Source organism: Mobula hypostoma, chromosome 28, assembly GCF_963921235.1.
Source record: "Mobula hypostoma chromosome 28, sMobHyp1.1, whole genome shotgun sequence".
NCBI lineage: Eukaryota > Metazoa > Chordata > Chondrichthyes > Myliobatiformes > Myliobatidae > Mobula > Mobula hypostoma.
In genome coordinates, this window is record NC_086124.1 from 4,057,557 (window position 1) to 4,165,000 (window position 107,444).

At 44.7% G+C, this 107,444-nt stretch overlaps 1 protein-coding gene across 4 annotated transcripts; it reads left to right on the forward strand.

The window, feature by feature from the left end:
- Positions 1–15,831: 15,831 nt before the first annotated feature.
- Positions 15,832–97,596, forward strand: LOC134338936 (sialomucin core protein 24-like). Of its 4 annotated transcripts, none has more exons than XM_063035144.1 (9): positions 15,832–15,932; positions 17,183–17,341; positions 17,713–17,826; positions 27,082–27,171; positions 62,568–62,642; positions 71,015–71,080; positions 75,780–75,821; positions 82,973–83,138; positions 90,947–97,596. In XM_063035144.1, exons 2-9 carry the CDS (start codon positions 17,323–17,325, stop codon positions 90,951–90,953), a joined length of 579 nt encoding a protein of 192 aa, XP_062891214.1. In that variant the 5' UTR covers positions 15,832–15,932; positions 17,183–17,322; the 3' UTR covers positions 90,954–97,596. The 4 variants fall into 4 exon arrangements, with proteins under 4 accessions (XP_062891214.1, XP_062891215.1, XP_062891212.1 ...); XM_063035145.1 differs by lacking the exon at positions 15,832–15,932 and adding an exon at positions 16,629–17,030; XM_063035142.1 differs by lacking the exons at positions 15,832–15,932; positions 17,183–17,341 and having other exon boundaries at positions 17,396–17,826.
- Positions 97,597–107,444: the final 9,848 nt, after the last annotated feature.

The following is a 107,444-nucleotide window of genomic DNA, read 5'->3' on the forward strand; positions in this document are numbered from 1 at the left end:
GGAGATGCAGTGTTAGCATTCATTTCGAGATCAGTAGAGTATAAAAGCAAGGATGTAATGTTAAGGACCTGGTGAGACACAGTCAGGTGATGTGCTGACTGTGTTTACGGTGCCCCACAACTGACTCACTGTAATCCAAGCACGCTACGCTTAGAACATGGGAGGAAACCAGAGCACCCAGAGGAAACCCACGCGGTCACGGGGGAAACATGCAGAGTCCTGAGAGACCGGAGCAGGAACTGAACCCTGATCACAGGTTCTGTAAAGTGTGGAACTAGCATGTTGCTTTCCAGGCAGGATCGAGCTTCTTACTTGGAGGTTCGCATTCAAGGCTTCTTTAGAGCTTGTCCTCCTTTTAAATGACGAGAACCAATTGGTCAAGCCAAGAAAAAATTCTGGAAAGCCACAGTACGGGTATAAAGTTCAAAGTAAATTTATTATCCAGGTACATATATTTCACCCTCTTGCAGGCACACGCAATAAATCCACAGAATGGTAACCATGACAGCATCAATGAAAGACAGCACCAGCTTGGGCTTTCAACCAGTGTGAGGAAGGCAACAAGTCGTGTACATGCAAAAAGAAAGAAATAATATTAAATAAATAGGCAACAGATATAGAGAACATGAGGTAAAGAGTCCTTGAAAGTGAGGCAATTGGTTGCGGGAACATTTCAATGATGGGGCGAGTGAAGTTGAGAGAAGTTGTCCCCTTTGGTTCAGGAGCCTGATGGCTGAGGGGTAGTCACTGTTCCTGACCCTGGTGAGGTGAGTCCTGAGGCTCCTGCACCTTCTTTACCTGTACCTGAGGCCTTCTTCCTGATGGCAGCGGTGGGAAGAGAACGTAACCACAGTGTTGGGGGTCCTTAACGATGGATGCTGCTCCCCTGCGGCAGCCCTCCAGTCCTGGCAACATTCTTCTTTCTTTTTCAATCTTTTTATTAGTTTCAGCATCATATACATTACAGAAAAATAGATACAGAGAAATTGGGATTACATTATTGAAAAAATAGTTCATACAAATATAACCTCAATTGACACATAATTCATAAGCTTCCCAACATCTCAAACAGTACAACTCTAATATAAGGAAACATAAGGTAAAAATAGAAAAATATCATGAAAAAAGAGATAAAAAAGAAAAAAAATGTTTCCCCAAAAAAGAAAACAAAATCTAAACCAACTAAAAGAAAACTAAACTAACAAAAAGAAAAAGAATGGGCTATCATGATAGTGCAAACAACAGGAATTCTGCAGATGCTGGAAATTCAAGCAACACACATCAAAGTTGCTGGTAAACGCAGCAGGTCAGGCAGCATCTCTAGGAAGAGGTACAGTCGACGTTTCAGGCCGAGACCCTTCGTCAGGACTAACTAAAGGAAGAGTTAGTAAGAGGTTTTTAACTGAAGTAAGAGTTAGTAAGAGGTTTTTAACTGAAGTAAGAGTTAGTAAGAGATTTTTAACTGAAGGAAGAGTTAGTAAGAGATTTCTTACTAACTCTTCCTTCAGTTAGTCCTGATGAAGGGTCTCGGCCTGAACCGTCGACTGTACCTCTTCCTAGAGATGCTGCCTGGCCTGCTGCGTTCACCAGCAACTTTGATGGGCTATTATGATACCTCAGATAAGACCATTAGTGTTGTTAACTCCACTCCTCTCCCCGTATATAGAATAACAAAGTAGAATTGGAAAGGGTCAAATTACATCATATGAAAATATTGAATAAATGGTCTCCAAATCTCTTCAAATTTAATAGGAGGATCGTAAATGACGCTTCTAATTTTTTCTAAACTTAAAGAAGACATAGTTTGCGAAAACCATTGAAATGTAGGAGGCGGATTAATCTCTTTCCAATTCAATAGTATGGATCTTCTAGCCATTAGTGTAACAAAAGCAATCATCCGACAAGCTGAGGGAGTCAGATGATGTTGTTCTATCGTCGGTAAACCAAAAATTGCAGTAATAGGATGGGGTTGTAAATCAGTATTCAAAACAGTCGAAATAAGGCAGCATTCTTATGAATCACTTCTAGATTATTCATATCCTTCCTTTAGCTTGCAAACTGCAATAACTCCAAGTGCGGTCTCACCACCCTCTTGTAACAGGGTGTTCCGGGTTGCCTGACATTCAATAAGATCATAACTGAATGAATCACCAACACGAGAAGGTCTGCAGATGCTAGAAACCCAAAGCAAGGCACACAAAATGCTGGAGGAACCCGGCAGCTCGGGCGGCAACAGTTGACGTTTCGGGCTGAGAACCTTTTCAGGACTGAGAAGGAAGGGGCGAGATGCCTGAATTGAAAGGTGGGGGGAGGAGGGGAAGGAGGCTGGCTGGAAGGTGATAGGTGAAGCCAAGTGGGTGGGAAAGGTCAAGGGCTGAAGAAGAAGGAATCTGATTGGAGGGGAGAGAGGAGGGGACCCAGGGAAAATAACAGGCAGAGGAGAAGAGGTAAAAGGTCAGAGTGGGAAATAGAAATTTTCACCGGAAGGAGAAATCAACATTTATACCATCAGACTGGAGGTACCCAGACAGAATACAAGGTGTTGACCCTCCATTCTAAGGGTGGCCTCATCTTGACACAAAAGGAGGCCATGAAAGACTGAATGAATCTTGGCTTCAACAACACTCTCTCTCTATTCCTCTAGTCTCAATAGTATTCTAAATAGCAGATGTAATTTCTTGTAAAAACTGTGCGTAAATTGGGCTTTTATATGGTGCAAAGTGCCTGTGATGTGGCTGCAAGTTAAGTCTTTTCACTGCATCTTGCACACAAGGCGATAAACTTGACTTTGATAGTCCCATGTTGAGTATATAGAAATTTAGCTTTTTTTATTTCTAAATATCACTTAGGAATAAAGTGACAACATGTTTCTACTTCTATAAAGGTCAACACTGTAGCTATCTGTTGTTGACACAACTGCTTCCAGCTACTTACTATTGTTATATTGCAATACTGTACAAAAAAAAATTAAATTTATTCTGAGGGGAAAATTTGAAGTTAATGAAATCCTTACTGCGTCTTTGATGCGATGGCTTCGATTACCCTATTTATCGTTCTCTCCTGCCTCGTGAACACACTTGTGAAATATGAACATAATAATGTATTTCACAATTAATCTATTACGCTGCTCCCTGTGGGAAGGAAGATGGCTGGATGTCAGAGGGGTAGATCTAGCAAGGAAAGAAGCATCTGAATCAGGTTTATTATCACTGGCATGTGTTGTGAAATTTGTTAACTTAGCAGCAGCTGTTCAATGCAATACATAATATAGAAGAAAAAAAAATGATAATAATAATAAATAAATCAATTTACAGTATACGTATATTGAATAGATTAAAAATCATGCAAAAACCAGAAATATTGTATATTTAAAAAGTGAAGTAGTGTTCACGAGTTCAAGGTTCATTTAGGAATCAGATGGCAGAGGGGAAGAATCTGTTCCTGAATCGCTGAGTGTGTGCCTTCAGGCTTCTGTATCTCCTACCTGATGGTAACAGTGAGAAGAGGGCATGCCCTGGGTGCTGGAGGTCCTTAATAATGGACGCTGCCTTTCTCAGACACCGCTCCTTGAAGATGTGCTGGGTACTTTGTAGGCTAGTACCCAAGATGGAGTTGACTAAATTTACAACCCTCTGCAGTTTCTTTCGGTCCTGTGCGGTAGCCCCTCCATACCAGACAGTGATGCAGCCTGTCAGAATGTTCTCCATGGTACATCTATAGAGGTTTTTGAATGTATTTGTTGACATACAAAATCCCTTCAAACTCCTAATGAAGTATAATCACTGTCTTGCCTTCTTTATAACTGCATTGATATGTTGGGACCAGGTTAGATCCTCAGAGATCTTGACACCCAGGAACTTGAAACTGCTCACTCTCTCCACTTCTGATCCCTCTATGAGGATTGGTATGTGCTTTCCTGAAGTCCACAATCTGCTCTTTCGTCTGACTGACGTTGAGTGCCAGGTTGTTGCTGTGACACCATTCCACTAGTTGGCATATCTCACTCCTGAACGCCCTCTCGTCACCACCTGAGATTCTACCAACAATGGTTGTATCATCAGCAAATTTATAGATGGCATTTGAGCTATGCCTAGCCACACAGTCATGAGTATATAGAGAGTAGAGCACTGGGCTAAGCACACATCCCTGAGGTGCGCCAGTGTTGATCGTCAGCGAGGAGGATATGATATCACCAACCCACACAGATTGTTGTTTTCCGGTTAGGAAGTCAAGGATCCAATTGCAGAGGGAGGTACAGGGGCCCAGGTTCTGAAACTTCTCAGTCAGGATTGTGGGAATGATGGTATTAAGTGATGAGCTATAGTTGATGAACAGCATCCTGACGTCGGTGTTTGTATTGTCCAGGTGGTCTAAAGCCATGTGGAGAGCCATTGAGATTGCACCTGCCGTTGACCTAATGTGGCGATAGGCAAATTTCAATGGGTCCAGGATTAAAGTAAAGTTTAAGTTTTGTTGGGCTTCTTGGATAAAACCAAACAATCACCCTCTGTGGCCACTTTATTATCTACCTCCTAGACCTAATAATGGGTGTCAGGGTGGAGATACGTCTCTACCAAAGGAGGTGTAAGGTGCTCCTTCCCTCCGCTAGCCTGCAGGTCACCCTTGGGCAAGATGTAGCACCTGCTTAGCCCCCACCCCCCGATCAGGGTCACATGAAGCCATGGGGGCAGGTGGTGGATGGTCGTACGAGCAGCCGGTGCACATCACAACCACTGACACCTGGCAGACAATCTCTGAAGAGTATTGATAATGGCTGGGGTCACCCGTCTGGTGAAGACACTGCCCAAAAGAAGGCAATGGCAAACCACTTCTGTAGAAAAATTTGCCAAAGACAATCGTGGTCATGCAAAGACCATGATCGCCCATGTCATATGACACGGCACATAATGAACGGACATGTGGTGAATAACAAACATGAGAAACTCTGCAGAGGCCGGAAATCCAAGCTCACACACAAAACGCTGGGGGAGTGCAACTGGTCAGGCGGCATCTATGGAAAAGAGTAAACAGTCGATATTTCGGGCTGAGACCCTTCATCAGGACTGAGATGGAGGGGGGCGGGGAGATGCCTGAATAAAAAGTTGGGGGAGGGGATAAATAGATGAGTGGGAATCGGAATCCGAGTCTGAGCTTTTCCACTGTGCTTTAAGAGAACCAAAAGTTTTGAATGCCGGCTCTGTGGGCAATGAGAACATGAACGTCTAAGTGATAGCAAGCTCTCAGCAGGTTTGACCTCCTGCACAGACGCGGTCACCCAAAGAGAGAGCTGCCACAATACTGTCCTAAAATAGTAGTCCTGCACGCCTGTGTCTTGTCCTAAAAGCTTTCAGAAACACTGTGAGTGCAGGCGGGGAGAGTTTTCAAAGGCAGGAGAGTGACTTTATTGCCAAACAGTGGGCACGGCAATGTTAAAAAGCTTTTAAAGGTGCCCCCTTTGTGTCAATCCCCTGACATATACCAGCTGGGAAAGGGGGAGACGGCCGAAATCGCCTTTGCTGTGGCCGGAATCAGAATCAGGTTTAACATCAACCGGCATATGGTCATGAAATTTGTTGTTATGCGGCCGCAGTACATTGCCATGCATAATAAAATCTGTCAATTGCAGAAAGAAGTGTAAATACAGTACATTTTTTAAAAGTTAAATTAAGTGCAAAAGGAGAAAAAAATGTAGTGAGGTGGTAGTGCCAGCAGAGGGACATTGTGTGGGAGAATGCCTTATTTATTGAGATACAGTGCAGAACAAGCTGTCTTGGCTCTTCGAGCCTCGCCGCCCAGCAATCCCCAATTTAATCCTCGTCTAGTCACGGGACAACTTACAATGACCAATTAACTTCTCAACTGGCGCAGCTTCGGACTGGAGGAAACCCACGTGGTCACGGGGAGGACGTAAATCACTTTACAGGCAGTGGCGGGAATTGAACCCAGGTCACTGGTATTGTAAAGCGTTGTGTTAACCACTACGCTACCGTGCTGATCAAAGGGGGGGTTTCTGCTGTTTCCATTGGTTGCGACAGAGGGACACTCAGTCAAAGTTTGAAGTGGTGAGGAGTGCAGTAGAACAAAGGGATCTGGGAATCCAGGTCCACAATTCGTTGAAAGTGGCGTCACAGGTAGATTGGGTTGTAAAGAAAGCTTTTGGCACATTGGCCTTCATAAATCAGAGTATTGAGTACAGGTGATCAGATGTTATGTTGAAGTTGTATAAGACATTAGTGAGCCCTAATTTGGAGTATTGTGTGCAATTTTGGTCACCTACCTTCAGGGAAGACATCAATAGGATTGAAAGAGTACAGAGAAAATTTACAAGGATGTTGCCGGGTATGGACGAGTGAAGTTATAAGGAAAAATTGAATAGGTTAGAACATTATTCCTTACAATATAGCAGATTGAGGGGAGATTTAATAGAGGTATACAAAATTATGAGGGATGGATAGGGTAGTTAAGAAAGCTTATGGGGTGTTAGCTTTCATAAGTCGCGAGATAGAGATTAAGAGTCGCGATGTAATGATGCAGCTCTATAAAACTCTGGTTAGGCCACACTTGGAGTACCGTGTCCAGTTCTGGTCACCTCACTATAGGAAGCATGTGGAAGCATTGGAAAGGGTACAGAGGAGACTTACCAGGATGCTGCCTGGTTTAGAGAGTATGCATTATGATCAGAGATTAAGGGAGCTAGGGCTTTACTCTTTGGAGAGAAGGAGGATGAGAGGAGACATGATAGAGGTGTACAAGATAATAAGAGGAATAGATAGAGTGGATAGCCAGGGCCTCTTCCCCAGGGCACCACTGCTCAATACAAGAGGACATGGCTTTAAGGTAAGGGGTGGGAAGTTCAAGGGGGATATTAGAGGAAAGTTTTTTACTCAGAGAGTGGTTGGTGCGTGGAATGCACTGCCTGAGTCAGTGGTGGAGGCAGATACACTCGAGAAGTTTAAGAGACTACTAGACAGGTAGATGGAGGAATTTAAGGTGGGGGTTTATATGGGAGGCAGGGTTTGAGAGTCAGCACAACATTGTGGGCCGAAGGGCCTGTACTGTGCTGTACTATTCTATGTTCTGTGTTCGATGTGTAGATAGGGTAAATGCAAGCAGGCTTTTTCCATTGAGGTTGGGTGGGACCACAACTAGAGGTCATGGATTAAGGGTGAAAGGTGATTTGTTAAAGGGACCACGAGGGGAAACTTCTTCACTCGGAGGTTCGTGGGAGTGAGTAACAAGCGGACAGCACAAGTGTTGCGTGCAAGATGCAAGCTTGATTTCAACACTTAAGAGAAGTTTAAGAGTACATACATGGAGGGCTATGGTCTGGATGCAGATCAAAGGGACTAGGCAATTTAAATAGTTTGGCACAAAATAGATGGGCTGAAGGATCTGTTTCTGTGCTGTACCTTTCTATCACTCCATGATGGGGTTACTGCGAGGGGGACCAGATTACTGCAGTCACAGCGGCATTCATCAGGAAAGGGATACTGTGGTCAGGACAAGATTACTGAAGTCAGGAAAGGGTTACAGTAATCAAGTCAGGGTTACTGAGGTCAGGAAAGGGTTACAGTGATCAGAACAGGGTTACTGAGGTCAAGATGAGGTTATTGAGGGCAGAACAGGATTATAGAGGTCAGGAAAGGGCTACAGTGATCAGAACAGGGTTACAGAGGTCAGGAAAGGGTTACAGTGATCAGAACAAGGATACTTTACTGAATTCAAGGTGGGGTTACTGAGGGCAGAACAGGGTTAAAGAGGTCAGGATGGGGTTAATGAGTTCAGGACAGGGTTACAGAGGTCAGCAAAGGGTTACAGTGATCAAGAGAGGGTTAATGAGGTCAGGACGGATTTACTGCAATCAGGGTTACTAATATCAAGACAGGGTCACTGTGGTGTTGTCTGTCATTCACTGGGCATCTTGTCACATTGATCATTGGAGATTAACCCACAAGATGGCCGTGAGTACTGTCGGGTTCAGTGGATAGCTGGGAATGGTGGAGAAGATGGAAGGATATTCTCATTCCAGCTGATGGATTATGATTACTGAGTCCTGAGATTATCCATCTGTCCTGGACCCAGCACGTAAACGCAATTGCAAAGAAAGCACGGCAGTGTCTCTACTTCCTTAGGAGTTCGCTGAGATTCAGCACGACATCTAAAACCTTGACAAACTTCTATAGGTGTATAGTACAGAGTGTATTGACTGGCTGTGTCAAGCCTGATACGGGATCACCAATGCCTTCGAATGGAAAATCCTACAAAAAGTTGTGGTTTCAGCCCAGCACATCACAGGTAAAGCCCTCCCAACCACTGAGCACATTTACATGAAATGCTGTCACAGAAAAGCAGCATCCATCATCAGAGATCCCCACCACCCAGGCCGTGCTCTCTTCTCACTGCTGCCATCAGGAAGAAGGGACGCTCACTCGAGGGTGACTCCACCCCTCTCTGCCATGCCAGCCATTATCACTTGACCAGCCTGCTGTGGATGCACAGATGTTCCACCTGGACACCTCCTCCTGTCCATGTGCACAAAGAGCAGAGAGAAATTTCTGAGGAGGTTAAGGAAGTTGGGCTTGTCACCAGACACTAGGAAGCTTCTAAAGATGAACTGTTGAAAGTAGCCTGACTGGTTGCATCGCGCTCTGATAGAGTACAGGAACGTGGGAGGCTGCAGGGAGTACTGGACCCTGCCTGGTACATCACGGGGACATCCCTTCCCACCATCTGCAGTATCTGCAGGAGGTGTTGCCTCAAGAAGGCAACATCAGAGATCTCCACCATCCACGCCATGTCATCCTCTCAGGCAGGAGGTACAGACGCCTGAAGCCCCACACCAACTGCTTCAAGAACAGTTACATTACTCAGGTAGTGGGGTGGAGATATGTCTCTACTAAAGGTGCTCCTTCCCTCCACTGGCCTGCTGGTCCCCCTTGGTCAATGTGTAGCACCTGCTTAACCCCCAACCCTCTTCATCAGGGTCACGGGAAGCCATGGGGGTAAGCGGTGGCTGGTCGTACGAGCAGCTGGTGCATTCCTTTATTCTGCCTCTCTCCCTTCTGATAGAGTAGAGTCACATTTACAATTTTTCAGCCCTCCGGAGCCATGCCAGAATCAAGTGATTCTTAAAAAAACATTATTAATGCCTCCACAATCTCTTCAGCCACCTCCCTCAGAACCCTGGGGTGTACACCATCTGGTCCGGATGACTTATCTACCTTCAGAGCTTCCAGTTTTTCAAATATATTCTCCCTGGTAATGGCAACTCCACTCACTTCTGCCCCCGACACTCTCATACTTCCATCAAACTGATAGTGCCTTGCACAGTGAAGACTGATGCAGAATATATATTCAATTTGTCCACCATTTCCTTGTCCCCCATAACTATCTCTCCAGCATCATTTTCCAGTCATCCAATATCTAGTCTCACCTCTCTTTTACAATTTAAGTGTATGAAGAAACTTCTGGTATTTAATATTATTGGCTAGTTTATCTTCACATTCCTTCTTTTCTTTCTTTATGACTTCTAAATCTTGCAGAGCAGTTAGAGATTGGCAGGTATGACATTGTGAGCATCAATGGGTCATGTCTGAAAGAAGAACATATTGGGAACTTAACATCTAAGGAGATATATTGTATCAAAAGGACAGGAAAGGAGGCAGAGTAGGTGCATGGCTCTGTTCGTAAAACATGAAATCAAATCATTAGAAAGAAATGACATCGGATCAGAAGATGTAGAATCCTTGTGGGTAGATTTAAGAAACTGCAAGGTTAAAAAGACCCTGATGGGAGTTATATACAGACCTCTAAACAGTAGCCAGGGTGTGAACTATAAATGACAATGGGAGATAGAAGGGCATGTGATAAGGGCAATGTTACGATAATCATGGGGTATTTCAGTATGCGGGTAGATTGGGAAAATCAGGATGATGGTAGACCCCAAGAGAGGGAATTTGTAGAAGGCCGACAAGATGACATTTCAGAACATCTTGTGGGTGAGCCCACAAGGGGAAAATCCCAGTTCTGGATTAGGTGTTGTGCAATGAACCAGATTTGATTAGGGAGCTTAAGGTAAAGGGACTCTGAGGAGCCAGTAGTCATAATATGATAGGACTCACTCTGCAGTTTGAAAGGGAGAAGCTAAGGTCAAGTGTATCAGTATAACAGTGGAGTAACGGGGATTACAGAGGCATGAGAGTGTGAGAGTGGAGCTGGCCAGAGTTGATTGGAATTTGAATTTGTCAGTGTCAGCAAAGATGGCACAATAGCAATGGCTGAAACTCTATTTCGGGGGCAATTTATAAGGTGCAGGATATATACATCCCAAAGATGAAGGAGTATCCTAAAGGGAGGATGACACAACTGTAACTAACAAAGGAAGCCAAAGACAGCATAAAAGCAAAAATGAGCACATATAACAGGTCAGAACCCAGCGGGAAGTTGGATGACTGGGAAGCTTTTAAGAACCTATGGAAGGCAACTCAGAAGCCATGAGGAGATAAAAGATGAAATATGAAGGTATATATGAAGTCACTAGCAGTATGGCAGAAACTTGAAAGAGGTAGGGCAGGAAATGAGTCTGGTTGCTATTATTAAGGAGAAGGTGCTTGGGAAGCTGAAAGGCCTGGGCCAGATGGACTACACTCCAAGATTCAGAAGGACATTGTGGAAGCATTAGTAGTGCACTTTTCAGAATCACTAGACTCTGAAATGGTTCTGGAAGACTGGAAGATCGTGTCACTCCACTTCTTAAGAAGGGAAGGGGACAGAAGAAAGGAAGTTATGGCCAGTTAGCCTGACTTCAGTGGGTAGGAAGGTGTTGGAATCCATTATTAAGGATAAGATTTCAGGTACTTGAGGAACAGGATAAAGTAGGCCAAAGTCAATATAGCTTCCTCAAGGGAAAATCTTGCCTGACAAATCCAGAATCAGTTGTGATTCTTTGAAGAAATAACAAGCAGGATAGACAAAGGAGAATTGGTTGATGTTGTGTACATGGATTTTCAGAAGGCCTTTGACAAGGTGCGCACATGAAGCTGCTTAACAAGATAAGAGCCTATGGTATTACAGGAAAGACACTACCATCGATATAAGATTGTCTGACTAGCAGGAGGCAAAGAGTCAGAATAAAGGGGACCTTTTCTAGTTGGCTGCCGGTGACTAGTGGTGCTCCACAGGGGCTGGTGTTGCGACCAATTCATTTCACGTTATATGTCAATGGTTTGGATGATGAAATTGATGGCTTTGTGGCCAAGTTTACAGATGATACAAAGATAGGTGGAGGGGCCAGGGGCAGGTAGGGCTGAAGAAGCAGGGAGTCTGCAGAAGGACTTGGACAGATTGGGAGAATGGGCAAAGAAATGGCAGATGGAATGTAGCATAGGGAAGTGTATGGTCATGCACTTTGGTAGAAGGAATAAAGATGTAGACTATTTTCTAAATGGAGATAAAATTCAAAGATCAGAGGTGCAGAGGGACATGGGAGCTAACTTGCAGGTTGAGTTAGTGGTACGGGATGAAAATATAATGTCAGCGCTTATTTTTAGAGAACTAGAATACAAGAGCAAGGATGTGGTGCTGAGGCTTTATAAGACATTGGTCAGACTGGACTTAGAGTATTGTGAGCAGCTTTAGGCCCTTTATGAAAAGATGTGCTGAGAGGGTTACAAGAATGATTCTGGGAATGAAAGGGTTAACATATGAGGACCATTTGATAGCTCTGGGCCTGTACTCACTGGATTGCAGGAGAATGAGGGGAGATCTCACTGAGACCTATCGAATATTGAAAGGCAAACAAGAGGACACTTGCAGATGCTGGACATCCAAGCAACACACACAAAATGCTGGAGGAACTCGGCAGGTCAGGCAGCATCTACGGAAAGGAGTACAGTCGCTAAGACCTAGATAGAGTAGATGTGTGTGTGGGGGGGGTCTAGGTCAGAGGGCACGGCTTCAGAATAGGGGGACATCCATTTAGAAAAGAAATGAGAAGGAATTTCTTTAGCCAGAGGGTGGTGAATCTGTGGAATTCATTGCTGCGTACAGCTGTGGAGGCCAGGCCTTTGGGTACATTTAAGGCAGAGGTTGATAGATTCTTGATTAGTCAGGGTGTCAAAGGGGAAAAGGCAGGAGAATGGGGTTGAGCGGGATAATAAATCTGCCCTGATGGAATGGCACAGCAGACTCAATGTGCACGTGACTGCGGCCACACCCCAGTAAACGTCTTCGTCAGGCGGGCTAAACCAGCTGAAGACAGCCCAGTGGACCTCACACCCCAGTGAGATAGGGACATGCCTGCCCTCGCACCCTAGCATACAAAGTCATCTCCTGTAGACTGGGTGGACGAGCCCAGCGGTATGATCCAACAGCCACAAAGGTGCTTCTGTAACTCTTCATGGAGAACCAAAGGCATGATAATGGCACGCAAGAAGTCATTGTCATCCACTGCAACCAATGAAGACTCCAGTTGTGGCGACTACCCATACCACTGGACCCGGATATCCGAGGTCAAAAGAGTGGAACTGCCCCCATGCACCAGCTTTTCCACTTTAAAAGTCCTCCAGCACAGGTTTCCTGTCATCATTGGATACGACGGAAAACCACAAATTCTTATCAGGTCAATGGTACCTTCTAGTCTCGACCTCACACCTGGTGAAAATGCACCCACTCCACAAAAAATCTGCATATGTTACAACTCTGAAATGAAAATCAATCCTGGAAGCGTTCAGCGGGTGAAGAAGCATCTTTGGTGAGAGAGGGAGATCCCAGGATATCAGGTCTGGCAGTGCAGATGGAATTTAATACATGGCCCAAGAGCCCTGAGGTAATGTTGCAGCTCTATAAAAGCCTGGTTGGACCACACTTGGAGTGTTGTGTTCATTTCTGATCGCCTCATTACAGGAAGGATGTGGAAGCTTTAGAGAGGGTGCAGAGGAGATTTACCAGGAAGCTGCCTGGATTAGAGGGCGTGTCTTATGAGGATAGGCTGAGTGAGCTAGGGACTTTTTCTTTAGAAAGAAGGAGGATGAGAGGTGACTTGATAGAGTTGTACAAGATGACAAGAGGCATAGATCAACTGGACAACCAGAGACTTTATCCCAGGGCGCAAATCACTAAAATGAGGGAGCATAATATTAAGATGATTCGTTCGTTCGTACATTTATGTGTTGTGTCAGTATGATGTGGGCGATCATGACCTTGATTGTTCTTGGCAACTTTTTCCACAGAAGTAGTTTGTCATTGCCTTCTTCTGGGTAGTGTCTTTGCAAGACAGGAGACCCCAGGCATCACCAGGTCTTGTGACATGCACCAACTGCTCATACAGCCATCCACCACCTGCTCCCATGGCTTCCCGTGACCCTGACTGGGGGGCTAAGCAGGTGATACACCTTGCCCAAGGGTGACTTGCAGACTAGCAGAAGGAAGGAGCACCTTACACCTCCTTTGGTAGAGATGTATTTCCAGCCTGCCACCCTGCAGATACATCAGGGACATTTAAGAGACTCTTAGACAGTCACGTGGGTGATAGAACATCGAGGGCTATTTAGTTATCTATTGAGATAGTGCAGAATAGGCTCTTCTGGCCCTTCAACCCACACTGCCCAGCAACCCCCTGCCCCCCCAATTTAATCCTAGCCTAATCAAAGGACAATTTACAATGACCAATCAACCTACCAACCGGTACATCTTTGGACTGTGGGTGGAAACCAGAGCACCTGGAGGAAACCCACGCGGTCAAGGGGAGAATGTACCAACTCCTTACAAGCAGTGGCGGGACTTGAACCCAGGTCTCTCCTGCGCTATGTGGGAGGGAAGTGTTTGATTGATCTTTGAGAAGGTTAAAAGGTTGGTACAACACTGTGGGCTAAAGGGCCTATGCCGTGCTGTATTTTTCTATGTTCATATCCACAATAGCAATCTCATCCCGGCTGCCAGTTCTCAGCCAGAACCCTGATCTTTGGGACAGGTTGAAAGTTCAATGGGCAACTCCTCCAGTGGACTGAGCCCCCAGCTCCACCTGGCCATCGCTCAGTGAGTTTCCGACTATCAGGCCACCTCAAATCAGGAAGACCTTCCTCAATTCCCACCCTCCGTTACTTACATAAGGCCCATTACGCCACTGGTGGCAGCAATGAAGGACCTCCATCTCTGACAGTGTTCGGGGCTTCCTTTGTCATGTCAGTACCTTCCTCTCAGTTTTCACTACTGTCAGTCATGCACGTCCCGGGTGGAGACTCAGGAATACTGTCACACTCAGAAGTAGAAGGATTCTTCATTGCTGTTTCCGTAACAGTTTTGTTTGACCAGTCAGGGTTGTTAGCCCTGAGCTGAACTCCCGAACCTGGAGGACTGGTGGGCCACTCTTAGTCTGGCCTCTGCCCTTTGACCTGTTTTGGTGTGGGTGATCCTACCAAGAGCCAAAGCATAAAGCCCTGACTCCAGCCAGCATAGCTCTCTGGGTCATTGAGGCATACAAGCCTCCAAACCCTACGACAAGGTTGTGGTCCTCTTGGAGGTCCTTCTTTTACACTAACCGTCTATCCCCCTCAGCTGCATCCTCCCATTACCTCCTCCGAACTTAAGACCAAGAAACTGTTGGCACCTGGCTGAACCGTCCGGTTCCTTCCCACAATGTGCGGTGCAGGTGACTTCCCAATGGCAGACTGGACCCTGGGTGGTCAGGTACAAATTGCAACCCACCTTGCCCACTAGAAAATTGTTTTCTGTGCAATATCCAGGCCAAGCCAAATGCTGTTCATCAGAGAAATCAAAATCAAAGTTCAACGTTCAAAGTAACTTTATTATCAAAATACATATACAACCCGGAGATTCATTTTCTTGCAGGCAAACTCAATAAATTCATAATAGAATAATCACCTTAATAGAATCAATGAAAGGTAACACCAGCTTGGGCTTTCAACTAGTTTGCAAAAGACAACAAACTGCAAATACAAAAATAAATAATAATGATGATGGAGAACATGAGATGAAGAGTCCTTGAAAGTGAATCCATTGGTTGTGAGGACAGTTCAATGATGGGGAAGTGAAGATGGGTAAATTAATGATTAAAGTATTAGGGTTAGGGTTAGACTGTTGAGGACTTGCCAAATGGAGGGTAAATCTGCTCAGTTTACGGAGATTCAGCATGGCATTAAAAACTTTGGCAAACTTTTATAGATGCATGGTGGAGAGTGTATTGACTGGCTGCATCATGGCCTGGTATAGGAACGTCAATATCTTTGAATGGAAAATCCAATAAAAGGTAGTGGATTCCACCCAGTACATCACAGGTGAAACCCTCCCAACCATTGAGCACATCTACTTGAAACGCTGTCATAGGAAAGCAGCATCCATCATCAGAGATCCCCACCACCCAGGCCATGCTCTCTTCTAGCTGCTGCCATCAGGTAGAAGGTACAGGAGTCTCAGAACTCACACCATCAGGTTCAAGAACAGTTACCACCCCTCAACCCACGAGCTCTTGAACAAAAGGAGATAACTACACTCATCTATTGAGATGTTCCCACGACCAATGATCCCACTTTAAGATCTCTTTATCTCATGTTCTCATTATTTATTGCTATTTATTTATATTTGCATTTGCACAGTTTGTTGTCTTCTGCACTCTGGTTGATCTTTCATTGATCCTGTTATAGTTACTATTTTATAGATTTGCTGTGTATACCCCGCAGGAAAATGAATCTCGGGGTTGTATATAGTGACATATATGTACTTTGATAATAAAATTGACTTTGAAGGTCACGGGACCGAATTGGTGTAGGGTTGAGGAGTATAAGCCTTTAAGCCTTATTCCCAGCTGGGCTCAGACACGGCCCCGTTGGACTCGGGACCGAGCTTCACTCCGCTAAACGCTTTTGTCTCTTGGGAAATTAACTCCAGAGCCGCCGGTTCCCAAACGATTCGTCCAGGTGTATAATGTTCTGTTGGGGATTTCTTTTCTGGGCAGATTTGGGCTTTAAGCGTGTGCGCATCTTGTTGAGTGGGGGAGAAACAGTCAGCAGGGCGCAGGCTGCGTGCGATTTCCCCGGCGTTTCAACCCGAAAGCAGATTGCGTGCCCGGAGAGTGGTTCACAGTCACTGACGCGCAGCCGAGATGGAAATGTACCAGTCAAACCACGCAACAAGCACCTGTAAACGGCACTGGTTGCGCGAGCGGGATTCGTGGGGAAAGAACTCCCCCGTTGTGTGAAATAATGTCTCGTCATTGTTCCCCATGACAGTGCTGCCCGGTTTCGCCCCAGCGAAGGGGCGTGAGCCTACATTTTAGGCAGCAGTCTGTTCAAGAGCCGAATCGGTTAAACGCAGAAAATGCTGGGGGAACTCAGCAGGCCAGGCAGCATCTATGAAGAGTATACAGTCCTGCTGAGGGGTCTCTGCCCGAAACGTCGACTGTTCACTCTTTTTCCACAGATGCTGCCTGACCTGCTGAGTTCCTCCAGCGTCGTGTGTGTGTGTGTTTTTGCTATGGGTTTCCAGCATCTACGGAATCTCCTGTGTTTAGGGTTAAACACGAAGGCGTGTTCAGTCATTTTATAAACAACGACTCCCCACCCTCCTTCCAAAAAGTGCCCGGGACACCTGCATCTCGCCACCCTGGCCAATTTGTGACTTTATTGGACCCGAAGTTTCAGTTTCCCTTTTTCTTTAAATGAAAGAACTCGCGGGTCAGTCAGCATCTATGGAGGGAAACAGACAGGCGACGTTTCGTGGAGTCATAGTAAAGTTCAGCACAGAAACGGGCCGTTCGGTCCATCTAGTCCGTGCAGCGAAACATTTAAACAGCCTACTCCCATCGACCTGCACCCGGACCGCAGACCACTATCCCCTCCCATCCATGTAACCCGTCCGAACTTCTCTTAAACGTTGAAATCGAGCCCGACACGGTTCGGGCCGACATTCTGCATCAGGGTGAGGAATGAACTAGATGGACCGAAGGGCCTGTTTCCGCGCAGGTAGATGCAAATACATCAGAGGCTCTTACGAGTCGTTTGCATCGGCACGTGGATGTAAGGAAGATTTGCTTTTCAGCTGGGTCGGCACAACATTGTGGGCCGAATGGCCTGTTTCTGTACTGTACTCTACTATGTTCTACGTACTTTTCTATGATTCTATAAACCGTCCCGGCCAGAAATGTTGACTGTTGCTTCATTTTCCATAGACGCTGCCTGACCTGCTGAGTTCCTCCAGCATTTTGTGCGCGTTGCTCTGGATTTCCAGCATCTGCCGAATCGCTGGTGTCTGGATTCATTGAAGCAGCGGCCGGAGACGAATGGTGTGGCGGCGTGTGGGTGACACGCCATGAGTCATACGACGAGAGGTAAAGGGCCACTTCACGGGGAAAATAAGCATCATTGGCCCCCGACCCTTTATTTTGGGAGGGTGGTATAATTCTACCCCCCCCCCAGGGTGCACAGTCTCTGCGTTATACGGGGAGGAGAGGGACGATCTCTCCGGGGATTTGGTCGCCGGGCAAAGCACACACTCGGATCACATGTGAAATGCGATCCCGATTTGCGCAGCGCCGCTCGCTCGGAGCGTTTGGGTCCAGTCGGCGAGAGGAGGCTCCGCTCTCTGTCCCACGTGGCCCCGGGTTAAATACCACGCAGAGCCCCGCGGAGCCCGGCTTCCACCCGGCAAACTTCAACCTTGCCCTTCGCGTTCACTTTATTGCATTTAAATCCCCTTCAGGCGGAGAGGGGAGGGGAGCCGAGCGGCAGCCCGGGAACATGAAGCGAGCCGGGATTGCAGTGGGAGTTTCGGTTTTGCTGCTGTTTTGCCGAGTTGGCGAGGGACAGGCGGCAGGTATGTACTTTATTGAATACCCAACACTGCACGAAAGCAGTCCGGCTATTTCTTTGCTTAGTTGCTGCTTTCTACTTGAAAATTGATCTTCTGTGTCACTGTCAGTATCTAATTCCCTCCCCCCTCGCAGACCAGGTTTAATATTACAGAACGGCTTAAACCTTTGAATTTTAAAGCCAACTTTTCCCAGCGGCGACCACAGTATCTGACGCTCTGGTAGACCCGCCGCTTGTGGGTTTAGGACGCAATAGTTCAGCCGCACCTGCTTTGATATTGTTTTACAAGCCGCCGTTCCTCTGAAGTGAAACGTAAAGCGGAGCCTCTCAGCGAAGGGGGTTTGTTAGCGGCCGAGTGAGGGCTGGAATTTTCCATTGTTTTGCCCTGGCTGTCCTCGATAATTGCCACTCGGAATTTGAAACTCCTCCCTCCGACTGACGGCTGCCGGTTGCAAGGTGTCGGTGCATGTTTGGTTCGAGAAATCACCTTTATTTTAAAAACAGTATATTTAATTATTAACCGGAGTTCTGCTGTGTGGACTGGTCCTGCACAAACAACCATTTTAATGCTGAAAAAAAGCCACTGCATAGTTTTAATCCTTTTTCCCGAATAGTGACATCTCCCAGTACTTGAGTGAGTTTTAAAGAAAATTGCATTTTTTTAGAGCCTTTCACGTCCTCATTTTAGGTTTCCTAAAGTTTTTCAGCCAATGAACTTTTATTTCCCGTCCCTATTCCCTCGCCAGTCCTGCTCCAGTGCCAGGGTGAAGACAGACACAGAACAGAGGGTTGGCACCTTGTATGTGTGTCTACAAACAGACAGCGGGGTATCAACCAGTTTCAAATAGCCTCCTCTCTCCTCCCTCCCCCCCCACGTCACCCTCCCTCCCTCCTTCCCCCTCCCACCCTCCCTCCCTCCCATGTTACCCTCCCTCCCATGTTACCCTCCCTCCCACGTTACCCTCCCTCCTTCCCTCCCCCTCCCACGTCACCCTCCTTCCTTCCCTCCCCCTCCCACGTCACCCTCCCTCCTTCCCTCCCCCTCCCACGTCACCCTCCCTCCTTCCCTCACCCTCCCTCCCTCCCTCCCCTCCCACTCACCCTCCCTCCCTCCCTCCCCCTCCCTCTCACCCTCCCTCCTTCCCTCCCCCTCCCACTCACCCTCCCTCCTTCCCTCCCCCTCCCACATCACCCTCCCTCCCTCCCCCACATCACCCTCCCTCCCTCCCCCCACATCATCCTCCCTCCCCACCCTCCACGTCACCTTCCCTCCTTCCCTCCCCTCCCACGTCACCCTCCCTCCTTCCCTCCCCCTCCCATATTACCCACCCTTCCTCCCTCCCTCCCCTCCCACGTCACTCCTCCCTCCCTCCCCTCCCATGTTACCCACCCTTCCTCCCTCCCTCCCCTCCCACGTCACTCACTGGTTGAGTTCCTCTGGCTTTTGTTCTCTGGATTGCAGCATCTGCAGAATGTTGTGGTCCCAGTGGAGTGAGAATGCGATCTGAGAGATTTGGTCCTGTCGTCCAGTAGACTTCAGAACCGTGTCATCATTGAGTGCATTTAAAGCAGAGGCTGAGAGGTTCTTGATTCATCAAGGTGTCAGAGGATACAGGGAGAAGGCAGAAAATGGAGAGAGAGGAAAAATAAAACAACATTGATGGAATGGTGAGGCAGACTTGATGGCCCGAATGGCCTAATTTGCTCCTGTATCTTATGGTCTTATTTGCTTTTGACATCTGCCGTGACTTAATTTCCAGTAGATTTATTTACAGCAGATCTGAGGGAAGTTGTATTTCTGTTCTCCAATATTTTCAAAAGTCTTAAACTCGAGAAAGCTTGCAGATGCTAGAAGTCCAAGCACCTCACACGAAACGCTGGAGGAACTCAGCAGGACAGGCAACGTCTATGAATGGGGGAAAAGCGGTCGACCTTTCAGGCTGAGACCCTTCTTCGGGGCTGGAGAGGAAGGGGGAAGATGCCAGAATAAAAAGATCTGAATAAACCTTTTATTAAGAGGCAAGCTGGAAGGTGATAGGTGAAGCCAGCTGGGTGGGAATGGTCAAGGGCTGGAGAAACAATACTCTGATAGGAGAGAAGAGTGGACCATAGGAGAAAGGGAACAGGAAGGGGACCCAGGGGGAGGTGATAGGCAAGTGAGAAGTAGAAGATCAGAGTAGGGAATAGAGAAAGAGGGGGATGAATTTGCTTACCGTAAGGAGAAATCAATATTCATGCCATCAGGTTGGAAGCTACTCAGACGGAATATGAGGTGTTGCTCCTCCACACTGAGGGTGGCCTTGCCTTGGCACAAGAGGAGGCCATGGACCGAAATGTTGGAGTGGCAATGGGAACCAGTATTAAACTGTTTGGTCACCGGGAAGTGCCGCTTTTGGCGGGTGGAGCAGAGGTGCTCGACAAAACGGTCCTCCAATTTACAAACGAGGCCACATTGGGAGCACCAGACATCAGAAGAATGTCTGGAGCTGCAGCAACACGTTTGGGATTCTTTACCTGTGTTCTTGACCCATTACCTGTGTTCTTGGGGTTGTCTGGGGCCTTGGTGAGAGACTTGCCCCAGACTGCTATTGTTTAATCCTCTCTGCATTTAAATTCTACTGGTGAAGATCTCTCTCCCTCAATTTGGAAAACTTGTTTGTCATCAAAACAAACGTGTGATATTTAGGAGACTAACACTAAGCTTGCAGGAGGTTTGAGATGCTTTTCTACAATGAAACCAGATTTTTTAAAGTTGGTCTTCCTTTGGTTTCAGAATCAGGTTTAATATCACTGCCATATGTCATGAAACTTGTTTTGCAACAGCAGCAGAGTGCAAGGCACAAAACTTACGAAGTTGTGAAATTAAATCAATAATACAAGAAAGGAATAGCGAGATAGCATTCATGGATCATTCAGAAATCTGGTGACAGAAGGGAAGAAACTGTTCCTAAATCATTGAGTACGTGTCCTCACGATCTCCTTCCTGAGGTTTGTAACAAGAAAGTGGGATGTCCCAGATGGTGAGATTCCTTAGTGATGGACATTGCCTTCTTGAAGCTTTCTCTTGCAGGTGTCCCCAATGTTGCTGATATTGGTAGTCATCGATTAGAGCTAATGGACCACTAATCAGAATCAGCTTTAATATCACCAGCATATGTCGTGAAATTTGTTAACTTTGTGGCAGCAGTACAATGCAATGCATGATCATATTTTAAAAACTGAATCAGAGTATATATTATAATCCTAAATCATTGAGTGTGTGCCTTCAGGCTCCTACACCTCCTTCCCGATAGTAGCAGTGAGAAGAGGGCATGTCCTGGGTGATGGGGGTCCTTAATGATGGACTCTGCCTTTTTGAGGCACCACTCCTTTGAGATGTCCTGGATACTACGGAGGCTGGTGCCCATGATGGAGCTGACTAATTTTACAACTCTTTGCAGCGTACTTTGTCACAGTAAAGCCAGCAGATCTGGTTCAGTTGTTACTGTTCTTTTACCCTTTGATTATCCTTTTTTTCTTTAAGAGGAAGGGTTGCACCTCTCCAGCCCCATGGGAGGGTATAGGACGTTTGTAGCAGATGAGCTCCGTTCTTTGAAGTTCAAGGTGGAGATGGAGGGACTTCTGGATCACGGGGGAGAGGGAATATTGGCCAGGACACCAGGGATAACCCGCCTGTTCTTAATATGGAAGACTGGAATCTTTTTATAACCTGCTGTTTGTCTCAGTTTAATATCCCATCTTGTAGGCAACACCTGACACTGCGGCTTGAGTGACCCAGTTTTGTCTGTTACGGGTTTTAACAATCTGAGATGTTGGTGGCACCAATTAGACCCAAAATTTGAGTTTAATTGGCCCACCGTTTGGTTGATGTAATGTGTCCTCCATTTGTGATCAACTGACTTGTTCAAGGTGATACAGGGGTAAAAATGCCTCCCACTTCGTAATTTCAAATGAAACCACATCTCACTCTGATGATGTTAAATTCGGGGGTCTTGCTGACAGTGAAGCACGTTGCAATGAATTGTTAAGCGATCTTAATTGGTTAGGGAGACGGACTGAGGAATGACAAATGGATTTCTCTCCAGACAGGTGTGAGGTGATGCATTTTGGATGTTCAAACCAGGGTAGGACTTGTACTCTGAATGGCAGGTCACTGACAAGAGTTGTGGAATAGAAGGACTTGCGATACAACACTTAAAGTTGACAGGGTGGTTGTTAGAGCGTTTTTTTGGGGTTGGTACATATCGCAAATAACTTCAGCAACTGACTTCAGATCTGAGTATGAAATGTGGATTAAAGCTGAAATGCAGCTCTGAACCATGGATTCCTAACAACTGTGAACCACAATTAATTGGAAGACTGGACAATGCTAACTTAAATTCTTTATCTGGGTGTCTGTGGTGTGGGTGTGAAGAGGGAGCTGTGAAGGTTGTGTGTAGTTCAAAGGAAGCATTGTAAATATGGAATTGTCCTTTGATCCTTAGTATTTAAAAGATCATGTAGTGTTGAGTCAGGCAGACCTTCTTCCTCCGAAAGGGTCTCTAGGGTGGTAAAGAAGCCATTTATGATGCTGGCCTTCCTCAGCCAGCGCATCGAGTTCAACAATAGGGACATTATGTTGCGGTTGTATATTGGTGAGCTCAGAGTTGGAGTACAGTGTACAGTTTTGGTCACCTGTTACGGGAAAAACGTTGTCAAACTTCAGAGAAGGGGTTCCCAACTCGAGGTCTTTTTTTTTGAAGTCAAGTCAAGTTCATTATCATTTAACTATATACATGAGAAAGTTACTGACATGATGAAGGAAGCCCTGAACACCACCAGAGACGCAGGATCTTCATTGCTGCCCTAATGGGCAGAAGGTAAGTAAGTAACTATGTACTTGTGTACTATCATATGAGGCAATGTTTCTCTGGACCAGGGTTTAAAGCACAGAAGTACACATAACACACAATAACTTAGGAAAGTAAGAATTAAATCTACAAATGAATTATGCATAGATAAACAAAGTAAAGTGCATAAATTAAATATCGTAGGGTACAGTATAAGTTATCTGGTGACACTTCAAATGCGATGCGGCAGGGAGTTCTGAATCCTAATGGCCTGAGGGAAGAAACTGTTTCTCATCCTGGCCGTTCTTGTTTTTATGCATCGGAGTCTCCTGCCTGATGGTAGAAAGTCAAAGAGGATGCTGGTTGGATGGATATTGCTTGATAGTATTGGTTCATGACATTAAAAAGGTTTGGGACTCTTGCTGTGAGGGTGGAGGAGAGATTTACAAGGACGCTGCCTGGACTCGAGGGCCTGAGTTATAGGGGGAGGTCGTTCCTGTTTGTTCTTTATTCTTTGGAGCAAAGGAGAATGAGAGGTGCCCTCATAGAAGTTTGTAAATGCATGAGGGGCGTGGATAAGGTGGATTCTGTTCCCCAGAGGTAGGGAGTTAAACAGTACAGCTAGGAAGAAACTTGGAACAATTTTCTGCAGCCCACAGAAAGTTGCTGATCATTGTCAGAGCCATCTTGTCCAAGAAGGACTCGGACCCAGGTTCAAGAGCAGTTACTACCCCACAACCATCAGGCTCTTGAACAAAAGGGGATAACTACACTCACTTGCCCATCCATTGAGATGTTCCCACAACCAATTATCTCACTTTAAAGACTCTTTATCTCATTATCTCATGTTCTCATTATTTGTTGCTATTCATTTATATTTGCATTTGCACAGTTTGTTGTCTTCTGCACTCCGGTTGATCTTTCATTGATCCTGTTATAGTTACTATTCTATAGAAAATCAATCTCGGGGTTGTATCTGGTGATGTATATGTCCTTTGATAATAAAATTTACTTTGAACTTTGTTTAAAAAGTAGAGGACACAGATATAAGATAAGAGGGGAGGGATTTACAAGACCCAAGAGGTTTACACAGAGCTTAGTTTGTCTTGGTCTGGTCCGTGAAGTCCGCATTCCAGTTCACGGTCCGGTCCATGGACTCGGGACTCCGGGTCTTCCAGCTGTCCCTTGTTTTGATTGAGTTAAGCATAGGCACCTGATTCCCATCTTGAAATATAAGTAGCTTTGGGGTTGAGTGTGGGCTGCTGGTTTGTCTTGTCAGTCCCTCATGGAGCAACCTGCTGATGGAAGGCTAGTGAAACCATTTGTGATCTCTAGGCCTGGTTGGAGGACCACTGCTTCATGGAACCTTGTTGCCACTCGTTGAAGTAGTCATTGTGGTATAGATTTGGCTGTTTCTGTAGCCAGCCAAGGTTGCTGGTTGCCCCGAGACTTAGAACCACCCTGGACTGAGCTCTTTTCCTGTCCTTGCCTCTGTCGGGTAAGCCAGGCCGATTGCTGTTACCCTGCGGTTGGTTCTGTCCCTTCCTGTCCCTTGCCTCTGTCGGGTAAGCCAGGCCGATTGCTGTTACCCTGCGGTTGGTTCTGTCCCTTCCTGTCCCTTGCCTCCATCGGGTAAACAGGCTGTTTGCCATTACCCTGTGGTTGGGTCCGTCCCTCCCTGTCCTTGCCTCCGTGGGGTGAAGTTGGGCATCCTGCCCAGGAGTTCCACGTCCTACCCAGGAGAAGCTCTAAGAACCCAAGCCTCAAAGATCCCAAGCCAAGCTCCAAGAACCCAAGCCTCAAAGATCCCAAGCCTGAAGACACCTGCCTCCATGCCTCGAGACCAAGACCCCAGCCTGCAGCCCCAAGCCTCTAGACCTCAGCCACGTCCTGTCCCGTAGTCATGTCACGTCCTTGCTTGGTTCTGGGGCCCAAGCGCGAGGCAAGACCCAGATTCTGGGTCCTTGTCCAGTCTCTGGCTCGGAGCCCAAGCCCAGGCTCCTAGTGCATAGTTCCTTGTCCAGGCCCCCTGTCTTGTCCATGCCCTAGCCCATCTCTGCGTTCTTGTCCCTGCTGCTTGACTGTATCCTGTCACGTCCCTACTCTAGTCAAGTCCTGTTCCTTGTACTTCAGTGTCTGTGTCTCACATTTGAGTCCGTTCAAAAACTTCGAGCCTCCGACCAGCCCCTCTGACACAGCCTCTCCGAGCACCATCCTCTGCTGAGCGCTTCGACCCCGCCGCGGCCGCCGAGCAACAAACAAAGCCGAGGACTCGGGGCCTTCTCCTCCGGAGATTCTGGATCACACAGTAGCAGCAGCAGCGAAGCAGACATTTCAGAAGTTTCACCAGATGTTCCTCCGTGCTCTCACGTCCGTCTCCATCAAATCAGGATTGTGCACGGCACCCTACTTGACAAATAACAGACATCACCACCGGAGTGGCCGCTGCGAGCTGCGTCACGCCACCATCTTCTCCTCCTGCCATTAAATGCATTATATTCAATAAAAATTAGTTTCTTGTTTCTCCAAATTCCTATGTGATACAAGTAGTCCAAAATTATTGTGTTCAGCTTCAAACAGTCTATCATAAACAACAAAAAACATGAGGAAGCAACCTGTTCAAAAAAAAAATTGTTGTCCTGTGCTATGTATCATTCAAACATTTCTTAACCTGTATCTCTCTGTGTGGTAGCTGGCTGCCACATTTCTTCTGATATTAATAACTCTTGCGTTTAAAATAATTTACTCATTGGCTGTCTTGAAAGGGGACCTTAAAGCCACTAAGGAAATACAAGTCTGCATTCCTACAGATCATCTTTGTGCTCTAAAAGATGCTGCACAATTTTTAAATGTCAGCTGGAATTTAATGCAGACAAGTGTGAGGGGTTGAATTTTGCACTGGACATGCCAGGGTAAGGCTTATACAGTGGACGGCAGGCAACAGAGGAGTGTGGTGGGACAGATCCATAATTCCTTGAAAGTGGTATCACAGGTGCATGGGGTTGTAAAGAGAACTTTTGGCACACCGGAGTTGGGGTGATGTTGAAGTTGTACAAGATATTCATTATGTGCTGTGTCATATGACATCATTATGCACTGTATCATATGATATCATCATTATGCACCATGTCATATGACATTATCATTATGTACTGTGTCGTATGGCATCATTATTATGTGTCATGTCGTTTGACATGTGCGATCGTGGTCTTCCCATGACCATGATTGTATGTGGCAAATTTTTCTACAGAAGTGGTTTGCCATTGCCTTCTGGACAGTGTCTTTACAAGACAGGTGACCCCAGCCATTATCAATACTCTTTAGAGATTATCTGGCATCAGTAATCGCTTAACCAGGACTTGTGATGTGCACCAGCTGCTCGTCCAACCATTCGCCACCTGCTCCCATGACCCTGGGAAGGCTAAGCGGGTGAGACCAAATTTGGAGTTTTTGTCACCTACCTATCGGAATGATATCAATAATATTGAAAGAGTACGAGGACTTGAGTTACTGGGAAAGGTAGAATAGGTTAGGGCTTTGCTTCCTGCAGCGTAGGAGAATGACGAAAAATCTTCTAGAAGTATACAGAATTGAGGGGCAAAGATACAATGAATTCCTGCAGGCATTTTCCACTGAGGCAGAGTGAGACTAGAACAAGAGGTCATGGGTTAAGGTTGAGAGTTCCCTGAGGGGGCACTTCTTCACTCAGAGGATGGTGCGAGTGTGGAATGAGTTGCCAGCAGGAGTGATGGATGCAGGTTCAATTTCAACATTCAAGAGAAGTTTCCAAGAGTATATGGATGGGAGGGATATAGAGAGCTATGGTCAAAGGAACCAGACAGAATGATATTTTGTCGCAGACTAGATGGGCTGAAGGGCCTGTTTCTGTGCTCTAGTGCTCTATGACTCTAAGTGTTCTCTTTGATAAAGCTGGTCCTTGATTTGTGGAGATGCTGGGGAATGGTTTGAAGATTCAGATCCATTAAAAGTTAAAAGTCCCAGGTTGGAAGTGGCTAACACCAGGGAGCATAATTTAAGGTGATTGGAAGAAAGTTTGAAGTTCAAAGTAAATTTTATTATCAAAGTGTATATATATGTCACCACATTCAAGCCTTAGATTCCTTTTCCTGTGGGCATACTCAGCAAATCTATAGAATAGTAACTATAACAGGATCAGTGAAAGATCAACCAGAGTGCAGAAGACATCAAACTGTGCAAATGCAAATATAACTAGCAATAAATAACGAGAACATGAGATAATGAGATAAAGAGTCCTTAAAGTGAGATCATTGGTTGTGAGAACATTTCAATGATGGTGCAAGTGAATGTAGATAGGAAGTTTTGTCTTTGAATTTATTGAAATGTCAATCAATTGATTCTTGTATTAAATATTCTGTATTTAATATCCTATTCGTGCATTTTCTCGACAGAATGTGCAGAATTGGAGACCTGTACATCTTGCATCACCGGCAATGCTTTGCTGAATTTAACAGACTGCGTGTGGGTGCATTGTCAGTCAGGTGAGTGTCTTGTACATTATTCAAGGCCTCTGTTTGGTCAACACCTTGCACAGTTTAAAATGCAGCACATTTTCACATTCTAAAAATAGCTTTCATTGCATGATCTGGCTAGGTTAACTAAACCAATGAAAGTACCAGATGGATGATTGATGTACTTATTATTGAGATATTTATTTTGTTTAATACTTCACTGGTTCCATTTAATATCCGAGAACGTGTATAGTAGACAACCTGAAATTCTTGCTCTTCACAGACATCCACGAAAGAGAAGAAAATCTCAAAAAATAAATGACAGGAGAAACGTTAGAAACCCAAAGCCCCCCTTCCCCCCTCCCACACATAACCAGCACCCCACCCCCCACTTGTTCCAGCAGGAAGCCCCACCACCCACTGTCCAAGCAAAAGCAGAGTCCCCAAAGAAACCTTGATCGAGAGTCCATCAAAGACTACAGTCAATAACCCAGCACCTCCCTCTCTCACGAGGGAGAGGGAAGTATCACTCCTTCCACAGCGAGAGGGGAGATTAACAGCTCGCTGTTTCGACGTTGTGGTCTGCAGTGTCATTTTATTCCTCTAAGTCGAGAATCGGCAGCAAACTCTCTCACTGTCCAGAGAGAGGAAAAAGCGCGGGGGCCTCCGACAGCCACTCTCATTGTTTTGATCCCATGCGATGCTTCAGTTGGCACCACCCGTGAGGAATTTGGCCGCGAAGGTGCGCGCCTACGGGGCTGCTCCTGGAGCTATTGAAAACGCCAGGCTGCTCAGCGAGCTTCCAGAGTGAGAACCTACTGCCATGAAGAACTGCAGTTTGAGTGCAGCTGTAGATCATAGGTTGCAGCAGAACCCCAGCCACCTTGAAAAGTATCGAAGAGACATTAAAAAGTGGAATTTAAGCTGTTTTACAGACAAACTCAAAGAACTCTCCCTCTGGCACCATCTTGTCTAAATAAGAGTACATTTAACAACCTGATAAATTTGGTCATTTTTGTTTGAAATAAGCCATGAATATTGAAGTAGATTATTTCATAAAATTTGCAATAGATCAGAATCAGTTTTAATATCACTAGCGCACAGCACGTCGTGACATTTGATGCAGCAGCAGTTCCTGAGGCCAAAAGATGTAGGAGCAGAATTAGGCCATTCAGCCCGTCGAGTCTGCTCCTCCATTTCATCATGGCTGATCCATTTTCAGTCCAAATCTCCAGCCTTCTCCCTTCATGCCCTGACTAATCAAGAATCTATCAACCTCTGCCTTAAATGACTTGGTCTCCACAATCACCTGTGGCATTGAATTTCACAGATTCTGGTGGAAGAAATTCCTCCTCATCTCAATAGTACAAAATATTAAAAATTAAGAAAGATATTTAATGACCTTTTTATCATACATAAAGAGAGAGCCAAAAGCAGCGAGGTAGTGGTCAGGGGTTGGTATACTGTCTTTTCTGAAATCTGATGGCACCATGTTTTAATGAGAAGAATCTATGACGGAGAAACTCCTGCAGCGACTGCATTTCCAAAATGTCACCCTGAGCTCTCTATTTATATGTGTGGCACTTTTCCCTTGGTAGGCTGAACATCTTGGCTCAGGTGGATGTTTGAGATTACATCAGCCATTTACTTCTGCTCAGAGCGGAGATCAAAACCCTTGCTCCTAACGATGATCTGCAACTGCCAGTCACTCTCTAGATCTCCCCGCTGCCTGGCCAAGCGGCTGTAGGCATGGAATCAGTGAATTGCTAGCTAATTCCAGTCGTGCTTGGCAGTAAGCTGTTAGCAGTGGCTGAAGGAGCAATTTTTTTTTCCTTTTGGATTACTCTCTTTCCTGAATTTGTGCTCTGTTAAAAATAAAACATAGAACAGTACAGGCCATTCAGCCCACAATGTTGTGCTGACCCTTTGGCCTACTCTAAAAATCACTTTAACCCTTTGCTACCACAGAACTCTTACGTTGGTTTAAGATGGCGCTAATGATGCCCAGCGACTACTAACAGGCGGCAAAAAAATCTAAACAAAGGAAGCTATTGTATACCTTATAAAGAGCACTTTTTAAATAACGAACAATGCTAACAATGGAGAGGCGAGCAAATGGTGATCGAGTTGTGTGGTGGACGAGGCGCAGGCGAGGAGTGGACGTGGCAAGTGGAGACGAGCGGTGGCAGAGGCGCAGGGAGAGGTGTTGTTGTGACATCAACCTCTCTGTATAAATAATGGCATTCTACCTGTACTTCACCTCAAACACTTTCAAAATTATGTCCCTTCATATTAGCCATTAATGCCCTGGGGGGGCGGGGGGGTGAATCTCTCGATCTATGCTTTTTATCATCTTGTACACCTCTATCAAGTCACATTTCATTCTTCTTCACTCTAAAGAGAGAAATCCCAGCTTGTTCAAGCTATCTTCTCTAATCCAGGCTGCTTCCTGGTGAATCTCCTCTGCACTCTCTCTAAAGCTTCCACATCCTTCCTATGAGGCAACCAGGACTGAACACAATATTCCAAGCATGGTTTAACCAGAGTTTGAAAGAGCTGCAATGAAACGTTCAGGCTCTTGAACTCAGTCCCCCAACTAGTAAAGGCCAATACCCCATATGCCGCCTTAACCAGCCTATCAACTTTCACAACAACTTTGAGGAATCTATGGTCTTCGTTCCTGCCAGTAACCTTGCAAAAACACGAGAGATTCTGCAGATGCTGAAAGTCCAGAGTATCGTATCAAAGTTCCAAGTAAATTTTATTATCCAAGTATATATATGTCACCATATACAACCCTGAGATTTATTTTCCTGTGGGCGTACTCAGCAAATGTATAGAATAGTAACTATAACAGGATCAATGAAAGATCAACCAGACTGCAGAAGACAACAAACAGTGCAAATGCAATTATAAATAAATAGCAATAAATAATGAGAACATGTTAATGAGATAAAGAGTCCTTTGGTTGTGGGAACATCTCAATGAATGGACAAGTGAGTATAGCTATCCCCTTTTGTTCAGGAGCCAGATGGTTGAGGGGTAGTAGCTGTTCTTGAACCTGGTGGTGCAAGTCCTGAGGTTCTTGTACCTTCTACCTGATGGCAGCAGTGAGAAAAGAGCATGGCCTGGGTGATGGAAGTCTGTGATGATGGATGGTGCTTTCCTAACACAGCGTTTCATGTAGATGTGCTCAATGGTGGGAGGGTTTTAACCATGATGTACTGAGCCGTATCCACTACATCTTGTAGGATTTTCCATTCCAAGTCATTGGTGTTCCCACGCCAGGCCATGATGCAGCCAGTCAACATTCTCTTCACTACACATCTATAGAAGTTTGTCAAAGTTTTGGATGTCTTGCTGAATCTCCACAGACTCCTGAGGAAGTAGAAGCACTCAGCAGGTTAGGCGATATCTGTGGAGAGGAATAACAAATCACTATTTAGGTCCAAGACCCTTCATCAGGGCCTTGTATTCTGCCTTATGTTTGACCTTCCAAAGTGAATCACTTCATATTTTTCTGATTTGAAATTAGCCTGCATAAAATTGGAGCACTTTCTGTCTGGGGAGATGACACGGTCCAGCGTCGTGCAAGCACAGATCCATTGGCTCAGTTCCACCATCCGGCTCTCACCTGGAGTCTTGATGTTCCAACCCATAAAACAAAGGAACAGAATTGACTTTCCTCCACCATTCCCATCATGGCTGATTTATTATCCCGCTCAAACCCATTCTCCTGCCTTCTGGTGTAACATTTGATGCCCTTACTAATCAGAATCAGGTTTAATATCACCATCGTTTGTTTTGAAATTTGTTGTTTTGTGGCAGCAGTGCATTGCAATACCTAATAAAAACTGTAATTTATATTAAGTATGCATATTAAAAAAGTTAACTAGTGCAAAAAGAGAACAAAAAGTAGTTGAAAGATTCAAAGGTTCATTTTATCAAAGTATTGAAGCCCCCGGTTTCCTTGGCCGCGGAGGTCACGGGAAGAAGACCTCCGACCCCGCCAAACTCACGAGATAGAAACGGCTCTCCCACCCCAACCCCGGTTTGTGTGGATGCTGTGTAATTCGCTAGCCTGTTACAAATTAATGCCACAAAATAACGGACAGCACACTGCATACGATTAAAGGAATTATATTTATGGATCTTAACTAAAGGATTAGTAAGGAATAAGAAAAAGAAAAGGGCCCATTCTAATTAAACAGTCAAATATGCACAAGTTGGAGGTCATCTTGAACTTCTCTATCACTCACACATTGGGCCCTCGGTCAGTGTGAAAGCCCACACCACCTTCCGAACAATCCATCTCGAACAAACGGCTCTCCCACCGGATTGTATGCCATGACCAGTTCTCCCCCAGTGTTTTCCCTCTCCAGCTCACGCCGAGCAAAAGCCCCAAGCCCAATCTTAGTGTGTCTCACCAGAGAAAACCTCCCCTTAATTCAGCCATCCTAACTGGATGATACACATTTCTCCTCTCTCTTGTCTTCCACAGTAACCCAAAGAATCTGAAAACAGAGCAGGCTGAAAACAAACTGCTGTTACAGAACTGCCAAAGTGAAATACATACATAACAGTAATCGTATGATCCAGGGTATTACAGTATGTACACAGAATACAACTCTGAGATTTGTCTTCTGCAGATAGCCATAAAATACAGAAAACCATAGAAGTAGTTGAAAGAAAGACGTCAATCCCCCCTGCACAAAAAGAATAAGAAACAAAAACTCGCAAAACCCAACCCCTCCCTCGCATAAAAAGTCACAGATCACCCACCAGGAGAAATAACAAGAAGAACATCAAACCCCAAAGCCCCCAGCCCACCAATCAGCATCAAGAAAGATTGGGCAAGAACGTGGAAAAAAACCATGGAACTGAAAAAGGCCAAATGAACTACAGTTAGTTAGTAACTACTGTCAGTAAGGTATTGTTCATGGACAGTCAAAAACAATCACCTCTGCTTTAAATATTCCCATTGACTTGGCCTCCACAGCCATTAGTGGCTGTGAATTCCACCGATGCACCACTCTCTGGCAAAAGAAATTCCTCCTCATCTCTATTCTAAAGAAATGTCCTTGTCTTCTGAGGTGGTGTCCTCTGGTCCTTAACTCTCCCACTATTGGAAACATCCTCTCCACATCCACTCTATCCAGGTCTTTCAACATTCCGCATCTTTCAATGAGGAGCCCCCACCCTCCCGATGTAACAATGTCTTTGTATGGGAGTCACAGAGATAACTCTGCATGTAGTCAGTACAGTGAAACACCAACTATCCTGTGGCCTCAGTTCCTCTTCATGGAAAAATGTGATGTAACTTCACTACGGAGAAAGATCTTGGTGACTGTAGGGATGACTTGCAGCAGACTAAAAAGCTTGAGCATGTAGATATTAAGAAAGAGGATGTGCTGGAGCTTTTGGAAAGCATCAAGTTGGATGAGTCAATGGGACCGGATGAGATGTACGCCAGGCTACTGTGGGAGACGAGGGAGGAGATTGCTGAGCCTCTGGCGATGATCTTTGCATCATCAATGGGGATGGGAGAGGTTCCGGAGGATTGAAGGGTTGCAGATGTTCCCTTATTCAAGAACGGGAGTAGAGATAGCCCAGGAAATTATAGACCAGTGAGTCTTACTTCAGTGGTTAGTAAGTTGATGGAGAAGATCCTGAGAGGCAGGCTATTTGAACATTTAGAGGGGCATAATATGATTAAGAATGGTCAGCATGGCTCTGTCAAAAGCAGGTCGTGCCTTACGAGCCTGATTGAATTTTTTGAGGATGTGACTAAACACATTGATGAAGATAGAGCCATAGATGTAGTGTATATGGATTTCAGCAAGGCATTTGATAAGGTACCCCATGCAAGGCTTATTGAGAAAGTAAGGAGGCATGGGATTCAAGGGGACCTTGCTTTGTGGATCCAGAACTGGCTTGCCCACAGAAGGCAAAGAGTGGTTGTAGATGGGTCATATTCTGCATGGAGGTCGGTCACCAGTGGAGTGCCTCAGGGATCTGTTCTGGGACCCTTACTCTTCGTGATTTTTATAAATGACCTGGATGAGGAAGTGGAGGGATGAGTTTGTAAGTTTGCTGATGACACAAAGGTTGGAGGTGTTATGGATAATGTGGAGGGCTATCAGAGGTTACAGCGGGACATTGATAGGATGCAAAACTGGGCTGAGAAGTGGCAGATGGAGTTCAACCCAGATAAGTGTGAGGTGGTTCATTTTGGTAGGTCAACTATGACGGCAGAATATAGTAACACTCACAACACGCTGGAGGAAGTCAGCAGGTCGGGCAGCATCCGTGGAAAAGATTTGTGGACGTTTCGGGCCGGAACCCTTCGTCAGGACTGTAGGGGGAAGGGGCAGAGGCCCTATAAAGAAAGTGGGAAGGAGAAGGCTGGTAGGTTCCAGGTGAAAAACCAGTAAGGGGAAAGATAAAGGGGTGGGGGAGGGGAAGCAGGGAGGTGATAGGCAGGAAAGGTGAAGAAAGAATAGGGGAAAACACAGCGGGTAGTAGAAGGAGGCAGAACCAAGAGGGAGGTAGTAGGCAGCTGGGGAAGGGGGCAGAGTGACATAGAGCAGAATATAGTATTAATGGTAAGACTCTTGGCAGTGTGGAGGATTAAAGGGATCTTGGAGTCCAAGTCCACAGGACACTCAAAGCTGCTGCGCAGGTTGACTCTGTAGTTAAGAAGGCATACGGTGCATTGGCCTTCATCAATCATGGAATTCAATTCAAGAGCCAAGAGGTAATGTTGCAGCTCTATAGAACGCTGGTCAGACCCCACTTGGAGTACTGTACTCAGTTCTGGTCACCTCACTACAGGAAGGATGTGGAAACCATAGAAAGGGTGTAGAGGATATTTACAAGGATGTTGCCTGGATTGGGGAGCATGCCTTATGAGAATAGGTTGAGTGAACTCGGCCTTTTCTCCTTGGAGCGACAGAGGATGAGAGGTGACCTGATAGAGCTGTATAAGATGATGAGAGGCATTGGTCGTGTGGATAGTCAGAGGCTTTTTCCCAGGGCTGAAATGGCTAACACGAGACGAGACAGTTTTAAGGTGCTTGGAAGTAGGTACAGAGGGAATGGCAGGGGCAAGCAAGTTTTTACGGAGAGAGTGGTGAGTGTGTGGAATGGGCTGCCAGCGACGGTGGTGAAGGCGGATACGATAGGGTCTTTTAAGAGACTCCTGGACAGGTACATGGAGCTTAGAAAAATAGAGGGCTATGGGTAAGCCTAGGTAGTTCTAAAATAAGGACATGTTCGGCTCAGCTTTGTGGGCCGAAGGGCCTGTGTTGTGCTGTAGGTGTTTTATGTTTCTGTTTTCTAAGTTAAAAATTCAAGCTAAGCGGGTAAGTGTCCAATATTATAGCAAGACATGATTCTTCTGAAACTTGGTTTAGTTGAAGTTTATGGAACCTAGTACTGGAAGCTCCACAGAGCATACTGCCAGTACTGTTGAAGGCAGTCACCCTCTGGGGTCAGTGATCCTGGAGGTCAGGTCATCCGGCACTGAGGAGACCTGCAAATCCACCATTGGTGAATCCCAAATCGGATGTCCGTATGGGTGGGAGTCACGAGGGCCGGTGATTCTCCAGGCTGCCGGCATTAGAGGATGATGTGAGTCTGGAAGTCGAGGCCCGATGTGCGATGTGGTTGAAGGTCACCGATCCCAGAGGTCAGGTCAGTTGAGACCTGAAGGTCAAACGTGATTGGCGTGTCCTGGGGTGATACCCAGAGGTCAGTGAACGCGGAGGTAGAGGCCTGCAGGTCAAGCCTGCGATTTCGGGGCAGGGACTAGAGTTGAAAATCCCAAGATCTGGGCTTGTATTGCTGTTGTTTTGTCTTGTTCTGGTGCTGTTGCTCGTGATCCTCTGCTGAAGGTGGTGGACGATCTCTGTTGGCAACGAAATGTGTGGCGACTCTTGCGGGCTGCCCACATAACATCCTCGGGCATGTTGGTTGTTAACACAAAAATAACATGTTTCACTGTATGTTTCAATGTACCTGAGATAGATAAATGAATCTAAATCTGAATCCAAATATTATCTATTTGGCCCAACGAATTTCAGCCTGGGTTTCATTTGGTTTCATTGCTACTCCTCAACTCAGCCACAAGCGGGTTCCTATTCTGATATGTCGATCGATGGCCTCCTCTTGTGCCAAGATGAGGCCACCCTCAGGGTGGAGGAGCAACACTTTTTATATTCTGTCTGGAGAGCCTCCAACTTGATGGCATGAATATCAATTTCTCCTTCTGGTTTAAAAAAAAATTCCCCCCTTCTATTTCCCCACTGATCTTTTACCTCTTCTCACTATTGCTTTGGGTTCCATCCTCTTTCCCTTTCTCCTTTCGTCCACTCCCCTCACCTATCAGATTCTTTCCTCTCCAGTCCCTGTCCTTTCACCCACCTGTCTTCACCTATCACCCTCTTGCTAACCCCCTCCCCACCCCACCATCTTTTTATTCTGGTCTCTTCCCCCTTCCGTCTCAGTCCTGGTGAAGCTTCTTGGCTTGAATGTGGACTGTTTATTCATTTCCGTAGATGCTGCCTGACCTGCTGAGTTCCTCCAGCATTTTGTGTGAGTTGCTTTGCATATTTAGCTTATCCGCTTTATGTTTTATAACTTCAAAGAGTTAATTCAAGGTGAAAAACAAGAAGAGCCGAGAGATGTGAGTCTCAGTTTGTTCTTTACTTTAAGCGAGCTGTGCAGAGAGCTCGTGGGAGCGTCATGAAGTATGGTTGCTGCCCATTATCCTTGCTGGTGTTTAGGGCAGCAGCGAAGGACCTCCATCTCTGTCTGCCCTTGGCCACTCAGATGTAGAGAATTCTTCACTGCTGTTTCTGTAACAGTTTTGTTTTACCAGCCGGGGTTGTTTGTTCTGAGCTGGACCCCAGAACCTGGAGAATTGTGGACCACTCTTAGTCTGACCTCTGCCCTTTGACCTTTTTGGCATCGGTGACCCTACCAAGAGCCAAGGCATAAAAGCCCTGATTCCAGCCACCATTCTCCAAGAGGACCACAACCTTGTCATAGGGTTTGGAGGCTTGTGTGCCTCAGTGACCCAGAGAGCTATGCTGGCTGGAGTCAGGGCTTCATGCTTTGGCTCTTGGTAGGGTCACCCATGCCAAACAGGTCAAAGGGTAGAGGCCAGACTACGAGTGGTTCACCGGTCCTCCAGGTTCAGGGGTTCAACTTGGGTTAACAACCCTGACTGGTAAAATAAAATTATTATGGAAACAGCAATGAAGAATCCTTCTACATCTGAGTATGACGGTATTCCTGAGTCTCCACCCGGGACTTGCATGGCTGACAGTAGTGAAGACCGAGAGGAAGCTCCTGACATGATGAAGGAAGCCCTGAACACCACCAGAGATGGAGGACCGTCATTGCTGTCCTAAAGGCCAGCGGTGAAGCAAGCAGAGAGATTCCAGCCACCATCGCTGTCTGGGTCATTGAGGCATGCAGGCCTGGAAACCCCATGACAAGGTTGTGGTCCTCTTGGAGAAACGTGATGCATACAATTCACATATCTTTACGTATAACCTGTAATGAATTATTTCAACTAACAAAGAATGGTTTATCAACAGTGTATTTATAAGATTACTCAAATATTACTGAAATGTTAAATACACAACTATCAGTACGGTATTTCTATTTTGATGTTAGTTTGAAACCCTTTGTAATTCTAAAGCGTCAGATGTGTTGATTTACACAGAGTCCAGTGACTGCAAAGTCTTCATTTTTAAGTTTGCTCTTCAGAGCTGAATTTGAATTATTTAGTGTGATCTTGTACCTTTAACAGAGCCAGCTGCCTGACGTGCTATTGCCAAGACAGAGATTGTTTTGTCCCCGCAGAATTTTTCCGGAAGAGAATATTTGAAAAATGAGAAATAGGAAATCATGCCAAGGCCTCTGCTTGAGAATAAAATTTCATGATGCGAGGCTTTTTAAAAATCCCTTGGGGTTCTGCAGCCCCAAGGCGGTGGATACAACCCAGTACATCCCAGGCAAAGCCCTCCCCACCCTTGAGCACAGTTACTAGAAGGAACTCAGCAGGTCAGGCAGCATCTATGGAAATGTTTAAACAGTCAGTGTTTTGAGCTGAGACCAATCTTCAGGATGGGAAAGGAAGGAGCAAGATGCCAGAATTAAAAGTTGGTGGGAGGGGAAGGAGGATAGCTAGAACGTGATAGGTGAAGCCAAGGGAAAGGTAAAGGGCTGGAGAGGAAGGAATCTGATAGGAGAGGAGAGTGGATCATGGGAGAAAGGGAAGGACAAGGGGCACCAGAGGTGGGGGGGTGGTGATAGGCAGGTGAGATGAGTTAAGAGGCCAGAGTGGGGAAATAGAAGAAGAGGAGGGGGGAGGGAAACATTTCTACCGGAAGAAATCAATATTCATAACATTAGGTTGGAGGCCACCCAGATGAAAGATAAAGTGTTGCTCTTCCACCCCGAGGGTGGCCTCATCCTGGCACAAGAGCAGGCCGTGGATCAACGTGGACCGACGGAAGAGGAGAGTGGATCACAGGAGAAAGGGAAGGAGGAGGGACACCAGCTGAAAGGTAGGCGAGGAGATGAGGTAAGAGGCCAGAGCAGGGAGTAGAAGAAGAGGGAGGAGGAACAAAAGACAAATTACTGGAAGGAGGATTCGATGTCCATGCCATCAATAGAGTGTAGAAGGGCGAGGCACTCAGTAAGATTGGGAGGAATTGATTCTAGGAAACCACTTCCTGCAGCTGGTAAGTCAGGAAGCAGGATAAATGGTTGGATAGCATCCATTGTCAAGGACCCCCCCCCCCCCCACCGACCAACCAGAAACCTTGAACCCCACACCACCAGGATCAGGAACAGTTATTACCCTTCAACCATCTGGTTCCTCAAATGGAGAGGATGATGTCATTCTGCACAACTCTGAACTGATTCAACAATATACAAACTCACTTTCAAGGACTCCATAACTCATGTTCTCAATATTTTTTTTATTTGTACAATTTGTCTTTTTGTAGCATTGCTTGTCAGTCTTTGTTATTTGTAGTTTTTCATAAATTCTATCGTATTTCTTTTCTCCTGTAAATGCCTGCAAGAAAATATCCTCAAGATTGTATATGGTAACATACACAGTACCAGCTGGGGTGCCTAATACATTTGCATAGTATTGTAGTAATTTTCTGTATTGCACTGTTCTGCTGCCACAAAAAAAAACAAATTTCATGACATACATGAGTGATGATAAACATGATTCTGATACGGGTTTCTATTGTGCACTGAGAGTGGGAAGTGGGCAGGGAATGGGAAGCACCAGAGAGACATTCTGTAATGATCAATAAACCAACTGTTTGGAATCAAGTGACCTTACCTGGTGTCTCAGGACTGGGTGTGTCTGCAACCACACCATTCCTCACCCTGGCACTCTTTCTCTGCCACCTGTCCCACACCCCTCTCGCGGTGCTCCACCCTCGCCATTCCCGACATCCTTTGCTCCCGCCAGAGTTACAAACTCGCTCTCTGCTTTCACATTGACAAATACAGTACTGTGCCAAAGTCATAGGCACCCTAGTTATATATACTGTATGTGCCTAAGACTTTTGCACAGTCCTGTACATACTTCGATAATTAATTGGCTGTAAACTTTGAAATTTCCAACCATTTATCTTGCTTCCTGACTTACCAGCCAGAGAAAGTGGTCTCCTAAAATCAATGCTGCTAATTCCTCCCAGTGTTACTGAGCACTTCTTCTATTAATGGCATAAACATTGATTTCTCCTTCTGGTAATTTGTTTTCCCTTCCGCTTCCCCTTTCTTCTATTCCCCAGTCTGTCCTCGTACTTCTACCTGCCTATCACCTCCCCCTGGGTCCCCTCCTCCTTCCCTTTCTCCTATGGTCCACTCTGCTCTCCTATCAGATTCCTTCCTCTCCAGCCCTTGACCTTTCTCACCCACCTGGTTTCACCTACCACCTTCTCTCTACCCTTCTTCCCCTCCGCCCACCTTTTTATTCCGGCATCTTCCCGCTTCCTTTCCAGTCCTGAAGAAGGGTCTCGGCCCGAAACGTCGGCTGTTTTTTCACTTCCATAGATGCCACCTGACCTGTTGGGTTCCTCCAGCATTTTGTGTGAGTTGCTCCATTGAACAGAACTGGCTGGTATTCAAACCCTCTGAAGGACAGCCTCTGGATCGCAGGGATCTGTTTGGATCACAAGCAAATAATGTTCCTAGGGATGAGATGGGAAAGTTGAAGGGCACCCGTTGGGCAGCACAGTAGTGTAGCTTATAGTGTAATCGCTCTGCAGCGCCAGTGATTACCAGTCAGGGTTCATTCACCACCTCAGTAGTATGATTAAACGTTTTTTTATGGAGCAATGTTAGTAACGGTACGCACTGTTCAGCTTACTGTCTGGGAGCTACGAACCAGGTCTACGGAGACGGCAGACGTGCACTCGAAATCCCACGGTCACAAGTAGCCTCGGGCATGGTATCTATCGGAAACCCACTCACACAGACTTGTACCCCAATAATAGCAGCCACCAGCACACCTACCAACATAGAGCGGTTCTTTCTACTTCGATTAACTGTATGAAAACTATTTCAGACCTGAGAAGTCTCCACGAGGAAATCAAACAATAACGCCCAATGTTCCTACCGAATAGCTACAATGTGAAGGAAACCAATTGAGCCCTTAAAAGGGCCAAATGGAAAAACCAGGATACCGACAACGAGGAGGAACCCGTCACTACCTCCTGTCTTCCCTATATTTAGATTATGAAGACACGTAGTCCTCTTTTATTGTCATTTAGTAATGCATGCATTAAGAAATGATACATTATTTCCTCCGGTGTGATATCACAAAACACAGGACAGACCAAGACTGAAAAAACTGACAAAACCACATAATTATAACATATAGTTACAACGGTGCAACAATACCATAACTTGATGAAGAAGTCCATGAGCACAGTAAAGTTCAAAGTTTCTCAACTGTCCCACATCTCACACAGACGGGAGAAGGAAGAAAAACTCCCCCTGCCATGCTGACCACAATCCGACTCTGAGTCATCCGAAAACTTCGAGCTCTGATCAGCTCTCCGACACCCAGTACTGAGTGCCATCTCGGTCCGAACGATTTGACCTCCTTCTCAGTTGTCAAAAGCAGGCAAGGCCGGGGATTTTGAGGCCTACCCTCCGAAAGATTCCCGACCACGCAGTAACGACAGCAGCGAACGGGCGTTTCAGAAATTTCTCCAGATGTTCCTCTATGCTTTCACATCCATTCTCCATAAAATCAGAATTGCCCACAGCCCCTATTTAACAGATACGATATCATTTTTCACCGGAGGGCTGCGCACGCGCAGGTGTATCGCCATCTTCTCCTTCTCCTCCTCTGTTTCTGGAGGGATCGCCAGGATCCTGAAGAAACAGCAGATTAACACCATCCACAAACCCATAAGGAAGCTCAAATCCCAGTTTATGTGGGTCAAAGATGACCTGGGACTCAGGACGGCTGGTGTTTACAGGATCCCCTGTGAATGCGGAGCAGTGCGTATCAGCCAGGCGGAAACCCGCGTCAAGGAGCACAGAAGGTGTATCCATCTGGGTTACCCGGAGAAATCGACAGTAGCAGAGCTTTGCATTCATAATAGCCAAAGGATTGACTTGGACGGCACAAAACTATGCACTGCACCAGTGGTTTTTAGGGCCGCCTGGTGAAGGAAGCCATCGAAATAAAACTAGGGAAAAAGACTTAACAAAGACAAAGGTCTGACTCTAAGTAAGAACTGGAATTTGATTGTAAACAAGGTGGGACATCAGAAACCTGATTGGATGAGGACTAACCAATCAGGCGAGGTGGACGACAGGAGTATATATACCACAGGACTAGACGTGCCCAGGCATCATCCCAGATGAAGGTGGCAGATTTTCTCATCGAAATGTCAGTTAAAATCGATACCTGTACCCGGCTAGAAGCCCGAGAAGAGTTTATTCATCAGATACGCTGGAAAAGCATTATCTTTGTATGTTCACGCTGTGATGGCCTGGAAGTGTGGTGACTCTTGCAGTCTGTCTCTGCACAATCCTTACACTTTTGAGTTGTCGCAAATGACACATTTCATGGTTTGTGTCGATGTACATGTGACAAATAAAACTAATCTTTCCTTAATCTTTAGATCAGCTGTAATCTTATTAACTGGTGAATGGACTAGAGGTGTTGTGGCCCCATTCCACCAGAAGCTTGTGTACATTGTTCCGTTTGTGTGGAGCAAGAACAGTAGTATGATTCGTTCACTCGTTATGTGCTGTGTCGTATGACATCATCATTACGTGCCGTGTTGTATGATGTGGGCGATCATGGTCTTTCCATGACCACAATTGTTCTTGGCAAGTTTTTCTACAGAAGTGGTTTGCCATTGCAGTCTTCTGGGCAGTGTCTTTACAAGATGGGTGACCCCAGCCATTATCAATACTCTTCAGAGATTGTCTCCCTGGTATCAGTGGTCACGTAACCAGGACTTGTGATACGACCATCCACCACCTGCTCCCATGACCCTGATAGGGGGACTAAGCAGGTGCTACACCTTGCCCAAGGGTGACCTGCTGGCTAGAGGAGGGAAGGAGCACCTTACACCTCCTTTGGTAGAGATACCCTGGTAATGGTACACAGTACAACTTGCCGTATGGGAGCTAGGAACTTGGCCCGCCAAGACTAGATATGCACTCGAAAGCCTACCGTTTCAGATGAGAGTGCCCCCTCATTGCAGGAGGTCCAACTGCATGCACAGTTACCAATTCTCGCAATCGATCTGATATGATACATACACCAAACCACTTTGTATGTCATGCCAAATTCTTATCAAAAAATGCCAGTAAGCTCGTGTCTTCCAACTTTTGAAGGTGGTCCTTTTGGCTAATAATTTACATCAGTCACTCAGGGCTGAACTAGACTGTTGATGTGTGCTGCCCATGGTGAGGCCTCTAGTTCAGAATTAGAATCAGTTTTAATATCATGTGTTGTGAGATTTGTTCTCTTTGTGACAGCAGTACATGATAAATATAGGAAAAAAACTTAATTTAAGTAAGTATATATTAAATAGTTAAAATAAATGCAAAAACAGAAATTAAAACAAAAAGTTGTGAGGTAGTGTTCATGGGTTCAGTGTCCATTTAGGAATCGGATGGCAGAGGGGAAGAAGCTGTTCCTGAATCGCTGAGTGTGTGCCTTCAGGCTTCTGTATCTCCTACCTGTGGTAACAATGAGAAGAGGACATGCCCTGGGAGATGGGGTTCCTTGATAATGGACATCACCTTCCTAAGGCATTGCTCCTTGAAGATATCTTGGATACTATGGAGGCTAGTGTCCAAGATGGTGCTGACTAAGTTTACAACTCTGCAGTAGGCCCCCATACCAGATGGCGATATAGCCAATCAGAGCGCGCCTTTAAAAGTTTCATCCTGTAACTATAAAATTTGGCATTAAACAATATTATATTGTTAAATTTAAATTGTTTGAAAACTTTTTCTTAAAATATATAGTGTAAGAGTTTTTGTTTCAGAATAAGATTAATTTGCAGGTTGAGTCTGTAGTGAGGAAGGCAAATGCAATGTTAGCATTCATTTCGAGAGGACTAGAATATAAAAGCAAGGATGTAACGTTAAGGCTTTATAAAGCACTGGTGAGGCCTCACTTGGAGCATTGTGAGCAATTTTGGGCCCTTATCTAAGAAACGATCTGCTGACATTGGAGAGGTTTCACAGGAAGTTCACGAAAATGATTCCAGGATTGAAAGGCTTATCGTGTAAGGAGGATTGATGGCTCGGGCCTGTACTCACTGGAATTTAGAAGAATGAGGTGGTGGGGGGTTGTGGGGTTCTCAGTAAAACCTATCGAATGTTGAAAGGCCTAGATGAGTGGATGTAGAGAGGATGTTTCCTACAGTGCAGATGTCCCACCTCTCCCGGAACTTCCGGGAGTCTCCTGCATATTAATAGTGGTTCCCTGATGCCCGCAAATTATATACAATATCACGGAAATCAATTTTTTTGAGAGCGAGCGAGAGAAAAGCAAGAGAGCGCGCGAGCGACCACGAGAGAGAGCGTCGGCGCGAGAGAGAAGGCAAGCGAGAGTGCGCGAGCGAGAAAGTGAGAGAGGGTGAGTGAGCAAGAGAGGGAAAGACAGCGAGCGAGAAAGCAAGAGAGAGCGAGCAAGAGCGCGCGAGCAACCACGAGAGAGAGAGCGCGCGAGCGGGAGCGCGCCATTGCAGAGTGTTCCAAAAAAAACATACGTCACCCCAGACTACACTAAAGTGTACCCCTGCCTAATAAGGATCAAAATAATGACAGTGTTGCTCGCTGCACTGTTTGCAACAGTGACTTTTCTATTGCCCATGGTGGGTTAAGACTGTAAAAGACATGTTGAGGTGAGTTTAACAGGTGTCAATCGTTCATTAGCATAGCTAACGTTATTTAAACTAGCTGGCCAGCTGCTAAGGAGCCACTCTATTGCAGACATCCCACCTCTCCCGGAAGTCTCCCGCAAATTGATGGTGCTACCTCCCTGAAATGAGTTTTTACAGGGTGGGATGTCTGACGGTGGGGAAGTCAAGGACCAGAGGGCACAACCTCAGCATAAAGGGGCATCCATTTAGAACAGAGGTGAGGAGGTATTTCATTAGCCAAAGAGTGGTGAACCTCTGGAGGTCATTGCCACAGGTGGCTTTGGAGGTCAGGTAATTCAGTGTAATTAAGACGGAGGTTGATAGATTCTTGATGAGTCAGGGCATGGATGGTTCTAGGGAGAAGGCAGGAGATTGGGTTTGAGAGAGAAATGGATCAGCCATGATGAAATGGCAGAGACGATGGACCAAATGGTCTAATTCTGCTCCAATGTCTCATGGTTTTATGGTCTGAGTATAATTAGAACAGAATGACGAGTAAGGGTAGGACAAGGGAGCACCCACCAGTCCTCATTGAGGGATCAGAAGTGGAAAGGCTGAGTAGTTTCAAGTCCCTGGGTGTCAACATCTCTGAGGATCTATCCTGGGCCCAACCTATTGATGCAATTACAAAGAAGGCACGACTGCGGCTATATTTCATTAGGAGTTTGAGGAATCTTAGTATGTCACCAAAGACACTCACAGGATTAGAAAAAGCTGCAGAAAATTGTAAACTCAGCCAGCTCCATCATGGGCACCAGCCTCCCTCCAGCATTGAGAACATCTTCAAAAAGCCCTGTCTCAAAAAGGTGGCATCCGTTATTAAGGACCCCCATCACCCAGGACATGCCCTCTCCTCATCGCTACCATCAGGGAGGAGGTACAGGAGCCTGAAGACACACACTCAACGGTTCAGGAACAGCTTCCTCCCCTCTGCCATTTGTTACGAGAATACACATAAAATTAAGATGTTTTCTGGCCTGGGCTAGCATCAGTGGCATCAGCAGTTGGTCTGCCACCTGCCCTCAGGGGAAGGAGAGATAAGGAACAATGGAGCAGCGTCTGGAGATGTGTAATGAAGGGATGTGGGAGAGAGAGCTGTCTGGAGCGGCTCCCCCTTTGAACCCTGAACTGTTTGAAGGGATGGACAGGCGATACCCCAGCAGGGGGATAAAAAGGGACAGGTTCGCTAAGACAGACACACACGCCACCCGAGGTAACGAGACCCTGGAAGCAGTGCGCCTCTCACGAGTGGGTGAGAAGTGAAAAACGACAAGGGTGGAAAGGTACGATCAGCGGGAACCCGGTGTGTGTCCGCCCTTGCCTGGGTGCCGGGTTCACTGCAGAGGATCGACCGCATCTGGAGGAGGGGTCACAGTCGGTGACCTCAGGTGACATCACCAAGGACCCGCCCAAAAGTTGCTTGTGAGCCATCCCGCTGGTCTGTGAGTGAAGCCGTTCTGAATGATCAGTTGTTCCTGTTCTATCTCTCTCTTCCCCCACTTTGTCCATCGCCATGGCAACGATTACTGCGAACTGAACTACTAACTGGACTGAACTTTGAGTCATTTTGAAATTGGTCATTTACCCCTAGACAACGATAGAGCTTGATTGATGCTGTTATCTTAATTCTGTGCACATGTGTGGTTATCATTGTTGAATTGTTGCATTTATTATCCTTTCGATTACTGTGTTGCTTGTTTCTTTAATAAAACTTTCTTAGTTCTAGTACTCCAGACTCCAACTGAGTGATCCATTTCTGCTGGTTTGGCAACCCAGTTACGGGGTACGTAACACATTCCATTTCTGAATTGAACCCATGAACACTACCTCACTTTTTTTTCTTTTTTTTATTCTCTTTTTTGCACTAATTATTTAATGTCTTACTGCTTCTGTATATATTTATGTGTGTGTGTGTGTGTGTGTATACAAATCACAGTCAGGTTTATTTTCACTGGCATGTGTTGTGAAATTTGTTAACATAGCAGCAGCAGTTCAATGCAATACATGATATAGAAAGAGAAGTAAATTACAGTAAATATATATGTATGTTAAATTAAAAATAGAATGAAGTTATAGAAATTACATAAAAATAAAAATGAGGTAGTGTTCATGGGTTCAATGTCCATTTAGGAATCAGATGGCAGAGGGGACGAAGCTGTTCCTGAATCATTGAGTGTGTACCTTCAGGTTCCTGTATCTCTTCCTTGATGGTAGTAATGAGAAGAGGGGTCTTCAGGCTTCTGTATCTCCTCCCTGATGGTAGTAATGAGAAGAGGGGTCTTCAGGCTCCTGTACCTCCTCCCTGATGGTAGTGATGAGAAGAGGGCACGTCCTGGGTGATGGGGGTCCTTAATGATGGATGCTGCCTTGTTGAGGCACCACTCCTTGAAGATATTTTGGATACTATGGAGGCCAGTACCCAAGAAGAAGCTGACTAATTTTACAACTTTCAGCAGCTTTTTACGGTTCTGTGCAGTAGCCCCCCGCCCCCATACCACACAATGATGCAGCCTGTCAGAATGCTGTCCACTGAACAACTGTAGAGGTTTGTGAGTGTATTTGTTGACATGCCAGGTTAGACCCTCAGAAATCTTGACACCAAGGAACCTGAAATTGCTCACTCTCTCCACCTCTGATCCCTCTATGAGGACTGGTTTATGTTCCCTCGTCCTACCCTTTCTGAAGTCCACAATCAGCTCTTTCATCTTACTGATGTTGAGTGCAAGGTTGTTCGTGTGACACCACTCAACCGACTGGTATTTCTCGCTCCTGCACGCCCTCTCATCTCCATCTGAGATTCTACCAACAATGGTTGTATCATCAGCAAATTTATAGATGGTATTTGAGCTATGCCTAGCCACACAGTCATGTGTATATAGAGAGTAGAGCAGTGGGCTGAGCACAGTTGTCAGTGAGGAAGGGATATTATTATTAATCTGCACAGATTGTGATCTTCCAGTTAGGAAGCTGAGGATCCAATTGCAGAGGTGGGTACAGAGGCCCACGTTCTGTAGCTTATTTATCAAGATTGTGGGAATAATCGTGTTAAACACTGAGATATTGTCAACGAACAGCATCCTGACATAGGTACACGAGGAATTCTGCAGATGCTGGAATTTCAAGTAACACACATCAAAGTTGCTGGTGAATGCGGCAGATCAGGCAGCAACTTTGATGTGTGTTTCCTGACATAGGTGTTTATATTGTCCAGGTGATCTAAAACCGTGTGAAGAGCCATTGAGATTGCATATGCTGTGGGTCTAGGTCCTCGCTGAGGCAGGAGTTGATTCTAGTCATGACCACCCTCTCAAAGCATCTCATCACCGTAGATGTGATTGCTACCGGGCGATAGTCATTAAGGCAGCTCCCACTACTCTTCTTGGGCACTGGTGTAATTGTTGCCTTTGAAGCAGGTGGGGACTTGCTGCCGTAGCAGTGAGATACCAAGGAAGGGAATTGACACTGTGTAACACGCCTCCAAATAACTGAACTCCAAGTCAGAAAAGGTACGCTCGATCCTCTATTACGAAACCAGCAAAAACGAACGATCAAAAATAGCGATAATGAAATTAGCGATATCAGAGAAGTTTGCGCAATCAGTGGTCAACAATAATGCCCATTATGTGCTCACCCCCCTCTTTAACTAAAACTAGTGGAAAGCGTGAATACGTGAGTGACAACTCATTTGCTTCACAACCCATGTGGCAAAAGGGAGGGAGGAGAAGATGGCGGCGCGACGCAGCGCACGCGGCCATTCCGATTGAATATCAATGTGTAACTAGGGGTGCCGTGCACAATCCGGATTTGAATAGGAACATCTGGAGAAACTTCTGAAATGCCCGCTTCGCTGCTGCTGCTACTGCGCGATCGAGAATCTCTGGAGGGGAAGGCCCCAAATCCTCGGCTTTGCCTATCGCCTGTTGCCGGGGCCGGGGTCGAAGCGTTCGGCAGAGATGGTGCTCGGTGTCGAAGAGCTGGTCGGAGGCTCGGAGTTTTCAGACGGACTCGGAGTCGGACTGTGGTCGGATGCTTCCGGGATGCTGCATCGGCAAGTTTGCAGCGCTGGAGGTTCACCGTCTGCGTGAGATGTGGGACTTTCAAGAGACTTTGAGACTTTTACTGTGCCCATGGTCTGTTCTTATCAAATTACGGTATTGCTTTGCACTGTTGTAACTATATGTTATAATTATGTGGTTTTTGTTAATTTTTAAGTCGGTTTGTCATGTGTTTTCATGATATCATTCTGGAAAAACATTATCATTTCTTAATGCATGCATTACTAAATGACAATAAAAGGGGACTGCGTGTCCTCATAATCATAATCATAACCGTAAATTGCTGTAACCCAAAATAAAACGCACATCACCAAATAAAAGGCCTCTACATGTACATTTCTTTCTTTTTCAATCTTTTTATTCATTTCATAGAATGAAAATATAACAACAATATTACAAATAGTAGGAGATACATTGTTACAGTTAAAATAAATAATTATAAGAACAAATAATATAAATTGACGAAACTCCCAGTCGTGTAGAATAGGAATGAATAATACAAAGCAAAAAAACTGGAAAAAAAACATGAAAAAGAAAAAAAAACCCTATTCCAAAAAAAACTAAACTAAACAGAATTAGTCAACTAAACTAAAGACTTGGGCAGTACTAACAACTTAAAAATTACATTTTTTTACATTTCAAATTATAATTTATAGTTTTATTACTACGTATTGCATTGTACCGCTGCCGCAAAACAACACATTTCAAGACATATGCGGGTGATATCAAACCTATTTCTGATGTGCAACAAGTCACTTTGCATCCGCCTTTGCACCAGAGAAAAGCTCTATATCCTGTCCTCAAATTAAACCTGATTCTGATTCTGACTTTGCACTACTTATTTAATATAACTTTTTGATATTTATTTATTTACCATAATTCACAGTTTTTGGAATTATTGTGTATTGCAATGTACTGCTGCCACGAAACAACATCTTTCACAACATATGCCGGTGATATAAACCTGATTCTGATTCGGTAGCTTCTGCTTATTTTAGTCTGATCTGTTACTGAGTTTGACGAGGTCGTGACAGTTTTGAAATGAGTTGGTGTTCGGGTTTTGACGTCTTTAAATCCATCCAACTTGGGTTGCTTATATCTTCGCAATATTCCCGTAGCTGTATTGGTATTGCACAGTATATTGGTCCTGAGCTGGTGACTAATGAATTTTGATTTGTCATAATGCCTGTCGGTACGGTGCAACACTTTCATTTTAATGTAGCAAATATTATGAGCAAAATTTGGCTTTGAGGCACAAGTGGGCAGAAGTAGTCAGAATCAGAATTATTATCACTGCCCTACGATGCAAAGAGATAAAATTACTATAAATTTAAAAAAGTGTTTTTAAAAAAGAAGCTGGATTCATGGACTGTTCAGAGATCTGCTGGCAGAGGGGAAGAAGCTGGTCCTGAATCACAAAGGACTCACTTTCAAGAACGCTTCATCTCACGCTCTCAATATTTATTGTTTCTTTATTTATTATTATGTTCCTTCTTTTTGGATTTGCAAAGTTTGTTGTCTTCTGCACTCTGGTTGAATGGCCTTTAAATGATTCTGTTATGGTTATTATTCAATAGATTTGTTAAGATTGCCCACAAGGAAATGAATCTCTGGGTTGTATATGGTGATATACATGTTCTTTGATAAAAAATATTTACTTTGAACTTGGGCTTCCATACCTCCTCCCTGAGAAAAGATATGTTGACATTGGAGAGGGTTCAGAATTGGCTCTTGTCCCTCCTCCCTGATGGTAGTGATGAGAAGAGGGGTCTTCAGGCTCCCGTACCTCCTCCCTGATGGTAGTGATGAGAAGAGGGGCCTTCGGCCTCCTGTACCTCAGCCTCAGGGCTGCACAGAGTTGAGTACACATCATGGACAGCAAACAGAACTGGCCCAACCCTCGCCTCTGGTCCCAACACTTTTGTCTTTTCAATCCATCTGGCCCAGTGTTTAACTCGTCCAAACATCAGGTCATCCCTCACTCTGGAACAAAGGCCCTGTCGCACCGATGCACTCTGGGCCTGGACCCCGCTGCCATGTTTCAGCCTGTCCCTGATCGATATTGCTGATTCAGAGAAGTCAAAAGGTGGGGTCTGTGTTTCATGATAAAGTTTTAGTGGTGCCTGGATGCACCAATCTTATCACACTCCTATCCCCCCAAACTGAAACACCTAACGATTAAGTGCCGACCATTCTACTTACCAAGGGGGTTATCCTCTGAGACCCTGACCAAAGTTTACATACCTCCAAATGCCAATGTTAATCAGAGACTCAAGATAGTGAATTACCAAACAAGAAATAGTCCAATCCCGACACATTTCAAATCATAGTCAGGGACTTCAATCGGGCTTGTTTGGTGAATTCTCTGACCAATTATCATCAGCATATAACCTGCAGCACCAGGGGTCCCAAAACATTCGAGCACTGCTGTACCGTGTTTAGGACTGCCTGCTGTACCGTGCCTTGAGTGCATTTCGGGAAATCCGATCACTTGGCAGTCCTCCGACCTGCATTCAGACAGGGGCTAAAGAGCAAAGCTCTGGAGATTAGGACCAGGGGCGCAGTGCAGTGGGAGCTTACCGGAGCACTGCCCCAGCACCTCTGTAAAAAAAAAAGAGTCAAAATAAACAGGCAGGTAATTTAACAGCGGCCGCATATTAAATAGAGGGAATTTTACGGAAGTGGGGGTTGGGGAGAGGGGGTGGTGGCTGGTGGGGAAAATACTACTAATAACATTAGGATATTTGATCGTTTTTGGTGAAATTCTGGGGCTGTGACTGTTTTCGACCCGTTGTCCCAGCATACCCTGCTGTAGCCTCCCCCCATTTCACAGACCCTCAGTCTCTCTCCAGCACTCGTTGTTTTGAGCATTGTTCGCCGAGAATATAAAAACCTTAGATCTTTTGAAAAGTGGCATGCTGCTTGCCGAAGTGGGCCGTAAGGTCGGTAAGAACGAATCAAGCATTCGCACAATAAAGCTGGAAGAAGCTGAAATTCGTGGAAGTGTCAGTGCTACCCCTACAGCGGCAAAAATGGTCTCTCTGGTTCGTGACAAAGTGCTTGCAAAGACTGAGAAAGCATTAAGTGTCTGGCCAGAGGACATGTCACAGAAGCATATCCCTGTTGATGGTGAAATTATGCGTGAAAAAGCACTTAGCCTCTATGAGCACTACTGTGAGGGGAATTGAGGAGAGCTAGAGGAAGGAGTTTAAGGCTAGTAAGGGATGGCTGGCTAGATATGTAAAGCACTACAGCCTCAAGAACTTAAAGATCACAGGAGAATCGGCAGGGCAGATGTACCAAGTATCCTATTATGGAGCCGATGGAAGTACTGTACACGCTTGAAGTCTCTCAGAAAAAAAATTGTTGATCACAAACTATCAAAAGCTCACACTGCTGCTCTAGGTGTTGAAAATATAGCTAGTGAAGATGCTTTTGGAAAATTATGTGACACCATGAATGCTTCGCATCTAAAGGCAACTTGTTCAATTTTTCGTTCGGCATATTATTTAGCTCAGAATGACAGACCATACTCTGATCACTTTGGCTTATTGGAATTTCAAAAAAAATGGTATTGACATTGGAATTGGACTGCATTCCCACACTAGTGCTACAGAGATAATTAACCATATAGCCATTAATATGAAAAAGAAAATTTGCTAGCATATCATGCAGATAAATGTCAAATTTTCTGTTCTCATTGATGAATCAACAAGCCTGAGCATTAAGACCGCCCTAATAGTTTATTTGAAATGTGGAAGTGATAAGGAAGGTGATCCCCATTTTATGTTTTTAGATCTAATTCAACTGCCTGATCAGAAAGCTGCAACTATTGCTAAGCATCTATTGAACTGTCTCAATCACCATGGGTTTGATGACACTTACTTGAAACAGAACCTTGTAGCATTTGCTAGTGTTGGGGTGAGCGTAATGCTTGGTGTCAAATCTGGTGTTGCTACAATTCTCAAGGAACATAACACTGATACGTTAATTTGGCACTGTCTTAATCACAGATTAGAACTTGCAGTAGGTGATTCGGTGAGAGAAGTTCATGGAATAAATCATTTTCAATCATTTATGGACAAATTGTACTCTGTTTACAGTAGATCACCTCTAAATCAAAAGGAACTGTCTGAATGTGTCTCTCAACTAGAACAACAAATTTGCAAAATAGGCCGTGTTCTGGGCACCAGGTGGGTAGGTAGCTCGTTTTGAACAGTTTCAGCAGTGTGGCAAAATTACAAAGCACTGTGTTTTCATTTTGAAAAAGCAACGAAGGATGAAACAAGATCTGGGAGTGACAGAAAAACCGATGAAGGTCTGTTGAAAAGAATCTCTTCAGAACAGTTTCTGTTGGACTTAACTCTAATGTGTGACACGTTGCATGAACTTGGTTTACTGTAAGAGTGTTTACAGAAACACACTGCTACGATTGTTTATGCAGACAAACTGATCCAGCGGAGCATAAGACCACGGCATGGACTGAAAGAGCAACCTGGTACAAAAACTTTAGAAGCTCAAGAGGCTGTTGCAAAGGGGAAGTTTGGAGAAATTACCTTAACAAGCAACAATAAAATTATCTCCATTAATTATCTACAGTTTCTTACTAGTCTTACAAATGATTTGCAGCACCGTATGTTCACGGCAACATCCTTGAAAGGTTCTCAAACTTCTAAATCTCAAAGTATGTATAAATCCCTGCTAAATGAAATGTGTGTCCTTGATAAAGATAACCGGCCTGCTGAAATACCACCTAATTATGGAGAAGGTGCAATATCATCTCTCTGTAAGAGGTTTAAGCTTTCTTCTTCCTCTGTAATAAATGCCTTCAGAGATTATGTGGAGGATCATGGATGCCGCATCCCCCAAGATTTACGCTCATTACTGAGCTGTTCACAAGTTATTCCTATTAGTACTGCTGAGTGTGAGAGAGGATTCAGTCACATGAAGTTGATAATAACAACAACACGCTCAAGAATTCTCATAAATCATGTGTCAACACTTATGTTTGTTAAACTACACGGACCTCCTCTAGTTCAGTGGAACCCTGAGCCCTACGTCACATCCTGGCTGTGGTACCACAGATCAGCAGATGACACCAGGACAAGAGTTGCTTCAGACCCCCGAACACATATTACGCCTGACCCTTTGTGGAAATTATTGTGAAACTTCTCATTGGTGGCATTTGGTAAGTAGGTAATTATTTTTAAATTGGAAAAATACATGATTCGTCTTTTTCTTTACTTGCTTGATAATTATATTTTATGATAATTAGTGAGTGCAACTGTGCAATACTTTGTCATATTATTAAATTAAAGTAGTATATGTTTTATTGTACGTTACACACTGAAATGTAGAAATGTAGTGATAGGCTGTAATCTTGTTAATGTCTTAACTATCACTATATTTCTCTGGAGCTCTGGAATTCATATATTTCTTTCATCTTAGTTTAGTGCTTGACATTATAAGAAGCCCTACTTATATATACTGCATATGTCACACCCAATTTGTGTACCTGCTCATTACATGAATGGGGCAAGGAAGTTGCCCTGTACATGAAATGAGCAGGTACACAAATTGGGTGTGACATATATATATATAGAGAGGATATAGGAAATGGCAAGCATTTTGTCAGCTCCAGAACCTAAAAAATTAGCACTGCACCCCTGACTAGGACAACTAAAAGGTGGACACGGGAGGCAGAGGAGCGGTTACGCGATTGCTTTGAGTCAGTGGATGGGCCGTGGTGCAAGACTCATCAATGGATCTGAATGAATACACGATGTTGGTCACGGTCTTTGTAAAAACAGTTGTAGACGAGTGTGTTCCCACAAAATCATTCAGAGTCTTTCCCAACCAGAAGCTTTGGATGAACCGTGAGATCCACAGTTTACTGAGGGCCAGATCAGGTCTGGTGACCAAATAAGACACAAGAAGTCCAGGTACAATCTCTGGAAAGCTATCTCATGTGCAAAGTGGCAACTTTGGAACAAACTTGAATCACCGAAGGTTGCTCGACAGCTATGGTAGGGCTTGAATGCCATCAGCTGCTGTCAAATGAAACCAAGTAACATAGGTGAGAAGTCTTCGCTCCCAGATGAGCTCAATGCCTTCTATGCTCGCATTTTGACCATCAAAACATGAAGGAACCTTGACAAACTCCCACAGGCCCTAATGACCCTGTGATTGCAGTCTCCAAGGCCAATGAGAGAGCATTCTCCAGGAGCTGAATCCACAGACAGCACCCAGTCCAGATGGGGTACCCAGCTGACCTGTGCTGAGCAACTGGTTGGAGGGTTAAGTGCTACCTTTAACCTCTCGCTTCGGCAGTCCGAGGTATCCACCTGCTTCAAGCAGGCTTCAATTATACCGGAGTCTAAGAAGAATATAGAATGACCATTGTCCAGTAGCACTTGCATTCACAGTGATGAAGTGTTTTCAGAGGTTGGTGATGAAACTCATCAACTCCTGCCTGAGGACTGACTTGGATCCATTCCAATTTGCCTACCGGAGCAACTGGTCCACAGCAGATGCCACCATTGGCTCTTCACTCAACTCTGAAACATCTGGAGAGAAAAATGCATACATCAGGATGTTCCTATCATTCGATACTATCATTCCCCCAAAATTTCTCAATAAGCTTCAAGACCTTGGCCTCAGCACCTTCTTGTGCAGTTGGATCCTCCATTTCCTCACTTGCAGACCCCAGTCAGTCCGGATTGGCAAAAACATCTCCTCCACCATCTCCATCAGCACAGGTGCACCACAGGCTGAGTGCTTAGCCCCCGCTCTACTCGCTTTACGCTTATGACCGTGAGGCTAAGCAGAGCTCCAAATCCCATATTTAACTTTGCCGATACTGGTCGAATCAAAGGAGGTAACGAATCAACATATAGGAGGGAGATTGAAAATCTGGCTGAAAGGTGCCACAACAACAACCTCTCAGCAAGATCAAGGAGCTGATTATTGACTTCAGGAGGAGAAAGTTGGAGATCTGTGATCCAGACCTCGTCAGGGGATCAGAGGTGCAAAGGGTCAATAACTTTAAACTCCTCTGTGCTATCATTTCAGAGGGTCTGTTCTGGGCCCAGCACCCACGTGCCATTACATAGAAAGCACGGCAGCTCCTTTACTTCCTTAGGATTTGGCATGACATGTCAAACTTCGACAAGAGTTTGTATGTGTAGTGGGGAATATATTGTATATTGACTGGCTGCATCACAGGCTGGTATGGAAACACCAATTCTCCTGAACGGAAAAGCTGACAAAAGGTGGTGGATATGCCCCATCCTGGGTAAAGCCCTCCCAACCGTTGTGCACATCTCCGCGGAGCGCTGTCGCAGGAAAGCAGCATCGATCGAGGACCCCACCACCCAGACCATGCTCTCTTCTCACTGCTGCCATCAAGAAGAAGGTACAGGAGGTTCAGGACTCTCACCACCAGGTTCAGCAACAGATATTACCTCTCAACCATCAGGCTCTTGAACCAGAGAAGATAACTTCACACGCCCCATTTCTGAACTGTTCCCACAACCTTTGGACTCACTTTCAACTTTCAAGGACTCTTCATCTCATGTTCTTGATATATATTGTTTACTTATTTATTATTCAGATTCAGAATCACTTTATTGTCAATATGTGAAACGTACCAGAGTTGGTTGTGGTTCGGTGCCAAGCATAAAGCACAGGACAACACCATAACAGACAACATAATAGTACAAGAGAACAGTCATAAGCAATCAACGATTTGCAGAACAGTCACATGCGCAAATGTCAATAATCAAATTTTTGCACTACCTTACTTCCCATTTTTCAATTTTCTATTTATGATTTATAATTTAAATTTTTAATGTTTACTATCAATTTGTAATCCAGGGAGCGGGAAGCGCAGAATCAAATATCGCTGTGATGATTGTACGTTCTAGTACCAATTGTTTGGCGACAATAGAGTATAAAGTATAAATAAATGTGAACATGTGAACAGACTCAATAATTATCAACAGAACAAGGAGAGCAGGAAAAACTATTTAACGGATGACGTGCAGGGACGGTCAGGTAGTACACCTGAGTGAGTTTTGTTGGATAGCTAGGAAAGAAGCCTAGGAGATGATGTGTAGTCCTGCTGATTATAAGGAAAGATTGAATAGATTAGAACTTTATTCCTCAGAACGTAGAAGATTGAGAGGAGATTTGATAGAGATATACAAGATTATTAGAGGTATAGATAAGATAAATGCAAGCAAGCTTTTTCCACTGAGGTTGGGTGGAACTACAACCAGAGGTCATGGGCTAAGAGTGGAAAGTGAAAAGTTTAAGGGGAACATGAGGGGGAAATTCCTTCACTCAGAGGTCAATGAGAGTGTGGAACAAGTGGAGCATACAAACTCAATTACAATGTTTAAAAGAAGTTTCAATAAGTACATGGATGGTAGGGGAGAGGAGAGCTATGGTCTTTGATAATAAATTTAATTTGAACTTTCAACAAGAAAGTCTGAACTAGCACTGCAATTCTGGAAATGTAGCAAATTCAGACAAGCTGACAAACTGACTATCTACCCACTACATGGTCCCAAGACAATACATTTATACTTCTGGCTTGTATATTCCTCTAACAACCTTCATAAATGACATCCAGTTATCGTATTATTCCCAACAAGCGAAACTCTGCAGGTGCTGGAAATCTGAGCAACATGCGCATAATGTGGGAGGAACTCAGCAGGTCAGACAGCAAATATGGAAAAGAGTATAGTTGATGGGCCGAAATGTTGACTGTACTTTTCCTCCAGCATTTTTTTCTGTGTTGATTATATTATTACTGGTGTGCATAACAAGTTTCTGCACTTCAAAAACAAGAGCACTTTATTACCACAAGAGATTCTGCTGGAAATCCAGAGCAACATACAAAAGAAATGCTGGAGGAACTCAGTAGGTCAGGCAGCATCTAAGGAGAGGAATAATCAGTCGATGTGTTGGGCTGAGACCCTTCATCGGGCTGGAAAGGAAGGGGGAAGAAGCTAGGAGTGGGGGGAAGTGGTCCTGGTGATTTAATTTCCCTCTCAATCCCTGTAATCTTTGGTGCCCTCACTAATCAACAACCTATCAACCTCCGCTTTAGATATGCTCAATGACCTGGCCTCCACAGCCATCGGTGGCAACGAATTCCATAGATTCACCACCATCTGGCTAAAGAAATTCATCCTCATCTCTGTGCTAAAGCGTTATCTTTGCATGTGTACGATGTATGCTTATTAAAATTGTTTTGGTCTACAATGCTAATTATTGGACCATGGTGCAATAATATCACCTTGTAATCTAATCTCCAGGTTGGTTTGTTATCCTCCTGTATCACATGACTGTTACCAGGTAACCAAATCTATGCACTAGGGAGGATAGTAGGCTTCTGTAGGAGACTTGCCTGACTATAAATATGCTTGTATCCTTGGAAACCCTGGAAACTACAGGATATGTTTTGGGAAATAGTTAACTAGATGCAACCTATTTTTACTGGGCAAATATTCCACAGAAATCTGCTTTTGCAAAGCAGCTAATTGTTCTTGTATGATCTGCAGGATAAATGTACCTTTATAACCACTTCTGTCTCCAGTAATTGCATTAACAAATTACCATGACCGGCTTTCAAATGGTGGCTGTCAGTAATCGTGCTAAAGGGAGAACTATTTTGAGAATTGCCCTAGAGTCATAGAAAAGTACAGCACAGAAACAGGCCCTTTGACTGAGCCGTTTAAACTGCCTACTACCATCGATCTGCACGGGGTAGCCTTCCATGACCGATCCAAATTTCGCTTAAATGTTGAAATCGAGCTCGCATACACCACTTGCACTGGCAGCTCGTTCCTCACGCTCACAACCTTCTGAGTGAAAAAGGGTCCCCTCATGTTACATTTTAAACTATTCACCTTTCACCCTTATCCCATGACCTCTAGTTGTATTCCCACCCGACCTCAGTGGGAAAAGGCTGCTTGCGTTTACCCTATCTATACCCCTCATAAGGCACACACTCAGGGTTGTATATGGTGACATATATGAACTTTGATAATAGGATTTACTTTGAACTTAGATTAAAAATTTAAAATAAAATTACAAAGTTAGCAGTAGCTTGTCTTTTTTTTCTTCTTTTGCCAATTATGGATCTTTTAACCCATGCCTTCGAGAAGTTTCTAACTCAAGATAAAGTTTCTAACTTAACATAAAGATCCATTTTGCAAATCAGCTGCTGTATTTGGTTTGGATTATCTCAACAGCAAACAGATGATCCATTGTTCAGGAACAGAATGAAATCATTATGCCTCACATCCCGTGCTTAAGGATTTAATTGGTCAGCTTCTGCAAATAAACCTTTTCCTTAAACTGTAACTCAGGAAACTAACTAAAAGCAGGTTTGGCAAATTTATCTGGGGTCCATATGGTTCTGCTGGAAATGCTCTCCTAACTTTGAGGAGGCACAAGAGTCTCCAGATGCTGGTAATCTGGAGTAACATAATGCTGGCCTGGATTGGGAAAAGCTCCAGAGGGTTGTAAACTCAACCAGCTCCATCAGGGGCATAAGCTTCCCTACCATCAAAGACATCTTCAAAAACTGAGCCTCAAGACGGAGGCATCTATCATTAAGGACCCCCACCATCCAGGACATTGCTACCATCAAGGAGAATGTACAGTAGTACGAAGGCACACACTCAATGTTTTAGAAAGAGCTTCTTCCATCCACCTTCAGGTTTCTGAACAAGAACCCACAAACATGTACAGTAACACACATCAAAGTTGCTGGTGAACGCAGCAGGCCAGGCAGCATCTCTAGGAAGAGGTACAGTCGACGTTTCGGGCCGAGACCCTTCGTCAGGACTAACTGAAGGAACAGCTAGTAAGAGATTTGAATGTGGGAGGGGGAGGGGGAGATCCGAAATGATAGGAGAAGACAGGAGGGGGAAGGATGGAGCCAAGAGCTGGACAGGTGATTGGCAAAAGGGATATGAGAGCATCATGGGACAGGAGGCCCAGGGAGAAAGAAAAGGGGGAGGGGGGAAAAGCCCAGAGGATGGGCAAGGGGTATAGTGAGAGGGACAGAGGGAGAAAAAGGAGAGAGAGAAAAAGAATGTGCGTATATAAATAAATAACGGATGGGGTACGAGGGGGAGGTGGGGCATTAGCGGAAGTTTGAGAAGTCAATGTTCATGCCATCAGGTTGGAAGCTACCCAGACGGAATATAAGGTGTTGTTCCTCCAACCTGAGTGTGGCTTCATCTTGACAGTAGAGGAGGCCGTGGATAGACATACCAGAGTGGGAATGAGACGTGGAATTAAAATGAGTGGCCACTGGGAGATCCTGCTTTCTCTGGCGGACAGAGCGTAGGTGTTCAGCGAAACGATCTCCCAGTCTGCGTCGGGTCTCACCTATATATAGAAGGCCACATGCACAGTACCTCAGTTTTTTCTCTCTGTTTACACTAATTATTGTAACTTACAGTAATTTTTTTTAACGTACTGCATTGTACTGGCTCATTCCATGACGTATGTCGATAATAAACCTGATTCTGGGCCTGGAGGAACTCAGTGGTCAGGCAGCATCTATGGAGGGAAGACAGCACTCGTCATTTCAGATAGAGACCCTTCTTCTGTACTGAACGAAAGAGGGGAGAGGGCCAGTATAAAAAGATGGAGGAAGGGGTGGATCCAGATGAGATACACTTTGAGGATGTGTGCTTAGCCCACCTGCTCTATTCTCTCTACACGCAAGACTGTGTGGCTAGACACAGCTCAAACACCAACCGTACATTTGCCAGTGTCGCAACCGTCGCTGGCAGAACCTCAGATGGCGACGAGATGGATTACAGGAGTGAGACAGATCAGCTGGTTGAGTGGTGTCACAACAGCAATCTCACCTTCAACATCAGTAAGACCACAGAATTGATTGTGGACCTCAGGAAAGGGAAATCGAGGGAACCTACACCAGTCCTCGTTAGGATGTCAGTGGTGGAAAGGGTGAGCATTTTCTAGCTCCTGGGTGCCAACATCTTCGAAGAGCTGTCCTGGGCCCAACACATTGATGCAACTATTATTGAAATCAGTGAGGATGAGAGCAGAAGGTGAGTGGGTGCTCAGTGTCATCTGCCTACATTTGACTGATCGCTCTCTCCCTCTTGCTTCCTGGTGATGGAGGAAGGTGACAGCGCTTGACTTGACTTTCTACCTCTCACTTGATGCTGCCGGAGGGTGGTGCTGGAGTTCTTGGGTCTTGGGCAAGGGTTAATCGCTGCGGTTTGTGCTTTGGACTCTGACGCTATGATGTGCTTCTGGTTTCTGGTTACTTTCCTATACTCTGCGCCCTCCTATTTTGTGTGATTTTGATTGGGACAGACTGGCTGTGGGGCCTGCAGCCGATAAACTGCACAGCACTAAACTAAACTGAACATTCCCAGACCTTTTCAATGACCCTGCAGTTTCATGTTTTCTATTCTGTTTTATTGCTCATTTTTTGCTGTTTGCGTGATTTCTTTTTTTTGCAACTTGGGTGCTTGACGTTTTTTTTTAACGTGTTCCATGGTGTTTCTTTGTTCCGTGGCACGCCAGCGGCTGTTTTCTTTAGAAGCTTAAGGAGGTTTGATTTGTCACCAAAGACACTGGCAAATTTCTACAGATCTACCATGGAGAGCATTCTAACTGGATGCCTCACTGCCTGGTATGGAGCTGCCAATGGAAAGGATCTGAAGTTCAAGTTCATTGCCATTCAAATCTACACATGTATACAACTAACTGAAAGAATGTTCCTCTGGGACCAATGTGCAACATACAGTACATCAAATAAGATTAACACAATAATATTAACAGATAATTCAACAGGTCTGACTATCTAATCTGTCTATCTGACTACCTAACTATCTATCTCTCTATCTGACTATCTATCTATCCATCTGACTATCCCCCTGATTTAATCATGGTCTAATCACGGGACAATTTACAATGACCAATTAACCAACCAACCAACCAGTACATGTTTGGCCTGTGGGAGGAAACCAAGGCTCCCAGAGGAAACCCACACAGTTATGGGGAGAACGTACAAACTCTGTGCAGGCAGTAGCAAGAATATTAGCAATTATGGCCATTTTTAAGGATGCACCGTACTGCTGCCACGAAACAACAAATGACATGATGTGCCAGTGATAATAAACTGATTTCCCACACCAACATGTCTGTCCACAATTAAATGCAACCAAGAGGAAAGCACCTTGTATTCCACCTGGGCACTCTCCATCCTGGTGGTATGAACATTGAATTCTCAAACTGCTGTTGACTGCTCCCCTTCTATCCCTTTCCTTCTTTCCCAGCCCCATCACCAGATCTCATTCCCCTCCACCGCCATTTCCATCCGCCCATCACCCACACACTCCTCCCATTGGCCACATCCCCATTCCATTGTCCACCTTCTCCTCCTATCGGATTTCAGCTTCAGCCCTTTGTCTCTTGGCCTATCATCTCCCGGTTTCTTACTTTCCTATTCTCTGCTCCCGCCTCCCTCACCTGTCAATCACCCTGGATCGACCTATCACTTGCCAGCTGTTGCCCCAACCATCTGACCCCATGGGCAGAACATATAAACTCCTTACAGAGAGTGGGGGGGATTTAACCCAGGTCGCTGGTGGTCTGATAGCATTATTCTAAACACTAACAAACTTCTATAGATGTGTGATGGAGACTGTATTGACACAGCCTGCTACGGAATCACCAATGCCCTCACAAAAAGTCTTACAAAAAGTAGTAGATATGGACAAGTCCGTCATAGGTGAAGTTGGTTCTTTTCAAAGCCGACAAACTTCTATAGATGTGCAGTGGAGAGTGTATTGACTGGTTGCATCACAGCCTGGTATGGAAACACCAATGCCCTTGAATGGAAAATCCTATGAAAAGTACTGGATACGGCCTAGTCCGTCATGGGTAAAGCCCTCCCCACCATTGGGCACATCTTCATGCAGCACTGTTGCATCATCAGGAACCCCCACCATTGAGACCATGCTCTTTTCTGGCTGTTGTCATCAAGAAGAAGATACAGGAGACTCGGGACTCTCACCACCAGGTTCAGGAACAGTTACTACCCCTCAACCATCAGGCTCTTGAACCAAAGGGGATAACTTCACTTGTCCATCACTGAAATGTTCCCACAACCAATCGACTCACTTTCAAGGACACATATTTGTTTTGCCGGATCATTGGCTTAATCCAAAAACCCTTGCCTACCTGACCAAATTGCAACCAGGCAGGAAGGTACAAGGGCCTCAGGTCCCACACCACCGGGTTCAGGAACATTTATGACCCTTCGGTCATCAGGGTCCTGAACCAGCACAGATAACTTCACTGGCTTCACCTGTGAGCTGATTCCACAACCTATAGTCTCACTTCCGCGGACTCGTTACAACTCGTTCTCAGGATTACTTATTTGTATTTGCTCAGTTAATCTTCTTTCGCACAGTGTTTGCTTGTCAGTCTTTGCGTAGTGCGGTTTTCAGTGATTCTGTTGTATTCCTGTGAATGCCCGCAGGAAAATGAATCTCGGGGTTGTATATGGTGACATAGACGTACTTTAATAATAAATTTATTTTGAACTTTTGAACTTCAAACTTTGAAAATTGCCTAGGAGCAGCTGCTGGGAAGGAAACTGATCTTTGTGCGGTGTGATTGCCACGATGGGATCTACAGTGGGTGGGGAAGTGTTCTAGAGGGAATCCATGCACAAGAGGGGGTTAACTGTTTCTGAAGGTTTTTAAGCCCATTACATTTGTTCTTTTATCAGTTGTTCCCGCATCTTTTTTGTGTAGTATCAGTCTTTTAATATTATTTATAAACCTCCCTAGGACAGGAATCCTTGGAGCTTGAATTGATCCTTACCCCGGAATGATAAAGTACTTTCTCTTTCCAGAAATGCTGTGTATTGCAAAGGACGCGGACAATCTGACAGACTGCACTATCTACAATGAGTCTTCGACATGTGACGGTAAGAGACTTGATGGTTGCCTCTTATACGGTGAAGTGAATCCGAAAAGGATTCCATAGTTACGAGAGATTCTGCAGCTACACACACACACACACACACACACACACACAACACCAAGTCAGGCAAGGTCTATGGAGAGTATGGAGAGTAATAAACAGTAGACGTTTCAGGATGAAACCCTTCTTCAAGAGGCCTGGAACATCAATGGTTAATTTCCCTCCATTGATGACACCAGTAGGAACAAACTGAAAGGTCACACAGAGTTGATGTTCAAAATCAAAATTAGGTTTAACATCACCAGCATGTGATGTGAAATTTGTTAACTTCGCAGCAACAGTTCAATGCAATACATAATATAGAAGAAGAAAATAATAATAATAATAAATAAGTAAATCATTTACAGTATATGTATATTAAATAGATTAAAAAACGTACAACAAGCAGAAATACTATATATTAAAAAAGTGAGGTAGTGTTCACTGGTTCAATGTCCATTTAGAAATTGGATGACCGGCATATGTCGTGAAATTTGTTGTCTTTGCAGCAACAGTTCAATGCAATACATAATCAATATAGAAAATCAATCAATCACAGTAAGTATATATGTGTTTATTAAATAGTTAAATTAAAAATAGTGGAAAAACAAAAGTGAGGTGGAGTTCACGGGTTCATTGTCCATTCAGAAATGAGATGGCAGAGGGGAAGAAGCTGTTCCTGAATCACTGAGTGTGTGCCTTCAGGCTCCTGTACCTCCTCCCTGATGATAACAATGAGAACAAAGTATGTCCTGTGTGATGGGGGTCCTTAATAATGGACACTGCTTTTCTAAGGCATCGCTCCTTGAAGATGTCTTGGATACCATGGAGGCTAGTGCCCATAATGGAGCTGAGTAGTTTTACAACTTTCTGTGGCTTCTTTTGATCCTGTGCAGTAGTTCCCTCCCACCCCCCGCGCCCCCCCCCCCAATAGCCGAGAGTGATGCAGCCTGTCAGAATACTCTTCACGGTACATCTGTATGGGCGGTTTATTAAAGACTGCTGTGCACCAGGAGCAGAGCCACCCGAGCTTGACTTTGGTACAGGTTTTGCATTCTCATTTGACGAGATTACCAGCAAAACTCCATTTGGATAACAGAATGGTGGCTACAGAAAGACTTAATAAAGTAACAGAGTAGGTTCTGGTTATACAGTAAAGTGATTATCCAGAGGTCTAACAGCAAATCCAATCGTGTTACAACAATGGGTGCATGTTATCATTTAATGAAGTTCATGAAAAGGGGGTCGTTGCTACTGCCTTCCTTGTCTCTACTCAATCCAATTTTTCAAGTCAAGTCAAGTTTAATGTCATTTAACTATATACATGTATACCGACAAATGAGACAACGTCTCTCTGAATCAGGGTGTAAACCACAGTAGTATACATAACATACAAAACACAAAATAACTTATGAAAGTAAGAATTAGAATCTACAGATGGATTATGCATAAGTAAACAAAGTAAAGTGCATAAATTAAATATTGTCGGATACAGAACAGATTAACCAATGTGGCAGGGAGTTCAGAAGCCTAATGGCCTGAGGGAAGGAACTGTTTCTCTTCCTGACTGTTCTTGTTTTTATGTACCAGAATCTCCTGGATGATGGTAGAAAGTCAAAGAGGATGCTGGATGGATGGGTGGGATCCCTGATAATACTAGGGGCCCTGCATACGCAGCGCTCCTGATAAATGTCCCCGATGGATGGTAGGGAGATGGCCGTTCTCACAGTCCCTTGTAGGCACTTCTGCTCTGATGCTCAGCTGCTCCCATACCAGATGGAGATGCAACTTGTCAGGACAATCTCAATGGTGCTCCTGTAAAATTCCGTTATGATGGGGGGTGGGGAGGGAGCCTCGCTTGCCTCAGACTCCTTAGAAGACTGCTGTGCCTTCTTCTTCAGGAAGCTGAGATTGAGGGACCAGGTGAGGTTATTCTCAGCTACTAAAATTTCTATTACAATAATGGGTGCCTGCTGTAACATAATTAGTGAATTTACTAGAACTTGGGGCTCATCGCTGCTACAAGTCTATACATCTAGGGCAATACCCTTTTCTACAGGAAGTTTTGTTCTGAGTGCAGGATGGTGGAGATTTGCAGAGGAGAGAGACTCAAAAGTTTGTGCATAAACAGCCATCTTGTTAAGGAGTAACCTGAAACGGGTTTGGTTTAGTAAGGCATTTTAATGAAGTTTGGGAATAATATCAGTGGGTATTTCCTTGCTTGATCTGTGTGGATTTAGATTAGGGGTTCCCAGCCCGGGGTCCTTCGACCCTTGCTTAATGGTATTGGTCCTACGCATAAAAAAGTTGGGAACCCCTGCTCTTGGCTGTGCACATCACTGTTACCACATCAGCACAATTCACGTCCCTGGTTAACTAGTTATTAGTCCTTACTGTTCTTTGTCCTAGCCGGCCGGTGGTGTAGTGGTATCAGTACCAGAGTTTGAGACAAGTGGTCCCGGGTTCAAATCTGACCAGCTCCTTTTTCACTTTCCATCCGTGCTGGGTCGAGCATTGAGCTAGCAACTCAGCCTCGTAAAAAAACAGACAAAATGTTATCGAAATGACAGGGTTGCCGCCCGATGTGCCTCAAGGCACGGAAAGGATCAATAATTTGTTCCCCTACAACAGAGCCTGCCTTACTGAGTTTGTGTTTATTCACTTTGGTTTAGAGTCCTGGTGCCAGGCACGATGTTAGAAGAAACAACTATTATGCGGCCTTTGTTTCTACCCCTGAGTTTCTTTAATATTGCCATGGTCATATCGAGCTATGGGATGTCCCTGTGTGATCCACCTGTCAGATTATTATCATGCTCAATCTTTCAAATAAATTATATTTCAAACATTTTGAAAGTTATACTATTTCAGATAAGTAATAATTGGCCACAAATGGGACTTCCTGGTGGTCAAACATTTTAATTCTGATTCCCATTCCCGTTCTGACATGTCAGTCCGTGACACCCTCTTGTGCAAAGAAGAGGCCACCCCCAGTGTGGAGGAGCAACAGCTTATACTCCATCTGGGTAGCCTCCAACCTGATGGCATGAATATTGATTTCTCCTTCCAGTGAACAAATTTTTCCCCCTCCACCCTCTTCCTCTATTCCCCACTCTGACTTTTACCTCTTTTCATCTGTCTATACCTCCCCCGGGTCCTCTCCTCGTTCCCTTTCTCCTGTGGTCCACTCTCCTCTCCTATCAGATTCCTTCCTCTCCAGCCCTTGACCTTTCCCACCCACCTGGCTTCACCTATCACCTTCCAGCTATCCTCCTTCTCCTCTCCCCGCATTTTTATTCTGGCATCTCCCCCCTCCCCCCACTTCTCTGTCCTGAAGAAGGGTCTCGGCCTGAAATGTCGACTGTTTACTCTTTTCCATAGATGCTGCCTGACCTGCTGAGTTCCTGCAGCATTTTGTGTGTGAGTTGTTCTGGATTTCCAGCACCTGCAGACCTCCTCATGTCTATAATATTTAATGCTGGCAGGGCAGTGGTGCTAATGGCATTCTGTTTCTTCCAAGACACTTTCGACGTCCTTGCTATTCCATCTTTCACCAATTTCTAAAAAGTTGCTGTATCAGGTCAAATATTATAATGCTCAGAGCCGGTAACATTTGGTGGGTTTAAAGAAGAGTGATCAGTCTGGAAGGTCCACCTTCTCTCATGTTGTAATATACCTCCAGCATTCTTGGCTCTTTGGTTCTCAGCATCTGCTCAATTTTGCACTTGGGATGAACTTTGCCCTCTGCAGTTCAAAAATCAGAATCAAGTTTAATATCTTTGTGGCAGCAATACAATGAAACACATAGAATAGAGAAAAACTGAATTACAGCATATATATATTAGTTAATTTAAATAAGCAGTGCAAAAAATAGAAATCAAAAAGTAGTGAGGTAGTGTTCATGGGTTCAATGTCCATTCAGAAATCGGATGGCGGAGGGGAAGAAGCTGTTCCTGAATCATTGAGTGTGTGTCTTCAGGCTCCTGTACCTCCTCCCTGATTGTAGCAATGAAAGAGGGCGTGTCCTGGGTGATGGGGGGTCCTGAATGATGGATGCTGCCTTTTTGGGTCATCGCTCCTTGACGATGTCCTGGATACTACGGAGGCTTGAACCCAGGATGGAGATGACGTAGCAGCTGACTCTGCAGCTAGTTTCGATCCTGTGCTGCCCTCGCCCCACACCCCCCCATACCGAATAGTGTTGCAGCCAGTTAGAATGCTCTCCTCAACACATCTGCTGAAATCTTTGAGTATCTTTGGTGACATATCAAATCTCCTCAAACTCCGAATGAAATATAGCCACTGTCATGCCTTCTTGGTAGCTGCATCAATATGTTGAGTCCAGGTTACATCCTTAGAAATGTTGGCTCCCAGGAACTTGTAGTTGCTCACCCTTTCCACTTTGGATGGACTGTGCCCGAATTTGCGCTCAGGATGGAATTCCGAAGAATGAGAGGAGATCTTAGAGAAACATATAAAATTATGAAAGGGATAGATAGATAGAGACAAGAAAGTTGTTCCCAGGTAGGTGAGACTAGAACCAGGGGACATAGCCTCAAGATTTGGGGGAATAGATTTAGGACGGAGATGAGGAGGAACTGCTTTTCCCAGAGAGCGGTGAATCTATGGAATTCTCTGCCCAGTGAAGCAGTGGAAGCTACCTCAGTAGATATATTTAAGACAAGGCTGGATAGATTTTTGCAGAGTAGGGGAATTAAGGGTTTGGGGGAAAAAGCAGGTGGGTGGAGATGAGTCCATGGTCAGATCAGACATGACCTTATTGAATGGTGGAGCAGGTTCGACAGGCCGGAGGCTGACTCCTGCTCCTATTTCTTATGTTCTTATCCTTGAATTTGCATTTGAGTTGGACTTTGCTGGATTTTGCACTTGGGTTACTTCCCTTCCCAAGGTCCAGTAGGGAGGAACTAAGGTTTTATTAGAACTAGAGAGTTGGAACCAAGCATGACAAATTAGAGAGGAGAGTGCCTGAGATGTGTGTGGGGGGTGGGGGGGGAAGATCAAGAGTGGATGACACAAGTGATAGTGTACCATCTGAGAAGGCGGTGAAGACTTAATTATGCCCGTCCCAAAGAGGTGTAAATGAGGCTGTTGGCTAGATGGATTCGCTCTGGAGCAATGGGAAATCTTCCAAAAGATTTGGCTAAAAATCCTCTTTAGTCCATCTGGTTTTAAGGTTTAAATCAATTGAAGTTACTACTTGTTCCTGAGCAAGTGTATTCTGGACTTGTGAACAAACATTTTTTTACCTCGAGGAGAGCAGAAAATGAAGGAGCTGCCTTGACTTCCTGACTGTGGCAACATTAGCTGTCTTTGATCTTTTACCATCACCCCTCGAGTCCATCCTTGCCCATCCCAGAGCAGCAGTCTTGGTGGTGTAGAAGGTTGTCGATGGTTACGACGGGACATGGATAGGATGCAGAGCTGGGCTAAGAAGCAACAGATGGAGTTCAGAGCAACACACGCAAAACACTGGAGGAACTCAGCAGCCCAGGCAGCGTCTATGGAAATGAATAAACAGTCAACGTTTCGAGCTGAGCCCCTTCTGAGAAGGAAGGGGGAAGACGCCAGAATAAAAAGGTGCAGGGAAGGGGAAAGAGCTGGGATGTGGTAGGTGCATCAACATGGGGTAGATGGGCTGAAGGGCCTGTTTCTGTGCTGTACTTTTCTACGACTCTATAACACAGGACGTCAATAGGGGTTGGAGGAGCAACACTTTCTCTAACTTCCAGTACTTTCTGCCCCTTACCCTTCTCCCTTTCTCCATTCAACAGTCTGGTTTCCCTCTCACCCCTTCTCCTTACCTGCCTATCACCTCCCTTTTTACCCTCCTCCTCTTTCTCCCAAGGTCCACTCTCCTCCCCTATCAGATTCCTTCCTCTTCAGCCCTTTCCCTCTTCCACCTATCACCTGCCAGCTTCTCACTTCATCCCCACCCATTTCCCCCCTCACCTGGTCCCACCTATCACCTCCCAGCTTCTCACTTCATCCCCACCCATTTCCCCCCTCACCTGGTCTCGCCTATCACCTCCCAGCTTCTCACTTCATCCCCACCCATTTCCCCCCTCACCTGGTCTCACCTATCACCTCCCAGCTTCTCACTTCATCCCCACCCATTTCCCCCCTCACCTGGTCTCACCTATCACCTGCCAGCCAGTACTCATCTCCCCATCCCCACAACTTCCCATTCTGGCTTCTGCCCTCTTTCTTTCCTGTCCTGATGAAGGGTCTCGGCCTGAAACATTGATTCTTTATTCGTTTCCATAGATGCTGCCTGACCTGCTGAGATCCTCCAGCATTTTGTGTGTGTGTGTGTGTTGATCAGCATTCTGATGTTTCTATTGGCTTTAAGACAGCTGGTTGTTTTAAATTGGGTGGCAGGTTGGAGATACGCCTCTACCAAAGGAGGTGTAAGGCGTTCCTTCCCTCTGCTGGCCTGCTGGTCACCCTTGGGCAAGGTGTATCACCAACTTAGCACCTTCCCCCCTCGATCAGGGCCTTGTGAAGCCATGGAGCAGGTAGTGGATGAGCAGCTGGTGCATATCACAAGTCCTGGAAGGACTGGGAAGGGGGAAGAATTTAGAGTGAGGTGAAGGGAGGTAAAAGTACAAGCTGGAAGGTGATGGGTGGGTCCAGGTGAGGACAGAAGGTGGGTGAGTGGGGTGAAATGGGGAGGTGATAGGTGGGAAAGGTCAAGGGCTGAAGAAGAAGGATTCTAATTGGAGAGGGAGTGGATCATGGGAGAAAGGGAAGGAGGAGGGGACCCAGGGGGAGATGATGGGCAGGTGACTAGAAGAGAAGGGATAAGATGGGAGCCAGAATAAGGAATGGAAAAAGAAAGGAGGAGGAGGAGGAGGAGAAATTACCAGAAGTTAGAGAAATCATTGTTTATGTTGGCAGGATGGAGGCTACCCAACTGGAATATGAGGTGTTGCTCCTCCAACTTGAGAGTAATTTTATTGTAGCCAGAAGCGAGATATTCCTGAGCAACTCTCAAAAAATACTGGAGGGACTCAGCAGGTCAGGCAGCACCTGTGGAGAGGAATGAACAAGGATCGTTTCAGGCCAAGACCCTTCTTCAGGCCTGGAAAGGAAGGGAAAAGATGACAGAATAAAAAGGTGGGGGGGAGGGGAAAGAGGTGATAGGTGAAGCCAGGTGGGTGGGAAACATCAGGAGAGGAGAGTGAACCACAGGAGAAAGGGAAGGAGGAGGGGGCCCAGGGGGAGGTGATAGGCAGGTGAGGCCAGAGTGTTGGGGGGGGGGAAGAGTGGATGAGAGGAGGGAGAGGTGGGGAAATATTTTTTTACTGGAAGAAGAAATCACCGTTCATGCCATCAGCTTGGATATGCCTGACCCTTTTCTCCAGTAAGTTTGGTTTTGGATGCAGAATGGTAGGTGTTTGTAAAGGAGTTGTGCCTAAGAGAATTCAAAAGTTTGTGCATTAACAGTCCTTGTTTAGGACTAACCTAAAATGGGGTTGGTTTAGTAAGGCATTTTAATGAAGATTGCAAATGTATTCATGGGTATTTCCTTGCTTGATCTGGGTTGGTTTAGATCACGGCTTCCCAATGTGGGGTCTACCTACCCCTCACTGATGGTATTGGCCCATGGCATAAAAAAGATTGGCAAGCCTTGGTTTAGGTGGTCAACATGACGATTCATATCTGTTCTGAAATTAACCTGAAATAATCCATTGAATTTTTGTAGGTTAAATAATTTTCAATTAATTGCCTATAACGTTTATAAAGCTCGTCCCTTTTACCTCCTCTTTCGGTTAAGGTGGAGTTGCATTGCATTCCTGATCGATTTTTTTAAGTTACTATCCCCTTTCTCTTCTCAGTATGAGATCTTCGTTCTCTAGATGAAAGGTTATTGGATATTTATGACACATTGCAGCATCTGATGACTGATTGCTCCATTTTAATCCAGTTCAGCTGATTTATGAAAGCGTTTTAAACGCCGCAGAAATTTCATCGATCCTTCAGTGGTACTTTGTTTATGGGGAAAGTATTGTGTTACCATTATCTTCTGCATTTCTTTTCCTTAATAACTGTCAAGAGTGCTGCAGTAATTAACATTTTGAGGGGGTGGATATACTTTCATAAGTGATTCACCAGGAAATCTGTCAATGAAGAAGTTGAGAGTCTCAGGAAAGAGAAATGCAGCGAATTTGAAGGATCAGAAGAAATTTTACAATAAGATTTGTCTCCTGTGGGTAACTGCTTGGAAGAATGGATAATCAGCAAACTTATTTGTTTCAGTTAAAGTCAGAATTGCATCTGTACAGAACATTCCTGTAAATACAATTATTATCTCCTCAGTTCTACAGCTAACCTCTGTTCCAACCACCACCATCACTAGCACCACGACCGTCTCCAGTACTACAGGTAAAATCAAACAACTGACATATTACCCCAGTGGAATAAAGCAAGTATTATATATTGATTAGACTATACGAAGCCTGCCTCACTGGTAGAGCTGAAGAGCAGCCCGAGTGTTGGCTGACTTTGCTTGAAGCTGCCTCCTTTCAATGGGAGAAGGGAATTCTCTCAATGCGGTTCCATCTGGAGTTGGGAATGGGAAAATGTATTTGGAGTACTTTCCAAATTCCAGCACTGCAGATTCACCATCCTCTGGCTAAAGAAATTCCTTCTCATCTCTGTTCTAAAGGGACATCCTTCTTTTCTAAGGGTTTGCCCTCTGGTCCTAGACCCTCCCGCTATTAGAAACATCTCCAAATCCAATCTATCTATATTGCACAAACTCAAACATTTCTGCCTAACCAGGGCGTCATGGATGTTGGTACTTTATTGTCCTCAATGACTTTCCGTGTTTAAGGATTGAAGGAGGCTTGCTTTCCCTGGTTTTGTGGACTCTGAGGTCGGAGGCAGACTGTCCCCCTTCCCCCAACAGATGGAACCGGAGGGACCTGATTGGGTGGATGGTTTGTGAGATGTTCTGTGTCTGCTGTTTACCCAGGGCTTTTTATTTGTGTGTGGTCCTGATGAATGGCCTCTGATTTCCCAGTGCCACCTTGAGCAATCTCAGGGTTATGGGACAGACGTTCTCGGGTATTAGTGAAGTTGGTGGTTCCCTTCAGGGAGGATACGAGCACGTCCTTGAAATTTTCCCTCTGTCAGTTCCTGAATAGGCACATGGAGGATTATGTGGGAGGGAAGAGTTAGGTTGATCTTAGAGTAGGTTAAGTGCTTGGCACAAAGTTGTGGGCCGAAGCGCCTGAATTGTGCTGTAAGGTTCTAAATTCTGCGTTTGCCTGACATTATTTCTCATTACAGAGCTTGAAATAGGAAGCCTGGTGGATGAGCGAGTGGAGAGGCTTGCTCAGTGTTCTGGTTCGTTGTAACTAGGGCCTTCAGGTCCCTGCTGGGGGCAGTCCCCGTCTCAGGGCACAGGCCCACCGGTCTGAGGTCCTGACCGCCAATTATTCCTTTCCTTAACTGACCCAAAGGCTGTGCTAGTGTGTACTGAGGGGCAGTGATGGATTTTACTGGTGTGTACTGAGGGGCAGTGATAGATTTTACTGGTGTCTGTCTGTGTCAGAAGGTAGCCCTCCGTGTATGGGAAGTGGCCCAGTTACTCCGGGGCTTCTATGAGTTTTGATGAGCGATGTGATATTGTGGGGGGGAAGAAGGTTAGTGGAAGAGCTGTGTCTTTCAGATGCCATATCCCAGCTTTAAAAAAAACAGTCTCAGAAACAATCACACAAAATGCTGGAGGAACTCAGCAGGTCAGGCAGCATCTACGGAGAGGAACGAATAGTTGCCACTTTAGGTTGAGACCCTCCGTGCTGATGAAGGGTTTCCGCCCAAAACATCAACTGCTTATTCCCCCTCCATAGCTGCTGTCTGACCTGCTAAGTTTCTCCAGCATTTTGTGCGTGTTACTGTGGAATTTCAGAATCTGCAGAATCTCTTGTGCTCAGGAGCGAATGTTAACATCACTGAAATCTTAAGGATAGTGGCTTTGTGTCCGTGAAGAGATCCCCGTGACTGCGTGGGTTTCCTCCGGGTGCTCTGGTTTCCTCCCACAGTCCAAAGGCATACTGGTTGGTAGGTTAATTGGTCATTGTAAATTGTCCTGTGATTAGTCTAGGGTTAAATCGGGGGATTGCTGGGTGGCGTGGTTCAAAGGGCCAGAATGGTCTATTCTGAGCTGCATCCCGATTAATAAATAAATAAGGGACACTTTTATATGTCTAAAAAACTGAGGTTTCCATCTCAGACACAATAGTTTTCTCAAGAGCTGAGTGTCATTGGAAACACTTCCTCAAGAATGCTGGAGGCAAAAGATTTGAACATTTTAAAGTGGATAAAAGATTATTGAGAAACATAGAGTTGATGTTGCACTTGGTTCAGTCACATGGTTGATGGAGCAACCCTGAAGCATTGCAAGATCCCTCGAGACTGGATTTGGACTTTTAAGACCATTATGTGTCAGTTAGTGATTTTTTTTCCTAAGGAGTGTGTGACCTTTAATCAAAATGCAGTGCCGCCATCTGATCTGTGTTGAAATCTGTTGGGCAATTGTTCTGCTGTGCTGGAGCATTTTAATGGGATCTACCTCGGCCAATCATAACCCACCACGCTGAGCACATTTCTCAAACACGGAACCTGCAGTTTCTGAGAAGTTTGAAAGAATTTGAAAAGTACTCCAAATCATTTGGAATATTGCGCTCATATGGGAAAAGAGGGAAGTTTCTGTGTAAAGGGAACAGTCTAAAGTTAGACTGAAGTTGTAAAATGAGGTGGCTCTGATGCTGATCTTTAAAGATCTTATTTTCTACCTCTTGCCCTCTGACGAGCCATCCAGTAATCTTACTGTGTCGGGATTTGCTAGCTCTAGGGCTTCCTTACTGTTATCTGACTCTGAATGTACTCTTTGGCATCCTATCACTTGTCATGTTAATTCTGTTAACTATTGTGATTGGGTTAGATACAAGTTAACCTTAAACTCCATAAACCAATATTTTGATTATTACTTTAAGACTGGATGGTATAAGTCAGTCTTGTAGCTCTGAACCTTGGGTACATTTAAAGCTGAGGCTGATATATCCTTGATTATTCAAAGGTTGTGAGATTAAAGCAGGAGAGTGGGGTTGAGAGGGATAATAAATGAGTCATGATGGAATGAGAGAGCAAGCTCGATGGGCTGAATGGCCTTATTCTGCTCCTATGTCTTAAAAGATTTTGTGAGCTCGCAAGAACCTTTGGTTTCTGTTTTAGTGTTGGAGAAATTGGTGGAAACACTCAGAAGGTCAGGCCACATAATGAACGGTCTATGACCCGAACATGAACTGTTTCCCTCCCCACAGATATGGTCTGACCAGCTTGAGTATTTCCAGTATTTTTTATTTTTATTTTAGATTTTCCAATGCCCACCATTTAAAAAAAAATTCTCTTCTTTTCGGTGCTCCTGTATTATGCACCAAATGCTTTCAGAAATTCATCAAGCGATATTGCAAAGAATTTTTAATAACTTGTGTCAATCCTTCGGTGGCGGTGTGGAGATACGTCTCTACCAAAGGAGGTGTAAGGCACTCCTTCCCTCTGCTAGCCTGCAGGTCACCCTCGGGCAAGGTGTAGCACCTGCTTCCCCCCAGATCAGGGTCAGGTGAAGCCATGGGAGCAGGTGGTGGACGGTCGTACGAGCAGCTGGTCCATATCACGAGACCTGGTTATGTGACCACTGACACCAGGCAGACAATCTCTGAAGAGTATTGATAATGGCTGGGGTCACCCGTCTTGTAAAGACACTGCCCAGAAGAAGACAATGACAACCCACTTCTGTAGAAAAATTTGCCAAGAACAATCACGGTCATGGAAAGACCACGATCGCCCATGTCACATAACGAAGGAATGTTGAACCAATATGGATGTAATGGGTGTTTTTTTAAGGCAGACCAGATCAATGTTGCCCACCCTTGTTTAGTTTTGACCGTCTAAATTCTACAACCACCAGCCCTGGTACACGGACCTGTTGCTTTGTTATATTAGTACAACAGAAGCCATTGTTCACTTATCAAATCTCTCAATAGTGAGAGAGGTCTACTGGGAAAATGCAAACTTAGTTACTGAACTTCAGGAGTGGTTCGTTTGGAGAAATGGGTTGTTTTATTTCCAGTAGTTTAAATATAAAGTAAGTGTACCTGTGAACCCAATTCCTTAATGGGGCAAGATAAAATATTTTTAAAACATGAGGCAAGGTTTACGTAGCTTGAATAATAAATAAATAATATCATAATAAAATTATATGATATTAAATCATCATCATTATGTGCCTTGTCATATGACGTGGGTGATCATGGTCTTATGACCATGATTGCTCTGAATATTTCTACAGAAGTGGTTTGCCATTGCCGCCTTCTGGGCAGTGTCTTTACACGATGGGTGACCCCAGCCATTATCAATACTCTTCAGAGATTGTCTGCCTGGTGTCAGTGGTCACATAACCAGGTCTCGTGATATGGACCAGCTGCTCGTACGACCGTCCTCCACCTGCTCCCATGGCTTCATGTGACCCTGATCTGAGGACTAAGCACCTTGCCCGAGGGTGACCTACAGGCAAGCAGAGGGAAGCAGCACCCTACACCTCCTTTGGTAGCAACGTATCTCCACCCCACCACCCAAATATTAAATAGTTATTATATGTAAATGTATTATACCTTGTATATGTTATATGCTGTAAATCCTGATGTGGCAGCAGAACAAAATGGCGTCAGGGCAGCGTAGCGGCTAGCACGACACTATCGCAGCTCGGGAGGGTCCGAGTTCGGAGTTCATTTCCGGCGCCGTCTGTCAGGTGGGCCGCATGGGATTCCTCCGGTGCTCCCGCTTCCTCGCGCAACCCAAACACATACCAGTTACTAGGCTAATTGGTCCTTGTGAATTGTTCCTGCGCGATTAGGCTCGGGGTGGGTTGCTGGGCCGCGTTGGCTCATTGCACTGGGAGGTCGTGTTCCACAACGCAATGCTAAATAGTTTTCTTTTAAATATATGGGAATGATTTTGTGTAATAATGTGATTATTCCTCTTTCTGCTTTTTTTCCCTCCTTCCTTCAACTACTAGCTGTCATACCAACTACTAAGGATATTTCCACCATGACTGCAGGTATACCTGATGTGTTTCTCTTACTAACGTAAGCACTTCATTAGCTTTAGTACTTCTCTGAATCGTGTAACTCTTTCCTCTTCTCTGTTGTGGCAACTACTGACCTGAACTCTATATTCCCATAGGACGTTTCTGCAGAATGATTGTGATAATGATTCTGGTGGTACACAGGGGAGTAACACTTAACACTGTTAGATGAGTGAAAACGAATTCTCAGAGGACGATCTTTGCAAGGCTGCTGCTCAGCTCCTAATGAGAATTTTGATATTTTTAAATGAGGTTTAACATTGGTTTTTAAAAACTGAGATTGGTCTAAAATAGCTGAATCCGGTACACGGCAGCGTAGCGATGTTACAGCTTGGGGTGTCAGAGTTCAGAGTTCAAATCTGACACTGAACGTAAGAAGTTTGCACGTCCTTGCCACTCCCTTTTCCTCCGAGTGCTCTGGTTTCCTCCCACATTCCAAAGACATACCAGTTATTCGGTTAATTGGTCATTGTAACTTGTCCCGTGATTAGACTTCACTTACCTATGCCTCTAATTTTAAATAATCATCTATTTACATGTAATTGTTCAGTGAATTTTCCAGTAATTTTGGTTCAGTTGCTTCTGTATTTTTGTGCAAGCTTCTTGGTTTTTCAATAGCTGGTGACGCGCCACTTTATAGATTAATTGTTATCAGTGGAATTTGTGTTGCCTCTGCTTCTGAGACCAGCATAACTATTTCTTTCCCTTTTGTCTTATTTCTGTTCTCTCGGCTCCCTCTTCTTCGTTTTTGCTCTTGTAATATTTAATAAAATGATCCTAAGCAATAAGTTTTATGCATCATTCTAAACTTCCCAGAATCAGTATCTTCCGAAGGACCTTTGAGTGACAAGAGCATCAAAATCCATCAGACCGTAATCCTTTGCCCTCTGATTTTAATGAGCCCTCCCCGGGTAATGGATGAAGAGCTTTCACGCTGTCTAAGCCTCTCATGATCCTCTCCTCCTTCATCATCCCTCCTGGCACACAGCTTGCCAGGGTCCCCTGTCCTGAGCCTATAGAAGTTTTATCATCTCTGTGGCTTCTGCTTTCGCCATACAACTTCATAGGTCTTCTAGGTGAAAATCCTTCCTCTCACAGGGATGAGATCAATGGAGCTTCTGTTGGTGTTTCCGTAGCTCTGGGTTTTTACAGGATGGAGTTGCTAGCCCCGTGCCCAACCCTCTGCCTTCTGCAGCCGGGCTTGAGACCGTCCATGAGGGAGGTCCCTCGTGATCTTACATGACTCTTACAGGCATTCCCAAGCTGGGGTTCATTGACCCCCCCCCCACTTAATGGGTCCATGGCATAAAAAGGTTAGGAACCCCTGTGTCAGTCTGTTACGTCTAGGGAATCACGTTCCAGTCTACGCAACTTCTTGTAGTTCAGACTCCCAAATTCAGGCAACATCCTGGTAAATCTTTTCCGCACTGCTTTTAGTTTACCAACTTCTTTCTATAAGTGGGTGAGGCAGTGGTCTCACCAACAGCAATGTAACTTCCCAACTCCTACGCTCAGTGACCTGACGGAAGTCCAGCGCGCTAAATGCCATCTTCACCCTCATCCGCTCGCCACACTACCTGTAGCGAACCACGAACATGCCACTCCTAGGTCCCTCTGTTCCACAACACTCTCCCAGGGCCCTACCCTTCACTGTACAAGTCTCAGCCTGATCTCTCAAAGTGCAACCCCTCACATTTATCCTCAGTCCACATACCCAGCTGACCAAGATGCCCCAGTAATTTTTCATGACTGTTTTATGAGGTTGAATGGACAGCCAGAGACATTTTCCCAAGGAGGTAATGTCTCATACAGTAAGGGCGGGGGGGGGGGGAACGGGGAGATAATTTTAAGGTGATTGGAGGGAAGTTTGGGGGCGGTGTCAGAGGTAAGTTATTTACATAGTGGTGGGCGCATGAGACATGCGGCCAGGGGTGGTGGTGGAGGCAGATGGGACCATGTTTAGGGGCATTGAGGAGACTCTCTGATAGGCAAATGGAGGATAGAAAAATGGAGGGCATGGGTAACATTGATCTTAGAGTAAGTTAAAAGATCGCCACAACATTGTAGGTCAAAGGGCCTGCACTTTGCCGTTAAATTCCATGCTCTCTACAACCCTACCTATCTTTCGCCTACTTGATCTGTATTTTTAAGTCTGTCGAAACAACGGCATGTACAAATCCTTTTGGGAATTGTTACGGATTGAGTTTAGGCAGGTGTACAAACATGCCTTTCAAATTGAGTTAATGCCTTTGGAGTAAATCCATAACTTAATCGCAACATTGCTTGTTTGTCAATCTTGGTTAATGTATAATTTTTCATAAAGTCTGTCGTATTTCTTTATTGTCCTGTAAATGCCTGCAAGAAAATTAATCTCTAGGTATATCATGGTAGCAAATACATAGTTTGATATTTAATTTGACTTTGACTTTATGGTGTCGATATCAGAACAAAGAGCTTCCTGATTCACAATCTAACATTTACATTCAATGACCACTTTATTGGGTATACCTGTACACCTGCCCATTAATGTAAATATCTAATCAGCCAATCATGTGGCAGCAACCGAGTGCATCAAAGCATGCAGACACGGTCAAGTTGTTCAGACCAAACATCAGAAAGGTGACCTAAGTGACTTTGACCGTGGAATGATCGTTGGTGCCAAACGGGGTGGTTTGAGTATCTCAGAAACAGCTGATCTCCTGGGAATTTAACACACAACAATCTCTAGAGTTTCAAGAGAAAAACAAAAAAAAACATTCAGTAAGGGGCAGTTCTGAGGGCCGTGCTTATGAGAGAGGTCATGGGAGAATGGCCAGACAAGTTCAAGCTGACAGGAAGAGATTCTAATTACACGTTAAAACAGTGTGCAGAAGAGCATGCCTGAATACACAACACATTGAAACTTGAAGTGGGTGGGCTACAGCGGCAGAAGACCACAAACATTCATTCAGAGGCCTCCTTATTAGCTACAGGAGGCTCCTGATAAAATGTCCGCTGTGTGTTAATTTTGCTTCGAATTTATAGTGTCAATATCACCGCAAAGATCTCCCTGACTCAGAGTTTAACATGTTGATCTTGAACGCTGCAAACGTAATTTTTTTTAATGGCTTAATTGCTTAATTCTAGCTGCCTGAGGTACATTCTTGAGAGATCATAACATAAATGATACAACCTCTTTCTCATAGTGGATCGTCTAAAGAAAGTAGTAACTGCCAGGCAGTCAGTTCAGTCCAGTAGTGTTAGGAAATAAATCCCTCCTGATGCGAGCCTTTAAATTGGATAACCTCATTACTTATTTACTCCAGTTAATGAAGACCCACTTAATAATTGAGGAAGTGTTCAACACGTTGAGTCATACTTCAGAGTAAAATTATAATGTCTGGTTTTAACCAGTAACAGGGAATCATGTGGGTTTGAACATGTATCCACGTTGATCCCACGGGCTATTGGGAAGAATTAACCTTTCGCATTCAAAATCGTCTTCAACTTGGTAAATTTTAAATTGCAGTGAGTAATTGTGTGACTGAATACAAACGGTTCGCTGTTTATTTTCGTGGTTGCTGGGTGACTTTTCGTTGAGTGCCTTCCTATTGGAGGCTGCCTTGTTTGCCCTCGATCCATGCCAATGGGCATTTTGAAGCCACGTAATCCATCTGGGATAAAAACAGTTGATTCCTCTCCTTTGGGGCATTAAAGAATCTTTTTTCTGTGTGCTTGCAATCTGACCATTTTCTGGTCATCGTTATTGTTGGTTTTAGTTAATTGGAGAGAGAGGGAGAGAGGGCCTGTTGAGTTGTCGAAGTGTTGAGATGGACAGCCATTTTTGATGGACTCTATCTCATGGTCTCCAGGGGTTTGCTGTTGGAGGGGAGTTGATGGTCTTTGCTGAAGTAAGTGAGCCGGGGGGAGGGGGCGCGGTGGGTGTCAAAAAGAGCAAGCAGAGGGTTAGGTTCTAAATGGCAATTAAGAATATGAGATAGGGTTGAAAAAACTTCTCTCCAGAATTTCTCTAGACTTGGACAGGCCCAGTACATATGAATAAGGGAAGCCTCAGCCCCTTTACACTTATCACAAACAGGACTAATGTCAGGGTAAAACCGCGATAATTTAGTTTTAGACATTTGAGCCCTGGGTACAACCTTAAACTGCAAAAGGCAGTGCCGAGCACATAGAGAGGTTGAGCTGACTGACTTAAGAACTGAATCCCAAACCGCATCAGATAAGGAGATATTTAGATCATGTTCCCAGGCAGTTCGAATTTTATCGAAGGGGGCACGCCTCAAAATCATTAACTTATCCCGAATAGCAGATATTAAACCTTTACCCAATGGATTGATACAAAGAAACAAGTCCAGAACATTTTTCTCAGACATCTCAGGAAAGTTTGATATCAAAGGGTTAATGAAATGTCTAATTTGAAGATATCTAAAGAAATGAGTATTAGGTAGATTAATCCTTACAGACAGTTGTTGAAAAGTTGCCAAACGATTATCAATGAAAAGATCTTCAAAGCGCCTAATACCCTTTCTATGCCAATCATAAAATGTTGAATTCCGCATCGAAGGTAGATTGTGTAAAATAGGGCTAGAGAGAGAAAAACCATGAAGACCATTGAATTTTCTGAACTGAGCCCATATTAAGTATGTCTGATAAGGGGATTAACAATAAGTCTAGGCAAATGACAAGGAAGTGCGGAACCGAGAACTGCAGGAATTGAAAGATCTTTAGTAGGGTTCAACTCCATTGCCACCCATTTTGGGCAGTCAGACTTATTATGGAAGAAAGACCAAAAAATAAGACAACGGATATTGTCTGCCCAATAACATAAACAAAAATTAGGCAAAGCCATACCATCTCCCTTTTCAGATTTTTGAAGGAGAGCTTTATTAAGTCTAGGGCATTTACCCTTCCATAGATAAGACGAAATAATAGAATCTAACCCATCAAAAAAAGCTTTAGAAATAAAAATTGGTAAGGACTGAATTAGATACAAAAATTTAGGAAGGATATGAATTTTAATAACATTAATACGACCTACAAGAGACATAGACAAGAGTGACCACTGTGTCAAACTCTGTTTGTAGAGTTTAGAAGATTGGTAAAATTTTCTCGAAGAAGATTCTTAAAGTTCCTTGTTACTGTAATACCAAGGTAAGTAAATTGATTGTTAACTACTTTAAAAGGGAGGCCTTTTAAAGTAGTTTGTAGCTTGTACTTCTCTATTAATTGGAAAGAGTTCACTCTTACGTAAATTAAGTTTATAACCAGAAAGCTGACTAAATTTATTAAGAAGTCAAAACATTAAGGGTAAGGAGTAGTCGGGTTTGATATAAAAAGTAAAAGATCGTCAGCATAACGGGAAACTTTATGCTCAACACCTTGTCAGGCCCTGGGGATTTATCCACCCTGATTTGCCTCAAGGTAGCAAACACCTCCTCCTCAGTAATCTGTACAGGGTCCATGAAGTTGATGCCACTTTGCCAAACTTGTATGGACTCTGTATCCATCTCCAGATTCAATGCAGATGCAAAGAATGCATTTAAGATATCACCCCATCCGTTTTGGCTCCACACATGGATTACCATTCTGGTCTTGCAGAGGACCAATTTTAGCGTGGATCAATGGCTGAAGAGTAAAAGGAGAGTTGACAGGCAGGCAGTGTCAGGGCTGCCAGGATTCAGATTCAGAGTTGTTTACATTGAAACATTCAGAATCGGAATCAGATTTTCTATCACTGACACATGTCATGAAATTTGTTGTTTTTGGACAGTTGTACAAACAGTTCAGTTTAATATCAGAGAACATATACAGTATACAACCTGAAATTCTTACTCTTCGCAGACATCCACAAAACAAGAAACCCCAGAGACTGAATGAAAGAAACATCAGAACACCCAAGCCCCCCTCCCCGCTCCCATCACACAAGCAGCAGCAGAAGAATTTACGCCCTCCCAGTTGTGCTTGCAGAAGCACCAACCAGCAGACTCATAGACGATAGGCTCGACGATGGGGACGAATAGGGATCCTCATTAAGGATCCCAAACACTAGGCCTCGGACACCAGACTCGCCAACGACAGAATACCAAGCACTAGGCCTCTGACTCCAGACAGGCCGACGACAGCACACTGAACACCAGGCCTCAGACTCCAGATTCACCAATGGCAGCACCCCGAACACTAAGCCTCGGACTCCAGACTCACCGACAATGGCACTGCAAACACTAGGCCTCAGACTCCAATCTCATCGATTCACTGGTCTGCCAGTCCGACATCTGACCACGAATGCCCCTCGTCCACGTTGCTGGCCTTCGAACACAAAGTGGAGGCTTAGACTCTGGCCTGTCCTCTATTTTTCCCACATCCTTGTCTGTAAATCCCTAACACCCCTCTGTCACCAAAACCATCCCTACAAACCTGAAGAAAAAAAACTAAGTCAGAGCCTCGGCCTCACCAGAGACCCCACTTTGGCAGCATCTTGACCTGAAGATTCGTCTCTCGTCCCATTTAGCTGGCTGTTGTAACATGTCCCTTGGTTTGGTTTAGGGGCAGGAGAATCAAATGGTGGTGGTGGTGGGTGGGGTGGGGGGAGTGTTGACAGGTATGTGAGAGAGAGAGAGAGAGAGAGAGAAAGGTGTCAGGACTACCAGGAGATGAAGGAAAAGGGGTGGATGGATTTCTCTGGGGCTGGCAGAGACTAGATGGGCTGAATAGATAACAAACATTGAGGTGCCAGGATAGTATAGGCGGTTAGCGTGACGCTATTACAGCTCAGGGTCAGAGTCCAGTTTCGCCACTGTCTGCAAGGGGAGTTTGTACGTTCTCCCTGTGACCGTATGGGTTTCCTCCCACAGTCTAAAGACGTACCTGTTGGAAGGATAATTGATCATTGTAAATCGTCCCGTGATTAGGCTGGGGTTAAATGGGTGGGTTTCTGGGTGGCGTGGCTGGTTAGACAGTAAGGGCCTGTTCAGCGCCGTGTCTCTAAAGAAAATAACCACACTTGCATTGCTGTTGACAACTATCTTTTCAAACCGTGGCCAGTTTTAATGCACTGCGACAGTCTGACCGTAGCACACTGATATGTGGACTTTGCTGTAGATTTTTTCTTTGGTCCTTTCTTGCAGAGCCTGCCCCCACCACAGAGGTCCCAACGACGGCTCCTGTGTACTCGCCCTCCAGCTTTGACCCTGCCAGTTTCATTGGGGGCATGGTGCTGGTCCTAGGAGCCGAGGCAGCTTTTTTCTTCGCAATCAAGTTCTTCAAAGCGCGCGACGGGACCTACCAAACTCTGTAAGAATCAACCCCGTGTGGCATGCCATCTTCCTGTGCTGTGGACTCCTCCCATGCCCTCCTTTCTGTGCTTGCTTTTGCGTGTTGAAACTGTCCAATTTTTGCTTTATCCTGTGTGTCTATTAAACTATTATTTCCGCATATTTTGTGGTTTTCGCCCCCCCCCCACACGATGTTATACAATTCGATCAGGTCACCCCTCGATCTCCTACGTTCTGGAGATTCAAGCCCTAACTTCTTGTAGCTCAGGCCCCCAAATCCAGGCAACATTCTGCTGAAACATTTCTGCATTCTTTTTAGTATCGTAACATCTTTCTACAGCAGGGTGGCGAAAATTTGACACATTACTCCAAGCGCAATGAATTCTGCAGATGCTGTCAAGATGAGGCCACCCTCAGGGTGGAGGAGCAACACCTTATACTCCATCTGGGTGGCCTCCAACCTGATGGCATGGACATCGATTTCTCCTTCTGATGAACGAATTCCACCCCCTCCCCTCTGTTCCTCACTCTGACCTTTTACTTCTTCTCACCTGCCTATTACCTCTTCCCTGGGTCCCCTCCTCCTTCCCTTTCTCCTATTGTCCACTCTTCCCTTCTATCAGATTCTTTCTTCTCCAGCCCGTGACCTTTCCCACCCACCTGGCTTCACCTATCACCTTCCATCTATCTTCCTTCCCCTCCCCCCACCTTTTTATTCTGGCGTCTTCCCCCTTCCTTTCCAATCCTGCTGAAGGGTCTCCATCCAAAACGTCGGCTGTTTATTCATTTCCAGAGACGCTACTGGACCTGCTGAGTTCCTCCAGTGTTGTTTTAGATTTCCAGCATTTGCAGATTTTCTTGTGTTTGTCATTCACTGTACAAGTCCTACCTTGGTTTGATCAATCAAAGTGAAATACATCATATTTATTTGGATTGAAAGCCATTTTCCAGTCCTCTGTCCACATACAGTACCCAGTAATCTTTCATAACCTTTTCGTGAGATTGAGTGGATCGCCAGAGACTATTCTCAGGACAGAAATGGCTCGACCATAAGACATAGGAGCAGAATTAGGTCATCTGGCCCATCAAGTCTGCTCCACCATTCAATCATGGCTGATCCTCTTTCTCTCTCCTCCTCAACCTCAGTTCCCGGCCTTCTCCCCGTAAGCTTTGACGCCATGATGCTAATACAAGGGGGCATAATTTTAAGGGTATTTTCTGCATATTTTGTAGGATTGATAGGATTTGCTGATGGAATCTAGTTCTCGTCCCTTTGAGTGCCTGTAGAAATTGGCTCTTACCCCTTTGAGTGCCTGTAGCAATCGGATCTTACCCTTTGAGTGCCAGTAGAAATTGGCTCTCGTCCCTTTGAGTGCCAGTAGAAATTGGTTCTCGTCCCTTTGAGTGCCTGTAGAAATTGGATCTCATCTCTTTGAGTGCCTGTAGAAATTGGCTCTTGTCCCTTTGAGTGCCTGTAGAAATTAGATCTTGTCCCTTTGAGTGCCAGTAGAAATTGGCTCTCGTCCCTTTGAGTGCCAGTAGAAATTGGCTTTTACCCCTTTGAGTGCCAATAGAAATTGGATCTCGTCTCTTTGAGTGCCTGTAGAAATAGGCTCTAGTCCCTTTGGGTCCCTGTAGAAATTGGCTCTTACCCCTTTGAGTCCCTGTAGAAATTGGATCTTACCCCTTTGAATGCCTGTAGAAATTGGCTCTTGTCCCTTTGAGTGCCTGTAGAAATTGTTTCTCGTCCTTTTTGAGTGCCAGTAGAAATTGGCTCTCGTCCCTTTGAGTGCCAGTAGAAATTGGCTTTTACCCCTTTGAGTGCTAATAGAAATTGGATCTCGTCTCTTTGAGTGCCTGTAGAAATAGGCTCTAGTCCCTTTGGGTCCCTGTAGAAATTGGCTCTTACCCCTTTGAGTCCCTGTAGAAATTGGTTCTCGTCCTTTTTGAGTGCCAGTAGAAATTTTCCTGTCTGTAATTTAGTCTAAGAGTAACTTTAACAATGGGTCCATTGTTGGGGCTTGTTCTGCACAGGTTTGCTCTTGTCATAAATCTGGCAAGAACCCTTGGGGATCCGAAGCTCCCGATACTTCTTTGTGTGTGTGTGTTTGCACACCTGTTTGCCTGCAGCTTACGTTTTGCATCTGTTGTTGACATCTGTGTGTCCTCAAGGGCCAACGGATGTTTAGTACTTCCCCCAAATAAGTATTTGTTTTGTATTTGGGTGTGAAGCAGCTGACTGATCCTGAAGAGCTTTGGTAAGATTTTGGATCTTGGCCCACAAGGAGCAGTGACTGGTAACTGAGAACTCTTGACTCTCTTTTCTGAGAAATTCAATGTGCTACCTTAGTGCCACACACAATGGATTGAGGTGGGAGGGGGATAGACATCGGAGCATTTTCATAAGACCAGAAGACATGGGAGTGGAATTAGGCTATTCGGCTCAGTCTACTCTGCCATTCCATCATGGCTAATTTATTATCCCTCAGAACCCCATTCCCTTGCCTTCTCCCCCTAACCTTCGATGCCCTGACCAATCAAGAATTTATCAACCTCTGCTTTAAATATACTCAGTGACTTGGGCCTCCACAGCCGTCTGAAGCAATGAATTCCACAGATTCACCACACTCTGGCTAAAGAAATTCCTCCTCATCTCTGACCTGAAGAGATTGGGCGGCGCGGTAGTGCAGTGGTTAGCGGAACGCCATACAGTTCCAGCGACCTGGGTTCAATTTCCCGCCGCTGTCCGTAAGGAGTTTGTATGCTGTCCTCGTGACCGCGTGGGTTTCCTCCGGGTGCTCCGATTTCCTCCCGCAGTCTAAAGACGTACCGATTGGCAAGGATAATTGATCTTTGTAAATTGGCCTGTCATTAGACGAGGATTAAATCAGAAGATTGCTGGGTGGCAGGGCTCGAAGGGCCAGAAGGGTCAATTCCACACTGTATCTCAAGAAATGAATAAACAAAGGTCCATCGTTCTGTCCTGAAACTGTGCCCTCTGGCTGTGACTTGCCCCGCTATGGAATACATCCTCTTCACATCCGCTCTGTCTAGGTTTTTCAATAGTCAATAGCCTTCAATGAGATCCCCCTCCCCCCAATTCTTCTAAGCTCCAGCAAGTACAGGCCCAGAGCCATCAAACGCTCCTCACGTGTTAAAGTTGGCCCATGCATGTATAACTTGTCCAATAATTTCTTCAACCCTTTGCCTGGAGCTCCCACATGGGTTTGGCCATTCAACAAGGTCGCAGCTCATCCTCTGGCTTGGGGGCCTGTTCCGCAACATCCTTCCGAAAATAAAAATGATCACTAGCTTTGATAAATTACAAATAACTGCAGACCTTTGAAACATAGATTTTCTCATGTCATGCTAAACTGATCCCTCATTCATTCCACAGTCCTACCAGGTAGAAAATATTTTTTCTTTTTTTTTCGGCTCTGAATTGCTTTGGTGTTTATCAAAGCTATTATTACAAACAGGAGAAGTGTTGACCCAATTATATCTGACTTGTTCTCTCTGCAATAGACGCTGATCCTGAGGCAAAATTTACAACCAAATGTTTGTAATAATAATGTGTCACTGTCGTGCGCACTGCTTCGCAATGCTCTATGTGCTTCATTATGTTTGTTTTTTGTTCCTTTTTAACCCCTTACATGCTGCAAGTAATGAGGAGACGCAGTAGGTTGTATAAGAAGTTGCTGCAACATCGTTTTCCTGTAAATGAGCTAACCTGCTTCGTAGGCAAACAGCGAGATTCACATCTGTTTATGTGTAGCAATGCATCTGAGTGCAGATTGGTTTTCTGTTGGTGTGCATTTCGTTAAATTCTGTTTACAACGATACGCTTACTTTAGAGGTTTTAATTTGTTACTGGTGCAAATTGTGCTTTTGAGAAGCTCCATATTTATTAGTTACGGCCCGTTACGCTGCTGGGTGTTTAGGGCAGCAATGAAGATCCTCCATCTCTGACAGTGCTCAGGGCTTCCTTCATCAGGTCAGTAGCTTCCTCTCGGTCTCTACTGCGGAGACTCTGGAAAACCGTCACACTCAGATGTAGAAGGACTCTTCATTGCTGTTTCCATCAGTTTTTTTTAACCAGTCAGGGTTGTTAGCCCTGAGCTGAACCCCCAAACCTGGAGAACCAGTGGATCACTCTTAGTCTGGCCTCTACCCTTTGGCCTGTTTTGGTGTGGGTGACCCTACCAAGAGCCAAAGTGTAAAGCCTTGTCTTCAGCCAACATGGCTCTCCAGATCATTGAGGCACACAAGCCTCCAGACCCTACGACAAGGTTGTGGTCCTCTTGGAAGAACATATTTATTGCACTGCCTTTAACGGACGGTGACATAGAATTATGCAATGGAGGAAGTGAACCATAATCTAGTGACCTTTGTCACCCACTGTTACCTAACAAAAGCCTTGGAATTTTTCACCTTTAAGCCTTAAATGATTAGCACCTTGAGTCGGAAGTTGGTAATTGTTAATTATTGACAGTCAGTGGCCTACAACATTGAACTGTGATGAGTTTGAAACTTTTCTGAAAGTGCCTTGTTCTAGAACTGATTAACGTGAGATTTTTATCCTCGGAAGGAAGGAGGACCTCCTTATTTTTTGGTTTTTCCCGAATATCCTCCAAATGTATCTGTGGATTCCGACCCAGAAATTGGGAATTCTTTCCCTGTCTGTGGGGAGCTGCTGAAACTCTGCTCCCGGAGTAGGGCAGCCCAGTGGAGACACGGTTTACAGCGCCGGTGACCCAGGTTCATTTCCTGCCACTGACTGTAAGTTTGTACGTTCTCCCCGTGACCGCGTGGGTTTCCTCCCACAGTCCAGAGACCTTCCGGTTGGTCACTTGCCGTGCATCCAGAACCAGTTGAAATCAAATGTCTCGCCATCAAATGTCTGCATGTGTGTCACGTACACTGCACAGTGCAAACCCTGAACTTGCCCAAACAAGCATTAGATTGGCTTTGACCCAGTTGTCTGTCAGTAGAGTAGACATTGACACTTGTTGGACTGCTAATTGATTGCATTTAAAGAGGCATAATTATAACAAAGTTGTTCTCCTGGTTTGGAATCACACTCTGTTGTGAATTTTTTAAAAGAGCTAATCATCACTGCTGCCAGGTTTTATATAAGTACTGGGATACTGCCAGAGCATTATTTACATTGACCCATCATTGGGGTTGAATCTCCAACCAGAATCAAAAGCTCAAAGTTCAAAGTAAATTTTATTATCAATGAACATATCGGTCACCATATACAACCCTACGATTCAATTTCTGTGGGCGTACTCAACAAATCTATAAAATAGTAACTACAACAGGATCAATGAAAGATCAACCAGGGTGCAGAAGACAACAAACTGTGCAAATGCAAATATAAGTGAATAAGGAATGAATAACAAGGACATCAGATGCAGGGTCCTTGAAAGTGAGTCCATAGGTTGTGGGAACATTTCAATGATGGGGTGAGTGAAGCTGAGTGAAGTTTTTCCTAATGGAGACTGCCTCATTGAGCACCTGCACACTATCCGTTGCAATTGAGACTTCCTTGTGGCCAGGCATTTTCATTCCCATTCCAACGGTCAGTCCACGGCCTCCTCTTGTACCAAGGTGAAGCCGCCCTCAGGGTGGAGGAGCAACGCTCTATATTCCCTCTGGGTCGCCTCCAACCTGATGGCATGAACATCGATTTCTCCATCCGGTGAACAAATTTCCCCCACCCCTGCCGCCTGGTCAATCAGGGTGGAATAGGGAAAAAAAATCACTACTGGTTTGGGTCAGAATTTATTTATTTATTGACATACAGTGCAAAGTACTCCCTTTCAGTCGTTCAAGCTGCACTGCCCATCAACCCCAGCCTAATCACAGGACAATTTACAATGACCAATTAACCTACCAACCGGCCGGTCGGGCAGCATCTGTGGGAAAGATTGGTCGATGTTTCGGGCTGGAACCCTTCGTCAGGACTGAAGAGGGAAGGGGCAGAGGCCCTAGAAAGAAGGTGCGGGGAGGGTGGGAAGGAGAAGGCTGGTAGTGTGTTTCCCCTATTCCTCTTTCACCTTTCCTGCCTATCACCTCCCTGCCTCTCCTCCCCTACCCCTTTATCTTTCCCCTTACTGGTTTTTCACCTGGAACCTACCAGCCTTCTCCTTCCCACCCTCCCCCCATTTTCTTTATAGGGCCTCTGTCCCTTCCCCCTACAGTCCTGACGAAGGGTTCCGGCCCGAAACGTCGACCGATCTTTTCCACGGATGCAGCCCGATCTGCTGAGTTCCTCCAGCGTGTTGTGAGTGTTGCTTTGACCCCAGCATCTGCAGAATATTTTGTGTTTACGAACCTACCAACCGGTACGTCTCCGGACTGTTGGCGGAAACCGGAAACCCAGGCGGTCACGGGGAGAACATACAGACTCCTTACAGCAGCAGCAGGAATTGAACCCAGGTCACTGTCACTGTAAAGCGTTAAGCTGACTACTACACTACATCACTGAAATTGTGATACGGGGAACCATTACTCTGAGAAAATGAGTCTAAAGCCCACTAGGGCAGCTTCAAATTCAGCTGTTTGGTTTAGAATAGAGAGCCTGGATTCCACAGATTTGCAGTGTTGTTGGTTTATTAATTTTCAAATGTGCTAAAATACAGGTGAAAATCATTTTTGCATGCCAGCCTCACAGATTATTTCTTTACAATGCTACGTTGAAGTCGTACACACTCCCAACCTCAACATAAAAAGCCCACTTACATTTACCCTATCTATACCCCTCATTCTGCGAAGCGCAGAATCAAGTTTTGCTGTGATCATTGTACGCTCTAGTATCAATTGTTTGGCGACAATAAAGTATAAAGTATAATTGGACCATAAGACAACAAGATATAGGAGCAGAATGAGGCCATTAGGCCCATCGAGTCTGCTCTGCCATTTCGTCATGGCTGCTCCATTTCCCTCTCAGCCCCAATCTCCTGCCTTCTCCCCGTATCCCTTCATACCCTGACCAATCAAGAATCTATCAACCTCTACCTTAAACCTCTGGCCTCCTCAGCTGCCTGTGGCGAAGAATTCCACAGATTCACCACTCTCTGGCTAAAGAAATTCCTCCTCATCTCCAGTCAAAAAAGATGCCCTTCTATCCTGAGGCTGTGCCCTCTGGACTTAGACTCCCCCACTAGAGGAAACATCCTCTCCACATCCACTCTATCAAGGCCTTTCTCCATTTGATAGGTTTCAATTAGGCCATGCCTCATTCTTATGAATTCTAGTGAATACAGGCCCAGAGTCATCAAACACGCTTCAATCCTGGAATCATTTTCGGGAACCTCCTTTGAACCCTCTCCAGTTTCAGCACATCCTTTCTAGGATAAGGGGCTCAAAACTGCTCACAATACTCCAAGTAAGACCTCACTAGTGCTTGATAAATTCTCAACATTACATCATTTTTGTATTACTTAATTCTGTTCAGCTCTATCAAATCTCCCCTCACTCCTCCAAAATTTTCAAAAGCTTTTCACTGAAATTTCGTGGCTGATTTTCTGTTGAAAGAAATTCCCTGATATATCGGCTTAATTTGGGTTTGCTTGAGAGTGTTCATCCGTGTCCCTTCATTTCAGGTCAAAAGGTTGCGAATTATTATTTGACTTAGCAATACCAGCCTTTAGTTCCAAGATAAGCAGTGAGGACAAGGAAGGTTGTGATGGTTTCTAAAAACCACAGACGATTTTGGAGCCTGTTAGAAAGAAAAATGCTATTTGTCCATTTTATTGCAACGACAGTGATAAGTTTGTTAGCAAGTTAAAAAAACAAACCTTTTGTGTTCTGGTTGAATAGGATATAATCACAGGATGGAAGAGAGTGGGCTTGAAGTGGCCAAAACACAAACTGCACACTGTTTCCCAACAAACATTTAATAACTGAAGTTCTCCTCACTAATCTGATACTTGTACAGCATCTCACTGAATGGAATTGCAGTTCTGTTTGCCTTTGACGGGATGGATGTAATTGATGACGGATGCAAGGGTATATTCTTTGCATTGCCCCCCAGTAGAACTAAGAATATGCACTGGGAATTTTTAACAAGAATGTACATTAATAATTTGACTTAACTATTGAGCCAACCCTTACACAATGGAGTGTTTTTTATATGTGGACTGTTGCTTTGATCCTGTTTGGTTTAAGATCCAAGTGCTTATCCAGTTTTAACAAAATGTAATTGTGAAACCAAATTTATTCTGTTGCTGTAAAATCTTTGTCTCTCGAAACTTTGCACAATGTCTCCTCCACTGGAGAAAAAAAGGCCGTGAGATTTGTGTTCCAGTGTCATCGAGATTCGGGCGCGTATTTGGCCATTTGGAGGATCAGTTGGAGTGGTGTTCGTTACAACAGCAAGCTCCCCCAAGCACATCATATCCAGCCCCTGCTCAGCTTGGCTGTGGTTTCGTGAACCACCTGTTTGTTGGTTAAATTACTGAAGGTGTTGTTGACATTCCAAAGTGTGATTTTTTTCGTCATCGTTTTTAAGACCATAATCCATGATAACTCTACCATTCGATCATGTCTGATTTATTTTTGCTCTCAGCCCCATCTCCTGCCTTCTCCTCGAAACCTTTTACACCCTGGCTAATCAAGAACCTATCAACCTCTGCTTTAAGTATAGATGATAACTTGGCCTCCATTTTTTCATGGCCAATCCATTTCCCTCTCAGCCCCAATCTCCTGCCTTCTCCCCATATCCTTTCATACCCTGAGTATTCAAGAATCTATCAACCTCTGCCTTAAATATACCCAATGACTTGGCCTCCACAGCCTGTGACAATGAATTCCACAGATTCACCACACTCTGGCTACAAAAATTCCTCCTCATCTCCGTTCTATATGGTCGTCGCTCTATTCTGAGGCTGTGCCCACTGGTCCTAGATTCTCCCACTGTTGGAAGCACCCTCTTCACGTCCACTCCACCTGGGCCTTTGAAAGTGCGTATATGTCACCATGTACTCGAGATTCATTTTCTTGTGGGCATTTACAGGAAAATAAGGAAATACATTAGAATTTGTGGGGGAAAAAAATCTATCATAAACAAGTACTGACAAGCAAAGTGCAAAAGATGACACGACTCCCTTGGTTGCCAGGAGTAACTGTCGTTACTGAAGACAGATATTCTCACACTAAATGGAACCCTGTAGTCTTTAGGTGGGTGGGGTTAAACAATTTAGATCCTTATACTGGTAGTCCTTTCTGAACTTCTGTTCTTGTGGGAAAAGTTGAACTCCCAGTTTAATCTGGACATGTGTAAATCCATTGTCCATTTTGAATCAATGCCTGCTATTCTTTAATTCCCTTTGGAGGTAGCAGGAGTGTGCTGCCAGCAGTCCAGGGGGGTATCAGGTAACATCAGGAGTGGAGGATCTATGCACCACTCACCCACATCTGTCCTCCCAGAACAGGGATGCAAATGTACCTTGTTTAATTACTGACAGCGCCCCGTCCCTGAGGACCCGAGGATTGATGATCCAAAGCTTTGGTGGTGTAAGATTTGTGGCCCAGTAATGTGGTGAGGTGTATGGCATGATAGCACAGTATCCACTGGCAGCTCACTCCACACTCACACCCCACTCCGACTGGAAAAGTCCCTGACTTCTAACTTTAAACGTTAAACTAATGGGACTCTGAAACTCCGGCCCACTTTGAGTTTACTTTAAGCGTGATACACATGTGCCTTGCTTGAAGTAAACATGAAGTTAGACCTGCATTTCAGACTCCTGAGTTTTCCTTCGTATTAGTTTAATGTTTTGAAATTACAATACGTAACAGTTCCCCTTAAATATTGTACCTTTCACCCTTAACCTATGACCTCCAGTTCTAGTCTCACCCAACCTCTGCAGAAGAAAGCCTGCTTAGATTCACCATATCTACAACCCCCCCCACCCCATAATTTTGTATACCTCTATCAAATCTCCCCTCACCCTCCTATGCTCCAAGCAATAAAATCCTAACCAATTCAACGCTTCTCCACGTGTTTCCTCCTTGAGAAATGCACTGGGATGTTGTTGTCACCTTCTTATAATAATGCCCTTCATCTGGGGCGCTATGGTGGCGTAGCGGTTTCCGCAAAACTATTACGGCTCGGGATGTCAAAGTTCAGAGTTCAATTCCAGGGTCCTCTTTAAGAAGTTTGTACGTCCTTCCCATGAGCCTGTGGGTTTCCTCCAGATGCTCTGGTTTCCTCCCACAGGGGAAAGACGTAGATGTTGGTAGGTTAATTGGACATTATAAATTGTCCTAGGGTTAAACCGGTTTGTTGCTAGGTGGTGAGGCTCCTTGAGCTGAAACGCCCCGTTCTGTGCTGTACTTCTAAATAAAAAATTAATAATTTTTGAGGTCCCATTATGAACAATTTATTTCCACATTATTATGGTCCCATTCAACATTTATGAACACCCTCTTGATATTCATCACACACACCTTTAACCTACTGGCACCTCAGACACTTTACCCTGTGGATAAATACAGAATCCTGTGCTGTCTAACGTAAGCAAATCTGGTAGCTTTTAATGGGACCAGATTTTGCTGTTTGCACCTCTTCCGCCACTTCTGAATGAATGGGGCAAACCCTCAAAGTCCAAAGTAAATTTTATTATCGGAGTACATATATGTCACCATATACAGCCCTGAGATTCATTTTCCTGTGGGCATACTCGGCAAATCTATAGAATAGTAACTATAACAGGATCAGTGAAAGATCAACCAGAGTGCAGAAGACAACAAACTGTGCAAAGGAAAATATAAATAAATAACGACAACACGAGATAAAGAGTCCTTAAAGTGAGATCATTGGTTAAAGTGGTTAAGTCCTTAAAGTGGAACATCTCAATGGATGGACTTGTAAGTATAACTATCCCCTTTTATTCAGGAGCCTGATGGTTGAGGGGTAGTAACTCAGACTTGCTGTTTGATTTATCTGAAGGAACAACAGGCTGATCATAATTCTTGTATATAAGCATTTCTCCTCTTCTCTGTTCAGAATGGGTGTCCCTCTATTCTGAGGCTGTGTCCTCTGGTCTTAGCCTCCCCCAGTATAGGAAACATCCTCTCCACATCCACTCTATAGAGGCCTTCCAACATTCGATAGTTTTCAATGAGTTCACCCCTCATTCTTCTGAATTCCAGTGAGTACAGGCACAGAGCCATCAAATCCTCCTCATATGACAAGCCTCTCAATCCCAGAATCATTTTCATGAGCCTCCTTTGAAGCCCTTCCAATATCAGGACATCCCCTTCTTAGGTAAGAGTCCCAAAAATGGTGCATGTTAGGGAAATTTCATGGTGATTTTCATGATCAGCAGCCCAGAATCCATAAAGATACACCCAAAGGCATTTAGGAAGCAAAATCTTTGTTGTCCAGTATAATTCTGTAGTCAAGTATATCTAGATTTCAACCCAGAGGGTGGGAATAATTTCCAACCAAGAGGGAGAGACTACCTTATGTTGATCTACTTGCGCTCGTGCAGAGTAAAGCAAGGAGGCTTTGAGAATATCATGTCATTTTTATAAATTGGTTTATTATTGTCATGTGTACCATGGTACAGTGAAAAACTTTATTTTGCATGCCATCTATACAAACCATTTGTACTTTGAGGTAGTACAAGGCAAAAATGCAGATTAGCGCCACAACTACAGAGTGCAGTGCAGGTAGACAATAAAGTGCTGGATCACAACGAGATAGATTGTGAGGTCAAGAGTCCACATGATCCAATTGGGGAACAATTCAATAACCTTATAGCAGTGGAGTAGAAGCTGTCCTTCACCCCAGTGGTACATGCTTTCAGGGCCTTTGGATCTTCTGCCCAATGAGAGGAGGGCAGAAGAGAGAATTGGTGTCTCTGTGATGCTTTGGGCAAAGGTCTAGTGACAAATGTGCCCTAAAAACACCCATTAGGCATTAATCTCAAAGTACATTTATTATCAAAGTATGTATACATTATGCATCCTTGCGTTTCACCTCCTTACAGGCAGCCGCTAAAAAAGAAACGTAACAGAATCCATTAAAAAAAGACCAACAAACACCCAATGCAAAGAGAGAGAGAGAGAAATAAAGTATCTAATGAACTTGCTACCTTGAACTTCCTCTTGAACAGGGGTTCAAAACTTTTTTTATGCCTTGAACCAATGCCATTAATCAAGGGGTCAGTGGACCCCAAGTTGTGAACCCCTGATCTAGATTCTAGATGTAGCATTTGGTCCACCCAAACCAGAGTTGGCATGAGCTGGTGAGAAGGGAGAAACTGAACTTCTTTAGGTTTATTCACAAATGGAATCTGGATTACACCAGGAACGCTGCCCACGTTTCAAACCCTCTTGCCACACCAAAGCATCCCAGTTCCTGGATGGGAATGTCTAATGCCAGAGGGCATGCATTGAGTGTGAGTGGGTAGGTTGAAAGGGGATGAGAGGGTTAAGTTTTTTACTCAGAGAGTGGTGGATTCCTGGAATGTGCTGCCTGGTCTGGTGGTAGAGGCAAATACATTAGTGGCTTTTAAGAGACATTTGGATGGACACATGGATGGGAGGAAGTTGGAAGGATGTGGACATTGTGCAGGTGGGAGGGATTAGCAATTGGATGTTATTGATTTGTCTTTTAGCTGGTTCAGCACAATATTGTGGGCCGAATGGCCTGTTCCTGTGCTGCACTGGTCTATGTTCTATCTTAATTCTAGTTACTCATCATAGAGCAATCAAATCGATGTCGTGCTGAGAGAAGGGTGAATGTTGGCCTGGTCTAGTACTCATTGAAACACCTCACTGTGGTCTCTTCTAATATTGTCACTGGGGCTGAAGTGGTATTGTAAGGCCAGCAATGGTTTGAGTTCAGCTTTCGTTGGGCCACATTGGAGACGGTTTGTCAACCAGGGCCCTGTGCAGTTAGCAAATGGGGAAAAACGCACACACACACACACACACACACACCAGTGCTTCATTCTGGGGTTGGTTTGGTAATAGTCTCAGTCACCACCCAATCCTTATCAACACCACAGGCTGCCATCTAACGGGCACCTGAGTTTCCTAAAATATAGAAGAGAATCCAAGTTGTAGTGGAGCCTGATCTTAGACCATAGGAGCAGAATTAGGCCATTCAGCCCAATGCATCAGGTTCAGGAAAAGCCATCAGACACAGGAGCAGAATTAGATCATTTGGCCCATTGAGTCTGCTCCAGAGCAGACCATAAAGCCGAAGAGCAGAATTAGGCCATTCAGCCCATCAATGACCTCCTTGGGTCCACCTCACATCACCCCTTTGAGCATGATACCCCATCCTCAGTCCCATTGTACCCATATTCATTGTTCAGTTGGCTTGGCTGCTAGACTATTTGCATATTTTCATTCATCTCCACCTTAATATAGCATGAGGCTTTAACATTGCTGCCCTCCCTATACAGACTGTGTATGTCTTAACTACGCAAGAATATAATTCCACGCTACCAACGTCCACGAGGCATTCAATTAATTAATTTTCCATTGCTACCCAGTACCAGATAGAATAATAATTTAACAGCTCCTTCCTGTTGAGGGTTTAAGATGTTGTTAACCAATATCTAGGCTATGTATATCAACAGCACGAACTTCCTAACTGCCTTGTAACTGGCTTTGTTGCACAGATATTGTGTTTAAGGTGCCTTGTGTTAAGTAAATTGTAATATTTTCTATTCTGACTGTGAGTGGATTTGTCGAGTGCAATTTTTTCTCCCTTTTTTTGCTCCTTTGGCAATCAAAGCCGTGGGCATGGAAGAACCCGTTCCGTTTTTGCTTTTGATCTTCTCGTCGAAAGCTTTGATGACATGTGGTTTCTTTTTCCCGACTTCTAAAAAGACCTCACCATAATTTGTCACCAGTGAGGGAGAGTTATTTATTTTACATGGATGAATGGATTGGCCCTTTTTAAATGTTTCTGTCTTTAACGGTTTTTATATAAATAATTTTAGGAAACTGCTTGGATTGTGATTGCACTATTTTGATGACTTGTTGTATTATCCAGTACTTGTATTCTGGTATGTGAGTAACATGCCAATTATTGCTGTGATTTTAGTGCAAAAGGAAAATTAAAATATTTGTTGAAATAACTGGTGGTGTGGTTGCATTTCTGTTTACAAATGGTTTAAGACTGTTATGGAATTAGAGTATGTAGGAAACATTAACTTCAGCAACCAATCTTCAGACCTGAATGTGGATTGTAGATTAAATTTAAAATGCAGTCCTGTTTCCTGGAGCTGTGGACGCCAGTAAATTGAAAACCCAAACACTGCTGATTAACATTCATTCTGGGTGCCTGGAGTGTGGGTACGAAGAAGGTGGTGTAAAAATTATATGTGATTCACAGGAAGCATTGTAAATACATTGTAAATATAGAATTGTCCTTTGATCTTTAGCACATATAATATGTCAAGTAATATTGGGTCGGGAGGCCTCTTCCTCCGAGAGTGCCTCAAAATGATGTCTGTTGCTCGTTTTTATTGAATAAAACAATTCTACATCCACTAGCTTTAGTGCCTCTCCAGTGACTTTGTTCATGTTACAACAGAGACCATGAGACATCGGAGCAGAATTAGGCTATTATCAAGTCTGCTCCACAATTCCATCATAACCAATCTATCTTCCCTCTCTCAACCGCATCTTCTTGCCTTCTCCCCTTAACCTTTGACACCCTAAAGAATCTATCTATCTCTGCTTTAAATATACCAATGACATGGCCTCCACGGATGTCTGAGGCAATAAATTCTACGGACTCACCACCCTCTGGATAAAGAAACTGGTTCTCCTTTGTCTAATCTGCTTGCTGTTTCTTCGCAGAATTCCAGCAGATTTGTCGGGCAAGATTTTCCCTTGAGGAAATCATGCTGACTGCGGCCTATTTTATCATGTGCCTCCAAGTACCCTGAACCACATCCTTGATAATCGACTCCAACATCTTCCCAACCACTGAGGTCAGACTAACTGGCCTATAGTTTCCTTTCTTCAGTCTCTTTGCCTTCTTAAAGAGTGAAGTGACATTTTCCAGTCTTCTCGAACCATTCCAGAATCTAGTGATTGGTGAAAGATCATTACTAATGCCCCCACAATCTCTTGGGACACCTCTTTCAGAACCCTGGGGTGTACACCATCTAGTCCAGGTGATTTATCTACCTTCAGACCCTTCAGTTTCCCAAGAACTTTCTCTCTCGTAATGGCAACCTCACACATTTCTGCCCCCTGACACTCTCGAACTTCCTGCGTACCGCTGGTGTCTTCCACAGTGAAGGCTGATGCAGAACACTTATTCAGTTCATCTGCCATTTCATTGTCCCCCATCACTACCTCTACAGCATCGTTTTCCAGCGGTCCGATATCCACTCTTGCCTCTTGTTTACACTTTATATATCTGAAGGAACTTTTAGTATCCAAAAGCCCTTGAAAGTGAGTCGTTAAGTTGTGGGGACAGTGCATGCCAATGCACTAGACTTCAAAGCCTGACTTGGAAGATGCCCTTGAACATCAATTCAAAGTCTGAAAGTCAAGTTTATTGTCATCTGCACAAGTCCATGTCTGCATAGGTGCAGTGAAAAACGTATTGCAGGAACAGAACATCAAATAAGAAGCATTCGCAAGAGAAGCAACAATCCGTATACAATTTTTACAATAATCAGATTCAGGTCTGTTATCACCCACACAGAGGTATGTTGTGAAATGTGTTGTTTTGTAGCAGCGGTTAGAATAATTACACATAATTATGCAATTAGAACAAAAATAACAAAGTGCATTTCCATGCAAAGTAGTCGTAGTGTTGCTAAATTTGTGTACGTGACAATAAATTCAACTTGAATTTTCAAAAAAAAAAATTCCACTTCCTGCTGGAGGAACTCAGCAGACAGCTTCTGTGGAGACACATTTCAGGCTGGAACCTTCAAGACGGTAGAGGAATGGGGAAGGGGACCGAATACGAGAGGAGGTGGAAGACTACAAGCTGGCAGGTGATAGGTGAGACCAGGTGAGGTAAGAAGCTGGGGGAGATGAGTGGAAAATGTAAGGGGCTGAAGAAGAAGGAATCTGATAGAGGACCAGCAGACCATGGAAGAAAAGGAAGGAGGAGGAGACCATAAGATATAGGAGCAGAAGTAGGCCATTCGGCCCATCAAGTCTGCTCCGCCATTCAATCATGGGCTGATTCAGTTCTTCCAGTCATCCCCACTCCCCTGCCTTCTCCCCGTACCCTTTGATGCCCTGGCTAATCAAGAACCGATCTATCTCTGCCTTAAATGCACCCAATGACTTGGCCTCCACAGCCACTCTTGGCAACAAATTCCACAGATTTACCACCCTCTGACCAAGAAGTAATTTCTCCGCATCTCAGTTCTAAAAGAACGTCCTTTAATCCTGAGGTCGTGCCCTCTCGTCCTAGAATCCCTTTTCCTAGAAGAGTTAACCATCTTCCTCCCCACCTCACCTGGTCTCACCTATCACCTGCCAGCTTGTACTCTTTCCCCTCCTCGCACTTTATTCTGGCATCTTCCCCCTCCCTTTCCAGTCCTGATGAAGGGTCTCAGCTTGAAACTTCGACCGTTTGTTCATTTCCATAGATGCTGCCTGACCTGCTGAGTTCCTCCAGCACTTTGTGTGTTTTACTCTGGATTTGGCCGGGGGGGAGATACGTCTCTGCCTTGCGACAAACTAAGAGGCAACCGAGGGGCGTTAACATTTCTTCTCCCAGGGGAGAGTGAACCTAGAAATCTTCAGCTACGGAGAAGATGAAGGTCAGATCATTAGACATATTTAAGGTGGAGATAGATTGATAAATATTCAAGGATTTGAATGTTAAAATTGAGTTTATTATAATCAGATGAGCAGCATTCACAAGAAAAACAGAGTAAGTGTAAGTTAAATAATTTTACAAGAAAGAATACAATTAGAGAGCAAAAGAAGAGTCTATTTCAGTGCAAAGCAAAATGATCAAAGTTGATATTGTGTTGCTAAGCTGTAGTGATAAGGGTTTTGCAGGCCAAAGATCAAGGTTCAAAGTAAATTATTAAAGTACATATATGTAATGGCATACTACCCTGAAATTCATTTTCCTGCGGGCATTCACAAAATCGAAACAAACAATTGCTGCAACCTGTGACCGCCCCCCCCCCACAGAGCTGTTGTACTTGTGTGACACGCCCACAGCTCCAATGATTGTCCCAAGGAGTTAAGTTCCCTATTCTAATCCTTTATTAGCAATTAGCAAACATACAATTAAGCATTTATTGAGCGTTACCTCAGCGGTCAGCCAAGACATGACCTCTGCCGGTCCCAAGCTCGGAAGTAGGTACAGAGGAGCTGTCAGGGGTAAGTTTTTTACACAGAGTGGTGAGTGCGTGGAATGGGCTGCCGGTGATGGTGGTGGAGGCAGATACGATAGGGTCTTTTAAGAGATTCCTGGACAGGTACATGGAGCTTAGAAAAATAGAGGGCTATGGGTAACCGGAGGTAATTTCTAAAGTAAGTACATGTTTGGCACAGCATTGTGGGCCAAAGGGCCTGTATTGTGCTGTAAGTTTTCGGTGTTTCTAAACTAAAAACTGCCACAAAATGATACGTAACTTATTCCCTTCGCTGTTCCCACACCACTGTTCATGTGACTAGTTACCATAATGAACAAAACCCAGGATCCATGGCTCCTGCACACGGCAATACAAAGAAATACAACAGAATCAATGAAAAACTGCACACACAGTCAGACAAACAACCAACATGCAAAGAGCAACAAATTGTGCGAATACAAAAAAGAAAATAATAGTATTAAGTTTTGAGAACATCAGTCCTTGAGCCCTTGAAAGTGAAGTCTGCTGGTTGTGGATTCATTTTGGTTGGGGTCCATTTCATGAACAAAATGGTTGAAGGGAAGTGGCTGTCCTTGAGCCTGGTGGTGTGGACTTCAGGCTTCTGCACCTCCTTCCCTTCTATAGGTCCTGCAGTCACTGGGGAGCGGGGACAAGAGGGGAATTGAGGCAGAGCGTAGATCAGCCATGATCAAAGTAATCGCTGGGGCAGGCTTGGTGGGCTTCATCGTGTCAGTAGCTTCCTCTCGGTTTTCACTACTGTCAGACGGGCAAGTCCCAGGTGGAGACTCAGGAATACCGTCACACTCAGGTGTAGAAGGATTCTTCATTGCTGTTTCCTTAACAGTTTTGTTTTGCCAGTCAGGGTTGTTAGCCCTGAGCTGAACCCCCGAACCTGGAGGACCGGTGGACCACTCTTAGTCTGGCCTCTACCCTTTGACCTGTTTGGCATGGGTGACCCTATCAAGAGCCAAAGCATAAAGCCCTGACTCCAGCCACCATCGCTCTCCGGGTCACTGAGGCACACAAGCCTCCAAACCCTACAGCAAGATTACAATCCTCTTGGAGGAATCTTGAAAGAGAACTACCTCAAACTGGAAGCTACAGTTTATGCCCACTAGGTGTCACTGTTGCTCCACTGTGATTTAGAGTGGCCACTCGCAAGAAAAGCAGCACACGCAAAATGCTGGGGGAGCTCAGTGGGTCAGGCAGCATCTACAGAGAGAAATAAACAGTCGACAAATTGAACCGAGACCCCGAGTTCCTCCAGTGTTTTGTGTGCTTTTCTCAAGATTTCTTGCGTTGCAGAATCTCTTGTGTCTGCTGAAGATAAACTCGGTTATAAAATCTATTTCTGTTAAACTTTTGAGTTCTATATTTGCGCACTCCATTACATGTCAGATGAAAATAATTGTGGGGTTTTAGTTACACTGGGAGATTAGAATCAGGATTAGGTTCCCTATCTCTGACATTTTGGGCAGTTGGCAGCTTATCTATGACTATAACCATAACCATATAACAATTACAGCACGGAAACAGGCCATTTCAGCCCTTCTAGTCCATGCCAAACTCTTACCCTATCCTAGTCCCACCAACCTGCACTCAGCCCATAACCCTCCATTCCTTTCCTGTCCATATATCTGTCCAATTTAACTTTAAACGACAACATCCAACCTGCCTCAACCACTTCTGCTGGAAGCTCGTTCCACACAGCTACCACTCTCTGAGTAAAGAAGTTCCCCTTCATGTTACCCCTAAACTTTTGCCCTTTAACTCTCAACTCATGTCCTCTTGTTTGAATCTCCCCCACTCTCAGTGGAAAAAGCCTATCCATATCAACTCTATCAATCCCCCTCATAATTTTAAATACCTCTATCAAGTCCCCCCTCAACCTTCTACGTTCCAAAGAATAAAGACCTAACTTGTTCAACCTTTCTCTGTAACTTAGCAGATGAAACCCAGGTAACATTTTAGTAAATCTTCTCCGTACTCTATTTTGTTGACATCTTTCCAATAATTTGGTGACCAAAACTACGCAATACTCCAAATTTGGCCTCAGCAATGCCTTGTACAATTTCAACATTACATCCCAACTCCTATACTCAATGCTCTGATTTATAAATGCCAGCATACCAAAAGCTTTCTTCACCACCCTATCCACATGAGATTCCACCTTCAGGGAACTATGCACCATTATTCCTAGATTCCTCTGTTCTGATGTATTCCTCAATGCCCTACCATTTACCATGTATGTCCTGTTTTGATTAGTCCGACCAAAATGTCGCACCTCACATTTATCAGCATTAGGAGAAGGAAAACTCTGATCTCAGGCCACTGCTGCCTGACGGCTATACCCACTCATGGAGAAGGCTTTGGGAGTAAACTCCGAGGGAAAAATTCGGAGCTGGAGTCCTACGGCAGCCCTATGTTGAGTTCAACACTGACCAGCAACTCCTGCGACGGCGCTGTATCGGTCTCTGCCATTGCGGCGTGGAGAGGGGAGCTGGCTGCACGGACGACAGCTCGCTCCCCCTGTTGTACTGACCTGGCTTGCGTATCGTCTTGGTAGTACACAACCCCCGCGAACAGAAGGCCACGGATCGCTGACATGTGATGTGAAATGTCTTACTTTCAGGCAGCAGTGCAGTGCAAAGGCATAAAATTTGCTGCAAAATACAATAAATGGTGCAAAAAAACAGGAATATCGAAGCAATCTTCAGGGGCTCTTAAATCTGATGGCAGAAGGGAAGATGCTGTTTCTGAATTGTTGGGCATGGGTCCATAAGACAAAGGAGCAGAAATCGGCCATTCGGCCCATTGAGTCTGCTCCACTATTTTATCAAGAGCTGATCCATTCTCCCATTTAGTCCCATTCCCCTGCCTTCTCACCATAACCTTTGATGCCCTGGCTACTCAGATACCTATCAATCTCTGCCTTAAATACACCCAATGACTTGGCCTCCGCTGCCGCCCATGGCAACAAATTCCATAGATTCACCAGGTACAGGTCTTCAGGCTCCTGTACCTCCTCCCTGACGGTAGTAATGAGAAGAGGGCATGTCCGAGATGGTGAGGTCCTTGATGATGGATGCTGCCTTCTTGAGACACCATTTCGTGAAGATATACTTGATGGAGGATTGTGCCCCTGATGGCGCTGGCTGAGTCCACATCACTCTTGTGGTCCTCTGCCCGGAGCCTCTGTGCCAGGCCATTGAGAATCCTCTGCACTGTACAGCTGTAGAAATTTGTCAGACTCTTTGCTGACGGACCAAGTCTCCTCAGCTGTGACGAGATCACCAGGCAAGCGAACCCAAGCGCAGAACGAACTCGAGACTCGAAGTCAGAAAGTAACAACGATGGTTTACTCATGGAACAGCAAAGCTGAAAGGACATTTATTATCAAAGTATGTGTACATTATACAATATTGAAACTCATCTCCTTATGGGCAGCCGCAGGACAAAGCATTTGGAACAAAGGTGAGTCCTCAGACATGAAGCCAGAAGCGGCTGGCGCAAGCTACACAGCCTCAGCTTCAGTTCATCACATTGCGGAGCCCGCAGACAGAGGGTTAACAAATGACTCACAGCGCGCTTACTGGAGAATGCTGGGTACGTAGAACGTTCATTCGCTTGGAACCCAAATCGAGGACTCAGCCAGTTGTGATGAACTTACATGGTGTGCCTTTCACACGGGAACCCCGTGTGCATCAAAATCAAAACTCAATAAGCTAAAGGCAGGATGCACAAGGAAACGACATTCAAAACAAAACAAGTGGCACGAAATACACAGGGAAAACTCCAGGACTAAACCCGTCACTTAACAAGTTCTAGCTAGAACAGATCAATGATGTTCAGGTGCATTGGAGTAGCTAGGCCTAATGCTCTCCGGCGCCCCACGCTGATCCGGAGGGTTCATGGCACAAACCCCTAACAAAGTAGAGCCACTGACATGTCTCCTTTGAGGTTGTGTAGTCTAGGACTTTATATCCTAGAATGTAGGAAACTGAGAGATGACTTGAGAGAGATAGGTGACATCATGAAGGGCAGAGAATAGGTAAAGACACATTGTCTTTTTCCCAGGGAGACAGTACCAAAAGCAACAAAGCAAAGGTTTCAGATCAGAAGTGAGGGATTTAATTGGATCATTGGAGGCAGCTTTCTCACCCAAAGAGTGGAGTGTATTTGGAATGAGGTAGCATTGAGACGGGAGGATGGATAGGACCCAAGTGTTGGAGTCGAGACACAATACGAGACTGGGATGAGGACAGGGTTCTAAACTAGACACTAGACAAGAATCCAAAGAAGACCTGAGAACTGAGCACCGAACCTCAGTTCAGCTGCTCTTTAAATATTAAAATCCTGGTGCCAAAACATGGCCGCCAATTAGCAGGTCAGGCCTGAATCTTCAAAGGGGCAGTGCCAGCTATCTATATTCCGGAAGAGTCAGAGAGTCTAAACCTTGGAAGTTGACATGGTGGGGTCGTATCGTAACAATTATAGTGTACTACAATACAGAAACAGACCCTTCAGTCCATCTAGTCCTTGCTGACCTGGTCTGCCACGTCCCACCTACCTGCACTAGGACCATAGCACTCCATACCCCTCCATCCACCTACCTATCCAAACTTCTCTTAAACGTTACACTTGGACCCACATCCAGCACTTCTGCTGGCAGCTCAGTCTGCCCACAGCAATCCTCACTGACTTGATTTGACACAAATGACACAGTTCACTCTATAGTTCAACATACTCATGACAAATAAAGCTAGTTTTTAGTCTTTAACTTTATAAAATGCAAATGGGACTGAACAACAATCCAATAACAAAGTGGGTTCTGTAATTACCATAAAACATAGGAGTAGAATTAGTCTGTATAACATCCTGTATAAATGTTCTTTTGCCCGTTGTGCCTCTGGCATTTAGGGCTGCAATGAAGATCCTCCATCTCTGACAGTGTTCAGGGCTTCCTTCATCATGTCAGTAGCTTCCTCTCGGTTTTCACTACTGTCAGTCATACAAGTCCCGGGTGGAGACTCAGGAATACCGTCACACTCAGATGTAGAAGGATTCTTCATTGCTGTTTCCGTAACGATTTTGTTTGACCAGTCAGGGTTGTTAGCCCTGAGCTGAAACCCTGAACCTGGAGGACTGGTGGACCGCTGTTAGTCTGGCCTCTACTCTTTGACCTGTTTGGCATGGGTGACCCTACCAAGAGCCAAAGCATAAAGCCCTGACTCCAGACAACATAGCTCTCTGGATCATTGAGGCACACAAGCCTCCAAACCCTACGACAAGGTCATGGTCCTCTTGAAGGGAATAAAGGTAGGTTCCTTACAATTTGCAGTTGACTGATCCCAGCACCCACAACCCAGGATCACTGCTGCCATCAGGTAGAAAGTGTGGGAGCCTCAGGACTCGCACCACCAGGTTCAAGAACAGTTACTACCCCTCAACCATCAGGCTATCGTTAAAATGTTCCCACAACCTATTGCCTCACTTTCAAGGACTTTTCATCTCATGTTCTTGATATTTATTGTTTATTTGTTTATATTTGCATTTGCAGAGTTTGTTGTCTCCTGCACTTTGGTTGAATGCTATAGTTGGATGATCATTCTTTGATTCTGTTATAGTTAATATTCTATAGATTTATTGAGTTTGCCCACAAGAAATGAATCTCAGGGTTGAACAGGGTGACATATGTATACTTTGATAATAAAATTTTCTTTGAACTTGGACTGATCCAAGAAATGTTGTGCATTTCCCCAGCTATAGTGATATTCTCTCAATTGTTCTATCTGTAGTGATACTCTCTCGATTGTTCTACCCAGCTCAGCCACAGTGGAATTTCAGGAAGTGTGTCTGTAATTTGAGAGTTCTCCATTGTCCTTTCTCCTGTTGCTGCCAGTGTGGAAAAACAATGGCTACCTTGGGAAATGTAACTGGAAGCAACTCTCCAGTGGCTGGTGGATTATTAACATCGATGCTTCTTGGCAGTTCTCACTCAAGACAGATTTTGAGAGGATTGACTGGGTTTAGACATTAAGTTTATCTTTAATTTTTTTAAAAAATTGTTCAACTCTTGGATTCTTAATTCACTGTCAATAGGTTCAATTACATAGAACGCAGAACTCCACAGCACAGTACAGGCCTTTTGGCCCACAATGTTATGCTGACCCTTTAACCTATTCCAAGATCAATCAAACCCTTCCCTCCCACATAGCCTTCCATTTTTCTATCATGTATGTATCTATCTAAGAGACACAAATGTCCCAAATGTATATGCTTGTACCGCCACTCACGATGTTATGTGACCATGTTGTGATAGATATTTGCTGTCTGAGATTTGCTAAGCTTGCTTTCTTAATAGCATTTGTCACTTGTAAGATCAAAAAGAGCTGCAAGTAAGCCTCTAGCTAACATTTTGTTTAGTTCCTAGAGCGAGGCTTTAGTTCTTAAAATGAAAATGGAAAGCAGTAATCAGCTTGAAACTAAAAAGGTACCCTCTATATAACAGCTTTGCAGAAGTTCTGTCTATGATACAGTACATTCTAGCACTGCACCTGCTTTATTATGGCTCAAGGTGCAGTACAAGACAATGGGTTGTTTAATTTGGGTTTTCAAACAGATAAGCTGACTCTTAAGTTGCGTAGTTCAAGGAAGGTTGCAGACCAGATAGGTAATATTATTTAGCATATTCTTAACTGATGTATTTATAGATTGCGGTTTTATGTCCTTAAGGAAGTTAGCTTCACAGCATTTACGGCATTAATTGTGACCTGCAAGTATTAATGATGGCCAGTGAGGATCTATGTCTGTAGAAAATGCTTTTGGACCATCTGTGGATACCTGAGGAACTATAATATGCTTGTGATATGACCAATTTGAGAGAAAAAAGGTATCAATGTAGAGAGCAGTTTAGACTTATTAGGACTGGGATAAGGAACAACAAGAAGGAACATGACAGGAAGACAGGGTGAACTAAA

Excerpts from the sequence above, each read along its gene's own strand:
- LOC134338936 (XM_063035142.1), top strand. The coding sequence starts at position 17,523 with ATGCGATCCCGATTTGCGCAGCGCCGCTCGCTCGGAGCGTTTGGGTCC. Across the intron at positions 62,643-71,014 it reads TGAGTCTTCGACATGTGACG|TTCTACAGCTAACCTCTGTT; the intron begins GTAAGAGACTTG and ends TTATCTCCTCAG. Across the intron at positions 75,822-82,972 it reads TATTTCCACCATGACTGCAG|AGCCTGCCCCCACCACAGAG; the intron begins GTATACCTGATG and ends CCTTTCTTGCAG.